The sequence below is a fragment of the Bufo gargarizans genome, chromosome 1, assembly GCF_014858855.1.
Source record: "Bufo gargarizans isolate SCDJY-AF-19 chromosome 1, ASM1485885v1, whole genome shotgun sequence".
Classification (NCBI taxonomy): Eukaryota; Metazoa; Chordata; class Amphibia; order Anura; family Bufonidae; genus Bufo; species Bufo gargarizans.
The window spans coordinates 259,481,072-259,625,250 of NC_058080.1; the positions used below are offsets into that span (position 1 = coordinate 259,481,072).

A 144,179-nucleotide genomic window follows, 5' to 3' on the forward strand; every position below is an offset into this window, starting at 1 on the left:
TGCACCTTTCAGAGAACTGATGGCTTCTGCTGAGCAAAGGTGGAGAGTCCCAAGCAATCATTACCTCTCCAAAAAGGCCATACCAGCTCTGCACACTTATGTTGAACAGAAGGTGGGTCAGTGCTTGAGCCTGTTGGTGTCTGCTAAAGTTCACATCAGCGTCGAAGTGTGAAGCTGTAACTACCGTTAAGAACAATATATGTAATTTACAACACACTGGGTAAAAGTGGTTTCTGCCCAGTTACACAAGTAAATCGACCAGGTGACGGCACTGTCACCTCCATGTTCTCAAGATTCGAGTCCTGCGCCAATGTCCTTCTCTGCCCCCTCATCCTCCACCTTGTCCTCAGCCTCCACTGCAGGCACAATTCGGAGTGCTACTCCAGTATACCACATGTGCAGAGCACGGCGGTGTCACTCTGTTCTGCACCTGGTTTGCCTGGGCAAACGGAGTCACATCGGGGAGAAACTGCTCCACGTCCTTCAAGAGGAAATCCAATCTTGGCTTAACTTAAAATCAGAACCATGTTTACTGACAATGGGAAGAACATTGTGTCAGTGCTACGTCAAGGAGGGCTGACCCATGCACCCTGCATGGCGCACGTCTTCAATCTGGTTATAAAGTTGTTCCTGAGGTTTTCCACCCAACTGCAAGACACCCTGAAAATGGCTAAGAAACTGTGCATGCACTTCTGCCATTCATACACTGCAAAGAACACCCTCCTTGAGCTGCAAAGGCAGAATAGAGTTCCCCAACATTGCCTGATATGCGAAGTTTCGACCTGTTGAAACTCCACCCTCCACATGTTGAACCGACTATATGAGCAAAGGAAGGCCATAAACTATTTCTTGATTATGCAAGCGTGCAGGAGCACCCCCTGTGTAACTTTGATTTTAACCAGTGGCAGCTCATTCATGACACCTGTCATTTGCTCAGGCCCTTTGAGGAGGCCACTTTATTTGTCAGTCACTTGGACTGGGATGAACAATATCAATCCACTCCTTCACATCCTGGAGCAGATGCTGATAAATCTGGCTGGCCAGGGCACAAGAGATGTGGTGCCCACATCTCACAGCTACCTGAGTCCTGTGGGGGCTAAACTGGTGGAGGAAGAGGAGGTGGAGGACATTCACGCACAAGCAATGTATTCAGAAATGGGTGATTTAGGTGCACATGTGACAGGAGAGGAGCAGGAGGAGCTGAAGGGCGATGAGAAAGTCCAGGCAGATGAGCCTGACACACAACGTGGCTGTATGCAGTGGAGATGAAGGCAAGGAGTCCTTCTGAGTCCCTTGCACAAATGGCCAGATGCATGCTGAGTTGCCTGCGTGCAGAGGGATGACTATTGGCTCTCCACTATGTTAGACTCTCACTACTGGTTCAAAATGGGGGCCTTTTTTCCACCTGCTGAGGGAGGATAAACTCAACTACTATCGATACATTCTATGTAGTCAATTGACCGCTACCTATGTGCTCCATCGCCCATCCTCACAAAGGTCTGATCGGGGTGCTCTCTGTACTTATGCTTCACTGCCATGACTGCTGGAGGGGAGTGGGGGGACAGAAGCAGCACCAGTTCCATCAGCAGCCTCGAGTCTGGAGTCTCTAATGAGCACTTTTCTTCACCAGCCTACTGAAGAAAGCACCCACCAGCAGCAGCAGCAGGACATGGAGCAGAACCTGAACCAGCAGGTGGTGGCATACTTGGACTGCAACCTACCACCCCAGATCCAAGATCCCCTGGACTACTGAGCAGCCAAACTTGATTTGTGGCCGCAAATGGCTGAGTTTGCCCTGGACAAACTTTCCTTCTAGTCCAGTAGTGTGGCATCAGAGCAGGTTTAGTGAGATGGGGGGCATAGTTACCACAATGAGAACTCGCCTTTCCACCCAAAATGTTGAAAGACTGACCTTTACAAAGATGAATCAGGCGTGGCTCAGACAGGATTTTAACACACCAGTACTTAATGCATCAGGCTAGATCATTCTGGTTGCCACACCAAAACTTTGTAAAAAAAAGACCCATTTCTTCTGACCACTTGCTTCAGCCACTATTCTGATGCTGCCACCCCTTGATGCCACACACCTGCTGCCTCTGATGTCTTCTTCTCCTACTGCTACCCAACATCTTGTGCTGTTACTTCCACTGCTGTTGCCCCCGACCTACCCACTCTGTGACAGGGCCACTGTTTTGACTCCTCATGCGGTTGCCACCCTCCCCACCCTGTGACTAGGCCACAGTTTATTTAGACTTTGGGGAAAGAGGGGTGATTAGATTTTTTAGATTTTTTTGTTTTGAGGTCATAAATATCCGCAATCGGCATTACCCCCCATCGCAGACATTAGGGTACTTTCACACTTGCGTTTTTCTTTTCCGGCATAGAGTTCCGTCACAGGGGCTCTATACCGGAAAATAACTGATCAGGCATATCCCCATGCATTCTGAATGGAGAGTAATCCGTTCAGTTTGCATCAGGATGTCTTCAGTTCAGTCGTTTTGACTGATCAGGCAAAAGAGAAAACCGTAGCATGCTACGGTTTTATCTCCGGCGAAAAAAACTGAAGACTTGCCTGAATGCCGGATCCGGCATTTTTTTCCATAGGAATGTATTAGTGCCGGATCCGGCATTCAAAATACCGGAATGCCGGATCCGTCCTTCCGGTCTGCGCATGCGCAGACCTTTAAAAATGAAAAAAAAAAAAAAAACGGATCCGTTTTGCCTGATGACACCGGAAAAACGGATCCGGTATTGCAATGCATTTTTCGGACTGATCAGGCATTTTTCTGACTGATCAGGATCCTGATCAGTCAGAAAAATGCCTGATCAGTCAGAAAAAATGACATCCGTTTGCATACAGTTTGCCTGATCAGGCAGTCAGTTCAGGCAACGGAACTGCCTGCCGGAATCAAACAACGCAAGTGTGAAAGTACCCTTAGCAGAAAGTGTCTGCTATATGAAAAAGCAGGCACCTGGCAGCTATCTTTAAACACTTACATGTATGTCAGATGTCGTGAAGGGGTTAATGTTCTATATAATGAATTGAGAAAGTAGAAAAATGTATTTCGCAGGTTAGTGCGATTATAGAGATACTAAATTTCTATAGTGGCAGAGAGAGTAATCTACAATATTTTAAATTTTGTTTGTTTACCCAATTAGCCTAATTAGCACAGCAAGCTGAATAGAACCTACTGTGGATTGGCAGAGTAGTGCTTTGTAGTGTTGGATATGAAGACTGACATAGAAAACGCCAGTCTTGATAAATCTCCACCATATAGTCTATAGTACCATCAACAGTAAAAGAGCAAATTATAATAATAATAATAATAATAACAAAAAAATGTCACATCATGATTATAGTAGTAGCAAGAAGGAAGCAATTTGCTTTAATAGTTAAGCATGCTTAAGAGTGTCAGTAAAGGAAGCCACATCCTTGATTTGCAACACAAACTAAAATAGTAATTTGAATCAGAAAAGGTGTCAGCGGGCTTCAAAATCACAAAAAAATAAAATAAAAAATCGAGTAAGGCAATTGAAATTCCCTCCCATTAAGTAATTGACATAGGTTATTATTCTGTAAACTGAGTCAACTGGAAATCAGCCCAGGCTGAAGTTTAAACCACATTAAGCATTTCAATAATCATATACAATCTGTAAATGCTGTTTTACTACATTCCTGAGCATTGGTATATCTAAGGGGGGATAGTAAAAACAGACAAAGGACAAGTACTACTCCTAATGCAGCCCTGATGCAGAGAGTGTAACCACATCCAGACACATATGCCCCTTGCCACATAAGAGAAAAATGTGCTTAAGGAAATGCAATACCATTTCATATAAAGGGCATAATAAAATGAGATTATAGATTTATAAAAATTTTACAGGTGCAACAAAATGTACAACTAGACCCTACCTGTTCCCCATTTTGTCTGGTTTTCCACTGGCCTACAGGTAAAGCTAATGTATTATCTTAAGGCTACATGCACACGACCGTGCCGTTTTTTGCAGTCCGCAACCCGCAGATCCGCAAAAAATGGAAGCCGTCGTTGTGCCTTCCGCAATTTGCGGAACGGAACGGGCGGCCCATTGTAGACATGCCTATTCTTGTCCACAAAACGGACAAGAATAGGACATGCTATATATTTTTTTTGCGGGGCCTGGAACGGAGCAACTTTTGCGGACCCATTGAAGTGAATGGGTCCGCACCCGAGCTAATCGTTTTTTTTTTCTAGTGATTTATGCAAAGGAAAAAAAAAAAAACTGTTTTCTATAATGGGCAGTGGATGGGGTCTAAATCTGGGGTACAGAAGAGGTGATCAAGGGATTAATGCAGGTGATTCAACTGTGAGGAGACAAAATAAACAGGTACTGATGTCCAACAGTTCACAAGAGATCAGAGTTTGTAACCAGGCTTTTATTGCCCTTTCCAGTAGACTGCGTTATGATTGGTGGGGTGGTACAGACCCGTAAATCATAGAAATTGCCAGATGGGAGCATTATGATTTGTCCCTTTCCGATAACTAGGAAGTCTTGGCTGTCGTTAACAGTTGATCTCTCGCTTTCCGGACATTTTCCTTTGCAACAGTGAGGTCCAGAAGCAGCAACGTAACTATATGTTGTTTTGACCTCAGCCTGTCTATGACTACAGTTTTGCCTGACCCCTCCGTACTTCACTCAGGGTGTCTCTGACCCCCGTGGATCAGCTGTCAACCACAAAGGGGCTTCTCCAAGATGTAGCAGCCTGGTGGTACTCTTGCAGTGAAGTCCAGATCCCCATATAGGTGTTAAAGGGTGAAAACCAGGGAACTGTCAGGATAACACCCTTAGCATTAGCCCAAAGTTAAACCTGTTGGTTAATCCAGCGGTTCCACACCCACTGCTTGTAACACAGTAGTTCTGTAGAAGCTATTCATCCTCACTAGTGCATACTCTTATAAATCACAGCTAAGACGATATCCCGTCAGAGGGAGTAATGACCACAGGAAGTATATATGTATAATTGAAGTAATCACAGGGAACAACCTGTTCTAAAACGTAGCCTTTAATCTAATTTACATAAAATAAAATAACGAAGTCCCACAAACATACATAAAAAAAAAAGAACAAAGAAAAGGTATAACCTTAATGGCATGGGATGATACTTTCGTGTCCAGATGGCAGGCTCAATGATGGACGAGGTGGACAGTCGTAGATTCTGATCTGTCCCTATGTTCAACCCTAGGCTCAAGCCCCTGCCTATAAACGGAATAGCCGTCCTGATAAGGACGATCCCGTGTTCTGGAACCTCCTGCTGAGTCCTGAATATACCCTATAATGTAGGTAGCTACCTAAATCGGGACCTACTCTAGGTATACAGAACAAAAAAAAGGGAAATTACAGTATCCTGAGTGATTGATCCCCCACAGTCGTAAATACTGCGTATTGTGGGTGGGCAATGACTCACAAAGATAATATAGTGCCAGGTTCACCGAAGACCCCAAGTATGGTTGCCTGTGAGTCTGAATATCATCAAAACAACAATATCAAAGTTGCCGTACACATTTGTACATGCAAATGTACCATCAATATGAATACATGTACTGAACACCAGAAATACTGCCTCCTAAGTTGGTGGCGTAGGGTCAGGTGTCAGAGTCCCACGCGTTTCACCCTAATAGATTGTCGGGTTCCTCAGGGGACATATTATAGTACAATGCTCTAATTTGGCATCGGTAGGAGGTGGCGAGACTGTCGGCAGGCCCCTCTATTATGATGACACTGTTTGACCAAATTATTCACTAGTCAGTTTCGTCCTCACACACAGGATCAGTGAGGCACCACTATCGCATGTACGTGGGCTGTTGCTGAATATGCGAGTGAATACACTGCGAACCGCATCAATAGCTCGGGGCCTCCTTGGTCTCATCCTGGCATGCAAGTAGTATCTTGTTATTTGTATTTCACTGTTTATTATACATGTGATGGCACAGATGAGACCGTATCCTAGGTAACCTTCTATGTTCATAAGAACCTATATACCCATTTGGGAGCCCGTAATTCATGCTATACATCCACCTTATATGCACCTATCTTGTGCTTTCCAATGATCCATGTATATATGGTCACAATATCAGACCTTTACAAGCTAATTAATGAATGAACTAAACTGACTAGTGAATAATTTGGTCAAACAGTGTCATCATAATAGAGGGGCCTGCCGACAGTCTCGCCACCTCCTACCGATGCCAAATTAGAGCATTGTACTATAATATGTCCCCTGAGGAACCCGACAATCTATTAGGGTGAAACGCGTGGGACTCTGACACCTGACCCTACGCCACCAACTTAGGAGGCAGTATTTCTGGTGTTCAGTACATGTATTCATATTGATGGTACATTTGCATGTACAAATGTGTACGGCAACTTTGATATTGTTGTTTTGATGATATTCAGACTCACAGGCAACCATACTTGGGGTCTTCGGTGAACCTGGCACTATATTATCTTTGTGAGTCATTGCCCACCCACAATACGCAGTATTTACGACTGTGGGGGATCAATCACTCAGGATACTGTAATTTCCCTTTTTTTTGTTCTGTATACCTAGAGTAGGTCCCGATTTAGGTAGCTACCTACATTATAGGGTATATTCAGGACTCAGCAGGAGGTTCCAGAACACGGGATCGTCCTTATCAGGACGGCTATTCCGTTTATAGGCAGGGGCTTGAGCCTAGGGTTGAACATAGGGACAGATCAGAATCTACGACTGTCCACCTCGTCCATCATTGAGCCTGCCATCTGGACACGAAAGTATCATCCCATGCCATTAAGGTTATACCTTTTCTTTGTTCTTTTTTTTTTATGTATGTTTGTGGGACTTCGTTATTTTATTTTATGTAAATTAGATTAAAGGCTACGTTTTAGAACAGGTTGTTCCCTGTGATTAGTGCATACTCTTACCCTATTCTGACTGTTAGACAATGCATTCCTGCCATGAGTGGTATTGATTTTGTCATAATGGGAAACTTATGTGTTATATATTGTTGGGGTTTTTATCACATTTTTGTATATTTAGAAAAAAATCCTGTAATCTTGTTTTTTTCACAGAGACCACTGAACATTATAAATAGGCTGACATTTCATGTTCTGTATAGATCATTCATCATCAGTTATCTTACTATAATCATGGCAAAGATTTTAAAGAAAAGTGACACTTATATATAGATAACACATAATTCACTATTCACAGTAGCAGATACTGTTCACCCTCCCCCCCCCCCCCCCCCCCCAAACAATGACCTCTGCACAAGTTATAGAACATCCCAGAGAAGACAATGAACATCTCCAGACTACAGGTTCCTATGGCTCATGTCTCCATTATAAAACATATCCTTAAATGCTGTTAACAGCAGGTTAGGGAATAAGGCTGCCACTAGTGTTGATCGAGCACCAAAGTGCTTGTGTGCTCTAGTGCTCAAGTAGAACACTTTGGGATGTTCGGGTGCTCTACAGCTGGATGTCAATGGTAGAACCCGAGCATTAAACCAGGCACCCCCTGCTCTGAAGAGGGGAGGGTGTCTGGTTCACAGGAAAAGGTCAGAAATTGATGGAAACACCACTGCAATAGTTCAAGTACAGGATGGGGAGAATGTATGGATGCATCTTGGACACTCAAGTCGCTGCTGGGAACAATGTTGTCCGAGTAGTACACCACTTTGCAGACTGACAATAACACGCACAAAACCGAAGATAAAATCGATTTTAGAGGAAAAATTGTTAGGAAACATAATTTCCTGTATATTTGCTTGTATATAACATGAAAGTGCTGACAAAAATTACAAGGAAGAGACACTCTGATGCAACCTATATATCAAATAAAGGAGGGCTTCATTCCCATTGTGGTACATTTGTTCAGGTAGTGGGACTCCTACACTCATAAAGCCTATGCACTAAGTGAAAGGGCTGCCAAAAATTGCAAGGAACCGCTACTCCAATACACCCTTTAATACACATAAAGGAGGGCATCATACACACCCTTGAAAAATTATGATGATGATGGCGTGCTGGTGACCCTCAAAAACATTAGGAGCAAGGGCCTGCTGGTGACCCTGTAAAACATTAGGGGCGAGGGCCTGCTGCTGATCTGACCATCTAAAACATTAGGGGTGAGGGTCTGCTGCTGAGCTGACCCTCTAAAACATTAGGGGCGAGTGCCTGCTGCTGATCTGACCATCTAAAACATTAGGGGCAAGGGCCTGCTGGTGACCCTCTAAAACATTAGGGGTGAGGGTCTGCTGAGCTGACCCTTTAAAACATTAGGAGTGAGGGCAGCCTAATAAACATGTTGATATGATGGAGGAGGAAGAGGAGGACGAGAAAAGGAAGATTGAACCATATACCGTTTTTTTTGTGGTGGAAGGGGTGCATGGGAATACAGTGTATTCAATACACCATAAAAGTCACATTTAAAGTGCCTTTATGTTCGGCCGCTTTCCTCTGGTGCAGTAGAGAAGTCAGGGGCAATCCAGGCCTTGTTCATTTTGATAAGATTCAACCTGTCAGCATTTTCAGTTGACAGGCGGATGTGCTTATCAGTTATTATGCCCCCAACAGCACTAAATACCCTCTCTGACAAAACGCTGGCAGCAGGGCAGGCCATCATCTCCAAGGCGTAGAGCGCAAGTTTGTGCCACGTGTCCAGCTTGGAGACCGAATAGTTGTAAGGCACAGAGGGATCACTGAGGACGCTGACACGATCTGCTACGTACTTTTTCACCATCTTCCAAAACTTTTCCCTTCTTGTGACACTAGGCCGCGCATGAGGGTAAGGGTGCTGGCGGGGTGTCATCAAACTGCCCCAGGCCTTGGATAGTGTTGCCTGGCCTCTGTTGGAACTGCTGTGTGTTCCCCTTGTCTCCCCTCCTCGGTTGCCCAAGGAACTACGTACTTTGCCACCAGCGTAGTCAGTTGAAAATATTTGGAGCAATTTTTCCACAAGGACCTTCTGGCATTGCACCATTTTGCTAGTCCTCTTCACCACAGGAATGAGAGATGAGAAGTCCTCTTTGTAGCGAGGGTCGAGAAGGGTAAACAACCAGTAATCAGTGTTGGCCAAAATGCGTATAACGTGAGGGTCACGGGAAAGGCAGCATAACATAAAGTCAACCATGTGTGCAAGAGTCCCAACAGATAAGAATTTGCTGTCCTCATCAGATGGATGACTCTCAATCTCCTCATCATCGATGGAATAATCCTGTTATGGGTACTACCCTCTGTAGCGGAGGTGACGTCTCCTGCTCCTCCTCCTTATCATCATCCAATTCGCGCTGAGAAGACAAACGGAGGGTGGTCTTGCTATCACCCTGTGTACTGTCTTCCCCCATTTCCACCTCTTCCACATGCAAAGCATATGCCTTCATTGTGAGCAGTGAGCGTTTCAGTAGACACAGAAGTAGACTAGTTATACTAATAATTGTGGCATTGCTGCTCACCATCTGTGTTGACTCCTCAAAGTTGCGTAAAACCTCACAGAGGTCAGACATCCATGCCCACTCTTTGCTTGTGAAGAGCGAAAGCTGACTGGAAAGGGGACGACCGTGTTGCAGCTGGTATTCCACTGCTACTCACAAAGCCTGACCAACATGTGGAACGTGGAGTTCCAGCACACGCTCACGCCGCACAACAGACAGTGAGTTGGCAATTGCAAGCGCTGTTGCAGCGTTGCCAAACCGGTGGAAGCTGTAGATGACTTTCAGAAATGGGCACACGCAGAGCACGTTCACCAGTAGCTCATGGAAATTGGGGTAGGTTTTGAGAAACTGCTGAACCACTAAGTTGAACACGTGGGCTAGGCATGGTATGTGGGTGAGCTTGCCGAACTCCAAAGCCGCCACCAAGTTACGGCCATTATCAGACACAACCATGCCTGGTTGTAGGTTGAGTGGCGAGAGCCACAGCTCAGTCTGGTCCCTTATACCCTGCCACAGTTCTGCGGCGGTGTGCTGTTTGTCACCTAGCAAATTCGTTTCAGCTCGGCCTGTTGCCGATTCCCCACTGCAGTGCTACACTGCTTCCAGCTACTGAATGATTGCTGACTGGTGCTGCAAGACGATAATTCAGAGGTGGAAGTGGAGGAGGAGGTGGAGGGGGAGAAGGGGGGGTTGCAGCCAGGTGGAAATCCTGATGGAAGTACGGCCCGTAATCCTTGGTGTAGGTAGCACATGTGCCATCCCAGGGTACGACTCGCTCCCAGCCTCCACAACATTCACCCAGTGTGCCATCAGGGAAATGTAGCGTTCCTAGCCAAAAGCACTTGTCCACGTGTCAGTAGTTAAGTGGACCTTCCCAATAACTGCGTTGGTCAGGGAACGGGTGATGTTAAGGGACACATGCTGGTGTAGGGACGGCACACCAGGAAAAATAGTGGTGGCTGGGGACTGAGTAACGAGGGACCGCCGCCATCAGGCTGGGACACAGAAGTGGATGTGCTAGCTAATGGTGCTTGCGAAGGTCCAGGTGCAGGGTGGGAGGCATCCGGGCCTGCGTCTTGGACAGAGGATCGGCCAGCATATAACACAGGGAAGAGGAGGCAGTGGTGTGACCCGCAGACACTGATTGTGGACCCAGACGTTCGGACCACCTATTCGGGTGCTTTGATGCCATGTGGCGGATCATGCTGGTGATGGTGAGGTTGCTAGTTTTCACGCCACTGCTTATTTTGGTACTGCACAGGCTGCAAATGATAATTCTTTTATCGTCCGCACTTTCCTCAAAAAAGCGACAGACTGCGGAACACCTACCCCTTGTGGCAAGGGAGATTGCCGCAAGGGGGTTCTCCGGGGAACAGTTATGGTCCTGTTTGGTGTGGCCCGCCTTCTCCCTTTTGCAAGCCCACTGCCTCTTCCAGCCTGTTGCAGTGCTGCGGATCCCTCCCCCCCCCCCCCCGTACTCCTGTCCTCGCTCGTCTTGCCACATTGCCAGGTTGGGTCAGTGATTTCATCGTCCACAACCTCCTCTTCCACTTCCTCATTCTGGTCATCCTCCTGACTTGTTGACCTAACAAGAACCTCACTTATTGACAACTGTGTCTCATCCTCATCATCAACATCTTGAGACACTAATTGCCGTTGACTTATTGGCAACTATGTCTCATCATCATCATCCACCTCATGAAACACTAATTGCCCTTCCCCACTGTCATCTTCTTCTGATGCTCAAGAGTTTGGGAATCAGTGCACCAGATCTCCTCATGTCCCTCTTCAAGCGGGCTTGGCGAGAGGCCCAAATCAAGTAATGACAATGAAATGAGCTCTTCGGAATATCCGAGTGTGGGATCACTTGTTTGCCAGAGGAAGAAGGATCAGGGTGACCATTCTGTTGACCAGACTCTTGGCTACTGAGACTGGACGTTGTGGAAGACAGAGTGGTGCTTAACCGACTAGAAGCATTATCTCTTGCAATCCAACTGACCACTTAGTCGCACTGGTGTGACTTCGAGAGTGGTGTCCTGCTCCGCCCTGCAAACTGGGACATGAAGCTAGGTATCGTGGATGAGTGTGTTTCTTGTACTCTGTCAGCAGGCAAGGTTTCACAGCGCCCATCAGCAGCACGGCCACTTCTCCGTGCCTTACTGCTCACCTTCAGTATATTAAATGGTATATATTCTTGCAAGTATGTCACACGTACAGTAGCGCAGGTTTTGTAAGTGTATGCGCAAATAAATTACACTGAATGTCACAGATATTTAGGATGCGCAAACGTTATACAGGAGATGTAGCGCAGGTAATGTCGCTGTCACCAGCGGCTAAGAAAAAATTGCACTGAATGTCACAGATATTTAGGATGCGCAAACGTTATACAGGAGATGTAGCGCAGGTAATGTCGTTGTCAGCAACAGCCAAACAATTGCTCAGAATGTCACAGATATTTAGGATGCGCAAATGTAACACAACAGATATAGCAGAGGTTGTGTCACTGTCAGTAGCGACCAAACAATTGCACTCAATTTAGCAAAGGTTGCGCTAATAATATATATTGCAGCCATATAAAACAATAGTCCTTAAAAGGACTTTTGGGTTTCTAACACCTTTCAACACTAAACCCTGCCTAAAAAACAAAAAAACTATTCCTGTCCCTACACTATCTGTCCCTTCAGGCCCCGCAATGTGCCAAGCACAGCGATGCTCAAGTCAAAATGGTGTTCGGCCGAGCATGCTCACCCAACACTAGCTGCCACCATAACCATGCATAGAAAACAGTATAAAAATACAATAACATAGTAACATAGTACACAAGGCCGAAAAAAAACATTTGTCCATCCAGTTTGGCCTGTCATCCTGCAAGTTGATCCAGAGGAAGGCAAAAAAAAAAAAAAAATGGGAGGTAGAAGCCAATTTCCCCACTTTAGGGGAATAAAAAATTCCTTCCCGACTCCAATCAGGCAATCAGAATAACTCCCTGGATCAACGACCCTTCTCTAGAAGCTATAGCCTGTAATATTATTACACTCCAGAAATACATCCAGGCCCCTCTTGAATTCCTTTATTGTACTCACCATCACCACCTCCTCAGGCAGAGAGTTCCATAGTCTCACTGCTCTTACCGTAAAGAATCCTCTTCTATGTTTGTGTACAAACCTTCTTTCCTCCAGACTCAGAGGATGTCCCCTCGTCACAGTCACAGTCCTGGGGATAAATAGATGATGGGAGAGATCTCTGTACTGACCCCTGATATATTTATACATATATATATATATATTTATAGTGAGAGAGAGAGAGAGAGAGAGAGAGAGAGAGAGAGAATAAAAACATAAGTATCACAATCTGATTTTAATTAGTAAAAATATAGGTAACACATTCCCTTCAGGTTACCATACACAGTATAAAAACAAACAATACGGATGGAACCTGAAACTGAATTGGTTTGCAGGAGTGGGGCTTTATACAAGCTGTATATTAAAGTGAGACTTTAAAAAATCTTAAAGAACTTGATGAATACAAAGTCTTATGTGTTTGCAGAATGACCTTGTTTGACCACCATCATCACTGAGCCTGTTGTATAGTTAAATAAAATGTTCTTTGTACACACTGTCCCCAAGGGGGCAATATTGAGTAATTCAAGTCAGATCCTTCCTGTGGGAGGATATAGTGTTGGTAAGGCAGGGAACAAAGTTCAGAGTTACTTCTGTCTGTGAGGCCAGGCATAGTGCTGCTCTCCTTACTTCTGAAGGCTCTGGACTGCCAGGTATAGTAAAATGAAAAATCCCTTTATTCTCTTCCATCTCTAAACTCTATTTCATTTTTGACAAATGAATTCTGTAACCCCTTTACTATGATATGCAATGGGTAAAAATTGTGTATATTGAAATTGAAATTGTAATGTACCAGAGACAGTTTTCTCTGTAGTCTTAGTGTTGCATATGGTGCACTATGTAACACATTTTCTGCAGTAGGAAGATTGTATGTGAAAGGCTAACACTTGGCATAGACAGATTTTCGCAGAACGCATTCATAATGTGATCTACGGAATAACTGCCTAGAACTGATATATGCTAAATCCACGTATTCGTTTCCCACCCAGGCAAACATTTGGCACTAAACAGTGATCCAGACACATACTTCTGCTGTCTGTGCGTGACTCATATAATTTAAAGATACAAGTCTTGGAATAAGGAAAGCATAGCTAATAATTCAAACAGCCAATTTTTTTCAGACATGCTTTGACCTAAACATGCACAGTTATTGTCTCACTATCTGTCAGATTGGCCAAAATTCTGCTTGTCCCCAACCCAAGCTTAAAACTTATTTGTATTTCTTATATTTAGCAGTTACATTATTTTATAATGCATATTATACTTTGATAATGTCCTGTACTGTTTTCTTGCTGCTGAAAAACAGCATAGTACACACCTCAGCTGCAGCAGAACCTCTTTATGAAGAAGATCAATCCATGCTGTGAAGGTATGGCCCCTTACTCTTCGGAGAGGGTCTGCAGCAGTTTTTGTTTAGCAGAAATAATGTACCCTCTACTACTAATTATGATATTGGATATTCTATTACTTCTGTAAATGCACTTGACCTGCCACCTTTAGCTTTTAGATATGTACATTGCAAGTCCGCCTATGGCACACCTGGGCTGGGTACGAGGACATGCCGGAATGTTGGAGGGCAGTTCTCATGGGCATGAACCAAGCCAGGCAACTTCTACGTCAGCTATATTCTTAGGGAGAGTTCACATGTGACAAAAATGCAGCTCATTTGCCATATAAGATTTTCATGCAGCAAATCTGCATCATCATACAGTACCAGCAAAAGAATGAGATTGTAAGAAACCTCATCCACACACTGGGTAAAAATCTCTGCAGCATAAATTGATCTAAGGTGCGGGTTTTGCATCATGTCAATTTATTCTGCGAATGTTGACTGAATTCCATCTCTGTAATTAAAAGTTAAATCCACAGCCATTTCCACAGCCACAGTTGCATGTCATTTTTGAGTTTTTTGCAATGTCGCAGATCCGATTGATGGCTTATCACTCAGTGGGCGATGAATCAAGGGGGAAAAATCCAACAAAGAAATCACAGGAATAAATTCCCCCTAAAACTTCACCTTTAATAACACAGTAAAATACTCTCTAGAACACAAGCCAAAACTATAACATGTCCCTATCTAAAGCAAAACTCCCAGTCTCATAAGTCTTGGAGGCTGCCCCTAAGAGACTTTGTTCTAATGGGGTATTGGGATGCAGCAAGACATAGCAATCACCCTCAGATGGAAAATAAAGGTAGGGAGAGGGGAACTCAGAAGTGTGGTCCCTATTTGTCCCTACCTAAAGCTGAAATGCCACTGTGATAAAGGCGATCCCATTGTCTTTGAATCTATCCCTGTAATACTGTATTCCTATATTTTAGCATATTCGGGTAAGAAGTGGGATCAACTAGGTTTTGGGAACCAAAGAGACACCCCAATAATCAACAAAATAGGTATAAAATATGTGTGATCATATTAAAAGATGGTCATGGAGATTCTAGAGCCTACAGCACGGTACCAGGAGGCTGAGTCAATCAGGTAGCGTGCCTGTATACTGTATCACCAAATGGTATAGCCTTCAGCAAGTGTAACACCCCTGAGTGGTGTTGCCACTCCTACACCCTGCTACTGTCCTTAATGGTCTAACATAAAGTTATCTATACATTATGTTCCATGTCTTCTCCATAACGTGCAGCAGGTGGCAGCAAACCCAGCAGAATGGAGCTAACCATTCCATTTTAACCCCCCTCTGGAGAGAAGTGGGAGAGTCCTATTTCCTGGAGGAAGGGTGGGGACCAGTTAGAACTGGTTCTAGTGCTAGTAGTAGTGTGTGTGCTGGTAGGGACTCCATGTTCGAGCTCACCGGAATCTACCACAACCCTTGGCTGAACATAAGCCCGACCAAAGAGTGCACAGCATCACGAAGAAAGCAAAGACACTAATTAAGCTTGTCAGGACAGCAGAGTCAGATATAGCAGAGTTGAGTTTGCCTGCCATTTTAATGCTAAAGCCTGCTGGAACCAAGCCTGAAACCTGCTTTGGAAAAACATTTACTCAAGTAAAGCTGCCATTAAACTTCATCTCGAGGTCTGGACTCAAGTTCTTCTTTAATCCCTCAATTATTCCCTTTATTGCTTCAGAGATAAAGCCTGGGGTCTAACCGTATCCAGGTAGGAGCACCGTGACACACATAAAGAGACATTTTAGGCCGTAACATACCACTCGGCATTCCTACACCTGAGATGCGTTATATAGAGGGCCGTAGGGGGATGCGCCCGTTGCACAAGCACTGCAGGAAAGTGACTGCACCCGCAATGTGTGTTAGGATATAGCCATTAGCTAACAGAATACAATAAGTTTATATTGCAGGCAAGCACACTGACATTATGCTGTGCCGGACTGCACATCAAGGAGGCAGAGAGAATTCTTTTTTCCTCCTGGTATGAACGGACGTCAGCCAACTTCCATGCATGTGTATACTACTTGCTAGGGAGATTTAAAGGGGAAGTCTCAACAAATTTTTCTGCCAGTTTAAGGGTTCATTCACACGTCCGTAAGTGTTTTGCGGATTCTTAACAACATTTACAAAGCATTAACAAAATTGCTTTACAGAAGCCCCATTGGCCATGGACACAATGGTCAGGAGGGGACCTCACTGAGTTCTATGGGAGAGTTTTCTAGGCATGCTCTGTGAACTGTGCAGAAGTCAGGAATGAGTGGATAAGCCTTGACAATCACCTAAGTGACCAGTGTGAAAACTGCAGGATTTTATGTTTTTTGTGTGCATATAGATAGTGACATGGGAAATTTAAAATAACATCACCAACAATTCTTAAAAAATATGTTTAGCATAAAAACGTGATTTAAACAATAGGTAATTTCCTGAAGACACATTCCCTTCAAATAAACCTGTGTATCAGCACATATATTTGGCCTCTTTCACACGGCCGTTGCGGAAAAATGTGCAGGTGGGCTTGGGGAACACACGCGATTTTTCCGCGCGAGTGCAAAACATTGTAATGCGTTTTGCACTCGCGTGAGAAAAATCGCGCATGTTTGGTACCCAAACCTGAACTTCTTCACAGAAGTTCAGGCTGGGAATCGTGTTCTGTAGATTGTATTATTTTCCCTTATAACATGGTTATAAGGGAAAATAATAACATTCTGAATACAGAATGCATAGTACAATAGCGCTGGAGGGGTTAAAAAATAAATACAAATAATTTAACTCACCTTAGTCCACTTGCTCGCGTAACCGGCATCTCCTTCTGTCTTCATCTTAGCTCTGTGTAGCAACAAGGACCTTTGGTGACATCACAGTCATCACATGATCCATCACCATGGTAAAAGATCATGTGATGGATCATGTGATGACTGTGATGTCACCAAAGGTCCTTGTTGTTACAGAGAGCTAAGATCAAGACAGAAGGAGATGCCGGCTACGCGAGCAAGTGGACTAAGGTGAGTTAAATTATTTTTATTTATTTTTCAACCCCTCCAGCGCTATTTTACTATGCATTCTGTATTCAGAATGCTATTATTTTCCCTTATAACCATGTTATAAGGGAAAATAATAATGATCGGGTTTCCATCCCGATCGTCTCCTAGCAACCGTGCGTGAAAACCACACCGCATCCGCACTTGCTTGCGATTTTCACGCAACCTCATTCATTTCTATAGGGCCTGCGTTACATGAAAAACGCTGAATATAGAGCATGCTGCGATTTTCACGCAACGCACAAGTGATGCGTGAAAATCACCGCTCATGTGAACAGCCCCATAGAAATGAATGGGTCGGTATTCAGTGTGGGTGCAATGCGTTCAACTCACGCATCACATCCGCTCGGAATACTCGCCCGTGTGAAAGGGGCCTTACATGCTCGCATGTCCCAACATAAATATGGTAGACGCACTTACAATTGTAGGTGCAAATGATGCAACCCACTCCATTCATGCGTGTTATACAACACGATCTAACATGTGGGAGGAGAGATTCCTTGCCCACAGGAAGGTAAGAAACCAGGAGTAGAGGAGAATCGAATCTCCAATAAGGGCGGGATTTCCCATCTATTGGTATACTGGTGCTGGATGGTGGAGACAAAAGAAAATTAACACACTGCTACATACTGTGTGTTGGTACCATAGAATCTCCATAAGAGTATTATACATTGGGGAAGTTATAGACCTCAATATAAGGATAACTTAAATTGTATGATATACACTAAATATGTTGTATTAAAATCAGATTTTGTTCATAAAGAACTATATAAAGCAAAAGATATATTGGGAATCCACACTAGAGTTACAGTCAATCAAAAAAAAAAAAATTTAACATAAGGGTGGAAGATTTCCTACCAAACCCACCCCGAAATTAAGGACAATTAAATAAAACACAGAAAATTAATCTGTCTATTTAGACCCAGTGGGTGCACGGATTGCATTCTATATATGCAGAGGGACGAGGAGGAGCTGAAGACTAGGATGAGAGTGGTAGTGGCTCTGGCTGCTATAGTCAATTACTGTGGCTTTTCTCACAGTGTTGCCCTCTAAGGCCAGTGCAATGAAAGAAGAGCACACCCTTTCTTCCTTCGGAGCACCCCATGGTTCTGGGGCTCCTGTCTGATGGTAGTTGGGGTGCCTGTGATGTTAAGTGTTTGTAAGGGTGCAACGCAGGACATGTAGAGTGCAATGGCTATCATATGGTGCAGGAGTAAGGGGACCAGATGTAGCAGACTAAACACCTTTCTTTACTGTAGTGCACAATAAGAGTTGTAGTACATCCAACAATAGCAAAACACAGTTCTAACTGTGATGATGAAGAATTTGCAGATACCCCATGCTCTGAAGTACTGCATATATCCACTATGTCTCTTTCATAAGAATCCTGTGCTCCCAATCACCACATCACACTGAATCCTGTGCAACTTAAAGAGAAGAGAACCTAAGAACATCTGGGTTGCTATTGAAGTGCTCTTTTATAACCAAGGGTCTATCTTGTTCATTACTTACATCCCTTATAAGTTCAGGTATGAAATTCACAGATTGTTTTACATACATACAGTAACCTGCATACACATATACAGACATAAATGACATCCCTAGTATGGTAGTTGGTAAATGCTCTACTATTGAAACATTGGTCTGTCCTGGGATTTAGAAAGAACTCTATGTATTTACAGGCATTATAGCTGTCACAGCAGGAGGGTGCCCCTGATCTGTCGGTCAAGCCAAATACTGCCTCTGACTGGTGCCTCCTGTATGTTATAGCTGGTTGGTCAGGTAGGGAATCAGATACATCTAGGTCAGTCTTGAGAAGAAACCAATATTTAGGTACAATCCTATCCACTACCTCTGCCTGTATATTAAAAGTGTCTATAATACGAAGGCAAAGATCCATCTATTCCCTGGGATGTTAGACTGATAGAAGTGAGCTTTTAGGTTGGGAATGTGCATTTTGGTATACTGACTAGATAAAATGTGGGGTGTACCCTCTGGTCTTAAATCTATCAGACAGTAGAAGGATTTATCATTTGAGCAATTTTGCTACACCCTTAAAAGCTGTCTCTTAGGGATCCAAAATGGATAAGTAGAATGCAATCTGTGCACCCATTGGGTGTAAATGACCAGATTCATTTTCCATGTTTTATTTCATTGGCCTTAATTTTGAGTAGTGTTGATCGCGAATATTCTAATCGCAAATTTTTATCGCAAATATTGCCACTTCGAGAATTTGCAAATATCTAGAACATTTTTTTTCATCAGTACCCATGATTCCTCACTGCTTCTTGCTTGTTGGCCAATGAGAAGGCTGCAATATCTTTGACTTTAGGAGTAGTGTTGATCGCAAATTTTTGTATCACAATTTTCTTTAGTGCGAATTTAGACAATTGACAATTTTCGCAATCAAGAGAATAATGACTGGAGATCATGAATTCTTGAATTCGCGAATATATGACGAATATTCGCCCAAATATTCGTGAAATATAGCAAATTCGAATATTGCCCCTACCGCTCATCACTGATTTCGAGGTGGGTTTGGATGGGAATCTTATATTGCAATAAATGATGTATGGTATGTTACTCTACACTCTGGTTTATTAACCCCTAGTCCCACCCTTATGTTTGAAAATTTCCTTTGTGATTTCTGATTTCTCGAATTATAATTGATAGGGTTGAGCAAATCAAAGTATCCGAAGTGGACTTCGATCCAAATTTCAGGAAAAATTTGATTAGCTGCAAAGCCAAATTTCCTTGCAGTTACGAATCTATTTTACCTGAAATGGCGGTTAAAAAAAGCAAACATACTCACCTCATCTATTTGAGCACAAAGAGGCCGCCTCGGCCATCCTGATTAAAGATCCCGTGCAAAATCTGGTGCGCAGTGACGTATGATGTGTGTCCTCACTATTATTCTCAGATTCTCAGAAGTCGTGATCAGCGATGAACACGGCGGCTGAGGGGTTCAATGACAGGGGGTGCTACTTATAAAGAAATGCACTTTGTGACCAAGTAATTCATCATAAATCTAATTTCTTTGTGAAATTCAGCGAAGCAGCCAAATCAAATCTTTCAAAAGTTCACTCAGCACTAATAATTTACTGTAACTCTATTGTGAAGTCCCAATATATTTTTAGCTTTATATAGTTCTTTAAAGGGGTTATCCAAGGTGCAGCTGCAATTCCGTGTGGTCACCACTTCCGGGATCACATATTGTACATTCGGCCTGGGATTACAACCTGCCGTGCATGCATGAGTCTGAATCTCCCGCTATTGCTTTAGCAAGACATTCAGAGAGATTCCTTGTCTGTGCATGAGTTAGGCAATGTTGGAAGCAATAGCCCTCTGGTTATACTCTCTTGCTAAAGTCTCTCTCTTTCTTTCTCTCAAATCTCTGGCTATTCTCTAAACAATCCCTGCAATTCACACTGTGGCATGTGGTTCAAAAGATACGACTAGCCAAGTTGTTACTGAGGTGTGTAGAGTGTCTTAACTTTTTTCCCCTCTATGTCAGTAGGTCCTGAAAGCTTTATGAAGGTTACCTTGCAGACTGACTCCTCGCTTGACCATGCAGATTCTCTATATTATCTTTCTCGGTTTCTTTCAAGGAGCTGGCAGTGTTATAAGTGGATCCAGTGATTAGACCTGGAGACCTTGAAGAGAGAAGCACATTAACTTACCTACGCTAACTCCTCACTGTCTATCTCCACCACATTAAAATCCCAAAGGACTCTCTAGCCAGGGGGTGGGGCCAGTACACACCGTAAGGTCCCAAGGGTCCCAGGCCAGGATAATTAAATCTGGCAATCGCTACCTTATGCATAGACACAGTAGGTATGCATTATTTACATCACATAAAGTGCGCAACATGACATAACATGAAATTATATTACAAACAATTGCAGATAACAACTGTGGTACTGCATATCCTAAGATGTATTGCAGGTGCATTCACTTTCCTGCAGTGCTGCTGAAGGCTATACTGTTTTGTTTGTTGAGGTATTGGCACACTATCTGATTGACTTACCCTCCTAGTACCGTGCTGTAGTCTATAACAGCCTAGAGTGGAAATTTGACAGCTTTTAATATTATCACATATTGGTGTCTATCATATGACCAGACCAGTCTAGTGCAATCACTGCCTTTTTTCAGAATTAGTTGTTGTGAGTAAGGATGGTCAAATGAGTTTGTACTTTCTGAAGCTTTTCAGGTTCTCTGCAGACGAATCTTGTAAAGCGGCGTGCAGCACCGGAAGAAGGATTCTCACATGATTTTTATAGGAAGTATGTGTGTGTGTGTGGGGGGGGGGGGGGTGCACTAATTGGCTCACAGGCCAACAGAAAGCTTGGGTGAGCCAATCAGTTCTGCAACAGGCAAGGTTGTGCCCTTGCAGAATGAGCAGAGCCTCATTCTTTGTTGGGCTGTGCAAGAGGGTGGATGGGTCTTGCACTATCTGACAGAAAATTATCTTAGGGACGGTGTACAGTCATACTTAAGCTTCTATTCTAATGTGAGGGACTGTAAAAGACTAGAAAGAAGAATATTTGCGTAGAATAGGGAAAGGTAGGGAAAGCTTTCAGCCAGGGAGGAAAAGCTGCTGCAGAACCTCAAAAGCAGCTACCAGCAAGAACAATTCTTTTTTTACAATTTTACCTTTTTTTTTTTTTTGGGGGGGTGGAATAAGCTCAAAAGTGTACAACTCGTGTTTTACAATCTAAAGGATAGATAGCATTTGAAATCGTAATGAAAACACTTCAAATAACAGTCAGAAATCTTTGTTAGGGCATCTCTTGACAGTTGAACATTTTATTTTGCCGAATATATAGCAATACAGAATGCAAGTGTGCAACGTGTGTCTTATAATACCGAGGTTAGCTTTTGAAATCTCTGAGTGAAAATATGAAACACTAGTCCAAAATTAATCCCAGACATCTCCAGACAGTTCAATTTCTTTATTTTTTGCAATCTTACAATACAGAGGGTAGCGTTTTAAATCCCTGAGTGATAATGTAAAATAGTAGGGCGAAATCTGTGTTTAGCCAAATATAGCAATACAGAATACAAGTGTGCAACATGTGTCTTATAATACAGAGGGTAGCATTTGAAATCTCTGAGTGATAACATGAAATAGTAGGCCAAAATCTGTGTCAGGGCATCTCCAGATAGTTCAAGGTTTTTTTTTGGGAGCGGGGGAGGTTTGGGAAAATAGTAATATTCGTGTGCAACATGTGTCTTACAATACAGAGGGTAGCTTTTGAAATCTCTGAGTGAAAACATGTGAAATACTAGTTCAAAATAGGTGTCAAGGCATTTCCAGATAGTTCAAGTGTTGGTGTGGTGGGATGGGGAGAGAAATAATCTGTCAAGCTGTTTTCAGAATCAGCGTATTCCAACGCACATAAGACATTAGGCCCAAATATGTTGGTGGCACCAATACTGCATTATTTCCAAAGTCGATTATTAGCAGTTTATTTGTGGAAAGGGAGGGGCATTTTATTGCAATTCTCTGTCTTTAGGTTCCAGAAAACAGACTTGCAAACCGTTCCTTGCTTATCTGACTGTGTCAAAATGTCAGGAAAACAGAATGGTTCCAAACAACCCAGAGCCAGACTGTGGTTAGTAGCAGCACCAGCTATCCAGCCACAAGGAGTTGTACTAGCAGTAGTAGGCTGAAGTTGTCGCTACTAGCTTCTGAAAGGTGCAACATTATCATTGAGGAGAAGGAGAATGAGATTTTGGATTGGATGGCTCACTACTCCTCTCAGTCGGAGCAGGATGATGTGGAGGCGACTTCTGAGTCTAAAACTGTGCCTTGGAGCCAGGGTTCACAGCATTCCTCCTGCTCCTCCTTGCAGCCTCAGATAAAAATTTCAATGGAGTCCTCTCAGTCTTCAATGCCCCTTTCTAGTGGGGCCGGTCCCCTATTTTTTTCATAAGAAGTGGCAAGAAAACCCCACCACCCCCTATGGACATAGTCAAGAGAGTTTCCCTGTTAATGACTTGTGCGAGAGCAGTCACCGTTTGAGCTGCCCTGAGGAGGAGGTTCAGAAGGAGGCTGGGGACCCCATGCATAGCTGAGTTGGTGGTGGTAAAAGTGGCACTCACAGCCACTTTTGCAGTATGCGGTGGGGGCAGCAACAGTGACAGTCAGGGCAAATACAGAGCAGTGAATGAGGAGGGGGCCAAGGAACTCAACATGATATATCCTACTCCAAGTTCGGCTTCCGCCAGCTCTGTGCAAGCAACACCCATGTGGTATTTTTTCTCCACAAGGCCAGCATACAAAACCACAGCCATGTGCAAGATCTGCAGGATTAAAATAAGGATTAAAACATAGGTACCAGAGCTCTACTGCAGCACATGAGGTGGCATCCTGAGAAAATACAACTGGCCAGCATTCCTACTCAGAACAAGTCTGTCCTCCTTCTCCTGATCCTCTTTGTGGCAGCCAACCCGCATCCCTAATCATTGGCAACGTCTTCTCCTAATGATACTCCTGCTCCTCCTTATACCCCGCTCCATCGTGAGTCATCCATAACGGAATGTGTGGCCATGAATAAACTTTTCTTGACCAGCAATTAGCTTGTCTATAAGCTGATCCCACCTGGCCAAGTATCTGGCATTACAGTCGCTGCCATACCATTTAGTAGTGCCTTGTACTTTCATATGGCGGAGAACACGAATACTCCTTGCAATTGTTGCTGTGTTGCAAGTTGCAAATGACGGTGGACACCTGTACCTGCTATGATCGGCATGGGTGAGAGTAGCCACACAGGTGAGCAGTTGCTAAAGTACATCAAGCAGGAAACATCCCGCTGGCTGTCACCTTTTTGACCCCAACTTGGTAAGGTGGTCAGCAACAATGGCCGCAACATTGTGGCTGTCGTGAACCTGGGGGAAATAATACATGCCCCACTGCATAGTTATCCCTTTCTCACCGCCACAAGCAGCAAGAGCTGCAACACCAGTAGCAGTAGCCAGTTCATGCTCCTCAACACGATGGAGAAAATTTACAAGTGCCACACCAAGCTGAGGCAAATCAGCAAGCCGAGACCTCACACCTCAATGCCCAAGTTCAGGCCTGCCTACACTATGGCCTGTCACCGGCGCATACTCTGTTCCCTGATGCATGGATTTCTGAGCAGGAAGACTTGAACAGTGACTGAAAATGGCACAGTACGCTCTTTGTTGCCCAGCCTCCAATGTCATCTTGGAGATGGGTTTCAGCACTGCAGGGAGCGTGGACACCCAAACGGACCTCCTTCAGTGTCCAAAACATCAATTTTGGCAAAATTGTTCCATATGGCTGCTGCCTCCACCATGCCATGCATTAGGTAGGGGAGAGAAAAAGCAAAAATTCATAAAAAATTAACGAAAAAAAAGGAAACTAGAGGGCGTTATTCATCAATTTCCAGGGCAATTGGAACCAATTTGGTTCAGCCTTCGGCGAACCTGTTTGCTCATCTCTAGTTGTAAGTTTTTTTGTGGTGTATTGTTATTCAGGCATATGGTGTATTAGTAGTGTTGAACACGAATATTCGAATAGCGAATATTTATCGCGAATATCGCCACTTCAAGAATTCGCGAATATTTAGAATATAGTGCTATATTTTCATTATATCAAATATTCAGCATTTTTTTCCATCTGAACAAATGATTGCTCTTTTCTTCTTGCTTGTGTGCCAATGAGAAGGAAGCAATGTCAAGTTCACAACAATACTTAGTGCACCAATCAGTAATCTGTAGTCAGACCTGCTAAAATGTGAAGTTGCCCGTAGTGCGAAAAAATACTCTAATCACTGCCGATTAGCACAATCGCGAATATATTGGAACACTTGACTCTATCTGCATATAAAGCCATTCTAATATTCTGCCATGCCAACCATTTTCTCCAGTCTCAGGAATCTTATACCAGCTTGAAAAATGTAGCCAAAGTGACCCACGCCTGTATATCGCGTTACGAATTCACATTACGCAATTTTTATATTGACGATTTATTGCCTTCAATAAAATAATCTCGAATTCGCAAAATTCGCAAATATATGATGAATATTCTACAAAATATTTGTGAAATATCGCGAATTCGAATATAGCCCCTGCCGTTTATCACTACTAATGAGACTTCAGAATATATCAAGACACTGTATTCTGTTTATTTCACTTAGGACCCACATTCCATGTTTTACATGGGTGTGTTTAGTAGTTATTTAATTCATGTTTCTTAACTGCTGAAGCTCCTGATGAACCCCAGATAATAGACTCATGGGGAGAAATGCATAGGGTGAGGTTGAGTGTACAACTGAATAACGGTCAGTTTATTTGGATTTGTATAGGTGACCTGTCTTTTAAGTGATTTATCCATTTTTATATCTCTTTTTGTTAATTATTGAGATATCCCTTCTGTTGTCCAAACCTAGTTGATCCCACCTGTTACTGTATTCCTATGTTTTAGCATTATTAGAGAATTACAGGGATAGATTCAAAGACAGTGGGATCGTCATTCTCAGGGCGGAAGTTCTGACTTTAGGTAGAGAGTCTGAGTTTCCGTCTGCCTCTCTTTATTTTCTATCTGATAGTGATCCTTATGTATCGCTGCATCCTAATATCACATTACACCAGGGTCTCTTAGAGGCAGCTTCGAAGACAGCCGGATTGCCCTTGTCACGGTGGCAGTTCCACTTTAGGTAGGGACAAGTAAGGACATCATAGAATTTTGGGAGGTAAATTGGTTTGTGTACTAGGTAATATTTTGATTTATTTTGAAAAGGTTATATTTTAGGGGGAATTTCTTTTATGTGATTTCTATAAAGTTTTTGTAGCCGGCTTTTCCAACTCTATTTTTCATCCCGTGTGGACATAACTTTGAGAGGTCAGAAGCTGCTGTGGCATATTAATAAAAGCAGCTGTTGCCCAGCCCAGCAAATTTACATGTACCAATTCAGGTGGCCATTGCATCAGCAGATTTCTTAACTGACAGAGTACTTTCAGTGGCTGTTTAAGTAGACCATAGGTCCTTGGCTGTTCCCTAAGTTCACTGATCCCATGACCATACCATTGAATTGAATGCAGAACCCCAGGCCAGAACCTCTGAATACAGAGTCCAGACAAGAACCCCTGGACAGCAGATGACACCCTATCCTTTGTGGAGCCTTGCTGCAATGTGTTACCATATTCATGCAGGTTGCTGTGCTGGTGCTGCACAAATGTGTTCCTGTGGTCATTGCACAAAGTAGTTTTCTTGCCTTTTTTTGCCACATGAGAGACAAAACTACAATTTGCACCAAGCAGCTGATGTGGCACTGCTCAGTCTTAACCAACTTTACCATCCCATTTTTGTTGCTATGGAATGTTCCCCCATCTTTGTTAATTGTTATTCCAATCACACATATTATTTCATCATGTCTGGTTCTAATTTTAAACAACATTTTGCCAACCTGCCCACATACTGATTGTCCATTTAGGACCTTTATAAGCTTCGCTTCTAAACTATGAATCTTTTTTATCCTAAAATCTTAAGGGCCTAAACATTCCATTGGAAGGAGAAAAGAGCTCCATTAAAAATAAAAAGTCTCCTCCACACCTGACCAATAGAAATTTTCCACATACATATTTTCCAGTTCTCCCTTGGAACTCTACAAGCACTATCTCTGTGGCCTACTCAATCAGCATTCTAAATTTAAAAAAAAAAGATACTCAGATGCTCATAAATTTATCTATACTATCCTCTCTCAAAAGAGCATGTTTGGAAAACACAGTCAAAAGTTAAAAATGTTTTACTATAATTCTTAATTATAAATTAGTTAATAAAGCAACTAAACTAATAGCCAATAAAGTTATAGTCAAGTCAGCACACAAATCTCAGATTTGCTTACTGAGATCTCAAGCTAAAATTCTAATCTAAACCCAGAAAGTATTGCAGAAAAATTCTGCAATGCTTGACATAAAATCTATCATCTAAAGTCAGAAACAAGGACATGTCAACCTACATAAACTCTCTTAATTTGCCTTTCCTGACAGCACTTCATATTTACTCCTTTCTTTGAAAATTATCTTCCCATTTTGCAATATATACCTTAAACATTTCATATTATTCTTCTTCACCTCTTGTGGGAGCTAATTTACCTTGTCAAGGAAAGACATACATTTCCTGAGGAAATTTTAAAAAAATCATTACCATTAGTGTTGAGCAAATCGACCTTCAGATCCTAGATCCGAAGTCGATTCGCTAAAAACTTAGTTTGAATGATGTACGGAGATTCATCTTCGTACACCATTCAAATGTCTGGGCTCCAGGAAGGGAAATTCGTTATCACTGAATTCTTCGGTTAATAACTTCGGACTTCGATTTTAGAACTTGAAAACCATCTTTGAACCAAACTTGGATCTGAAGTCGGCTCCAGTACTGAGATACGTACCAGCCATACTGACACCGACTTCGGTTTCCTGTTTTAAAATGGTTTTACAAGTTTAAAAATAGAATTCTGAAGTTATTCCTCGCCGGAGGCCATACATTTTAATGCTGTATGGTTATGGGTCTCCGTAGAACATTGATACAAAGTTTTGAGTGAATTAACTTCGGATCTTGGATCCAAAGCTAAGTTTGCTCAACACTAATTACCATGCCATCAAATCTGGAAAGGACCCTGACACCCTTGCAAATTTCCCATATCCCTCTTAAATTTAGACCTTGAGCTTTATGCTAAGGTAATAACCAACTGACTTCAACCTTTCCTATCTCCCATCAAAAATGACAAGGTGGGATTTACTAGGGGTCCACAAGTACCTGTGGACCCCTAGAAGTTTCTTCCTTGCTTCTCTGTTTTAAGAGGGCATTGAAAAAGGTACTTTAAGGCTGTATATTCAACACCTTAAAACTGTTTCATCATTCCTATACTGTCTGCCATCACAACTGTACATACCATCCCTTCCGCTACAGTTCTGGTTAGCACCTTTCCTTACAAATCCTTTCCGATTACTAATCTTATATTTTGTTGGTGAAGAAGCTAGATGTTGAGGTGATTACATCACACACTGTATACATGGTTTACATTGTAGCACCCAATCCCATAAAAAACTATTTTCAGATTATATAATCTTACACACATTGTTCCGCATTCTCCCGCATATTATGGATACTCTTAATAAATTCAGCCGCATCTCTTATTACAAAGTGAATGTACCCAAAACAACTCTCCCTTCCAATGGAACCCTCGCTCAAGCTCATATTTGGATAGCCAACCTGGCCATACCTTGAGTACACAGCAAACTTCTGCCTCTACTCTCGTCAATTCAAAAAGAGTTAAACAAGATATGTTGCTTAGAAACTGCCTGGATGGGAAGGAATAGTTCTTTATAAAAATGCATATTCTTCCTTGCATTTTATATTTCTTATACACATTAAGGTTGCTTTCACACAGTCAGTGTTTGTTCAGTTTTTGATCAGTGATTTCCATCAGTGAATCTGACCCAAAACTAGGTGTGGATCAAAAACAACGAACATCAAATCTTTATATTGTAGCTTATCTCTGTGTAGGCGCTATTCCTGGTTTTGACTCATAATCACTGATGATAGTCACTGATCAAACACTGACCAAAATAATGACGTGTAGAAAACGCCTAACAATCCAAATCCCTAACTCAACATTTGCCTCCTTTTACAAACAGATGAATTTGTTCATCTGCAAAAACAGAAAACCTTGCATATACTTCTCAACTATGCCTACAAATATAGTTCATGATGGTATGGGCATCTCCAGGCTATGTTATTAACACATGGCTTTCACTCTTAGCCAAATTTAGCATTAGTCGTTTCTCAGTTCTGATTGGTTGATGGCTGATTTCTGACCTATCACTTACTAAACACTTGAAGACTTTCTATTATTTCCTCCTCAAACATTCCCCCAATCCCACCTCCAAAGCCTCTTGGAGCTTGAATATAAGCTTGCTTACCATCCTACAGTCAATTTGACCATCCCATTAAAATCTCTTAATTGCCACATTCCCAAATTGTTTGTAAATTCTTGGTCAGGCTAGCAAATAGTTACATCTCAGACTTTCTACTTAATGACAAGAATATGTCCTTCAAACCACTTCAAGGAAGGTTTTTAGTCCCTTCATCTGATACCTGCACTCATCTAAAAAAAAAAAGATTTCTCATACTTCACTCTCAAAGTCATAGGACAATTTTTGCTATCCTGGAGACCATCCTCTAATTTTCACCTAGATCCACCTGCAAGGGCATACTACCCTTATTAAATCTACTTCTAGAAAGCATATTTCCACTTCTTGGGGTTCTCCTCCAAGGAGTGGAAATACAGTATGCATTCTTTTAGGCTTGCAAATTAACTTCTTGTGCCTTTCTCCTGGAACAATATCAGAAACTACTTTTAAGATGTTATTACGGGGACATGGCTGGAAGCCGATGGAGACAGACTCATGAGCTGTGAACTCGCTCCTCCTTAGCACCTGGCAGTTCCTTCCCTCTAGCTCAAATGGGGAAAACTACAGGGGAAGACTCCTAAACCCTCAGAAGACCTACAATCCTTGCCTCCATTTCTTAATTCGGATGCATTCCTTCATGAGGATCCCTAAGGCCCAGCAGATGCTTCCAAGATGGCTCCAAGAGAGCCCGTTTGAATGACTGCAGGATCTCCCTTCCATGAGATATCCAGCAACTCTTGAGAGTCAGCCTCAAACTGCCTCTCCATCTTATGCATTGTTGGAGCCAGTGGGAGGACAGTTACTGACTGTGGTGCCCCGAACCCAGAGGCCTAAGATGGCAGAGCCATGTGGTAATGGTATGCCATACCCCTGGGAGGATGATCTTTCTCCCCCTCCCGCACAACCTGCCTGCACCTCATGTCTGTCTCCTGCTACAGATACTACATCAGATTTTTTTCACTCTAGAAAACAGGGGCTCTGCTGTTTCAGCCACCTCATTACCGCCGGAGGCTCCTGCTTATGGTCAGGTAGGCCCTGGAAACATGTATACTGCTGAGCTGTTCCAGCCAGAACCATACCTCCCGACTGATCCTCATAGGGACACAACTGTATGTAACTCAGAGCCTCAAGCCCGCCACCATTTCTCCTCACAATTTACCACCATCAAGGGACCACCTGCTGCAGTATGCCCCTAAGCCTCTGAAAGCAAAAACTCACACTGATAACGGGGCTCCATCTATTGCATTATTGATTGTTCTTATATGCCTTGGTTAATCGCTCTAGGACCACTTCTAGGCAGTGGTCCTTCATCCGATTCTTCCTGTGCTCCGGACCCTTCTGGCCACCCAGCTGATTGGTGGTCTCATATAAAGCAACTCCTTACCAAACAGGACATTCGCTCTCTTGTTACAGAAGTCAAGGATGTCTTCAGGGCCAAAATACCTGTCATTCAGAAAGAGGTTCACTCCACAGGCCAATACCTAGACCAGCTGGAGGAAGACCATAATGCCTCTAGATCCGTTGTCCGTCACTTGCAAGATCAATCTACATCCCATTCTTCCTTACTTCAAGATCTACAGCGTCATGTCGAGGATCATGACAACAGGGGGCTTAGACACAACATCAGTGCATGGGGGGTCCTGAAGCTCAGGGGGACAAAGATGTGGCTCTTATTTTGCAACAAGTCTTTAATCTTATTCTGAGTTGCCCTTCAGATAGACCCATCAAAATGGATCGAGCCCATAGGGCTCTTTACCCCAAAACAAAGGATGGAAACCTTAGGGATGCCATATGTTACGTTAATGACTTTGGACTTTTGAAACTATTATGATCAATCACCCTTTATGTGTCATGTTGATTTTCAGGGATCTCAGGTTAACATTTACCAGGACCACTCTTGGATTACCCTTCAAAAACAAAGAGCACTGCCTATTGATTGTGCTGTTTTATGGTTGCTATTTGGGGTGATGTTGAGGAGCATCATGGGGTCATGCTGATACTGGCTCTTGAACTTAAACTGGGGTGTTGGAGCCCTTCTTATTGAGCTTTTATGTTAATAGTTAGGTTTCTTCCTTCAAATGTGAAGGGACTGAATTCAGTCCTTAAAAAGGTGAATCCCTTTGCAAGAAATTTGCAGGTCTAAAGCTGGTATTGTTTTTCTCCAGGAGACGCACCTGTCGGGTTCTGGGTCCTTCAGTTTTGCAAAGCACTGGTTCCTCATGGCTTATATGGCAAATGCTCCAACTGAGACTGCCAGAGTAGCCATCTTAATCTCTCGCTCCTGCCCTTTGTGGGTAAACAAGATTGATAATGGATCCCCAGGGCCACTTTCTACACAGTATAAGACTTCTTCTTTATACAGTATACCCCCCTAACTCAGTTCAGATATTTTTGTTATCTTCCCTTTTCTCTACCTTGGCAACCAACTGGGATGTGGCTATGTTAATTGGGAGGGACTTCAGAGTACATTATTCAGACCTTGCCAATAGATCAATAGTGCCTCCTGCCCCTCCTCCTTTGACGTCCACATAACTGTCTAGAAGCTTTTGCAAGCTCATCTGCAATCACTCTTTTCATGATCTATGAAGGATAGATAACCTCACTGCTTGCCAATGTTCTTTTTACTCCCATCCCCATCAAACTCACTCAAGAATTGATTATTTTTTCTGCAACATATGAACACACAACACTTATTGTCCTCTGCTGAGGTTGGCCCTATATCTTTTGCCCCTGCTTGTTCGACATACACACTGGCGTTTAAGTGAGTCTGTTATATCAAATACCATTACTCGATTGAAACGCCATTACTACCTTTCCTTTTACTTCCAAACAAATACCCCCACGGCTCCCTCACTTGGGATCTTACGGGAAGCTCACAAAGCAGTCTTTTGAGGACATTTCATTTTCATGGCCTCCCGTATTAAGCGAGATAGAGAAGCTTGCTCCTGTACGAGTGTCCACAAGCTAAAAGAAGCCGAATACACGTTGTTGACTTCTTGACCGCCAAAACATCTTCTGTGGAAATCAAATAAAACCATAGTCCCTTGCTACAACAGAAAAGCTGATTTGCTGTTTTATGCAATGCTTTTTTGAATTTGGCAATAAACCTCACACATTATTGATGAGACAGTTGTGAGACCAAGTGATGACTGCGATCCCACAGTCTATAAAAGATTCTAATGGCACTCCTTATGATCCTGACAAAATAGCTGGATTATTTCATTTTTACTATGCATCCCTATACTCACTTTCCTCTGATCTACCCACCCAAGAATAGATTATTAGATGAGTACCTCTCTGGTTGTATTTTACCCACCCTGCCATCTGAAACTATATCCCACTTAAACCAGGCAATTATGCTTGATGAACTAAAAGAGATCGGAGAGTTGCCTGGGGGCAAAGCCCCTGGCCCAGATGACCTCACATATTTATATTACAAGACCTATGGATAAATCTTATTTCCACATATGGTCTCCCTATTCAATACTTTCTTGTCTGGGGACACCATTTCGGACTCCATGTTGCAGTCTTTCGTGACAGTTATTCCTAAGTCGGGAAAAGACCCCTCGAAGTGCGTAAGCTATTGCCCTATCAGGTTTTTTTTATTCAGATCTCATGATTTTCATTAATTTGCCTGCCAATTCGTCCACAAGGACCAGATTGGCTTTGTCCGTTTTCGACAAGCAGGGGATAATACAAGGAAAGTGGTGGACTTAATTGATGCTGCTAATAGGGGGCAGGTCGAGGCCCTTCTTCTTAGCCTAGGTGCAGAGAAGGCCTTTGACCGCCTAAATTGGTCCTTTATGTTTTGTGCGCTGAAGCACTTTGTTTTTCAGGGCCCATTCATGCAGACATTGAGAGGTCTCTACTCGTTCACGGCAGTCCATGTAAATCTCCTCATGCATATTCACCTATTTTCCATATACGAAATGGTTGTTCTGTCACAACTTCTATATGTATTAAGCATTGAATCGTGTCTGCTCCAATTCACGCAAACCCGAACATCCACGGTATCCAGGCCAGTGATCGGTCCTTTACCATATCCTTATTTGCTGAAGACAAACCAAAAGTAGAATACAAAAGTATATTACATTACAAATGCTATGCTAATAACTTAGAGATGCTTAGCAAATACATTTTGTACAAAATCATTTGAGCCCGTCTGCCGCACGCCAAGGTGATCTCTATAAGACGGTCCTAACACTAAAGCTCACCTGTTGGGTGCCAAAACAGCGACCATGGAATCCAGGAATTGCAGGTCCCACATGCATGCTGGGCCCCATTTTGTTTATGTCTGTGTGGAGCCAAAATGGCCTTCATTGAATCCAGGGGCTACAAATACCAGCATGCTGGTATGCTGAGCATATATACTCATGCTAATTAAAATCAGCCTATGAGGCAGAGGAGGGGCTAAGGGAGTGCACTACCATAGGAGTCAGCCACAACTCCTATATATAATGCTAGAAACACAAAAGGGGGAGAGGTGAGCACATCCCAATGTGTAGGTGCACGTTGCTGATGTGGCCGCAAATATACATCTGACAAACACATAGTGCAACAGCACTGCACAAACCAAAAGTAGAGTACAAAAGTATATTACATTGCAAATGCTTTGCTAATAACTTAGAGTCTGCTCAGCATGCATGCTGGTATTTGTAGCCCCTGGATTCAATGAAGGCCATTTTGGCTCCACACAGACAAAAACCCAATGGGGCCCAGCATGCATGTGGGACCTCCACTTCCTGGATTTAATGGTTGCTGTTATGGCACCCAACAGGTGAGCTTTAGTGTTAGGACCAGTCTTATAGAGATCACCTTGGCGTGAGGCAGATGGGCTCAAATGATTTTGTACAAAATGTATTTGCTAAGCATCACTAAGTTATTTGCTGAAGATGATGATGTGTCCATAGCTTTATAATGAATGGAGGCAGATCATTATAGAAAACTCCTCCCATGTAAAATACTAGCTAATGGGGCAAAAGGCTGTAGATAGGAGGAGTGGATGATGTGCACGAGGCATGAATATGTATGAGGGGAGCGGGTGCAGGGACGCGATGTTAGAATGTAGAAACCGGGAGATGCCGCGCTGCACTGGGACCAACAGTGCAGTGCGGCAGTAAGTGATCGCATAGATAAACAGATATGTAACAATCTGTTGGGGACTGTAGGAGCTAAAAACATCTGGGGAACATAGACTCGGCTAGTATTGGTGAGTAAGCTGTTTTAAAAAAAATAAGTTTGATCCCGGACAACCTCTTTAAATATTCATATTATAATATAAATATTGGGAAACATGGATCCAGGCTGCTCTTCCACTTGCTTACCGTGGCCAAATGTCTAATTACCCTATTTTGGAACCGGTCCGCTCCACCATCTAAGGCACATTATTTCTCTCGCATTAACTTCGCTGTCTAGAATATTATACGGCTCTACTTCATGGCAACACAGAGAGGTTTTTGAAGACCTGGTCTCTTTGGGACCACTGCTATTATGGGCTACATTTATGATAATTGGGAGAGATTTGTTGTTTATTGTATAGACATTTGGTTACAGATGTTATTTTCTGCTCTCATCTTTTGAACTGATTCTATGTGATTATTATGGGATTTCTACATACCTAATGAAAACAAAAAAATAAAGTTGTAAAGAAAAAGATGTTATTACACCCCCTTGAAGCTGTCATGAATACATTCTGCCTCTTCCCTGGGTTGTTAAGGAGGCTGTTGGAATATATGGTTCTTATACCATATATTTTGCAGTTGCCCTTCTTTTATTCCATTCTGGTGTTCTGTTCTGACTCTGCTTATCAAAACCATTTCTACTCATCTGACTTTAACTCCAGAATTAGTACTCCTCTTAGTGGCAATCACTATATTTCTACCTCATAACAGAGATGCCATATGTCATGCATTGCATGCAGTTCATCTGATGCAAGCTGGCAACTGAAAATCGTCTTCTAGCCCTACCTTGACTACATTGGATGCCATCCTCTCAACGAACTGCCTATAAGAGAACACGCATGCCAATGAACAGCATTATTTCTCTTAAACTGGGTTCCCTGGATTTCTAATACTCCCTCTCATTTTTTCATCAACTCCTCCACTAACAAAAAGTTCTGCTCATGTTGTAATATTTGCATAGGTCTTGGCACTTGCTGTCATACTGACATTACGCACAATGTTCGCAAACTTCCCCTTACTCTTGTTGCATATTATATTACATTGTGGTTGTTTATTTCCTCCTCTTTACCTAACATTATTTCCACTTACAGTCTTCTGTGGTTTATGTTGGTGTATGGGTATAGGTATGAACACCCATTCAGTAGATATTTTCGGTACCAGTTTATAAATATAGTATTAAAACATGTATATTGTCAAGTTGTCAAGGTTTTTGTATGCTAACGTGAACACTGCATTTCTGTTAATTGTGTCTGCTTTATTGTAAGGGTCCATTCACACGTCCGTAGTGTATTGCAGATCTGAAATACACCCGGCCGGCACCCCCCCGTAGAACTGCCTATTCTTGTCCAAAATTGTGGACAAGAATAGGACATGTTCTATTTTTTTGCGGAGCCGCGGTCCCAAAGCTCGGGACGGAAGCCCGAAGTTCGGGGCGGCGCTCCAGAAATGCGAATGCTTAGAGCACATAGTGTGCTCTCCGCATCTCTTCCAGCCCCATAGAGAATGAATATTGCGGAACAGATGCGTACCCATTTGCGGACGTGTGAATAGACCCTAATACTTTTACTAAAAATCTAAAGAATATTAATCATCATCTATCCACAGGATAGGAAATAAATATCAAATCGTGTGCGTCTGATGGGACCTTTCCGAGAATGAGGTGCTCACCAAATTGCCTCTATGAATGGATTGTAGTGTACGTCAATCTATATTCTATTCACTTTTCTGGGACTCAGGTAGACAGCGTTCTGTCAGTCCCATAAAAATGAATGGAATTGTGGACCAACATGCACACTAACACTCTATTCAGAGAGGGGACTTGGGGACTGTTCTCAGGATCACAGGGGGCCCCACAGTCTGCTATTTAGGACTTATCCGTGGATAGGTGATAAATAATATTTGTGGAATAAACCCTTTCATTGATTGGATCATGGTGTTGCCACACAAAGAGGCAATATATTGGTATCTGTATAGCGATGACCATGTCAGCATATGCCCACTGTGGTTTTTTAATTGATTGTTGAGTGTTGAGATGTATTTTCCTGGGAAACAGGTTCTAATGGCCACATGGTTTTGTAAAACTGCTATTTCTTGGCGAAATGTGGTGGCCACTATAAGCAACTTAAGAACTACAAAAAGATCTATTTAAAAGTGCGCAGCTGTGGGGGTCGCAAAGGGAGAAGTTAAATTCAGACTTCTGATGACTATCACATAAGAAGTATTATAGATGGCAATTTATACTTGTGGGCCCTATTTTGCATTGGGGCTGCTTGGACGCTTCAGTCGACTCCTTCTCCCCAGAGCACTCTACCTGCTTTGAAATGCTGGCTGGAGATGCGGTTTCTTCCATTTGTGTAGGGAAAAGTGGCTGCACCTGCTAGGAGAACAATGGTGTGGTGCTCACTCCTTGCGACTCGCCCCGATGTCGCAGAATATAATTGGTACGGCAAAGCTAAATCAGGGTGGAGGGCACTCAACTATCTGGGATGTTCGTATGTACACAATAAGGTGGATTAGGGCAGGTGTGAATGATACAGTTGTATATTTAAAAAGGGGTAGTTTATTAGTATAAAATTTATATAAAAATGAGTGGATGGTACTAAAGGATGTATATAACATTATTTGGTGTATATAAAAATAAATGTAGAAAAAACGTAGAAAAAAAAATTAAAAATAAAAAGATGAAAAATATTAAAGATGTGTATTCCAATAAATAATAGTAAGTTCAATGTCCGGGTAGGATCCGGTATTGGCTTCAGAGAGAGTTATTTCAAATGTCTATATAAGATCCAGTACGGGATCGAAAGTTATTGTGATTGCTGGCACTTGTAGTACTGCCTGCAATGATGTTATTATTTCTTCTTATTTTCCTGTTTGGCGGCAACGTTCTTGGTGTATACCAAGGGATCCTCCTGATTGTAGGTAAATGATGCAACAAGGTATGTGCTGCCTCTATTGCAATGTATTTGCAGGGACCGTGATTATTGCGCAATCTGGCTGCTTCACCATGTGAGTCCTCCTCCTTTTATGGAATTTACACAGATGTAAGTGTAACCATATGTGTGAGAAATATAGTTAAAGCCTTACCCGTATTGTTGTAATGCTGCCGCAATCACAGTATTCCGTAGTGCAGGTAAATAGAGGCGCTCTTTATGATCACCAGGTCCACTCGTGGCGTCCCACGATGGCGGGCGATGGGCTTGTTTGAGGAGCGCGGGCGGGAGTAGTGCTGTTCCAGCCCGTATGGTTCTTCGGATCCAGGGATAGATGTCCGCTCTTCTTTGAGAGGGCAATAATCCTGCAGGGGAACCAGATGCGTTTCGAAACAGGAGGTTTCTTCATCAGGGGCCACTTTTTTTGTTTTTTTGTTTTCTACGTTTTTTCTACATTTATTTTTATATACACCAAATATTTTTATATACATCCTTTGGTACCATCCACTCATTTTTATATCAATTTTTATACTAATAAACTACCCCTTTTTAAATATGCAACTGTATCTATTTGATTTAGTCACACCTGCACTAATCCACCTTATTGTGTACATACAAACATCCCAGATAGTTGAGTGTCCTCCACCCTGATTTAGGTTTCTTCCATTTGACTTATTATAATTCACCAGCAGAAACACAGTATAAAAGCTCACTTTTTGTTAGCATGGAATTAGTTTACATAATGTTTACAAAGTAATGCACTTTGAGAGTTCACATAATCGACTTTTGTACCTGTTTGCTATTCTGTTGTTTGTGTTTCTCCCTTTTTTTGGCACTGAGAATGGAATGGAAGATGTGAATTTGACGGATCTGCCCTATTAGTCTTTCATGCACACAGTTAATATAAGTGCTACCTATATGTGCCTTTACAACACTTCCTTGTGAGGAGTCTCAGATTATACAGATACCATGCCTGTTGTTGCTGGCATAATCAGGGCCGTCTTTAATATTGATTGGACCCTGGGCAAAAAATTTCTGCGGCCCCCTGGATCCTGCCTTCCCACACCTTAGCAGGCAATCACGCCCTCCACCACAACACACACACAAAAAATCCTCACATCTGGTAGAGTACAGTGAATGACTGTAAATACTTCCAGTTCTGAAGACTGCAGCGGCTCAGGATCAGTGCTCTGGGCAGCTGGGCTCAGGCTGGAAGTGGGCACCGCTCTGCAGGAAGGAGACCAGGGCTCGGCTCACCCTAGTGTTACAGTGCACCCCAGCACCCCACAGTATGCAGTATAGCACTCTGTAGTATACAGCAACTCACAGTATGCAGCATAGCACCCTATAGTATACAGCACCACACAGTATGCAGTATAGCACCCTATAGTATACAGCACCACACAGTATGCAGTATAGCACCCCACACTATACAGTACCCCACAGTATATAGTAGAGCAGTATAGCAGCCCACAGTATACAGCACCCCACAGTATACAACACCTCACAGTATACAGTAGAGCAGTATAGCACCTAACCGTATACAGCACCCCAAACTATACACGATACAGCACCCCACACTATACAGTACAGCAGTATAGCACTCCACAATATACAGCCCCCACAGTATACAGCCCCCACAGTATACAGTACAGCAGTATAGCACTCCACAATATACAGCACCCACAGTATACAGTATACAGCCCCCCGCACTATACAGTACAGCAGTATAGCACTTCACAATATACAGCACCCAGAGTATACAGCCCACCACAGTATACAGGCCCCCACAGTATACAGCACCCCACTATACAGTAGTTTACAGTATATTAGCATAACAGCCCCTGTCACCTTTTTCTGATGTAATCTTCACACAAAAAAAGCTCCACAGTTAAGGCAAACTTCTACAACAACACTCCTGGTAGAAAGGACCTTGATGACCTCATAGCCATGTGACCAGTAATATTGCTAGGTTACTGGTCACATGGTGATGATGTCATCTAAGGTCCTAGAGAATCACAGCTCTCACGGTACGCTGCCTGGAGTGCCGGCAGGCATGGCATGGCAGCGTCCCCTGTGTAGCTGACAGCCTGACACCCGGAGCAGTGGCTAGCAGGGCTCAAGAGGCAGCTGCCTTGGGCCCCCCAGGAGCAACTGGGCCTGGGGCAGCTGCCCCTTTTGCCCCTTGTTAAAGACGGCCCTGGGCATAATCTACTTGTAAAATAAAACATTATAGTCTTTCATGTTTTTAGTAATCAGTTTAATCTATTTCTACAAAAATTAACCCTTTCATGAGTGGGCCTGAATGATCAGACACTTTTTCTTGATTCAGCTCATGTGGCGGTTTAGAGGCCCTAACTTTTTTATTTGTTGGACTACCAAAATACATTTTGTATGTTCTTTTGTGTTATACCTAAAACTTTTTACTATTGTGTTTTAGAGAATGTTTTGTTTCCTTTTTTTTTACTATAGCTTTTTATTTTTTATATATACAAATTGACACAAAAATAAATTATTGCAATGGATTCCCTATTTTGTGTCAATCGTTTAGATATATAATACGTATAGTTTAGCGGGAAGGGGATGACTATGGTGATGGTTTTGCTTGGCATGGGTGTTTTGTTTAGTTTTTTGCATTTTTTATTATATTGTTTTTACTTATTTTTTACTTTATTTTTAGTACTCCCACAAGAGGTCATTAAAAAACCTCTGGGAATCATTGACACTTTTGTTTTTCATTTTGCACTATTTTGACTATAACTGCACGGCAGCCACAGTTACAGTGGAAAACATTTTGACTATAACTGCGCGGCAGCCACAGTTACAGTGGAAAACAGCCCCCCATGGAGGCATGGCATACAGTTAGAGCTGATCAAGGTCTGGCCCTAAGACACCCAGTGGGTTCAGTGAAGTGACTCAGCCTCTTCCTGTATTCACTGCCTAGTTGAGCGCTATGCGCCAGGCACAGGAGAGGGCAGAAGCGGCAATAAGGGTAGGTTCACATCGCGTTTTGTGCTTCCATTTGACGTATACGTGAGGGGGAAAAAGGATACAAAAACGCAGCACACCACGTTCTTGTATACTACTGCATAATTTGGCGTCTGTGTAAACGTACCCACAGTCCGGCTCATTGCATATACAGAATACAAAAATACAGTCGTGTGAATGAGCCAAATGTGGTGGCCACTATAAGCAACTTAAGAACTACAGCTGTTTTGTGCAATGGAAAGATCTATTTAAAAGTGCGCAGCTGTGGGGGGTCGCAAAGGGAGAAGTTAAATTCAGACTTCTGATGACTATCACATAAGAAGTATTATAGATGGGAATTTGTACTTGGGGGCCCTATTTTGCATTGGGGCTGCTTGGAAGCTTCAGTCGACTCCTCTTCCCCAGAGCACTCTACCTGCTTTGAAATGCTGGCTGGAGATGCGGTTTCTTCCATTTTACTTATTATTATATTTCAGCGGCAGAAGCACAGTATAAAAGCTCACTTTTCGTTAGCATGGAATTAGTTTACATAATGTTTACAAAGTAATGCACTTTGAGAGTTCACATAATCGACTTTTGTACCTGTTTGCTATTCTGTTGTTTGTGTTTCTCCCTTTTTTTGCACTGAGAATGAAATGGAAGATGTGAATTTGATGGATCTGCCCTATTATAGTCTTTCATGCACATAGTTAATATGAGTGCTAACTATACAGGTGAAACTCAGAAAATTAGAATATCGTGCAAAAGTCCATTTATTTCAGCAATGCAAATTAAAAGGAATTGCATTAACGCAGCTTAAAATTAGAATTTTGTGAAAAGGTTCAATATTCTAGGCCTCAAAGTGTCACACTCTAGTCAGCTAATTACTCCATATCCCCTGAGCAAAGAATGCCTGAGATTGTGACTTTGGGGTTTCATAAGCTATAAACCATAATCATCCAAATGATAACAAATAAAGGCTTGAAATATCTCGCTTTGCATGTAATGAGTCTCTCATATGTTAGTTTCACCTTTTAGGTTGCATCACTGAAATAAATGAACTTTGCACGATATACTAATTTTTCGAGTTTCACCTGTATGTGCATTTACAACACTTCCTTGTGAGGAGTCTCAGATTATACAGATACCATGCCTGTTGTTGCTGGCATAATCTACTCGAAAAATAAAAAATTATAGTCTTTCTTGTTTTTAGTAATCAGTTGAATCTATTTCTACAAAAATTAACCCTTTCATGAGTGGGCCTGAATGACCAGGCACTTTTTCATGATTCAGCTCATGTAGTGGTTTAGAGGCCCTAACTTTTTTATTTGTTGGACTACCATAATACATTTTGTGTTGTTATTTTATGTTATACTTAAAACGTTTTATTATTGTGTTTTATAGAATGTTTTGTTTCCTTGTTTAAGGTAAAATTGCCATTTTTTTTTTAAATGTACAAATTGACACAAAAATTAATTATTGCAATGGGTTCCCTATTTTGTGTCAATCATTTTGATATATATGTATAGTTTTGTGGGAAGGGGATGACTATAGTGATGGTTTTGCTTGGCATGGGTGTTTTTAATTGTTAGTTTTTTTTTCATTTTTTTATTATATAGTTTTTACAAATTTTTTACTTTATTTTTGGTACTTAATATGTCCCCCAAGAGGTCATAAAAAAAAAACTCTGGGGATTATTGACACTTTTTTTTTCATTTTGCACTATTTTGACTATAACTGCACGGCAGCCTCAGTTACAGTGGAAAACAGCCCCTCATGGAGGCATGGCACACATAGCTGATCAAGATCTGGCCCGAGACACCCAGCGGGTTCAGTGAAGTGACTCAGCCTCTTTCTGTATTCACTGCCTAGTTGAGTGCTATGCGCCAGGCACAGGAGAAGGCAGAAGCGTCAATAAGGGTAGGTTCACATGACGTTTTGTGCCTCCATTTGAAGGATACGTGAGGGGAAAAAAGGATACAAAAATGCAGCACACCACGTTCTTGTATCCTACAGAGTCCAGTTTTTTTCAATGGAACTGTATGGTGAATGGATGCCACTATATGGCATCAGTCTGAGGCATTAATTTAACATATACGTTTTTTTGTACATGGATGGGAAAAACGCAATGAGAACCTAGACTTCTGTCACTGACCTGCTCTTGCTAGATTGCAGGAGCAGGAGTTTTAATCCAAGCGCTTTACAGTATGTATATGTGCTAACTGCACAGAGCATAGGCAGTTAGCACATATATATACAGATGGTAGTCGTAAATTTGGAGAAAAATTGGAATTGGTTCAATATATATTCAAAGGGCAAATTTATCAGGAGATCTCACCACTGTTTTTCACGAGAAACATTCAGCATATAATTTTGAAAATTGCATAGATCATCTTTTTTTAAAACACAACAGATAAGAACTTGCTGTAATTAGACATTGAAACCACATAATTTTGTATCTGATCTTGTTTCATAAACAGGAAGTCATTTTTTATGCATGAACATAGAGGATATACAAAGGATCCTGTATCAGTCTGTTTGTACCATTAGTACCCTGTACCCATGTGCTATGCCAGATAGCTGAGCGGAGCGGGCTCCAGCCTGCCTGTGCCTGCTTTACTAAACTAAGAGCTGACATGCAGGACTTTTAGCTTAGCAAAGCAGGCAGAAGCAGGAGCCCGCTCCGCTCAGCTAATCCTGGCATTGCACATAGTTACAGGGTACCCATTTGCTATGCCAGGAGTTAGTAAACCTCGGGGGGGAGGGGGGGGGGGGACACAGGCAGGAGCAAAAATATGTGCTCCTACCCATAATCCCTGAGGTGCGGCCCCATTCATAAAGTGTAAACTCTGTACATACACCGCTGAGAAGTCGGCGGTGTATAGAAAAGTCAATTTTAAGTGCACAGGAAGGAGTCTATTAAGGGGGGAGGAGTCTATTAAAAATACAAAATACATTAATAAAGTATATCACAAATTTTTTTTATTAGGGACATGTTAACACAATGTTTTTTTCAAAAGTTTAGTTTCACTTTAACAACATTAGGGGAGAGTGGCCGCCAAAAATTTATCATCTTTTTCTCCAGTTTTCTGCCACGAATGAGTTGCTGTAGATTTCTGTCAATGCGCACTGCCAGAGAATACACCTAATATATGATGAGCCATACAGAAAGCGACGGTCTTGATAAATCTCCCCCAAAGTCTCCAAATCACCATTTTTTATTTCCAAACCACTCCCTGTTTCCCCCAGTTTGCGCTCAAAGACAGCAGGGGAATATGGGCAGTTTGAAAATAAAAGGATTAGCACCACCTGAAGCGCTGGACAATAATTGAAAACATGTCACATTGTTTCACGCACAACATTTTTTGGAAAACACCCTGCAGTTTTTGTTATAATTTTTAAGACTAAGCCAGAATTGGATCCTACAATTCCTTCCTATATACAGTCAGGTCCATAAATATTGGGACATCAACACAATTGTAACATTTTTGGCTCTATACACCACCACAATCGATTTGAAATGAAACGAACAAGATGTGCTTTAACTGCAGACTGTCAGCTTTAATTTGAGGGAATTTACATCCAAATCAGGTGAACAGTGTAGGATATACAACAGTTTGCATATGTGCCTCCTACTTGTTAAGTAACTAAAAGTAATGGGACAATTGGCTTCTCAGCTGTTCCATGGCCAGGTTTGTGTTATTCCCTCATTATCCCAATTACAATGAGCAGCTAAAAGATCCAGAGTTCATTTCAAGTGTGCTATTTGCATTTGGAATCTGTTGCTGTCAACTCTCAAGATGAGATCCAAAGAGCTGTCACTATCGCAAGCCATCATTAGGCTGAAAAAACAAAACAAACCCATCAGAGAGATAGCAAAAACATTAGGCGTGGCCAAAACAACTGTTTGGAACATTCTTAAAAAGAAGGAATGCACCGGTGAGCTCAGCAACACCAAAAGACCCGGAAAACAACTGTGGTGGATGACCGAAGACTTCTTTCCCTGGTGAAAAAAACACCCTTCATAACAGTTGGCCAGATCAAGAACACTCTCCAGGAGGTAGGTGTATGTGTGTCAAAGTCAACAATCAAGAGAAGACTTCACCAGAGTGAATATAGAGGGTTCTCCACAAGATGTAAACCATTGGTGAGCCTCAAAAACAGGAAGACTAGATTAGAGTTAGCCAAATGACATCTAAAAAAGCCTTCACAGTTCTGGAACAACATCCTATGGACAGATGAGACCAAGATTAACTTGTACCAGAGTGATGGGAAGAAAAGAGTATGGAGAAGAAAAGGAACTGCTCATGATCCTAAGCATACCATCTCATCAGTGAAGCATGGTGGGGGTAGTGTCATGGCGTGGGCATGTATGGCTGCTAATGGAACTGGTTCTCTTGTATTTATTGATGATGTGACTGCTGACAAAAGTAGCAGGATGAATTCTGAAGTGTTTTGGGCAATATTATCTGCTCTTATTCAGCCAAATGCTTCAGAACTCATTGAATGGCACTTCACAGTGCAGATGGATAATGACCCAAAGCATACTGCAAAAGCAACCAAAGAGTTTTTTAAGGGAAAGAAGTGGAATGTTATGCAATGGCCAAGTCAATTACCTGACCTGAATCCGATTGGGCATGTGTTTCACTTGCTGAAGACAAAACTGAAGGGAAAATGCCCCAAGAACAAGCAGGAACTGAAGACAGATGCAGTAGAGGCCTGGCAGAGCATCACCAGGGATGAAACCCAGCGTCTGGTGATGTCTATGCGTTCCAGACTTCAGGCTGTAATTGACTGCAAAGGAATTGCAACCAAGTATTAAAAAGTGAAAGTTTGATTTATGATTATTATTTATGGCCTGACTGTATTTCCTATTACATAGCCAGAAGGAATAGGAAATACTCAGGGAAGCGCAGGAAAAAGGATCTTAGGGCTCATTCAGACAACTGTATGTGTTTTGTGGTCTGCAAAGTGCGGATCCGCAGAACACAGATACCGGCCATGTGCGTTCTGCATTTTAGCCAGCCCTATGATAGAAATGCACATTCTTGTCCACAATCTCGGACAAGAATAGGATATGCTCTATCTTTCTTGCGGGACCACAGAACAGAAGTACGGATGCGGACAGCACATGGTGTTCTGTCCACATCTTTTGGGGCCCCACTGAAATTAATGGGTCTGTATCTGTTTCACTAAATTAGTGTTAGCCCTATGCCAAACTGGTTCATTGGCACAGTGGGTCCACACTCGCTGATTCATAACAACCAGTTCTTCTTAGTCTGAAAATTCTCTGGCTAATGAGGTGATATGACCAGAGAATCGTGGAGAATGCTGGTTGGCTGGGTGATAGACGTTTTAATATACATGGAGAGGATTAATGTACGGTGGAGACCGTCATATAAGGAAGATTCTGTTTCAGCTTGCATCCTTAGTCATGTTACAATATCTGTTAAATGGTCGGACATTGAGTTATATGTTAGCCACCTCTATAGATGGCACTAGGGAGAGTTTTCTTTTGTCCTGGAGGGTAGCTATTTGGCATGTCCACTAGATAACAGATGTCCTTCAGGTTTCTGAATATCCAGTGTAGAACTGAGCATAAAGACAATGTGGAAAGGCACCTTATCACTTCCCAGGCTTTCACTAGATTCGTTTTAATATTTTGCTTCTTTGTCCTCATCCTTTCCATTTGAGGTCTGTGGACATTTGCACTCTTCTCTTGTTTCATCTTTGCATTTGCCAAATCGGCAGGCTATTCCAGCCGGGACCAGCCTTCCGGATCCAGCATTGCCGGACGCTACCAGAATGCAGTCCGGCCACATTAACTATAATGTGGTCTGGGGGGTGATCCGGCCGTGATCCAGCAAATATGCAGAGAATCAGCCGTACAAATACCAATGCACACAGCAGTTTTGGTCTGACTGATTCCAAGCATTCTATGCTGGAACAGCCTGCCAGCAGTGTGAAACACTCTGACCAAATGAGGTCTGTGGGCAGAGAAGAGCATCAGTGACCGTCAGTATATTACTTGCCATGCCTTGTGTACAGTCTTGGATTCTTGTAGCAGTATAATGTATAGTGAACGTATAGTTACTACACAATACAACAACTGGCGTATGCATCGGTAGAAGATTCAAAATAATGAGTGAATTTAAAGCAAAAGATGGTACGTAGCATGTTTGCCATTTTTAACGGCGCAGATTTAGGCTACATGCACACGACTGGGCTGTTTTTTGCGGTCTGCAAACCGCGGATCCGCAAAAAAACGGAAACCGCATGTGTGTCTTCTGCAATTTGCGGAACGGAATGGGCAGCCGTCAATATAAATGCCTATTCTTGTCCGCAAAGCGTGGACAAGAATAGGACATGTTATTTTTTTTAGCGGGGCCGCGGAACGGAGCAACGGATGCAGACAGCACACAGAGTGCTGTCCGCATCTTTTGCGGCCCCATTGAAGTGAATGGGTCCGCATACGTGCCACCAAAACGGCGGCTCGGATGCGGACCCAAACAACAGCCGTGTGCATGAGGCCTACAGTTGCCTCACTTTTAGGGACATCTAAAACTTGTACCACAATCCCATACTAGTTTTCGCCCTATGCGAAGACTGCCACACTTAATCCAGCTACATTCCCTAAGATATTGATTAGGCAGGCTGATATGAGCACTGCATAGTTACTTATGTGGGTCACTGTTATGTAAAATGGAAATTATGATGTCCTTCTAACTGTTACTAGAGTTGAGAGAATTTCTTAAAAGTTCGATTTGGTTGATTCGCGGAATTTTACCCAAAAATTCACTTTGTGACGAATTACTTTCGTAAGTAGCGGATACAATGACATTGAGCTGCGATAGCGTCGCCCCCGTCATTGTACCCCTCAGATGCCGCGTTCATACATGATCGCGGCATCTAAGTGTAAAAATGACCCAAAAAATATATAATTATGAAACTTACTGGCTCCATTTGCTCGCGACGGGCCTGCCTCCGCCATATTGCTTGAAGATCTTGGCCAAAATCCTGTGCGGCGCGAGATTACGTCATCACGCCGGCTGACGTGGTGATGTAATCTCGCGCCGCACCAGATTTCGTCCGAGATCTTCAAGCAAGATGGAGACTGGAGGCTGGCGGCCCGTCGGGACCAAATGGAGGAGGTACGTTTGAATTTTTTTTTTTTAATACTATTTCAGGTTAAATCAATTCGCTGACATGAAGCACGAGGAAATTCGGCTTCTAGGTGAATCAAATTTATCCTGAAATTCAGATCGAATTCCACTTAGTGGGATTCGATTCGCTCATCTCTAACTGTTACATATTTTATCTGTTGCAGGATTCAATCATGCCAAACTACAAGCTGACCTATTTTAATCTAAGAGGTAGAGGAGAGATCATTCGCTACCTGTTTGCCTATACAAACACTGAATTTGAAGACCATAGAATTGAATTTAAAGACTGGCCTGCACATAAAGACTGTAAGTTCTGATCTGATGCCCTATGTATTTTTATGTTGCATAAACGTGATTGAGTGTCGCTTATATTCAGTTGGACATTATTCTGATTAAATCATAAAACAGAGCAAGCCTGATAATTATAATAGAGGTAGGATCAATGTGCTCATAACAGAGTCTGCCAGATATATCACTTGTAGTTCCTAGACCCTAATGATAATTTCTAATAGTGCTTCCTCCTACCAAGTGCCATTTACTCGTATAATACTTGTGTCTTCCTTTGGGGCAAAGAAACTTTGCCACATGGAAACATTACCACTTTAATTGCCATGCAATGTTAATATTGTTAATATTTCATCATTGAAGGCAAATAAGATGCTGGTTCTGCTAATAGTGATTCAGCTAGGACATTTCAGCCCCACCCCTGGTGACTCTGATAGCATATCACCTTTCTTGCAGTGAAGAGTGCTGGCCTGGTTCCTTGATGAGCTGTATGCTGTCCAGCAGTTTACCACTGTTATAAGCATATGGCAGACACCATTTTCGCCAGTTATGCATGGTGTGCTTGCTCCCCCTAGTGGGGGTGCAGGCCAGTGAACGGGCCGTTGTAGCAGCAACTGCAGGAGAGTGTCAGGAGGCTGCTTCCCTGAGCCCCTTCTCACATGCACATTGAAGGTAGTAGCATGGTAGCACTAACTTCTACTCAAGATGGCCCTGCAGATGAGACAGCTACAGCCATTTGCTGTACATACGTCCGGTTGTAGAGCTAACGATGAGCATGACCACAAAACAGATGAGAAGCTGGTTCCAAGAAAGCGCAGAAGCGTTAGGGTTAGGGTGGGTTCACATCACGATTTGGCCATCTGTTTAAAGTGCATAAAAAACTTTTATGTTAATGGGTGCCTCAGACAAATGCCATACAGTAGTATCCGTTCACCATGTATCGCTGGATTTTTTCTTCAGCTTAGTTTGATTAAGAAAGAAGTAGCTATAGAATGTCTTTCCTGTTATGTGATAGAATGTTGTAATAGGTCACATGTGCTGTAAGTGTAGAGTGACTCCATAGACCCTTTAAACAGTGACCTCCACAGCACTCCGTCCCCTTACCAGTGACCTCCACAGCACCCCGTTCCCTTAACAGTGACCTCCACTGCACCCCGCCCCCTTAACAGTGACCTCTACTGTGCCCCGCCCACCTTAGCAATGACCTACACAGCGCCCTGCCCCCTTAACAGTGACTTCCATGGCACTCCGTCCCCTTAACAGTGACCTATAATAGTGAAGAAAAATGGCTGAGTTGTTATGGAACCCGGTGTAAAACTGTGTGTATGTCAAGACTGAAGGACCTTCAAGCTTCTATTGGCTAATAAGGGTCCTGTGACCGTGCGTATGTCAGTTACGATATGAGTGAAGGACTGGCAAACTTCTATTGGCTAATAAGGGTCATATGTATGTATGACCGTATGTATGGCAGTTAGGAAGAACCTGAGAGCTCCTACTGGCTAATACATTTTTTGGGGAATAGCTCAAAGAAGGTACGTCCTACAGAGCTGAGAACTTTACAAAAACCTTCCCAGACACCCGATTTACCTATGTGCCAAATTTGGATGCCTATAGAGGACAGACAGACAAACAGACATGTATATAGATTTTAGAATTCATCTAAGCCTTTTTTTTTTTTTATCTGTTCACGACTCCTGCTTTCACCATGTCCTGAGGTAAACTATTCCACTGACCTGCAATTCTAAAAGTAATGAATCCTTGACTCCTCTGTAGACTCAACTTTTTCTTCTCCAGTCGGAGGCTGTGCTCCATTGTCTTTTTAGGGGATTTTAGATGGAACAGCTTTTCACCATATTTTTTGTATGGCCCATTTAAATATTTGTATGGGTTAATCATGTCCCCCCTTAGATGTCTCTTCTCAAAAATATATAAATTTAATTATTTTAACCTTTCCTCATAACTAAGACTCTCCATGCCCCTTATCAGTTTAGTCGCTCTCCTTTGTACTTTTTCCAATTCCAATGCATCCTTTTTTTTTATGGACTGGTGCCCAGAACCAAACTGTACATTCCAGATAAGGCGGCATCAACGCTTTGTAAAGTGGTAATATTACCTCCCTGCCCCACGAGTCCATGCCTCTTTTAATACATAACAATATCCTGGTGGCCTTAGAAGTAGCTAATTGACATTGTATGCTGTTATTTAATCTATGATCTACAAGGACACCCAAATCCTTCTCTATAAGTGACTCTCCCAGTGTTACATCACCTAGGACATATGATGCACGTCGATTATTACTACCAATATGCATAAATTTACATTTATACACATTGAACTTCATTTGCCAAGTGGATGCCAAAAAACTCAGCTTGCTTGTAGTTTATGGACATCTTCTATAGACTGAACAGTACTACTTGGCTTGGTGTCATCTGCAAAACTAGAAACAGTGCTATTAATCCCACCATTGATATAATTAATAAATAACTTAAATTATAGAGGACCGAGCACTGAACCTTAGGTTACACCACTTATAACCCGGGACCATTCTGAATAGGAATCATTGACCACAACTCTCTGGACACGGTCCTTCAGCCAGTTTTCAATCCAATTGCAAACTATATTTTCCAAGCGTATAGAACTTATTTTCCTATTAAATGTCTATGAGGGACAGTATCAAAAGCCTTTGCAAAATCCAGAAACACTACATCCACAGCCTCTCTTCTGTCCAGTTCCATCAGATTTAGTACATACTGAGGTATTCTTGTCTAAAAGCATTGCTTCTAACCAAAAATTTCTCTGTTTCAGACAAAATGTCTCTATAGCAGCACACAGAGGCCATGCGACTCCATATTCGTTATGTGCCTATTCCTAAAGCTTCCTGTTGTATCTTGATATATGATATTTTATACCCCATCTATATCTAGAAATTGTATACTTTTGGCTTATACCTATTGTTTATGTTGCGCTTCAGAATTTTTATTTTATTTGTGTATTTTTTTCCTACATCCAGCAACCAAACACTGAATAGTATGTACAAAATGTCCCCACGATGCACTGCAAACCATAATCAGTAGAGTTTTGTTAGGAGTTTATGTAATCTCTTCCTGGCAGGAAACCTATATATTGTGTACTGAAGACAATAAACATGATGTAATTCAAGATTGTTGCAAAGTGTGTCAGAAAAATTAACTGCAAAATGATAGTAAAAATCTGAGCAATTTTATTCTGACCAACCTAATGTATTGCAGGATCAAATGCAGATTGTAGAGGACTATTTCCTTTCTTTTAACTGGAATATACAGAACTTTTTGCATTTCATATATAAGCATATAGCTACTAAATTGGGGACATTATATATCAATTGTATCACACAGCACCTTTCATCACTGGACGGATCATACTGTGAGTCAAGACTATCTAGTAGAAGTGCTGCTGGAATAAAATGTAACAGATCTAAGGTTTTACTTCTCACTATAATTTGCATTTTTGCAATTTCCTCAAGTATGCCTATGTAATACTAGGTCTGCTGCATTTGAGTAGCCATAACCATGCATGTATAAGATTATGTCTGACAGAAAGAAACCACTGATAGGACTTCCAGATTGTACATTTAGTTATTGTATTATAATATATTCTCACTTTAGAGCAGGGATGCCCAAGACTACAGCTGATGCAAGACTACAACTCCTAACATGCCTGGACAGCTAATAGCTATTAGGGCATGCTAAGAGTTGTAGTTTTGCAAAAGCTAGAGGGCCGCCTGGTGTTTCTCAAGCTAAAGCTAAAGTTTAAAGTGGTTATTTGGTGTAAGCACGGTGGTAGACATCTCAGAAGTTTGCAGAATATGTTTCAGAAAAATATTATCCTTTCAAGGTCAAATTGTGCAAAAATAGAGAAGGAATGATGATTCCCTTCGGAAAATGTGTTTTAGCAACTGTTGAAATGAAAGGTTGTTTTAATAAGGTCTTATGAACATGATACAGAAAAGCTGTTGTACAGCAGGAATTTTATATAATAGGGTGTCTAGGGCCTACCAGTAAATTTTATTTTATTTTTGCAGTAATGATGAGGGCATACACTAGCATTTTAGTTGACTTAGTTGACACAAACATGGGGCCGAATTTTGGTCTGTGCTTTCGTACTGCAAAAAAAAAACCGAGCATGTTCTATTTTTTTGAGGTGCAGACTGAATCTTCTCAAATCAAGTGAATGGGTCTGCAGACAGCTGGTGCCCCATGGGATGAACCCTTAGAGTTGAGGAAGGAGTGGATACAAGAAATGTTTTTGAGTTGGAGGTGGCAGGAAGCGCTAAAGGTTTGGTTGTGTGGTTAGAAGGACAGGGCAGTATCCAAAGTTATCCCAAGGCAGTGGACTTGCGAGACTGGAAAAAGTGTGGCACTTTCTTTGTGCCACTATAATTTATAGGTTTCTTGGGGGGATGCTGAGTGACATGGCAAAGATGATTAATTCCGTTTGCGCCATGTTGAGTTGTAAAAAGCTGGAGGAAACGAAGGCAAAAATATATATAGACAGGCTGGCAATATGGATCTTAGGGAAGTGACTGTCACCAGAGGTGGTATTGAAAGGTAAAGAACTCTATAAGCTTTTCTAGGTCAAAGGTATACTGTAAATAGAGAAGAGTAGGAGGAAGGAAGGAGCCGTGAGTGACATCAACATAGTGAGGATATGGAGGTGGTGTGTGAATGGGAGACACTGCATGTTTAATTGGTGAGGTACTGTATGAGAAAATCTGTTTAGTTGGTTAGGTACTATATGAGTGGCAGGTGTCTGAAGCCAAGAGATCACAGAGTTTATAATAGGAGGGAGTCGTTGACTGTGTCAAAGGCGGAGGACCGGTCAAGGAGGAGGAGCACAGACTAATGACGTTTAGCTTTGGCAGCTAGCAAATCATTGATGACTTTGGCTAGGGTGATTTAAATGGTAGCTTGTCAAAAAGTGAGTGGGATAGAGGTGCAAGGATAGTTCAAAAAGGGCATGTTGTTCTAGGAGTTGTGATGCAAATGGTAGTAGTGAGATTTATTTATTTTTCTCATGTAACCCTGACATATGCCACAGCACTTTACAGACATTATCATCATCCACTGTCCCCCATTGAGGCTCATAATCTAAATTGCCTATAAATATGTATTTTCGAGTGTTAGGGAAACCAGAGTACCTAGAAGAAAGCAACACAAACATGGGGAGAACATACAACTCTATGCAGATGTTGTCTTTCTTCAGATTTGAACTTACCTTTGCTAACCACTGAGCCACCATGCTGCCCATGCTGGATAATAAGGATGGTTCGAGGGAAGGCTTCTTGAATATCCGTGTGATGATAGCATGTTTAAAAGAGGAAGGGAATACACCAGTGGTTAGTGATAGGTTGAACAGGTGGGTTAGAACTGGGATAGGTAGAGTGGCAAGGTTAAGGATTATGTTGGATGGGATTGTGTCAGAGGCCAGGTGGTGAGGTGTGATTGGGAGAATATGTTGGAAGGCTTTTCCTCAGTGATAGTGGTGAAGCAGGTTTTGTGGGAAGAACACCAAATAGTTGTGTAGATGAGTTGTAGGGATTGTTGGTAGAAGCTTTCTCAGATGTTGATATTTTGCTTTAAATACTGTTGAGGCATTATTATTATTATTATTAGGTATATTATGGAGGGCATTGCTACTAATGGGGCATTATTGGGGAGCATTATCACTTATAGTTTTATTACTAATTAGGACAGTCTGGGAGCACTAATGCTATGGGGGACTATCTGTATGGCACTGTTAGTATAATATTTGTGTGCATAGGGGAGCACAGTGGGTGTAGTATTAGGAGTAGCAGCAGGATGACAGAGATTTTGCAAGCCACAAAATGTATACACTTCACAGTCCCCCATGTGCCATAGTAATACTCGTGTCTTCTTACATTTATGTGGTAGTGGGGGCTGCACACAACCGACCAAAAATGTCTGCCTGTCTGGCTCAGAGAAGAAAAGGAAAGCAAAATACTGAAATCCGTGGATTTGCACCTGACTGCTTCTTTTAAATGTGTTTTATTCTGTTTATTAATAAGTAAAGTCACTTTAAATTGATTCGGGGATGGGGGTGCAATTTGCCTGCTCTGTGTAAGATCCTCACCTGTCTCGCACTCCGGTGTGACCAAAAAGGGTCCTCGTGGAGGTGCAGGACAGGGTTACACGTCTTCACTGATACACCAGCTCTGACCCCTTTGCGAACCGACGCAGGGACGCGTTTGCATGTGCGCTGGAGGGGAAGACTGCATAGGTTTCGGGGACAGCTTGGCCGGGCTAGCAACACTACTCTGCTGTCGAGCTTGTCTCCGGTGCCTATTGTGGATTCCATTCCGGTGTCCATGTCGGCACGCTCGCGCACTCTCGCAGAGCCTGTCGTGCCTCCGCGTGTACGCTCGAAGACGGGTTTGAAAGGGTATACGCGGTCGCGCGTACGCGCTTCTTATGCGCTTCGCTGACCAGCAATGGGAATAGCACCTGGCCACAAGTTCAAAGTAGATTAGGGGGCCGGCATTGGTCTAATTGACTAATGACCGACCAAAGACTTGTACACAGGTGTAGGGAAGGATCATGACCTATGGTTCCCTGGGATTTGATAGCAGGCACATAAATGGTGGCCTTCCAGGTCGGTCAGTGCCCACTGTTATCTTCCCTTATACAGGTGCAGGTCAGTACTGTTTACTGCTGACTGAAGTTTGCTTGGACTTCGTCCGTTCCAGTAGGACCCAGGACCCAGGAATTTCTGTGTCGCATGCGTTAACTTGGCAAGTTACACAAGGACTTATGCACGGATCGGGACTACTCCTGGCTTCCCTTTGTTTTGTTTGCCTGATATTAGCTCCATTAGCTTCATCTTTACTGGTCTGTTTTGTTGGTGCCTTGCATTACACTCTGCCTAGGAAGCCAACTTACTTCATTCAGGCCTTAATGTCACGATTCCTGTACTCCAAGCTTGACAGAGAGAAATCTGAAGCCTGGTAGGAAACAGAGAACTGCCTGTGCTCATTCATTCTGCACTATGAAGGCTCCTTTGACTGTACTATTCTGCATTACATATTTACAGACACTTCCAGAATACCATATAATGGGAGCATAAAAGCAGTTGAAATGAAAATCCAGCACATTTGTGTTCTTTCTTACTCCCCCCAATAAAAAAAACAGAACATGATGGTAGGTCTGTAATAGTTTTTTTGTCAGACACTGCCACAAGACATCCTTTCAGGTAGTAAGTTAAACATAGAATGGTTGATTCCTCTTTCTGTGCAGAAAGACCTGGCTGAATACTGCCCTTGAACGTCTGATCAGGCTTTCAGCCTCTGAGCCAATCAGGGCAAGCTCTCACCCCCACGCCCCCTCTTCCTCCCAGTGTCATGTGATCCTCCATCTTCTTCCTCCCTCATGGTTTTCCCACTAATATTCACAGTAAAATGGTACAGTTTTGTCTGAAACAAAAAATCAGGTTTTGTTTGTGAAATTAGTAAAGAATCCCTTGCTCGTCTTTTGTGGCTACACTTGCAGGTAAACCTCTCCACTGAAGTCTATAGGAGTTATGCAAAGAGATTGTGAAAATGCTATAAGGCCCCTTTCACGCGGGCGAGAATTCAGAGCGGGTGCAATGCAGGAGGTGAACGCATTGCACCTGCGCTGAATCCGGACCTATTCACTTCAATGGGGTTTTTTACGCAACGCAGGCCCCATAGAAATGAATGGGGATGCATGAAAATCGCAAGCAAGTGCAGATGCAATGCGATTTTCACGCAAGGTTGCTAAGGAGACGAGGGATGAGTTACCCTGGACCCCATTTACTTTATTATTTTCCATTATAACATGGTTATAATGGCAAATAATAGCATTCTTAATACAGAATGCTGATAAAAGGTCCATTGTGGGGTTAAAAATAAAAAAATATATAACTCACCTCATCCACTTGATCGCGCAGCCGGGCTGGTCTTCTTTCTACTTCTTCTTGAAGGACCTGGCTGGAAAAGGACCTTCGGTGACATCATTGCGCTCACGACGTGGTGAGCGCGGTGACATCAGCGCAGGTCCTGCTGAATGTGGTGACCGTAACGATGTCACCAAAGGTCCTTTTCCAGCCAGGTTTTGCAAGAAGAAATAGAAAGAAGACCATCCCAGCTGCGCTATCAAGTGGATGAGGTGAGTTATATTTTTATTTTATTTTTTAACCCCACAATGTACTTTTTACTTAGCATTCTAAACTGACTGCAATTGCATACCTACTCGCACGATTTTCCCTAATCGCAGATGCAACGCATCTGGACCTAATCTGGACACGCTCGTCTGCAAGGGGCCTTACATGGCGTCCTCAGGGGACGACTGCCCAATATCCTGAGGACGCCAGGTAATGGTGAAACATGTCAGGTGGGGCAGCACGACTAATCTGTTTTAGCGACAGTTGTAAAATGCAGTGTTTATTGTAATAGGAGACAGAGCAATGAAATGTGAAGTGAGGAGGCTGTCAGCAGCTCATAGTCCTGGTCTCCTGAACTAAGAGGTGTATCTATCAATGTCGACACTGTTGCAAAGAGTAGTAACAACACAATTACAAACTGTGACAAAACACAGCAGTTCTCAACTGCAAGTTTTTATCCTTTTCTTTCCTTTCTATTAGAGTAAATGCACACGTTCAGGATTTATGTGCGGACAATTCGCACTAAAATTCGCAGGTGTTCACAGGGAAATCCGTGCAGTCAATCCTCTGATATGCATGCAGATTTGATGTGGATTTTCTGCATGCGGATTTTACTTTCCCCATTGAAGGGAATGGAGAAAATCCGGTCAGGAAAAATTTAATACATTGACATGCTGCGGTTTTTATAAGCCGCACCGTAGGTCAAAATCCGCATTGAAAAAAATCTGCATCGTGTGAATGAGAATTTCAAATTCTCATAGAATACAATATACATGACTTAGTGTGCGGAAAATCCGCATGCACTCCTGATCGTGTGCATTTAGCCTTATAATTTTAATTTAAAAAAATGTTAACTGACTTTTTAAATGGGTAAAAGGCAAATGAAAAGAAGGTGCCTAATAGTCTATGACCAACAGTAATAAATGATCATTTATTTGTTTTCACTTCTTCATATCTTTTCTCTCTCTGTCTTTCCCTTTTCTATATTTCTCTCTTCCCATATTCTTTTCTCCTTGTCATTGTCCATGTTCATACAATTAGGTTATGTTGCTTTTGACTTCCATTACCTGAGGTAATAGCACAATACCACTGCGTGACTGAGCTGGAATGACTTGGTCTGCCGCCATTCTTCAGTGTTCAGTGTCTGCATTTGATAGTCTTTCTTCACAATGAGTTCCATTTAGTGAAATCGCTGCACCTATTGATGGCTGCACAAGCTATAATTACAGCAATTTATCACCTTATAATGTTCCTGCAATTGATGAATAATATTGGATCTGTGAATAGATGGTAAGGTTCCTATTCATGTATTGAGTAAAAGAATTGCCACCAGGAGTGTGACTGGAGCTGTTAAGAGTTAAATACAATTTTCTATAAAATTGACCTTATTTTACCCTGTTGTTTTCCACAGCATACCCATTTGGAAAACTCCCAGTTTTGGAAATTGATGGGACTGTTTACTATCAAAGCCTTGCCATTGGGAGGTATCTAGCCAAAAAAGCAGGTAATTTAATGTATTTCACATACATACAGTATGCTGGTATAGTAGGTAGCAATTGCACTCAAATGGTTTGGAAGTCCAAAGTCCCATCTGCCAAATAAGAAGAGACCAGTATAACAACTATCTGTAAAGTGAAAAGCATGAAAGGGTGTGTCCAAGTTCTTAAAAAAAAAGTTAGCCATAATAAAATAAATTATGCTCAACTATTTCATCATCTTCTTGGCTCCAGTGGTGACATGCCCATATACCTACAGACACCACTGGCATGGCTGCTAACACCAGTGAATGGTTGCTGTGGTTAAATGGAGTATATGTGGATGTAAAAGCTGTGACCGAAACAGAGTGACATCAGTGGGGTGAGTACATGTTATTTTATCATTTTGCTACAAATGCTAGTTTGGTAGTTTTTTTTTTATAACTCAGACCACTCCTTTAAGTATAACCTTGAAATGACAAAAGTGCAAGTACGCATTAAAGTCAGATATAGCACATAGTAAAGATTAAGAAGGTGACAAGAGTACCACAGAGATTTCAGCACTTTAGCATCTTTACTTATGCTTTAAAATACTCCGATGGGAAAATCTCTTTCAAATGGCGAAATAGGGGTTGACAAGACTTGACATTTTATAAGTAAAGAAAGTGATAAAAGATTTAGATACATCACAGGTCAAAGACTCGCTGATCACTTTGCTGAGGAGGGAACAAGTGCATAGGTGACTAATAATGGGAAAGTTCTGAAAACTTCATTGGTGTTTGGCCAGCTTCTGTATTCATGATATGGGAGGGTATTTTAGCCCTAACACTTGTAATGCCCCAGAGTAGCATTACCACCTGTTACGCCTTTCTAATATCTCTTATGGTTGATTCAATGTCATCATGTGTGATTCCAGGTTCAAAACACTGTCCATATCTTTTTTCCTGTAATGTTATGTTGAAATGTAATGTGCATGGTTCACCAGCAGATGGCGGCAATAATGGCAGAGCTAGTTTGCCTAGAATAGAACCTTCTATCCATTCTAGCTCTCTCTAGAGAGGGATGAGTTCAGTTAGCTAAGAGTTAGTTAAGTCTACCCCCTGTAAGGGGAAGGGTGTGCAGCAGGCCCTTGTCCCTGCTGGACAGGCCCTGCTAAGGCCAGTAGAGCACCATTAGCTCTTCTGGAACAAAAGAGAAAAGCAAAGAGCTTCAGACGCCATCCTGGATAAAGATAAAAGACAAAGAGAAAGATAGAGGCCTAGATAAAGACAGTCAGACTACAGAAAGCTAAGTTCATCAGAAAGTAAAAGTTTCTAATTTTTCCTGATAGCACAGCAGAGCTAAAAAGTGACAGATGTAGCCATAATTTAAGCCAAAGCCTACGGGTAACCAAGATAAAGTTGGAAGATTGTTCCCCGATGCAAGTTTATTCATGTAAAGCTGTTTTCAACGTTAATACAAAGTCTGGATTCAATCATTTCTACAAATCCCTCAAGTATTCCCCCTGTTTGCACTGCTTCGGACGACAACGCCTGGGGTTCCAGTAAATCCAGGTAGGAGCACCGTGACACGTGCACAGCCACACTTAAAGGGGCACCATATGCTACCCTCACACCACTCTGGCATTCCTACACCTGGGTACTACCAATACCATCTACTTAGGGGGACTCCGTCCCTCGTTGCTGAAATGCAACTGGTGTCACGACCAAACTCTTTCAATTTAAGGGACCCCTGGTAGTAACCCATCCATTGCACACTGACTATGCTAAAACGTACACATGCCACAGAAGAATGAGTGATTGAGAAATAAAAACATAACTGGATTTACTACACCCAGTAACTACAAATACTCTTATCCAAAGGTTGTGTCTAGTATTACTGCTCAGCCCTACTCAAATTATTGCCATTGCCTTTCAGAATTTGTGGCATTTTTGTACATGAGCAGTCACTGGCATTAACCAGTGACTGCTCATGTACAAATGTACCACTGATTCTGAAAAAAAATGATCTTTTTGGGGTGCATTCACTTACAGTATCTAGCCTTAGTTTCCTCCTGACATGCTACAGAAAAGCTAGAGGGGAACAAAAAACATTCCATGCAGCATTTTTCTGTCCAGCACCTTCAGGCTAGGAAAGCTGGACCAGTGCCCAAAGTGCACAAAAATGCCATCTACTGAGTCCTGCTCAGGCATAAACCAACTGGCCAAACACAACTGATATGTGTGAACACACCCTTACCATCCAAAGCCTTTAAGAATTAATACACGTTATGCTGATCTCAAATTTCATATTTTTGCATTATATCTCCCAACACACAGTGGAGAGATACATCCAAATCAATATTATTAAAATCAGTAAACAATAACATACTAATTTCTGTTGTAAAATTATCATCTTTAGTTGATTCTCCAATCAGATTTTCATAGACTTGCAGTAGATTGTGTGTCATGTTCAGTACATATAACCAGAGATAAGCAAAGTTTTATAAAATTCAATTTAAACGATTTGCCAAAGTTCTTCAAGAAATTCAATTAGTTCTGAATTAATGCATCATGATTCGTGATAAATCTGGTATACCCAGGCCAATCTGCCTAATCATATGCAATGTCATTGTGAAGGCTTGGAACTTAAACTGCAGGGAGAGTGCAGGGACAGTGCAGGGAGAAGGTATTGCCATGTGCATTCATAGTTAATCCGTTCTGTAGGTACTGTGCCACCAGTATCACAAGCAGTTGTAATGTATCGCCATCTACATGGCTGTGCAGGGCACCAAGAGTCATGGCTAAATCCTTCTGTTAGCTGTGGAATTACTGTGTGTCAGTATTACAGGTCAGTAAAAGCGTCAGGTCATGTCAACTGTTGTGGCTGTCAGAGTGACGCAGAATAAAATTTTCCATAACAAAACGTGATAGCTAGGAATGATAATTTGGGTCCAGTTGGAGTGATTTGTCTGGTAATACCGTTGTAGTTCCGACCATAAACCATTGCAATAATGACACAGACTAATTTTTTTTTGCTAAAAGAACGTATTAGCTACGATGAATTTGGGTCAAATTGATGGAGTGATTTGTGTGGTTCATTCCGATAACCAACGAAATTCCTCCCGTATTGCAATAATCTAGCTGCCAGGTTTGATCCATCCAGCGAGTTTTAACCCTAACACAAGGAGTTATTTGACCTCAGGCATTCTGCGTCCAACTTCCTGGTGGGCCAAGTGGCGTTCAGCACTAACTCTTCTGTGATGCCCTTACATGTCTGGGGCTGCACACGCGCTGCACTGAAGTGATCTCTGTGTGTCTACCATATGCCAACAGGTGCGGTTTACAAGCTCGACGTCGTTCGTCGTAGGGATAGGGTATTGTAATACTGGAGCAGATAAATTTATTTGTAAAAGACTATTTTATTTGGTAAAAGACTGATTTATTTGGTAAAAGACAATTTTTTTCGCTACAAGGCTAATGTTTTCGCTTAAAGAATAATTTTTCAGATAAACGAATAATAAAGAAAAAAATAATACAACCAACTCGTGGGCAACTCTGCTGTGCAAAGAATCAATTTATTTACACTGCCCACAGGGAGTTAAAAAGAAGACCACTCTGTAACACTATAACCCAGTACTTGTTTGGCAAACAGAAGCAGTTAAATATCAGTGTGGACACTCCACACACAGTCAAATGAAAAAGGCGTATCACTCCTGTGGCGAAACCAACCTCGCCACGGTGTTTTGGAGGGGGCTGTTTGCCAGCCTCCTGCCCCAGGATTACGGCCCTTTGAGATACTTTTACTAACTTTTAAACCCCTGAACCTATTCAAGTGAATTTTGGATAGGTTTGTCCCCAAGTTATACTGTTTAAATTGATGTAAGTTATATGTATGGACAATGTAACCTCACAAAGTTGTAACAATTTATAATAAGTGTAACTTGTCAGCTTGGGAGGAATATGCTGGGTGTGTTTCTATTGTCCCATTGTCCCATTGTGTGTTTAAATGGTGATGTCTGTCCTGTTGTCTCCACATGTGTATTGGCGATCTCCCCTTTGTCCTGAGAGATAATTGGATTGCCCTCGGTTGTCTCCGGGACAGAGAGGAGGAAACCATGATGCATTGTGGGGATGTGTTGTATCTGTTCTGTGTCGCAGTCTCCCTTCTGGTCCTCTAGGGGGCGTGAATGATTGGTTGCTGTACTTGCATTGTGTGTGTTGTAAGATATTGATTGGTTGGATTTCAAAACCCTGTGGGCATTACTATGTTTGTTTTTTATGAATAAAAGAGGCTGTACCTGAAGTACAGTCAGACCACTGCTTGACCCTGAACACGGAGCCTTGTCTCGTTATTGGGGGGATTCCCTGTATGCTGTTAGAGACTGATTGCCAGGAGTGTAAGCTGACTGTATGCTTTTCCTGTTCGTCTGCTGGCAGCTATTCGCGAGGTTCCAGTTTGGAGTGCTATTTTGTATCCAGTTCGGGAGTTTGGTGTTTTGCAGTAGCTGTGCCTGTCTCTCAGAAAGGGGCATATCGCCTAAACGGATTTTAACCCCTTGTCTGCTGAAACGGTCCGTTACAACTCCAATCTGTGAATCAGGGCGTAATAGAATTGCTTATCTATTAATCAATGTGAACACGCCACAAACAGTAGAATGACACAGGTGTATCACACCAATCTGTGAATCAGGGCCTAATAGAATTGCTTATCTATTATTCAATGTGGCCATGCCACAAACAGTCGAATGAGAAAGGCATATCACCCCAATTTGTAAATCAGGGCCTAATAGAATTGCTTATCTATTAATCAATGTGGACATGCCACAAACAGTAGAATGAGACAGGTGTATTACCCCAATTTGTGAATCAGGGCCTAAAAGAATTGCTTATCTGTTAATCAATGTGTCTGTCTATAAAAGAAAAGATTAAGTATGAATGGCGCAGCAGATGAACTAGATAAACGTACCTATATTTTACACCACCTGTTGAGACTGAGTATGACGCACAGCAAGTCTATGTATAACAGAACGCATTAAGTATAAATGGCCCAGCAGATGAACTAGCTAACTGTGCCTATATATTAGACCGATGGTTGATAATGAGTCTGATGCACAGTAAGTCTATGTATAACAGAACAGATTAAGAATGAATGGTACAGCAGGTGAACAAGATGCGCAGGGGGATTACACAGAGCCTGCACTGAGCCTGCAGTCTCACTATACCTTTCCTACAGGTTTTTAAAAACTCTCACTACGATCTCCCTACACTGTCCCTGCACTGTCCCTATCCAATATTCTACAATTAAAAACTTGCTAAAACACTGTCCCTAGCATTGCCATGTCTCCCCCTATACTCAGTTCACAATGAAATGGTGACAACCACTTGGGATGAGGCTTTTATCACACAGGGGATGGCTATTGATGACTGGCTGGCTGCACTGCATTATGGGTCATATCACATTCCAGGGCTTATTACTTTCACTTTTTAATAAGTGTAGCCGTATAATGGCATCTGAAACATGTGGGTGTGACCATATTAGTTTGGCTACTTTCACGTATGGATGTAGCAGAGTTATGTATGAGCTAAGGTAATCTCTTCCGCCAGTGGAACAGGCTACCAAAGTTACCATATACGGATACTGCAGGGCACCACCAGATACACATTGACTGTAATGGCATCTGATTTGGATCCAGCCGGAACAGACTACCAAATTATCTTAGCGTATATATGAAAGAAGTGTCGAACTGGCCCACCAGAGTACCAGAGAATTCTCTGGTGGGCCCAAAATCTGATCCAATAGTAGGCCCCAAAGGTACAGGAAAAAGGTACTTTTTGAGCTGCCTGTGAAGCCAATAACTTGCCACTATGGTCTATTTCTTTGAGTCAAAACTTTATTGATGATATGGGGGTTTGGTAACCCTATAGATCTGTATACTTTTGTTGAGTGTCATATGTATTGTAGAACAAGTGAGTGTAACGGATATTGGAGGTAAACATTTTCTAATATACAGTATGTAGATATAACAAAAACGTATGTCTTTATTCCACAGGTCTGACAGGAAAGACTGATTTAGATGACCTTCGCATTGATGCCATATTAGACAGCATTGATGACTTTGTATCACTGTATCCATGGGGTGAAGATGTACAGGTATAGAAGTTATTCTAACAATCATCTTGTTGACAACCAGAAAATGTCTCCAGGTTTTCTACTCATTCAGTCACCTTACAGGGCTTAGCAAATACTAAAGATTATTAAGCATGTTCTGAAGTAGTACAGTTGCATATAATAATATAAAATTGTTAGGCAATGTACACATGTTGCGGATTTCTTGTACATTTGTTGGGTGGATTTTCGGTGTGCAGCAGAGTACACTACAATACAAGTTTATAGAACTTTCTAACCCCCATATACATGCTGCAGATTTTTCAGATGTGGACTTCTTCAAACATAGACTCTTAGGCCCCTTTCACACGGGCGAGTTTTCCGCTCAGGTGCAATGCGTGAGGTGACTGCATTGCACCGGCACTGAATCCGGACCCATTCATTTCTATGGGGCTGTGCACATGAGTAGTGATTTTCACGCATCACTTGTGCAATCATAGCAAGTTCTATATTGTGCGTTTTTCACGCAACGCAGGCCCTGTAGAAGTGAATGGGACTGTGTGAAAATCGCAAGCATCCGCAAGCAAGTGCGGATGCAGTGCGATTTTCACGCATGGTTGCTAGGATGAAAGTCTATTCACTGTATTATTTTCCCCTATAACATAGTTATAAGGGAAAATAATAGCATTCTTTAATACAGAATGCTTAGTAGAAGGTCAATTGAGGGTTAAAAATAAAATTGAAATAACTCATCTCCTCCAATTGATCGTGTAGCTGCCGGTCTCCTGTTCTTTCTTCAGGACCTGTCAAAGTACCTGGGGGGACGTCACTGAGCTCATCACATGGTCCATCACCATGGTGATGTATCATGTGATGATCACAGTGATGTCACCATACTGTAGGTCCTTTGACAGGTCCTGAAGAAAGAACAGGAGACCGGCAGCTACACGATCAATTGGAGGAGGTGAGTTCATTTTATTTTATTTATTTTTACCCTCAATTGACCTTCTACTAAGCATTCTGTATTAAAGAATGCTATTATTTTCCCTTATAACCATGTTATAAGGGAAAATAATAAAATTTACAGAATACTGAACCCAAACCTGAACTTCTGTGAAGAAGTCCGGGTCCGGGTCTGGGTACCACCAAACATGCTGATTTTTCTCACGCGCGTGCAAAACGCATTAAAACGCTTTGCACTCGCGGGGGAAAATCGTGCATGTTCCCGCAACGCACCCGCATCTTTTCCCACAACGCACCTGCAACGCCAGTGTGAAACCAGCCTTAGATGTGCTGTGTATGCCCATTTTCTTGCAGATTGTTTGCAGGTTTCTTCCATGATCTTAAATAGAGTTTCCGCGGACCCACGGGCTGGATTCCTGCTGAGAGCAGGAGTGCACGGCGTCATGGGTTGCTATGACGCTGTGCGCTCCCTGCTGCCGCCGCAATACAGTAATACACTGGTATGATCTATACCAGTGTATTACTGTACTGTGGCGGCAGCAGGGAGCGCACGGCATCATAGCAACCAATGACGCCGTTCGCTCCTGCTCTCAGCAGGAATCCAGCCCATGGTTCCACGGACCGCTCACAGCCGTGAAAAACGGCCGTGTGCATTCGGCCTAAGGATGGGGTTAGATGGCAACATGTCTTGTGCAACAGGAAGTCTCAGAACACATTTGTATGACTTGTCTGCAACTTGTCGAGTACTTAAGAGCTGTTATGTGGTGGTAAAATCTCAGCCCAATAGCAGAAAAGCTGCTCACAGTCTCACAAAACTTGCATTGTGGTCTATGATGGAAAAGTTGCATTGCAACCCCAATGACAAGCATTAGATGTGATGTTGCAGCGAGACATCACCATGTAGTCTCAGCCTTAAAGAGGACCTTTCACTAGAATAAAAAATCTAAACTAAGCATACAGACATGGAGAGCGGCGCCCAGGGATCTCCCTGCACTTACTGTTATACCTGGGCGCCGCTCCGTTCTCCCGGTATAGGCTCCGGTATCTTCAGATTTTCGGCTCAACTGGGTGGAGCCTGCCGGCGTCTCCTTCTCCCTTGCTGTAGCGCTGGCCAATCGCAGTGCTCAGCTCATAGCCTGAGAGGTTTTTTTTCTCTCAGGCTATGAGCTGAGCACTGCGATTGGCAGCACTCCAGCCTGGGAGAAGGAGACGCCGGGAGGCTCCACCCAGTTGAGTTGAACATATGAAGATACCGGAGCCTATACGGGAGAACGGAGCAGCGCCCAGGGATAATAGTAAGTGCAGGGAGATCCCTGGGCGCCGCTCTCCATGTCTGTATACTTAGTTTAGATTTTTTATTCTAGTGAAAGGTCCTCTTTAAGCCTCTTGCACACGACAGTATGGCTTTTTCAGTATTTTGGGAACTGCAAAAAATGGATCCACAAAATATATGGATGACATCCGTGTGCATTCCGTTTTTTGCGGAACGGAACAGCTGGCCCCTAATAGAACAGTGCTATCCTTGTCCGTTATGCGTATACGCAATGCAAAAAATGGAACGGAAACGGAAAAAAACATTTGTGTGCAAGAGGCCTTTTTCCATTTATATTCAGTTTTTTGCGTTCCATATACAGACCGTATATGAAACCATTTATTTCAATGGATCCGGAAAAAAAACTGAAGGTACTCCATATGCCTTCCATTTCCGTATTTCAGTTTTTCCGTTCAAAGATAGAACATGTCCTATTATTGCCCGCAAATCACGTTCCGTGGCTCCATTCAAGTCAATGGGGCTGTAAAAAAAATGGAACGGACACGGAATGCATCCGTATGTCTTCCGTATCCGTTCCGTTTTTTTGGAACCATCTATTGAAAATGTTATGCCCAGCCCAATTTTTTTATGTACTTACTGTTTAAACATTATTGTATGCTTCCGTTTCTGTTTGTGATCCACAAAAAATGGATCGCAAAAGGAAACCAAACGGAAAAACAGAACGGAAGCGGAACGGAAACAGAAACACTACTGAAACACGTAAAAACGGATCAGTTTAAAATGGACCGCAAAACCATACGGTCGTTTGCAGGAGGCCTTAAGCCTCATTCACACGTCAGTGTTTTGGTCAGTGATTTCCAAAACCAGGACTGGAGCCTCCACAGACATAAGGTATAAGGGAAAGATCTGCACCTGTTCTGTGTTTAGAGCCGCCCCTGGTTTTGGCTCAAAATCACTGATGGAAATCACTGACCGAACACTGACATGTAAATGAGGCAGTAATCCGCAACTGGCTGATACTGTCAGCACTGATAGGACACTGTCACACTGTGAAGGGGCAAAACCCCCAACTGATAATACCTATTGTCCATTTATTCATATACATTTTTAATAGGGATAACAGAGGAATGGTACAATGCAAAGAAGAAAATAAACTTCACTATTGTCATATTGTTAGGGAATACTGTATAATTATGTAAGTCAGACATCTCAGCAGCGCTAACAGGTCCTCTTTAAAGAGCACAATGCAGGCAGCATGTTATGGAGCAGGAGGAGCTAAGCAAATTGATATATAGTTTTGTGGAAAAAGGCAAAAAAAAAAAAAATTGTGGAAGGTGAAAAAGTAGTCATACAGATGCCTAGGAAGGGGTCTCTGATGTCCAATATGATACCTTCAGAACGGACACATTCGCAAGGATAATTGATGCAATATACTTATAAACTTTACCATATTATTCCTGTAATCAATCAACTGGAAAGAATTTTTATTTTTCATAAAAAGAATGGTATATTTTTTTTTACTATATTCTACAAAATTTCTGCTCATTCTGACTTCATTTGTGCACAGGAGTTAGATTTAAGATTAAAAAGCCTGCACTCCACAGTGGAAATTATCTCAATACACATGGGAAAGAAAGTGCATCTATGTGCTCACTAGAGTGAGTAAAAACTAGGCAGTAAGGGCTCATTTACACGAACGTGTTTTGTGTTCCGTATACGGGCCGTTTTTTGCGTTCCGCATACGGTCTGTATTCAGAACAATTCATTTCAATGGTTCCACAAAAAAAAACGGCATGTACTCTGTATTTCTGTTTTTCTGTTCCGTTCAAAGATAGAACATGTCCTATTATTAACCGCAAATCACGTTCCGTGGCTCCATTCAAGGCAATAGTTCCGGCAAAAAAAGGAACACATACGGAATGTACTCCGTATGTCTTCTGTATCTGTTCCGTTTTTGCAGAACCATCTATTGAAAATTTTATTCCCAGCCCAATTTTTCCTATGTAATTACTGTATACTGTATATGCCAGGGATGGCCAACCTGAGGCTCTCCAGATGTTGCAAATCTACAACTCCCAGTCTGGACTGCCAACCGCTATCAGCCTACAGCAGGGCATGCTGGGAATTGTAGTTTTACAACAGCTGGAGAGCCACAGGTTGGCCATGCCTGGTATATTTCATACGGAAAAATGGAACGGAACCGGAAACACTACTGAAAAAAAAAAATGGAAAAACGGATCCGGGAAAAAGAGCCTGCAAAAGACATACGATCGTGTGAACAAGCCCTAAAGCTGAAGGCTCTGGATGAATCCTCAGATGTGCCTCGTGATAAGAAAATGGCTGCTGTTCTCTTCCTGTATGGTATCAATTAAGGTTCCATATATAAATGAGTAAGGGAGTGTAAAAAAAAAAAAAAAAAAAAAAAACGCCAATCTCATGTAAAAAAATAAAAATACAATGTTACACTTTTTGGACATGAACTATCTCCTTCAGACACAGATTAATATGAGTGACTGAGATTTAAAAAGATAGATTCAATAAAAACCATGTACACAAATGAATTGAAAGCATCATATCAATGAAGGATACATGAAAGTCAGTCAGTAAAGTAACAAAAAATAACTTTGCTGAGGGTATTGACAAAAGTTGAAGCAATGAATAGGAATTCCCCAACTACACCAACCTTTTAACCTCATTGCCCTTTTTTCAGCTGCATTGCACCTTCTCATACATAGATATTCCTGTTCCCACAGACACACACATCCTGTTTTTTTATTTTTTTATTGCGCTAACTCTCTCGTTCCTATGTACGGTACAGAGCTACAATCCATTCCTTATTTGATTTGTTACCACGAGATACTTTTTATTTCATTCATTGCTCCATCTTTTACCAATACCCTCAACATGGTTGTTTTTGATTCATTTATTCTCGACTTTAATCATGTACCCTTCTTGATATGATGTTTTCAATTTATTTGTATACATGTTTTTTATTGAATACTCGCTTTTACTCTTTCAGCTATTTGCTCTACATTTATATTCATCCAATCATATATTTTTATCTTAGTTCCTCCCCTTGCCCCTACTTCTTCTTTCTTTTTAAATCTTAGTCTCTCATTTTAATCTGTGCCTGAAGAAGGGGACAGTTCTTCACCGAAACGCGTAACATTTGATTTATTTTTGTAAATGAAATGTTCTGTACAGATTGGCAGCGCCCCATAGTCTGACTTTTCTTACACCCACCTATTTAAGTACAGAAAGAGCAGAGCTATAAATGGATAAAATTACAAGTTTTACTGAATCTTTTCCCACAAAATTATATATCAATCTGTTCAGCTCCTCCTGCTCTATAACCTGGTGCCTGCAGACTGCATTGCACATCGTGGTGACAGATTGTCTTCAATTGTTCTGCTATAAAGCAAGGAATTGATTCATTACACATGAAGCTACTGTCAAGCTTCGGTGTGGGAGGGAACCTCCACTGAACGTAGGAGAGAAAGGGGTAAGGGGAAAAGGCCTGGTAACTAGGGAAAGGAGCAGGTCACCTCCTAGAGAAACCCTAATCAATGTCCTGACTGACTGCAAGTATGAACTGACCCCAGAGGTAGATGAGTTCAAACACAGGAACCTAAAGTCCTGACTCACTCTGTAGGACCCTGGGACTAATGTCAGGACAAGAGAAACTGTTCCTCCAAACGGTAGGTCCAACAGGAGTCTCCCTCAGACCTAAACACAAATGGCAGGGAAAAGAACAACACAAGAAAACCCCAACAATAAACAGGGGAAAGAGACACTTAACTTCAAATGGCTCTGCCGAGATCCAAACACCAGCACTACAAAACAAGACAGAAGCTATAAACCGCACAACATGGTGGGAGAAGCCACAATAAACAGGGAAGGTAAGATGACCACATAAACAACACCTGTGGCAACAAGTGTGGCCATTACTATAAACAACACAGACACGAATTCATCCACAAGGAACCTGTCAGATCAAACCACGTGTTGCCAGTCTCACTAATCTCCTGGCACCTGTCACGGGCACGGGCAGAAATTTGACCAAATTTTAACAAGACTGTTCCTCAAAACTCCTTAGACCTCATGCATATGATGTGTCCTTCATCCATGTGCGATTCAAATTTTTTGTACACTGACCCATTAATTTCTATAGAGTAAAGCACACATTCATATTTTTTCGTAGATCCATTTCGCTAATTATATACCATGTCCTATTCTGGTTCAATATTGCGGATGAGATCATACATTTCTTTTGGTAGGATTGAGAAATATACAGAATGCGCACGGAAAATATCTGTGGACCAAAATACAGAGTCGTGTGAATAAAGCCTTACTCAGGATACAGACATAATTTCCCTTATTGTGCCTACAAAACACAAAGGGGGTCATTTATCAAACTGGTGTAAAGTAGAACTGGCTTAGTTGCCCATAGCAACCAATCAGATTCCTCCTTTCATTTTCCAATGGAGCACTTTACACAAGTTCGATAAATGACTCCCAATTTTGTTATATATTAAATTTATGTGTTGAATGCGGAGGCATACTGAGATGTTTGCATTTCTCTAGGAAATGAAGAAATACATTGATAAATCTGCTGGTCCCTTCCTGTCTGCCCTGGAGAAGACATTGGGAGATAATAAGTGGTTTGTTGGTGATTATGTAAGTAATTAATACTTAGAATGTTTTATAAATGTTGAAAGAAAACTGTTATACAGGGCAAGTGGTCCCTTCACTTGCATTTCCATTTACTGGCAACCATGATTTTTACAGCGTCATTATCAGCCAAGGCCCAAAATATTTTTAGCTTTTATCACTGATCTTTTCCTGCATTCACAGGAGAAATTGTGTTATGATTGCATGGAAGAAAGGTAATCACTAGATATTAAATAGATTTTAAAAAAATTCAATTCGCTGGTTCATCAAATTTTTTGGGAAAAATTTGGTTTGATACCAATTTATTTGCGGCGAATCCCATTAAAAATGGCTATTTCCTTGCTGCATAAAGCCTTTATAGTGGTGCAGAACACTGTGCCTTGCAGTAACACACATAAGGAGTCTGCTTTGGTAGTGAAGTAATACTGTGAGTCCGTATGACATGCAGATGACAGGCGTCGCTCTTAGGCCCCTTTCACACGGGCGAGTTTTCCGTGCGGGTGCGATCCGTGCGGCGAACGTATGGCACCCGCACTAAATCCTGACCCATTCATTTCTATGGGGCTGTGCACATGAGCGATGTTTTTAACGCATCACTTGTGCGTTCAGTTGAAATCGCAGCATGCTCTATATTGTCCGATTTCGACGTGACGCAGGCCCCATAGAAATGAATGGGGTGTGTGAAAATCGGATGGCATCCGCAAGCAAGGGATGCCGTGCGATTTGCACGCACGGTTGCTAGGAGACGATCGGGATGGAGACCCGATCATTATTATTTTCCCTTATAACATGGTTAGAAGGGAAAATAATAGCATTCTGAATACAGAATGCATAGTAAACCAGCGCTAGAGGGGTTAAAAAAAAATTAAAAAAAATTTAACTCACCTTAGTCCACTTGATCGCGAAGCCCGGCATCTCCTTGTGTCTCCTCTGCGCTGAGCGGCTGAACAGGACCTGGGGTGAGCTGCTCCATTAAATATCGCTTAAGGACCTTCGATGACGTCACTCCGGTCATCACATGGTCTTTTACCATGGTGAATCACCATGGTAAAAGATCATGTGACGTACCATGTGATGACTGGAGTGACGTCATCGAAGGTCCTTAACCTGTATTTAATGGAGCAGCTCACCCCAGGTCCTGTTCAGCCGCTCAGCGCAGAGGAGACACAAGGAGATGCCGGGCTTCGCGATCAAGTGGACTAAGGTGAGTTAAAATTTTTTTATTTTTTTTTAACCCCTCTAGCGCTGGTTTACTATGCATTCTGTGTTCAGAATGCTATTATTTTCCCTTATAACCATGTTATAAGGGAAAATAATACAATCTTCAGAACATCAATCCCAAGCCCGAACTTCTATGAAGAAGTTTGGGTTTGGGTACCAAACATGCGCGATTTTTCTCACGCGAGTGCAACGCATGACAATGTTTTGCACTCGCGCGGGAAAATCGCGCATTTTCCCGCAACGCACCCGGCTCTTATCCGGGCAAAAAAACTGACGCCCGTGTGAAAGAGGCCTTAGAATCACTGCACACTTCACAGTCACTGGGCCAAAACCGACAAAATAACTCAAGTGTGAACTCAGCCTTACAGGTCAATGTTAGCGTCAAGAAGAAGCGCACTCATTTTACACCGTTGGGAGCTGATTCCACATACAGTGGATTAAAAAAGTCTACACACCCCTGTTAGAGTGTCAGGTTTCTGTGATGTAAAAAAATGAGACAAAGATAAATCATTTCAGAACTTTTTCCACCTTTAATGTGACCGATAAACTGTACAACTCAATTGAAAAACAAACTGAAATCTTTTAGGTGGAGGGAAGAAAACAAAAAAACTAAAATAATGTGGTTGCATACCCTCTTATAACTGGGGATGTAGCTGTGTTCAGAATTAAGCAATCACATTCACCTGCCATCATTTAAAGTGCCTCTGATTAACCCCAAATAAAGTTCAGCTGCTCTAGTTGGTCTTTCCTGAAATTTTCTTAGTCACACCCCACATTTTTTTTACATCACAGAAACCTCACATTTTAACAGGGGTGTGTAGACTTTTTATATCCACTGTAGATGTCTACATAATGTGTTCTATTAAACACTTATACAAGTAGAGCCCCCCTGCAGAGTGCTATTTCCTGTCTGCAGAGAGTCTGTATAGTGGTGTAGAACACTGTGCCTTGCAACAACATGCAAAGAGAGTGTGCTGTGGTAGTGAAACAATACTGTGAGTGAGTATGACACGCACATGACAGGCGTTGCTCTTAGAATCACTGCACACTTCACTTATTTGGGCAGTTACAGGGCCAAAACTGACCAATTAACTCAGCTTTACAGGTCGATGTTAGCGCCAGGTATAAAGAACCGTGCAGAGGCCTAAGATCCTACTGTACTGTGAAAGAGCGTATTTCTTTTACACTGTCGTCAGCTGACTCCACATACTGTAGATGTCTACAGAACCTGTTCTATGAAACGCTTATACAAGTAGAGCCCCACTGACAGAGTGGAGAGGGTGTCAGTAGTAAGTTTGTGTTGACGTCACTGATTATTTTGCCCTTCCTCTGATCCATCAGAACACTAACCCGAGGTGCAGAACAGCGTGACACCGCTGTGCCCTGCACATGTGGTATGCTGGAGGGGCACTGTGAATTATCCCTGCAGTGGAGGCTGAGGACACAGTGGAGGATGAGGAGGCAGAGGCGGACATTGTCACAGGATCAACAACGTGAGAACGTGGAGGCGGCGTCACCTGGCCAAGTTCCTGGTGAGGCTGTGCAGGAACCACATTCACCCAGTGAGCCGTAAAGGACATGTATTGTCACTGACCGTAGTTACAGCTGCACAAGTTGGCACCGCCGTGCACTTTGGCAGACACCGACATGCTCAAGGACTGGCCCACCTTTTGTACAAGCCATCAGTTCTCTAAAAGGTGCAGAGTCCACCACTTGGAAAAGGAGGGAATTTGGACAGGAGCATGTTCAGCTTCTGCACCGTTGGATGAGTGCACGCATACTGTTGTCTCTTGGAAATCGCTTCTGGATCGATTGCTGAAGGAATGACTGACGAGGAGTAGGAGGGCGAGGAGCACGAGCATCAGGACCAGCAGATGATGGGAAGGACAGACAGCTCCCTTTGGCTGAGGTGGTGGAGCATTGACTGCCTGAAATCGTCTGCGTGCCACTGGGTGATGCAGCGGTTGCATCGGTAGGCTTGACTACCACATCAGAGTCACGGTTCTCCCAGGACACTTTATGGTCACGCTGCATATATTGACGCAGGGCTGTGGTGCCAACATTAGCACCCTTGCCCCGCTTCACCTTCTTCCCACAGATTCTACATATGGCCATGTTCACCTCCTCCGGTGGCTTAACAAAAAACTGCCACACAGCCACGTAGGTGATTTTACCCCCAACACTATGCAATGACTGCTAGCACAGCTGCCTCCATGAACCTGTTCATCGCTACTTCCCAGGCAGGTAGGCTCCTGCGAAACAGGTGGTTTACCCGGCCACGTTTGGCTCCTGACCTCCCACTGCTGCCACCCTGCTGACTCCCGGCCACACTAGTGACTTGCTGGCTCCGCCTCTGCCTCACGGGCAAGCTGCCACCCTCTTCTCCTGATGATGAAGCCCCTTCGTCAGCGGGGGTGAAGACGTGATGATGTAGGTTTGCTACGTCGCTCCTCCCGCCGACCGTTCTCCCCCATGCCCTGTGTAATCGTTTTCTCGATATCCCCGCTTTGGCTATTCATTTATAGGGAATATGGGACAAAAGGTTAAAATTTCTCAACTTTATAAAGTGTTGCTTAAAACAAGATTTAATAAAACACAAAAGGCTTGGCAAATTGATTGTCCGGTAATTTCCCTCAAAGATTGGGATAATATATTGGCAAATTTAAGTTTAGTTTCTTATCATTTTAATCAAGTTTTGGTTCAATTCAATATTTTAAATTTAATTTTACAGATTGAAGAATGGGGATAATTCAATCTGATAATTAATAATTCAATTTGTGCTTAACCCACACCAGAAAGGCCTTTATGGGGGCAGTGGACAACAGTTTTTTGACTTTCCGCGATTACTCAATAAAGTGTTGCCTAAGACAGGAGAAAATTGCCCAGTCTTCTGGTTATTCGAGAACGTGGTTGCAATGGAGAAAGCATTCCAAAAAACTATTTCTCTCCACCTGGAGAAGAATCCTGTCAAGATTGATGCAAGTGCGGTATCGGCTGCTTATCAAGCCAGATACAACTGGGGGAACCTGCCTGGCATGAACAAGCCTCTAGTAGCTACAAAGCTTCAAGATTGCTTGGAGCCCAGAAGAGTTGCGAAGTTCATCAAGATTCAAACCATAACTACCAGCCACTGGTGTCTTCGTCAGGGAAAAATCACGAGTTCCCAGTCATCATGGATGGAAAGGAGGACATCCTGTGGTGCACGGAGATAGAGTGGGTCTTCACATTCCCCCCACACTATGCGAACTTCTCAGAAATGAACCGCTGCTCCCGAGAGAAGTTCCTGGGAAGATCATGGAGCGTCCCGGTCATCCGGCATCTATTCGCCCTGCTGAAGAATTATTTTGAAAAGTGTTTAGAAGCTACACGGGGCCCCCACGCTGCAGATTTATCATGGAGACACCGGATTTTATAATATTACTCGGCTCCCAAGTGCGATCGGCTACATCATCATCATCGAGTACTGTCTGCACGTCACTGATGTCCCCCTCAACCGTCTCTGGGTCAGGAGCCTGACCGCTCGCAACATCAGCTCCCACGCCACTCTCCTCATCACTACTTGTCCGTCTAGTGGAGGAAGAGGCGGATGTCTCCTCTACATCTTGGCTGGCCAGTAGCTGCTGACTGTCCTCTAGTAGCTCGTCCTTACTGTATATTGGAGCTGAGCCCACAGCATACAATACTTCTCTGGCTCTGGGAACAGAAAAGGACAGAGGCAGGTTGAGGACTGGTGAGGTCAGTGCCTGCTCCCGGGCCATGACAACTAATGGTTGTGTCTGAAGATCCCACTGACTCTAGGCTGGGGGTGTCTGATGTCAATTGCAACAAAGTCGAAGATCAAGTCAACCACTCAAGAACTGCTGGGTTGCTGGTCACCACACGACCGCTAGCTGACACTGGGAGCTCAGGCCTCTCGAAGTGACCCCTGCTGCAACGCCCCTTTACTCTGCTGCGCCCAAAAAATGTACGCCTCTGCCACTCCCCTGTGCAGGGCCTGTCACTTCTCTGTCTGACATACTGTTAGATCAAATAAAAAAAATTAAAAGGAAATTAAAACACTTCAAAAAAGTCTGTAAATTTCTCACTTCACCACACAACGGCTAAGAAGCCTTTTTTTCCCACTAATACACGCCACAAAAGGCTTTAGAACAGATAACTTCACCGCTTAGCCGCAAATATATTTTTTCTTTTTCCACTAATACACGCCACAAAAAGCTTTACAATAGATAACTGCACCACTGAGAGGCAAATATATTTTTATTTTTCCACTAAAACATGCCACAAAAGGCTTTACAGCAGATAACTGCACCACTGAGCAGCAAATATATTTTACTTTTGCCACTAATACATGATAGCCTCATCATGTATTATGAGTACCTCCACAGTACCCCATCTCCTTAAGAGTGATTTCCACAACACCTTGTCCCCTTAACAGTGGCCTCTACAGCAATCTACCCCTTAACAGTGACCTCCATAGTGGACCATCCTCTTAACTGTGACCTCCACAGAAGCCAGCCCCTAGCATGGCCAGAGGTCCGGTTTTATGCCGGGAAGTCCGGCTTTCAGACTCCCTGTCCGCCATCCAGCGCAGGGTTTGGATGGACACAGGGATGTCCTTTTGAACAGCTCACTCTCAGCCAGCAGCATTGGGCTGTCTGAGCATGAGCTGCAGGGAGAAAGTCACCCTCCCTCCCACCTCTGCAGCTGACAGACGTTGATTTGTACCTTTATTTTTTTTATCCCTGTCGGCTGGTGAGTGGGAGGGGGCGTGGCCTAACTGGGTCTGGGTGTAAATTAGCGGGGCCTAGGGAGCCTCATTGCTAATATCTGTAAAGCGTTGCAGACTATAGGAGCGCTATATAAGTGAATAAAATAAATATATTTGAAACATACATTTTGTGGCTGTAAAGATATGTCTGAGAAAATCAGACATCATATAGTACATGACAACCTCTTTCTAACAAAGCTAGAACCAGCCCTGTACCTCACATACATGGATCCAGAGATCTCCACATTCATTGGTCTGCTAGATTTATATCAAGCTGACATTTCAGGGGAGTGTCTTTTATGCTGCAGCTAAGGGGGCGTGTCCAGACTCTCCCTATCACAGCTCAGGAAGCAGTTGAAGGATGAAACTGAGCATGTGCGGCCATCTCAGTGAGCAGGTCAAAGAAATAAGAATACTGAATATCTCAGTGGCTTTACAAAATTTTTAATTACATGCAATTATAAAAGTATTCAGAGCTATGTGCTGGCTTGAAAACTGTACAATATTTTTCGTGGTACAACCCCTTTAGTGCCATATGCTCTCTCCGCTGTAAACCAAGCCCCATGCTTCCAATTGGCCTTAATTGATAGCTCAAGTGTTGTCTGATGTCCTCCACTCATGCACTAAAATCTCAGCGTGTACCATGTGATCACTGGGCAGAGATGAAGCCCTCAATCAAGACCAATGGGAAGGCACATGGCCTGGTTTAAGGAGGGGCACCATCTACTTGCTTGCAACCTCATTTATAGATCACAAAAACTTTATTTTTATCAGCAAGTAGATGTCTCTCTATGGCCACAAAGGTATGTTTAAAGAGAGTAACTAACGGACTCCCTTTACGGTCTCCCTAATGGCGTCTGCAGGCAGCCAGAATGTTACCATTTAACTCTGACTACACAGAAGACTTGGAGTTTTCTGTGCCACAACTTTAAAGGGATTGTTCCTAATTATTAACTCATCCTCTAGCTTGTGGATAGAGGAAAGCTTTCTGATCAGTGGGTTCATACCACTCAGAACCCCATGGTCACATGCTCTTGTATGAAGCTCCCTACATTCAACCTCTGTGGTACTGCTGGAATTAGCCAATCTACAATGTATGTGTCTATTATGGCACACAATAATCACCTACACACTGTGGATGGCAGATGATTTTTTTATATGTTAAATCTGGGAATAAATTTTTATTTTTTTTTACCAGGTAACCTGGGCTGACTTCTTTTGGGACATCTGCAGTGACAGTATTGAAATAGACAATCCCGGTTTTTGCAAAGACTACCCAAAGCTTCTGTCTCTCAAGCAAAAGGTAAAGGAGCTTCCAGAGATTGCGGCATGGATAGAGAGAAGACCCCAGACAACGCATTAATATAGCAATACATGGTAGAATTTGGGAGTGAAAATGAAGATACTTCTGGTTTTACTAAAGGCCACACATTTTCTCTTTAACTTTACATAGAAGGTCTTCATATGGCAAATGTATTAATCAAAGCATTTTTAAAATTTTGGTTCTCTATTAAGATATAGAAGCAATGTCAAAAGCAAATGGCTAAATAAAGTTAATGGGTATGACCTGTGTGTTAGTGTGAGTTTGTTCCAATCATCTCTTCATTTGATCGGCTACAATCCTTGTAGTGGAGGCTTTCCTTTCTTATTTAACTACTAGCAGAAGGACCCGGCTTCACACGGGTATATTTTATCTATTTCATTTAATGTTTGTGTGTGTCGTTAAAAGATATAGACAATATCCACTATAACAGTGACATCTACAGTACCCCGCCCCTTTAACAGTCACCTCCACAGTGGTCTGCACCCTTAACAGTAACATCCACAGTGCCCTCCCCTTTAACAGTGACCTCCACAGTGGCCATCCCTTTATTAGTGACCTCCACAGTACCCATTTAACAGTGATTTACAACCCGCCCCCTTAGCAGTGACCTCTACAGAGTCTGTTCCTTTAAAATGTGACCTCCACAATACCCCTCCCCCTTAACAGTGACCCCTACAACACCCCGCCCCTTAACACTGACCTCCATAGCGGACCATATCCTTAACTGTGACCTCCACCGTTCCCTGCCCCCTTAACAGAGACCTCCACAATGCCTGCCCCTTTAACAGTGACCTGCACAACAACCCTCCCCTTAACAGTGACCTCCACAGCAGCCCACCCCTTTAACAGTGACCTGCACAGCACCACGCCCCCTTAATAGTGACCTCAAGAGCAGCCCACCCCTTTAACAGTGATCTCCACAGTTGTCGCCCCTTTATAAGTGACCTCCACAGTACTCCATCTCCTTAAGAGTGATTTCCACAACACCTTGTCCCCTTAACAGTGGCCTCTACAGCAATCTACCCCTTAACAGTGACCTCCATAGTGGACCATCCTCTTAACTGTGACCTCCACAGAAGCCAGCCCCTAGCATGGCCAGAGGTCCGGTTTTATGCCGGGAAGTCCGGCTTTCAGACTCCCTGTCCGCCATCCAGCGCAGGGTTTGGATGGACACAGGGATGTCCTTTTGAACAGCTCACTCTCAGCCAGCAGCATTGGGCTGTCTGAGCATGAGCTGCAGGGAGAAAGTCACCCTCCCTCCCACCTCTGCAGCTGACAGACGTTGATTTGTACCTTTATTTTTTTTATCCCTGTCGGCTGGTGAGTGGGAGGGGGCGTGGCCTAACTGGGTCTGGGTGTAAATTAGCGGGGCCTAGGGACGGCATTTTTAAGTTTGTCTTTTGAGGGTTGCCTGAATGACCTCCACAGCACTTTGCTCTTTTGACAGTGTCATCCACTGTGCCCTGCCCCTTTAAAGCTGACCTACAGAAGTGAAGAAAAATGCCTGGGTTGTTATGGAAAGCTGGTGTAAAACTGTGTGTATGCGAAGACTAAGGGCCCACAAGCTTCTATTGGCTGATAAAGGTCATGTGACCAGGCTTCTATTGGCTAATGCATTTTTTGGGAATATCTCGGGAACAGTACGTGCTAAAGAGCAGGTCTAAAACCTTTCCGGACACCTAATGTACCTGTATGTCAAATTTTGTGATTGTAAATGCGACGGTGCTGATTCCTTTAGCGGACATCCATACACACATACACTCAGCTTTATATATTAGATTGCTTGTTCTTTAAGACTAAGGGGCCATGCTCTCTCCAGTCGGTGCAATGCTGTGACGTGATGCCTCAGCAATTTTTTTAATACCATGTCATCCGTCAAGTCCCCTTAGTGCCCCCATACAAAATTTATATCTACATGGTGCCCCGTAGCAGCAGTTATGCCCACATTGTGCCTCCTTACAGTAATTATGCCCACATTGCACCACTTTCAACATACAGTGGGGTGCAAAAGTTTGGGCAACCTTGTTAATCTTCATGATTTTCCTGTATAAATGGTTGGTTGTTACGATAAAAAATGTCAGTTAAATATATCATATAGGAGACACACACAGTGATATTTCAGAAGTGAAATTAAGTTTATTGGATTTACAGAAAGTGTGCTATAATTGTTTAAACAGAATTAGGCAGGTGCATAAATTTGGGCACCACAAAAAAGAAATGAAATCAATATTTAGTAGATCCTCCTTTTGCAGAAATTACAGCATCTAAATGCTTCCTGTAGGTTCCAATGAGAGTCTGGATTCTGGTTGAAGGTATTTTGGACCATTCCTCATCTTTAGTTCATTCAGGTTTGATGGCTTCTGAGCATGGACAGCTCTCATCAAGTCACACAACAGATTTTAAATTATATTCAGGTCTGGGGACTGAGATGGCCTTTCCAGAACGTTGTACTTGTTCCTCTGCATAAATGCCTTAGTGGATTTTGAGCAGTGTTTAGGGTCGTTGTCTTGTTGAAAGATCCAGCCCCGGCGCAGCTTCAGCTTTGTCACTGATTCCTGGACATTGGTCTCCAGAATCTGCTGATACTGAGTGGAATCCATGCGTCCCTCAACTTTGACAAGATTCCCAGTCCCTGCACTGGCTACACAGCCCCACAGCATGATGGAACCACCACCATATTTTACTGTAGGTAGAAGGTGTTTTTCTTGGAATGCTGTGTTCTTTTTCCTCCATGCATAACGCCCCTTGTTATGGCCAAATAACTCAATTTTAGCTTCATCAGTCCACAGCACCTTATTCCAAAATGAAGCTGGCTTGTCCAAATGTGCTTTAGCCCACCTCAAGCGGCACTTTTTGTGCTGTGGGCGAAGAAAAGGCTTCCTCTGCATCACTCTCGCATACAGCATCTCCCTGTGTAAAGTGCGCCAAATAGTTGAACGATGCACAGTGACTCCATCTGCAGCAAGATGATGTTGTAGGTCTTTGGTGCTGGTCTGTGGGTTGACTCTTGACTGTTCTCACCATTCGTCGCTTCTGTCCATCCGAGATTTTTCTTGGTCTGCCACTTCGAGCCTTAACTTGAACTGATCCTGTGGTCTTCCATTTCCTCAATATGTTCCTAACTGTGGAAACAGACAGCTGAAATCTCTGAGACAGCTTTCTGTATCCTTCCCCTAAACCATGATGGTGAACAATCTTTGTCTTCAGGTCATTTGAGAGTTGTTTTGAGACCCCCATGTTGCTACTCTTCAGAGAAAATTAAAAGAGGAGGGAAACTTACAATTGACCCCCTTAAATACTCTTTCTCATAATTGGATTCACCTGTGTATGTAGGTCAGGGGTCACTGAGCTTACCAAGCCAATTTGAGTTCCAATAATTAGTTCTAAAGGTTTTGGAATCAATAAAATGACAACAGTGCCCAAATGTATGCACCTGCCTAATTTTGTTTAAACAATTATCGCACACTTTCTGTAAATCCAATAAACTTCATTTCACTTCTTAAATATCACTGTGTGTGTCTCCTATATGATATATTTAACTGACATTTTTTTATCGTAACAACCAACGATTTATACAGGAAAATAATGACGATTAACAAGGTTGCCCAAACTTTTGCATCCCACTGTAGATATGCCTACATTCTGCACCCACAGTAGCTATCCCCCCTTTCAGTCGTGCCATCTCCGTTAATAAAATAAAACAACAAAAATCAATACTCACGTAGGCATTCCCCCGATGATTGGAGTAGATCCTGCTCTCCCCAGCAGGCACGATGTGATTACATATCACACTGCTGGGCTGTGTAGGAGGAGAGTACTGACCCAAGAATCAGCCTTTGATGTCATACACAGTCCAGCAATGAGATGTCTGTGTGTTGAGCTGAATGAACTTGATGGACCTTTGTGTTTTTTCAATTGTATCAACTATGTCACTGAAAGAAACTGGAGGGCTGGGCCCATAGGCACGGAGAGTACACGATGCCACACAGACAATGGTCCTTTCCCAGCAGTTCAGTTTACTGAACAATGTAGTGAACAAGAAGCTGAGAATATACAAAACAGATTGGTACACAGAGAATAAACTAACAGTAAATATAACACTGTCTAACAATAAACAAGTAAATGTGATGTTTTCCCCAAAGTCCATAAAGCAGCCTAGCTGCACTTGTATGGTCCTGGACGAGTTCCTCATTGGGGTGCAATACTATTTGTAATCCACAGGGAAATGATGTTATCTCTTGTAACTTTAATCCTTACTCCAGCTCACAGTATATAGCACCCTATGAGCAGCCAGTGAGATAGGAAGGTGTCAGCGCATGAGTCCCTTAGGGCTATGCATTAGCTTGCAGCCCATACACCGCAATGTAACTGTACTTGGAGCATTATTGTATGTAAGCACAGCCTCCGTCTGCTCACTTCCTGCTTCTACAGGAACCTCCTCCCCTTAAATAGGGAGAGTGTGATGTAATTTGCTAAGTGCAGTGTCAAACCTGCATATTCAGTTTGCTATCACACTTGTAAGGGTCCAAAACAGCCCATAAATTAGCTATTTTCCAACTTTGCAAACTAAATAGGTTATTAGTATTCCTCTCATAGGCAGATCCAATGTAGACTTTTATCATCTTTGCTGCCATCTACTGACCAAAGTCAGATGTTGCAGTAATTATACAATTTACAACATAGCAGGGTAATACATTTAAGGTCCCTTGCCCCACATCCTTATATCACTACTGTTGTAGAAATATTAATAGTTGTAATCAGCTCGCATCAAATTTTGTGTAAGGTAAAAGGTAAATCCCTATTCCTTTAGCAGCAGTCAGAGACAGACCCAAGTGTTACCATGTTGATTGAATTCTTGCTGAGCACTCCTCTCCACCCTGCTCAGTCTGTGTCTTTTATTTACTTGCAAAAGTTGTAAAAGGGGCTGGCCCAAGACAAGGATGCAGGAAGTGATGACATACAGGAAGTGATGACATAGGAAGACAAGACACCATCATTTAGAATAACCTAGCCACCTAACAAACACATGTATACTATAACCTACCATTACCACTGGAGTTAATTTTATCCAGCCTTGCTCAGTGATCAATGCCAGATAAAGTTACTATGATCCTCATGCATGTTTATTTACAGGACAACGTCATTATCTCCAGCGGCTGATCAGGCGCACTAGAGACAACAAACGCACATTCCTTTCATATATTGTTCTCTTAACAAATGCATCCACGCCAAACCAATAAATCCGAGTCTTGCACGGGGGCCCTAGACAGCGTCCATACATCAGGCAACAAAACACTGCTCTGCTGAACACATCAGCCTCCCCCGGCCCACAGCCCAGTGCTTAGCACATGGACCATTCGCCGATGGAGACCCCTGCGCCCAGCAGCTGTGACAGGACATACACGGGAAGATATCCACTCCAATGGTTTACCCTGACACTGAGAGACATGATGACAATACACAATATATTAAATACACATCCTAATAAAATTTCCACAACACTACTAACTATGTAACTATGAATGGTGAAGCAGGGATCAGACAGCTCCTTGTATCACCATTGCAATCAAGTAACTTTCTCTGCGTCCTGAAGACCTAAATCCAGGAAGGTCCCGCTGGATCTAGGACAGTTGGGAAGTATGGACATGCATGCGTGTGCTTTGTTATATTACACTATGTCAAGAGAAGAAACTATTGTAGATTTACTTTGACAGGAGCAGACAGGCAGAACATTGTCCCTGTGTAACGCAGGAGCACACAGGACATGTCCCCACTTCCTGGCTGAAACCCATCTATGTCTTCACATAACAACCAGCAGTGGACAGTAACTTAGCCGGAAGGGAGACTACCAGTGACCTGCAATTTAGGGGCGTTCTTTGAAGGGTAAGAAAGCACTTATATAAAGTACTTAACATTTTTGTTATTTAGGACATTGGCTATCATAAAAAAGTATGTTGTGTGAAAACATAGTGGTCATTTATTAAGACTAGCGTTTTAGACGCCGGTCTTAATAACACCTTGAGCTGGCATTGGATCCGCTGGGGTTATGAAGAGGCACCGGCCTCTACTTAACTTCAGTGCATCCACCGCTGATTCTAAATGTAAGCCAGCTTCCTTGAAGTCAGAGACGGGCATGAGAACAAGTTGCCAACCAGTCTGATGGATTTATTACAGAAATAGCATTCTGCAGCTTTTCTGATATGTACTGTGAAACACAGGAGCTGCGGATGATTAACCTTTTCATAACAGTCATTTTTTACCTTCTTGACAGCCTATTTTTGCAAATCTGACGTGTCACTTTATGTGGTAATAATGTTGAAATGCTTTTACTTATCCAAACCATTCTGAGTTTGATTTCTCTTGACACATCATACTTCATGTTAGTGGCATATTTGAGTCGATATGTTTTACCTTTATTTATAAAAAAAAAACATAATTTACAGAAAATTTGGTAAAATTTGCTATTTTCTGAATTTGAATTGCTCTGCTTTTCAGGCTTTATGCACACAGCTGTATATATTCTGCAGTCTGCAAAATATGGATAACGCCCATGTTGCATCTGCATTTTATGCAGACCTATTGAAGTCAATGGGTTTGTGGTCTTCATTTTGTAGCCAAATATAGCAGGTGTTCTGTGCTTCCGCATGTCCGTTCCGCAAAAAGATATAATACTTCAGCAAAATGGGGACCATGGAAGTTAATGGGTCCACAAATTAAATGCGGACAGTACATGGACACCCTTAGAGTTCTGGAGTGTATTGTATAACGCTGACATAATGCTGTCCGTGTTATACAATACATTCCAGAACTCTAAATCCTCATTCACATGTCAGTACTCGGTCAGTGATTTCCAAAAATGGTTCTAAACACAGAACAGGAGTAGATCTTTCCCTTAGGGCTCATGCACACAACTGTATGTATTTTGCAGTCCACAAAACACGGATCTGCAAAAAATACGGATGACGTTCATGTGCATTCCGTATTTTGCGGAACGGAACAGCTGGCCCCTAGTAGAACAGTCCTATACTTGTCCGTTATGCGGACAATAATAGGACATGTTTTATTTTTGTCTGGAACGGACATGCGTAAATACGGAAACAGAATGCACATGGAGTAACTTTTTTTTTTATGGACCCATTGAAATTAATGATTCCGCATACGGTGGGCAAAAAAACTGAACGGACACGGAAAGAAAATACGTTCGTGTGCATGAGCCCTAATAGAATGTAATGCGGACAATAATAGGACACGTTCTATTTTTTTGTGGAACGGACATAAGGAAATGGAATGCACACGGAGTAACTTCCAATTTTTTGCGGACGATTGAAATGAAAGGTTCTGCATATGGTCCCAAAAAAAATCGGAACAGACATGGAAACAAAATGCGTTCATTTGCATTAAGCCTTATACCTGATCTCTGGAGGCTCCAATCCTGGTTTTGGCTCATAATCACTGATGGAAATCACTGACCAAAACTGACGTGTGAATGAGGTTTAAGGGTTACATCGTATCATAAATCAATACAATGCTATGTGACCCCGTCTGTGCTAGGGAGTTTAGGACGGGAGCTTACGTAGGCACACTCTGCGAGTTTAATGCGTTGAACTCGCTCATGTGAAACCAGCCTTAGGCCTCTTGCACACAAATGTATTTTCATTCCATGTCCATTTTTGCGGACCGTATACAGAACCATTTATTTTAATGGGTCCTCCAAAAAAACGGAAGGTACTCCGTGTGCATTCCATTTCCGTATTTCCATTCCGCAACAGAATAGAACATGTCCTATTATTGTCCGCATTACGGACAAGTATAGTACTGTTCTATTAGGGGCCAGCTGTTCTGTTCCGCAAAATACGGAATGCACACGGATGTCATCTGTATTTTGCGGATCCGTTTTTTGCAGACCGCAAAATATATACGGTCGTGTGCAAGAGGCATTAGACAGATTGTGATACCTCATTAAATTGTTATTAGTTAGGGGTTGGCGTAGATTTCAGTGTCCTAGAAGATAAATGCAGTGGGACCAGGAGTAAAGTGATGAGGGGAAGTGGTAAAGTAACACCACTTGAGTAAAAATTTTTGTGCAAGTGTCATTGAAAAAGACACAAACACGCAGCTTGAGACTTTTTCAGGCCACAAAAGTGGTGAATCTTAATGGAAAATTTGGCCTTTAGTTTTAATAGAATCCTGTTTTAGGAATGAACTTTATATCTTTTTTTATTTAGGTAGTTACTATTTAGGCAATTACCCAGCATATATATATATCTATAAATATATTTGTGGCCGGGGCTATGTGTGAAAGAACCTACTGCCCTGAAATACCCCCCAAACAGTACTGGCGGCTTGAGTTGTGGCATAACCGCTTCCGTCGAGAGTACACCTGAAAGAGGGTATACCCTGTGGGAGAATGTAAAGGAATGGGGCGGGCTGGGTGGGGAACACCGCTGCCGTCCGACGTAACATGGAGAGAGGTGTGAGCCAGATATAGGCCGGGACGCCCCTCCCACAAATACAGGCCAATAAATCGGCCTTGCTACTTGTGGCCGGGGCTATGTGTGAAAGAACCTACTGCCCTGAAATACCCCCCAAACAGTACTGGCGGCTTGAGTTGTGGCATAACCGCTTCCGTCGAGAGTACACCTGAAAGAGGCCAAAAACCCAGCATGAAAATACAGACGTGTTTATTGACACATTTACAACACCAAATTCTGAAAGGCACAATGAATCTCACTGACAGGGTTCGGAACATACCGACTGTAACAAGATGAGCGCCACCGGCCCAACTTACGAATGATGTGAGCTGGCACCTGATTCCTGGAAGCGGCCGAGGCTGCTCCTATCCTGAACGAATGCCCTGACACAGTGAGGGGGTCTAAACCTAAATTGGCCGCCAGTATGCGTGCGTGCGCTATGAATTGGGATGTGGACAATGCTGCTGTCCCGAAGGGTAACAGTGGGGTATCAGTGCCGCGATTGGCCAGTGCCTCGGATAATTCCTGCAGAACGTGGACCGGACACCATTTGTGTGATGTGGGGAAGAATTTGATCTGGGTAGGGGGACCCGACTGGGAGGTCTTGGTCACAGGTAAAGACAAGACGAAGCCCTCTGGGCTGGGAACCAACTGTCGGCGGGATAGGAAGGGGCTGCTGAGTGATAGCGACGTGAACTCCCCCGGCCTCATGAAGCCATAAAAGGCCAAATAAATGGCGGCTTTGAGTACTAAGCTCTGGAGAACCCCGAAGGGCCTAAGGTCTAACAAATCGGACATGCCTCTGAAGATAGGGCCAGACACGGGCTGTCTACGGGGGGTAACACCTGGGGTACAGTTCTGTAAACCTTTCAACGTGGCCTTGACCACGTGACTGGAAAACAACGACGTTCTTTCTGGCTGAGAGCGCGACAAATGATGTTGGACCCCTGCCAGGTAAGTTTTGACGGTACCGGGAGAAAGGTGGATGTGCTCATGGCAGTACCCGATGAACGCCAATATGAAGTCTATGTGGCTCAGGCCGCCTCGGGGGTGTTCCTGCTGGAATCTGCAGTACAACCGCCAGCCAGTGTTGTACGCTCGGGTGGTATTAGCCGAGAGCGACCTGGCAAACAGCCCATGGGCCGTGGTCAGGTATTTGTTTAGTTGAGAAAGAGCGTGGCCGGACGTGGAGACGGGGTTCTCGACGTGTCGGCTTCGGGGCAAACCTGGGAAAATAAAGAGTAATCCATCTTACCTAAAGCGTCAACTGCTACTACTTGCGCATCACATATGAGGGAACCACAGAATAAGAAGTTATGTAGGAGCGACAACTGTACCAGACGTCTCATCAGAGACATGACCAGTTGAGACCTGGATTTGCCACTGTCAAGGATGGCCAGGGAGGAAGGACTAGCAGAGGCGAAGACCACAGTGCGGCCTGTCCACTGGTAGCCCCAAACGCGAGCCGCCGCCACTATGCGATACAAGTCCCTAACCTCCTTCGTCTGGGGGGCTCCCGTGGTCTCGCAAATCTCCCCCGGCCATGCCCCGTTCAGCCAATGGGGGCCAAAAATAGCAGCGAACCCAGGGCTGACCCCGCTGCTGGAGAATATGACGGGGGAGCTATGCGAGACCGCCGGGACAAACATGGACACGCCATTCCAATGACTCAAGAAGTGGTCCCACATGCTCAAATCCGCTTGCGCTTGACTGTCCAGGAATACTGGACTATCCTGACAGGGAGCTGCTGAGAGGAGTGGTAACAATCTGGCTACAAAAGACCTACCCTGGGGAATGACGCGCATGGCAAAATTTAACATGCCTAACAATGACTGTAGTTCCACCTTGGTGGTGACCCTCCCAGTGACGAAACTGCGAATGACTGCCCTGACCCTAGCCAACTTGTCTTCTGGCAACTTCGCTGACATGGTCTCTGTGTCCAACACGATGCCCAGGAAGGTGATGGTGGTCGCAGGACCATCAACTTTTTTGGGGGGAAACCGGAACCCCTAGCTGAGCGAAACAAGCTAACAAGTTCTGAAGATCGCGACGCGAGCCCTGTGGAGATTCGATCAGCAAAAAATCGTCCAAGTAATGTATCACGTGTTCGCAACAAAACCTGTTCTCGAGTATCCAGTGTAGGGCTTTTGCCAGCTGATCGAAAACCCAAGGGCTGCTACGGGATCCGAAAGTCAATTTGGTGGCAAAATAATAACGGGAATTCCACTTGATCCCGTGCCACTGCCACAGTTCTGGCCTGATAGGCATCAACTTGAAGGCGTCTGATATGTCTGCTTTAGACAAGATCGCCCCGGTGCCTGTGGCAAGGATGAGTGCAATAGCCTGATCGATGGAGGCGTACACCATGCTGACCTCCTCCGCCGGAATGAGTGAATTCATACTGGGAGTAGCTAACCCGTGAGGAGCCGATAGATCGAAAATCAATCGCTCTTTGTGGCTGAACTTTCCCGTGACCACCCCTATGGGGCTGATCCTCCAGCGCTCGAATGGGGAGGACAAGAAGGGGCCGATGATGTACCCCTTGTCTAGCTCCAACTGGAGGAGTCTGTCTATGGACCCGGGGTTGAGGGATGCGGACTGCAAGTTCCTACACTCATGGGTGTGATCCGGTAAAGCCACGAGACCTGTGTGGAAACCATGGGTGAAACCTGACACAAGAAAGTCGCAGAAGGAAGCATCCTGATGGCCTTGTAAGTATGATTGCAAGAGATCTACATTTACCACGCTCATGCAATGTTTGTCGGTCTTTAATGAGCAGGCCACTTTCGGGTGGGCTCGAAAACAATTGGCGCAAATGTGTAACAGACGGCACTGACTATAATTGCAAGTGGCAAAATTGTAGTTGTTGCAGATCTGTGATCTGCCCAGATATTTGATTGGCCGGCCGAGTTTATCAACCGCCAAATTTTGCTGGATGCCAGTAGATGGACCAGGAATAGAAGGAGAAGGGTTGGACCTGGGGGCGCTTGCGGCATTATGACACCATTCTCCAGTGTGATAGATAGACTGGCATGAAGAGCATGCCGGTGCTTTCAGTCCAGCGAAATGCCTACAGAATATTTCTGTGTCTATGTTGGCCCAGTTGGTAGTGAACTGGAACTGACTGAGTGCAGCTGCTGCCTTGGCAGAAAAGGAGCAATGGTAGTCATAAAAACCGAAGCCTCCGTACTTGTAGCCCAACTCAGTGACCCTGAAGAGGTACAGGTCCAACTCCTCTCTCCTATCTGGTCGTACTGAACAGATGATGTCTCGGTAGAGACTAAAGGCAAGTACGAACTCCGGAATCGTTAACTTCCTGCTAAGCCTCAGATCGCGCCCCTTCAGGACGACAGAAACATCGCCGCACGCAATGACCCTATTGTCCGATAAATCACGAGTGGCAATTAGAAGGGAGGCTAAGTTCACGTCTCTGCCATCGAGGATATCCTTCTTGATGTTAGTCAGAATAAAATGAGCTGGAGTGACGTTGGGCACTGTAACAAAGTTACCTGAAGTACTGGCAACGGGTGCCGCTACGACTGGCAACAGAGTGGCGGGTGAGGACAAGCCAGCGACCCTAGCCTCTACCGACTCCAATCTGGACTGTACCCCGGACACGGAGGAGGTGAGGCTATTCAGCATGACGTGGAGCTGAGATAACGAGGTCTGAACTGTGGCCATGGAGACCTCTTGCTGACCAGGTTCTGCCGGGGTGGACACCAATAGCCTATACAATTCCGCCTTCCGGGCAGCGGCCGGGAAAGGAATTCCTCTTTTGGCTAACTCAGACATGAGTTTTGGCACAGTCCAATTGCGCAGAGATGGAATACTGCCGGATTCCGATGCCCTAGAACCCAGGTCTTCGCCAGAAGCATCCACAATATCTGACCCGTGAGACATGACCGGACTGTTGAAACAAGCAAAAACGACGAACCGTCACTACCACTGTTAAGTGCCAAGACTGACTAACACCCGTGTTTTGACACCACCACCGCCACTGCAGAAACCGTCATGCAAAGAAACCTAACCCTGGTGACCACCTGACAGCTGAGGTATGGAGGAAGAGGAGACGTGCGACAGCGGACGAATTAGACCAAAAAGACCTTACCGAGACAGGACAAGACGCTGGTATGAGAGGAACAAAAAGGGATCAACCGCAGAAGTAGACCTGTACACATAAAACCAATTTTTTTTTTTTTTTTTTTTTTTTTTTTTATTAACGCTAGTACCAGTGTACAAATAACCCAGGCTGGGTAACGAGGTACAACTGTCTGATTACCGGGAGAAATCGCGGAGCTGGTTGAACGATTGATGACCCAGCGCCAGAAAACACGGCTAACTAAGTGGTAAGCTAGATGTATGAAGACAGGTATGTTTTTTTTTTTTTTAACTTGTGCCATGCACTGTGAAGGCCCCGGCGCCAAACATATCGGGGTTACTTGTTACTGGGGGCACGGCACCCCAACAACTCAGTGTCTCCACCCTGCATGACAAAGCTACCCCCCCCCCTACCTAGCTAAGAGCACGGCGGCCCGTGACAGACTTTGCCCCCCACCAAACGCTATCAGCACCCCTTGCTGTCTAGTTAGGTGCAACAAATATACAGTAACACACACTTTATGCGGGCAATGCAGTAACACACACTTTATGCGGGCAATGCAGTAACACACACTTTGATGCGGGCAATGCAGTAACACACACTTTATGCGGGCAATGCAGTAACACACACTTTATGCGGAAATGCAGTAACACACACTTTATGCGGGCAATGCAGTAACACACACTTTGATGCGGGCAATGCAGTAACACACACTTTATGCGGGCAACGCAGTAACACACACTTTATGCGGGCAACGCAGTAACACACACTATATGCGGGCAACAATTCCTGCTGGACTACTCTCACACAGGCCTCTGAACAACATCCCCCTGAGAAAATAAAACTGAACGGAGGAACAGCCGAAGGAATCGGAGTCTCGCTGACTCCTGCCACCTGCGTGCGAGTCACGTGGGAGCGGGGCGTGCTGCCAGACTGCCGCTCCGGTGTGGGGATGTCCCTCTCTTACCTTAGAGGGACCGACCCCACCGACCGGACTTGATGAACCGAAGCTGCGCTGAGGCAGCAGCTACTTACCCGCCGCACGATGCAGACCAGAACGCCGAACTGACGGAGGAAGCGCCGACCGGAAGTGACGATGTGTTACCTAGGAGACGCTGTAACAGGAACACCGCTGCCGTCCGACGTAACATGGAGAGAGGTGTGAGCCAGATATAGGCCGGGACGCCCCTCCCACAAATACAGGCCAATAAATCGGCCTTGCTACATATATATATATATATATTTTTTTTTTTGGTCTGCTTTTTGGTTACCTCTGATAATTCACCATTTTGTAAAAATGCGTATAGGGTCGTATTTCAGTACAACAAGAAAAATATATTCTCAGTGCATTTCAGCAGTTTATGCTGGTGAAAGCGTATAGTGGCCTATTTCAGTACAACAAGTTCGGCTAGGTTCACACCTGAATGTTTTACAGCACGTTCCTACACGCTGTAAAATGCTCAACAGGCAAAAACCAATGTTTCCCTATGGGCATGGTTCTCACCTGAGCGTTTTACAGCGCGTATGAACGCGCTGTAAAACGCCCTACGCCCCAAGAAGTACAGGAGCTTATTTGGGGCGTATTGTCGCGCGTTCCCGCCCATAGACTTCAGCGCGAACGCGCCTAAATGGGCGTTTGCTTGTTCCGCCCATTAAAAACGCCCGATAAAAACGCCTGTAAAAAGCACTTATCGAATGCGTTCAGGTGTGAACCCAGCCGAAAAATATATTCTCAGTTAATTTCTGCAGTTATTTCTGTTGAAAGCGTATAGGGGCATATAACAGTAAAAAAAAAAGATAAATATATACGCACTGCACTGTTGCAGTTATTTCTGGTGAAAGTGTATAGGGGGTATTTTAGTACTACAAGAAAAATATATACGCTGTAATAACCTAGAGGGGAGAATCGTGGATGGTCGGTATGTCTCACTGAGGATGTATTCTTCAGTGATATAATTACCAGGAAGTAGTACGTCAGTAACATTAGGTTGCTGGAAAGTTTTGATTAAAGTGGATTTTGGGTCCTGGTTTTAGGAGTGACCAGAGAGTTTGGGTGGGACAGGTCACTCCCTTACTCCATCCAGGTTTTCTTCCTAAAGGTGTAGTTAAAGAGGCTGGGGAGATCTCAGCTAGGGAGATCAAGTGTGGATGGGCTATCTGAATGTTGAACAAGCTGGGCTGGGAGTTGGTCTCAGAAAGATCCCAAAGAGTGGTGAGATTCTACTGTTTTGTTACCCTGCTTGGACTGAACCCAGAGTGTGGGACCTTATGTTATTAAATATGTGTGGGCTGAAGAAAGCTTAAGCTTGGACATGTTTATTATTGTTTGCTGGAATAAACTCTGTCTCTGGTGAAGACTAAATTGACGCATGTGTGTGTGTGAGCAGTGACTGAGTTAAAACCCCCACAACGCACTTCACTATTTAAGTTTTTTCAGGTCAAAGCGTCTAGTGGCCTATTTCAGTACAACAAGAAAAATATATTCTCAGTTCACTTCTGCTATTATTTTTTGGTGAAAGCGTGTAGTGGCCTATTTCAATCCAACAAGAAAAAAATATTCTAAGTTCACTTCTGCAGTTATTTCTGTTGAAAGCGTATATGGGCGTATTTCAGTAAAAAAAGAAATATATATACACACTGCAATGTTACAGTTATTTCTGGTGAAAGCGTATAGTGGCCTATTTTAGGCTACTTTCACACTTGCGTTCGGAGCGGATCCGTCTGGTGTCTGCACAGACGGATCCGCTCCTATAATGCAGACGATGGGATCCGTTGGACCTGGGGGCGCTTGCGGCATTATGACACCATTCTCCAGTGTGATAGATAGACTGGCATGAAGAGCATGCCGGTGCTTTCAGTCCAGCGAAATGCCTACAGAATATTTCTGTGTCTATGTTGGCCCAGTTGGTAGTGAACTGGAACTGACTGAGTGCAGCTGCTGCCTTGGCAGAAAAGGAGCAATGGTAGTCATAAAAACCGAAGCCTCCGTACTTGTAGCCCAACTCAGTGACCCTGAAGAGGTACAGGTCCAACTCCTCTCTCCTATCTGGTCGTACTGAACAGATGATGTCTCGGTAGAGACTAAAGGCAAGTACGAACTCCGGAATCGTTAACTTCCTGCTAAGCCTCAGATCGCGCCCCTTCAGGACGACAGAAACATCGCCGCACGCAATGACCCTATTGTCCGATAAATCACGAGTGGCAATTAGAAGGGAGGCTAAGTTCACGTCTCTGCCATCGAGGATATCCTTCTTGATGTTAGCCGGAATAAAATGAGCTGGAGTGACGTTGGGCACTGTAACAAAGTTACCTGAAGTACTGGCAACGGGTGCCGCTACGACTGGCAACAGAGTGGCGGGTGAGGACAAGCCAGCGACCCTAGCCTCTACCGACTCCAATCTGGACTGTACCCCGGACACGGAGGAGGTGAGGCTATTCAGCATGACGTGGAGCTGAGTTAACGAGGTCTGAACCGTGGCCATGGAGACCTCTTGCTGACCAGGTTCTGCCGGGGTGGACACCAGTAGCCTATACAATTCCGCCTTCCGGGCAGCGGCCGGGAAAGGAATTCCTCTTTTGGCTAACTCAGACATGAGTTTTGGCACAGTCCAATTGCGCAGAGATGGAATACTGCCGGATTCCGATGCCCTAGAACCCAGGTCTTCGCCAGAAGCATCCACAATATCTGACCCGTGAGACATGACCGGACTGTTGAAACAAGCAAAAACGACGATCCGTCACTGCCACTGTTAAGTGCCAAGACTGACTAACACCCGTGTTTTGACACCACCACCGCCACTGCAGAAACCGTCATGCAAAGAAACCTAACCCTGGTGACCACCTGACAGCTGAGGTATGGAGGAAGAGGAGACGTGCGACAGCGGACGAATTAGACCAAAAAGACCTTACCGAGACAGGACAAGACGCTGGTATGAGAGGAACAAAAAGGGATCAACCGCAGAAGTAGACCTGTACACATAAAACCAAAATTTTTTTTATTTTATTAACGCTAGTACCAGTGTACAAATAACCCAGGCTGGGTAACGAGGTACAGCTGTCTGATTACCGGGAGAAATCGCGGAGTTGGTTGAACGATTGATGACCCAGCGCCAGAAAACACGGCTAACTAAGTGGTAAGCTAGATGTATGAAGACAGGTATGTTTTTTTTTTTTTTTTTTTTAACTTGTGCCATGCACTGTGAAGGCCCCGGCGCCAAACATATCGGGGTTACTTGTTACTGGGGGCACGGCACCCCAACAACTCAGTGCCTCCACCCTGCATGACAAAGCTACCCCCCCCCTACCTAGCTAAGAGCACGGCGGCCCGTGCCAGACTTTGCCCCCCACCAAACGCTATCAGCACCCCTTGCTGTCTAGTTAGGTGCAACAAATATACAGTAACACACACTTTATGCGGGCAATGCAGTAACACACACTTTATGCGGGCAATGCAGTAACACACACTTTGATGCGGGCAATGCAGTAACACACACTTTATGCGGGCAATGCAGTAACACACACTTTATGCGGAAATGCAGTAACACACACTTTATGCGGGCAATGCAGTAACACACACTTTGATGCGGGCAATGCAGTAACACACACTTTATGCGGGCAACGCAGTAACACACACTTTATGCGGGCAACGCAGTAACACACACTATATGCGGGCAACAATTCCTGCTGGACTACTCTCACACAGGCCTCTGAACAACATCCCCCTGAGAAAATAAAACTGAACGGAGGAACAGCCGAAGGAATCGGAGTCTCGCTGACTCCTGCCACCTGCGTGCGAGTCACGTGGGAGCGGGGCGTGCTGCCAGACTGCCGCTCCGGTGTGGGGATGTCCCTCTCTTACCTTAGAGGGACCGACCCCACCGACCGGACTTGATGAACCGAAGCTGCGCTGAGGCAGCAGCTACTTACCCGCCGCACGATGCAGACCAGAACGCCGAACTGACGGAGGAAGTGCCGACCGGAAGTGACGATGTGTTACCTAGGAGACGCTGTAACAGGAACACCGCTGCCGTCCGACGTAACATGGAGTGAGGTGTGAGCCAGATATAGGCCGGGACGCCCCTCCCACAAATACAGGCCAATAAATCGGCCTTGCTACATATATATATATATATATTTTTTTTTTTGGTCTGCTTTTTGGTTACCTCTGATAATTCACCATTTTGTAAAAATGCGTATAGGGTCGTATTTCAGTACAACAAGAAAAATATATTCTCAGTGCATTTCAGCAGTTTATGCTGGTGAAAGCGTATAGTGGCCTATTTCAGTACAACAAGTTCGGCTAGGTTCACACCTGAATGTTTTACAGCACGTTCCTACACGCTGTAAAATGCTCAACAGGCAAAAACCAATGTTTCCCTATGGGCATGGTTCTCACCTGAGCGTTTTACAGCGCGTATGAACGCGCTGTAAAACGCCCTACGCCCCAAGAAGTACAGGAGCTTATTTGGGGCGTATTGTCGCGCGTTCCCGCCCATAGACTTCAGCGCGAACGCGCCTAAATGGGCGTTTGCTTGTTCCGCCCATTAAAAACGCCCGATAAAAACGCCTGTAAAAAGCACTTATCGAATGCGTTCAGGTGTGAACCCAGCCGAAAAATATATTCTCAGTTAATTTCTGCAGTTATTTCTGTTGAAAGCGTATAGGGGCATATAACAGTAAAAAAAAAAGATAAATATATACGCACTGCACTGTTGCAGTTATTTCTGGTGAAAGTGTATAGGGGGTATTTTAGTACTACAAGAAAAATATATACGCTGTAATAACCTAGAGGGGAGAATCGTGGATGGTCGGTATGTCTCACTGAGGATGTATTCTTCAGTGATATAATTACCAGGAAGTAGTACGTCAGTAACATTAGGTTGCTGGAAAGTTTTGATTAAAGTGGATTTTGGGTCCTGGTTTTAGGAGTGACCAGAGAGTTTGGGTGGGACAGGTCACTCCCTTACTCCATCCAGGTTTTCTTCCTAAAGGTGTAGTTAAAGAGGCTGGGGAGATCTCAGCTAGGGAGATCAAGTGTGGATGGGCTATCTGAATGTTGAACAAGCTGGGCTGGGAGTTGGTCTCAGAAAGATCCCAAAGAGTGGTGAGATTCTACTGTTTTGTTACCCTGCTTGGACTGAACCCAGAGTGTGGGACTTTATGTTATTAAATATGTGTGGGCTGAAGAAAGCTTAAGCTTGGACATGTTTATTATTGTTTGCTGGAATAAACTCTGTCTCTGGTGAAGACTAAATTGACGCATGTGTGTGTGTGAGCAGTGACTGAGTTAAAACCCCCACAACGCACTTCACTATTTAAGTTTTTTCAGGTCAAAGCGTCTAGTGGCCTATTTCAGTACAACAAGAAAAATATATTCTCAGTTCACTTCTGCTATTATTTTTTGGGTGAAAGCGTGTAGTGGCCTATTTCAATCCAACAAGAAAAAAATATTCTAAGTTCACTTCTGCAGTTATTTCTGTTGAAAGCGTATATGGGCGTATTTCAGTAAAAAAAGAAATATATATACACACTGCAATGTTACAGTTATTTCTGGTGAAAGCGTATAGTGGCCTATTTTAGGCTACTTTCACACTTGCGTTCGGAGCGGATCCGTCTGGTGTCTGCACAGACGGATCCGCTCCTATAATGCAGACGATGGGATCCGTTGGACCTGGGGGCGCTTGCGGCATTATGACACCATTCTCCAGTGTGATAGATAGACTGGCATGAAGAGCATGCCGGTGCTTTCAGTCCAGCGAAATGCCTACAGAATATTTCTGTGTCTATGTTGGCCCAGTTGGTAGTGAACTGGAACTGACTGAGTGCAGCTGCTGCCTTGGCAGAAAAGGAGCAATGGTAGTCATAAAAACCGAAGCCTCCGTACTTGTAGCCCAACTCAGTGACCCTGAAGAGGTACAGGTCCAACTCCTCTCTCCTATCTGGTCGTACTGAACAGATGATGTCTCGGTAGAGACTAAAGGCAAGTACGAACTCCGGAATCGTTAACTTCCTGCTAAGCCTCAGATCGCGCCCCTTCAGGACGACAGAAACATCGCCGCACGCAATGACCCTATTGTCCGATAAATCACGAGTGGCAATTAGAAGGGAGGCTAAGTTCACGTCTCTGCCATCGAGGATATCCTTCTTGATGTTAGCCGGAATAAAATGAGCTGGAGTGACGTTGGGCACTGTAACAAAGTTACCTGAAGTACTGGCAACGGGTGCCGCTACGACTGGCAACAGAGTGGCGGGTGAGGACAAGCCAGCGACCCTAGCCTCTACCGACTCCAATCTGGACTGTACCCCGGACACGGAGGAGGTGAGGCTATTCAGCATGACGTGGAGCTGAGTTAACGAGGTCTGAACCGTGGCCATGGAGACCTCTTGCTGACCAGGTTCTGCCGGGGTGGACACCAGTAGCCTATACAATTCCGCCTTCCGGGCAGCGGCCGGGAAAGGAATTCCTCTTTTGGCTAACTCAGACATGAGTTTTGGCACAGTCCAATTGCGCAGAGATGGAATACTGCCGGATTCCGATGCCCTAGAACCCAGGTCTTCGCCAGAAGCATCCACAATATCTGACCCGTGAGACATGACCGGACTGTTGAAACAAGCAAAAACGACGATCCGTCACTGCCACTGTTAAGTGCCAAGACTGACTAACACCCGTGTTTTGACACCACCACCGCCACTGCAGAAACCGTCATGCAAAGAAACCTAACCCTGGTGACCACCTGACAGCTGAGGTATGGAGGAAGAGGAGACGTGCGACAGCGGACGAATTAGACCAAAAAGACCTTACCGAGACAGGACAAGACGCTGGTATGAGAGGAACAAAAAGGGATCAACCGCAGAAGTAGACCTGTACACATAAAACCAAAATTTTTTTTTTTTTATTAACGCTAGTACCAGTGTACAAATAACCCAGGCTGGGTAACGAGGTACAACTGTCTGATTACCGGGAGAAATCGCGGAGTTGGTTGAACGATTGATGACCCAGCGCCAGAAAACACGGCTAACTAAGTGGTAAGCTAGATGTATGAAGACAGGTATGTTTTTTTTTTTTTTTTTTTTTTTTAACTTGTGCCATGCACAGTGAAGGCCCCGGCGCCAAACATATCGGGGTTACTTGTTACTGGGGGCACGGCACCCCAACAACTCAGTGCCTCCACCCTGCATGACAAAGCTACCCCCCCCCCCCCCTCCCTACCTAGCTAAGAGCACGGCGGCCCGTGCCAGACTTTGCCCCCCACCAAACGCTATCAGCACCCCTTGCTGTCTAGTTAGGTGCAACAAATATACAGTAACACACACTTTATGCGGGCAATGCAGTAACACACACTTTATGCGGGCAATGCAGTAACACACACTTTGATGCGGGCAATGCAGTAACACACACTTTATGCGGGCAATGCAGTAACACACACTTTATGCGGAAATGCAGTAACACACACTTTATGCGGGCAATGCAGTAACACACACTTTGATGCGGGCAATGCAGTAACACACACTTTATGCGGGCAACGCAGTAACACACATTTTATGCGGGCAACGCAGTAACACACACTATATGCGGGCAACAATTCCTGCTGGACTACTCTCACACAGGCCTCTGAACAACATCCCCCTGAGAAAATAAAACTGAACGGAGGAACAGCCGAAGGAATCGGAGTCTCGCTGACTCCTGCCACCTGCGTGCGAGTCACGTGGGAGCGGGGCGTGCTGCCAGACTGCCGCTCCGGTGTGGGGATGTCCCTCTCTTACCTTAGAGGGACCGACCCCACCGACCGGACTTGATGAACCGAAGCTGCGCTGAGGCAGCAGCTACTTACCTGCCGCGCGATGCAGACCAGAACGCCGAACTGACGGAGGAAGCGCCGACCGGAAGTGACGATGTGTTACCTAGGAGACGCTGTAACAGGAACACCGCTGCCGTCCGACGTAACATGGAGAGAGGTGTGAGCCAGATATAGGCCGGGACGCCCCTCCCACAAATACAGGCCAATAAATCGGCCTTGCTACATATATATATATATATATTTTTTTTTTTGGTCTGCTTTTTGGTTACCTCTGATAATTCACCATTTTGTAAAAATGCGTATAGGGTCGTATTTCAGTACAACAAGAAAAATATATTCTCAGTGCATTTCAGCAGTTTATGCTGGTGAAAGCGTATAGTGGCCTATTTCAGTACAACAAGTTCGGCTAGGTTCACACCTGAATGTTTTACAGCACGTTCCTACACGCTGTAAAATGCTCAACAGGCAAAAACCAATGTTTCCCTATGGGCATGGTTCTCACCTGAGCGTTTTACAGCGCGTATGAACGCGCTGTAAAACGCCCTACGCCCCAAGAAGTACAGGAGCTTATTTTGGGCGTATTGTCGCGCGTTCCCGCCCATAGACTTCAGCGCGAACGCGCCTAAATGGGCGTTTGCTTGTTCCGCCCATTAAAAACGCCCGATAAAAACGCCTGTAAAAAGCACTTATCGAATGCGTTCAGGTGTGAACCCAGCCGAAAAATATATTCTCAGTTAATTTCTGCAGTTATTTCTGTTGAAAGCGTATAGGGGCATATAACAGTAAAAAAAAAAAGATAAATATATACGCACTGCACTGTTGCAGTTATTTCTGGTGAAAGTGTATAGGGGGTATTTTAGTACTACAAGAAAAATATATACGCTGTAATAACCTAGAGGGGAGAATCGTGGATGGTCGGTATGTCTCACTGAGGATGTATTCTTCAGTGATATAATTACCAGGAAGTAGTACGTCAGTAACATTAGGTTGCTGGAAAGTTTTGATTAAAGTGGATTTTGGGTCCTGGTTTTAGGAGTGACCAGAGAGTTTGGGTGGGACAGGTCACTCCCTTACTCCATCCAGGTTTTCTTCCTAAAGGTGTAGTTAAAGAGGCTGGGGAGATCTCAGCTAGGGAGATCAAGTGTGGATGGGCTATCTGAATGTTGAACAAGCTGGGCTGGGAGTTGGTCTCAGAAGGATCCCAAAGAGTGGTGAGATTCTACTGTTTTGTTACCCTGCTTGGACTGAACCCAGAGTGTGGGACTTTATGTTATTAAATATGTGTGGGCTGAAGAAAGCTTAAGCTTGGACATGTTTATTATTGTTTGCTGGAATAAACTCTGTCTCTGGTGAAGACTAAATTGACGCATGTGTGTGTGTGAGCAGTGACTGAGTTAAAACCCCCACAACGCACTTCACTATTTAAGTTTTTTCAGGTCAAAGCGTCTAGTGGCCTATTTCAGTACAACAAGAAAAATATATTCTCAGTTCACTTCTGCTATTATTTTTTGGTGAAAGCGTGTAGTGGCCTATTTCAATCCAACAAGAAAAAAATATTCTAAGTTCACTTCTGCAGTTATTTCTGTTGAAAGCGTATATGGGCGTATTTCAGTAAAAAAAGAAATATATATACACACTGCAATGTTACAGTTATTTCTGGTGAAAGCGTATAGTGGCCTATTTTAGGCTACTTTCACACTTGCGTTCGGAGCGGATCCGTCTGGTGTCTGCACAGACGGATCCGCTCCTATAATGCAGACGATGGGATCCGTTCAGAACGGATCCGTCTGCATTATATTTCAGAAAAAATTCTAAGTGTGAAAGTTAGTCAGACGGATCCGTCCAGACTTTACATTGAAAGTCAATGGGGGACGGATCCGTTTGAAATTTAAACATATTGTGTCAACTTCAAACGGATCCGTCCCCATTGACTTACATTGTAAGTCTGGACGGATCTGTTTGGCTCCGCACGGCCAGGCGGACACCTGAACACTGCAAGCAGCGTTCGGGTGTCCGCCTGCTGAGCGGAGGCCAAACGCAGCCAGACTGAGGCATTCTGAGCGGATCCATTGGTGCCGTACGGATGCGTTTGGGGCCGCTTGTGAGAGCCTTCAAACGGAACTCACAAGCGGAGCCCCGAACGCCAGTGTGAAAGTGGCCTTAGTCCAACAAGAAAAATATATTCTCAGTTCACTTTTGCTATTATTTTTTGGTAAAAGCGCATAATGGCCTATTTCAGTCCAACAAGAAAAATATATTCTCAGTTCACTTTTGCTATTATTTTTTGGTAAAAGCGTATAATGGCCTATTTCAGTCCAACAAGAAAAATATATTCACAGTTCACTTTGGCAGTTATTTCTATTGAAAGGGTATAGGGGTGTATTTCAGTAAAAAAAAAGAAAAAATTTTTGGGGGAAATTTCATGGGTCAATGTACACTTTCTTCTGTATGAATCGAATTCCATTATCCTTTCGGTGGTGAAATTTTATTGGGACACGCCCTTTTTTGGGAAAATTTGATGGGTGAATGTACACTTTCTTCTGTATGAACCGAATTCAATTACCCTTTTATTGGTGACATTTTTTATTTCAAAATTGTTTTTTTTAGGTGAAATTGATGGGTGACTGCAAAACTCCTTTTGCTGTATGAACCGAATGACGTTGTGGTGAAATTTTTTCTTTCAAAGTAGTTTTTTTCGGTAATATTGATGGGTGACTACAAAAATACTTTTGCTGTATGAACTGAATGATGTCGTGGTGAATTTTTTTCTTTCAAATTAGTTGATGGGTGACCGAAAAACTCCTTTTGCTGTATGGACCGAATGACGTTGTGTGAGGTCGTGTGATGTCTGAAAGTGTGAGGAAAATATATATATATTGAAACAAGAAATATACAAAAAGTACAAGAAAACAGTGACAACCTTCTGATGCTGCTGCCACCTCGGTGGCCTTCTCCTGATGCTGCTGCTGCATCCACCAGCTCCAGACTCTGTCATTTTGCCACTCGGTGGCCTCATACTGATGCCATTTCCAGACTCTGTCATTGTGCCACTCGGTGGCCTCCTCATACTGCTGCCATCTCCAGACTCTGTCATTGTGCCACTTGGTGGCCTTCTCATGATGCTGCTGCTGCATCCGCCACCTCCAGACTCCGTCATTGTGCCACTCGGTGGCCTAGTCCTGATGCTGCTGCTGCATCAGACACCTCCAGACTCTGTCATTGTGCCACTCAGTGGCCTCCTCATATTGCTTCCACCTCCAGACTCTGTCATTGTGCCACTCTGTGGTCCCCTCATGCTGCTTTCACCTCACCGCTATGTCATAGGGCCACTCTGTGGACTTTTCATGCTGTTCCCACCCTCCCCACTTCATGGACCAATACTGATGGATTACTGAGCAAATGCTGACCGAGTGAAGGCTGATGCTCCACAGACAGGATCATTTTTTTGTGGGTTATTGTTCTGACGGATCAGAGGAAGGGCAAAATAATCAGTGACGTCAACAGAAACTTACTGCTGACACTCTCTCCACTCTGTTGGGGGCTCTACTTGTATAAGCTTTTAAAAGAACAGGTTCTGTAGACATCTATGTGGAATCAGCTCACGAGGGTGCAAAAGGATTGCGCTTGTTCTTGACGCTAACATCGACCTGTAAGGCTTGGGTCCATACTTGAGTTATTTGGTCAGTTTTGTCGAAATATGTGAAGTGTGCAGTGATTCTAAGAGTGACGCCTGTCATCTGCATGTCATACTGACTCACAGTATTATTTCACTACCACAGCAGACTCCCTATGCGTGTTACTGCAAGGCACAGTGTTCTACACCCCTAAAAAGGCTCTCTGCAGCCCGGAAATAGATGTTTTTTAACGCGATTCGCCGCAAATAAATTCATATCGAAGCGAATCTTTCGAAAAATTTGCTTTGATACGAACGTATAATTTTTTTTTTCAATTCGCTCATCTCTAGTTTTTATACCTACACAATAACATCAAGTCTGTATGAGCCTAACTAATCTGATGGCCCGCCAGCTAAACGCATTGCACGGGTTACTCTGTATTTTTAACTTAATTAATAATGAATATCTAGCAACCTTTTCCTCTGTCCTTTTCCTTCTTCCTTCAAATGTAAATGGGTTTTCAAGACCGTGTGATTCTGAAGGTAAGCTCACAGATTTAAAGCCAAATTAGTCGCAATCTGGCTTTACTAAAATATAGTAAAGATTATGATGCCACATTTTCTCCAGTTGTCAAGAAGACCACATTCAGGGCTCTAATGGCTGCAGCTGCTGTACACTAATGCCATCAATACCACCTTTCTGAATGGTTACATTGAAGAACTAGAGTTGTATATGACTATGTCATCAAGGGTAAGGAGAATGTTGTTTGAGAATTGCAAAAATCTCTACATGGCCTCATTCAGCAAGTTCTGTTGGAAGAGTTATTTAACACCTTCCAGCAAAAGTCAGTTTGGACCAAATGCCGAAGCCCCATTTTTTAAATCTTACATGTGTATGTGGTAATAACCTTGGAATGCTTTTAATTATCAAGGTGATTGTTTTCTCGTGACACTTCGTACTTCATGTTAGTGGTGAATTTGAGTTGTTTTACCTTTGTATGAAAAAATCCCAAATTTACAGAAAATTGGGAAATAAAAAAAAGTTAGCATTTTTCTGCTTTTAAGACAGATAGTGATACCCCACAAAATAGTTATTAACATTCCCCATATGTCTGCTTTATGTTGCCTTCATTTTTTAAATGCCATTTAATTTTTTTAGGACGTTAGAAGGCTTAGTATTTAGGAAGCAATTTTCAAAACCATCTTTTTTAAGGACCAATTCAGTTCTGAAGTCACTTTCGTAGTAGAAACCACTAGGGATGAGTGAATTCAGGATAAATTAGATTTGCCACTGTAACATCCCAGAGTATGTCACTAAAAACTCTGTTCCCCTGCTACAACATGTCAGGTGCATATTTCTTATCATCTTGTGTAATCTAACTTTGCATTTTCCTATATATGTACTTTCCAGGCTTGTATCATGTATTTTCTGTAATTTCCCTGTCCGCCAGCAGGTGGCAGCAATATGTAAGCAGACCAAGGTTAGTTAGTATATCTAGTCTGGAATAGTCCATTCCAGTCTAGGCTCCCCTGTGTGAGCAGAAGTAGGACGTTCCCATGTCCTGTCTCATGAGGAGGAGAAGGAAGTGTAGTCAGTGTACCAGCCACCCCTGCTGGGGTAGGTTGTGTTGGTAGGAGTTCTCAGATCCAGAGATCCCAACCCTGGATCCCGCCTCGGCTGAGGCAAGGATCCATCTTTCCAGCCTGAGCCATCAGCGTCAGCTGGTTGACAAGAGAAGCAGCCACCTCCAGCCTCCAGGAAGAAGCATACCCTGTGAGCCAAGCTATGAGTACATATCCAAAGTCCAGGAGATGCCAAATTCCTCCTCAGCTAGTCAGGCCCATTACTAAGCAGAAGACAGACAGAGCAGAAGACTAATACCTGCCAGACTCTTTAGGCATATGATCAGAAGCAGAATAGATATAAATTCCTGCCACATATTGCCAATACCTGCTGGGACCCAAGACTATTGCTGTAACTTATATGGATTTAAAGCTGCCATTCAGTACAGACAAGTTGGATTATATCTCCTGTCTGGATCTCAATCATTACTGACTACACTCAATTTATTGCAAGTGAGCCAGGATCCAGGAGTCCAGCCGTACCAAGGTAAGAGACACCGTTGACACTACCATAACTGCTATACAGAGACATTATCCCCCTCTGGCATTCCTCACCTGGTACGTTAGTTATAACATCTTAAAGGGCCCTGCTACAGTACCTGTGCACACTGCAATTGGCGTCACAAACTACTACACATATATACTGACCCACTGCATAGCTGACCCATTGTACTAGTGTCCTGCTCATTGCACCACAATTTTTTTTAAATGAATATTTATGTGTGGTACCTGCTTGAAGATCTCGGCCAACATCCCGTGCGTGGTGACTTATGAGGTCACAGCACCGGTTGGCGTGATGACATCATCTCGGTCCACGCGAGATTTCGCACCAGAACTTAAAGCAAGATGGTGGTGGCCAGCCTGTTGTGAGCAAATAGATCTTTTTTTTTTTTTTTTTTAGTTTGCACTCTTTTATGTATATAATATTGTTTTTGGGGGGAAGATTTTTCTGGAATGGTTTTCAGGTGCCATGTCACACATTTGAAGAGACCCTGAGGTACCCCTAGAAAGGAAACCCCAAAAAGTGACTCTTAATACTACACTCCTCACGGAACTGATTTGAGGGGTGCAGTGAGTGCATTGACCCAACAAACATTCAACAGAATAGAGGCTATCTTTCACACCTGCACTTTACCTTTCCGCTATTGAGATCCATCATAGGATCTCAATAGCGGAGTAAAACACTTCAGTTTTGTCCCCATTCATTGTCAGTGGGGACAAAACTGAACTGAACTAAACGGAATGCACCAGAGTGCATTCTGTTCTGTTTGGTTGCTTCCCCTTTGTGGACAGAAAACGCTGAATGGGATATGGAGCAAGACGGATCTGTCATGACACACAATGTAAGTCAACAGTGCCGGATCCGTTTTCTCGGACACAAAAGAAAACAGATTCGGCACCCATTGACTACCAATGGTTTCAATGCCAGATCCGTCGTGGCCATTTTAGAAATAATACAAGATCCGTTCATAATGGATGCATCCGATTGTATTATCATGACGAGTGAAAATAAATAATGACATTTTATTTCCAATAAATTTGTCGCTTTAGCCCCAAATTAGTTATTTTCAAAAGGTGTAACAGGAGAAAAAAGCACCACACAATTTGTTATGCATTTTTACCTGAATAAGGCAACACCTCATTAGAGATGTCGCGAACATAAAATTTTCCGTTCGCGAACGGCGAACACGAGTTTCTACAAATGTTCGCGAACGGGCGAACTGGGCGAACCGCCATAGACTTCTATAGGCAGGCGAATTTTAAAACCCACAGGGACTCTTTCTGGCCAAAATAGTGATGGAAAAGTTGATTCAAGGGGACTAACACCTGGACTGTGGCATGCCGGAGGGGGATCCATGGCAAAACTCCCATGGAAACTTACATAGTTGACGCAGAGTTGGATTTTAATCCATAAAGGGCATAAATCACCTAACAATCCAATTTTTTTTTGAACAACGTGGTTTAAAACATCCAGTGTGTGTATACGATCAGGTATGATGTTGTATCGATCAGGTAGTGTAAGGGTTACGCCCGCTTCACAGACATTGACAGACCAAACTCCCCTTTTAATGCACCGCAAACAACCACAAACAACCACAAACAGTCCATTTGCCCAACCGCAAACTCCCCATTTGTACACGGTTGGATACCAAGCTAGCCATATCCCGTTGATGTCATTGAAGGTTTCTTCCTCCACCCAGCCACGTACAACACCAAGGGTCCCGGAAAAGTGAATTGAATTGATTTTTCGAACGGGGAGATGGTTAAAAAAAACGCTGGCTCCCTCCCCTTTGTTTGAATCCACAGTCACTGCGTCTGTGCCGTGCAATTTACTGTCCCACCCGATATGAGTGCTATTTTCTATAGTTCTCTCTTCTCATCATTTAATCCCTGTTACGTCCCCAATCTGGGGTCCATTTATTAAATGGATTTTTCGAACAGGGAGATGGTTAAAAAATTGCTGGCTCCCTCCCCTTTGTTTGAATCCACGCCACGGTCACTGCATCTGCGCCGTGCAATTTACTGTCACACCCGATATGAGTGCTATTTTCTGTAGTACTATTCTCATCAGTTTAATCCCTGTTACGTCCCATATCAGGGTGGGATTGCCTTTTGTGAAAAAAAATTTAGGCCGGCTACCTTCGACTGCCTTCACAGTGACAGACCAAACTCTGATACACCAAACTGAATTGATTTTAGGAACCAGGAGATGGAAAAAGCAGCTTGGTCGGTCCTCTAACTCCCAAGTTGGGGCACTGCACGTGCACGGAGCAATGTGCTGTGACACCCTATATGAGTGGTGTCTTAACTAGTCCTATTCCTATCAGTTTAATCCCTGTTACGTCCCCTATCTGGGGACGTGTGTCGAATTGATTAACCATTGTCGAATTAACGAACCATTACGACATCCTGGAATAATTTAGTTCTGAGCTTTGTACTTGATTTGAATTGGAATTGTGGGGATTTTTTAAATTGTCTGCATTATTTCTAATAAACTATTAAGAGACTTTATTATGATTTTTTTTATTTTATGTATTAAAAACCCACCCATACAACTTAAAAAAAATTGGTCTGATCATAATGAAGCAACGGCCTTATCATCTGGGGTGTGGCAACATTGCCAACACACTCATAGAGGTGATGATCGCTTCATTGTGATACGCAAGCCCCTTCACCACAACGAGGTAACAATCACAAAAGGGGAATTGACACTTGTGTCTTTTTTTTTTTTTTTTTTTTTTTTTTTTTTTGTTTTAGCAGCCACAGTGCAGCACCAGAGGCCAGAAAAATTAGGCATGTACACATGCCTGAAAAATAACGTTATTGTTGCAGCCGCTGTTGTAGCAGCGGCCGGAAAAATTGATGTTTTCAAGGCAGAAAGGTGACTAAAACATTGCGGCTTGAACCCTAGTTGGTGGCGGAGAATTCCCGAAAGTCATCCGGTATGCAGACATTAAATACAGCAGCGTGGGGACCATTTTGAGGCCAAGGCATGTCATCAGGCCTTTTGTTAGTTAAATGTATCCCCTACTGTCAGTCCCAACGGGATCCATGCCTCATTCATCTTAATGAAGGTGAGGTAATCAACACTTTTTTGACCGAGGCGACTTCTTTTGTCAGTGACAATGCCACCTGCTGCACTGAAGGTCCTTTCTGACAGGACACTTGAAGCGGGGCAGGCCAGAAGTTCTATCGCAAACTGGGATAGTTCAGGCCACAGGTCAAGCCTGCACACCCAGTAGTCAAGGGGTTCATCGCTCCTCAGAGTGTCGATATCTGCAAATGGGATGAGGTCGCTGATGGTGCCTTCGGTGCGACTGACTAGGTTTGCAATTCAGTGGTCACTAGGACCGAAGTGTGGCTTTTTCTCACAGGTGACCACTGACCACTGAATTGCATATATAGAGAAATATAGTGTGACCACCTTCTGAAGGACCCAAAAGTCTGTTGAATAACTGACTAGGTTTGTCACCTCCTCAAATGGACGCATGAGCTTACAGGCAATGCGCATGAGTGTCCAGTAACGTGGCAAAAAAATTCCCAGCTTCGCAGAGGCTGTCCTAGCACCCCGGTCATACAAATACTCGTTGACGGCTTTTTCTTGTTGGAGCAGGCGGTCGAACATTAGGAGTGTTGAATTCCAACGTGTCTGGCTGTCGCAAATCAAGCGCCTCACTGGCATGTTGTTTCGGCGCTGAATATCTGAAAAGTGTGCCATCGCCGTGTAGGAACGCCTGAAATGGCCACACACCTTCCTGGCCTGCTTGAGGACGTCCTGTAAGCCTGGGTACTTAGACACAAAGCGTTGTACGATGAGATTCAACAGGTGCCATGCACGGCATATGTGACAACTTGCCCAAATTCAATGCCGCCAACAAATTGCTTCCATTGTCACGCACCACTTTGCCGATCTCCAGTTGGTGTGGGGTCAGCCACTGATCCACCTGTGCGTTCAGGGTGGACAGGAGTGCTGGTCTGGTGTGGCTCTCTGCTTTCAGGCAAGTCAACCCCAAGACAGCGTGACACTGTCGTGTCCGGGATGTGGAATAGTCCCTGGGGAGCTGGGGGGATTCAGTTGATGTGTAGCCAGACGCCGCAGCATAAGAGGACTCAGCCGAGGAGGTTACGGAAGGGGATGGAGTAGGAGGAGGTAGCAGTAGGCCTGCCTTCAAGTCATGGTGGTGTCACCAACTCAGCTGCAGAGCCACGCATTCCATGCTTGGCAGTCATCAGCAGGTTGACCCAATGCGCAGTATAGGTGATATACCTGCCCTGACCGTGCTTTGCAGACCAGGTATCAGTGGTCAGATGGACCCTTGCCCCAACACTGTATGCCAGAGATAGAAACATAGAAACATAGAAACATAGAATGTGTCGGCAGATAAGAACCATTTGGCCCATCTAGTCTGCCCAATATACTAAGTACTATGGATAGCCCCTGGCCCTATCTTATATGAAGGATGGCCTTATGCCTATCCCATGCATGCTTAAACTCCTTCACTGTATTTGCCGCTACCACTTCTGCAGGAAGGCTATTCCATGCATCCACTACTCTCTCAGTAAAGTAATACTTCCTTATATTACTTTTAAACCTTTGCCCCTCTAATTTAAAACTGTGTCCTCTTGTGGTAGTTTTTCTTCTTTTAAATATGCTCTCCTCCTTTACCGAGTTGATTCCCTTTATGTATTTAAAAGTTTCTATCATATCCCCTCTGTCTCTTCTTTCTTCCAAGCTATACATATTAAGGTCTTTTAACCTTTCCTGGTAAGTTTTATCCTGCAAACCATGGACCAGTTTAGTAGCTCTTCTCTGAACTCTCTCTAGAGTATCTATATCCTTCTGGAGATATGGCCTCCAGTACTGCGCACAATACTCCAAGTGAGGTCTCACCAGTGATCTGTACAGCGGCATAAGCACTTCACTCTTTCTACTGCTTATACCTCTCCCTATACATCCAAGCATTCTGCTGGCATTTCGTGCTGCTTTATTACATTGTCTTCCCACCTTTAAGTCTTCTGAAATAATTACTCCTAAATCCCTTTCCTCAGATACTGAGGTCAGGACTGTGTCAAATATTCTATATTCTGCCCTTGGGTTTTTACGCCCCAGATGCCATGACTTCATTTTCAATCATTGAGTAGAGGTTTGGGATTGCCTTATTAGAAAAAAAAATTCGTCCGGGTACCTTCCACTGTGGTGTCCCAATAGCGACAACGTTTTTGAAGGCCTCAGACTCCACCAGCTGGTATGGTAAAAGCTAGCGGGCTAAGAGTTCCATCAAGCCAGCTGTCAGACGCCGGGCAAGGGGGTGACTCTGTGACATTGGCTTCTTACGCTCAAACATTTCCTTTACAGACACCTGACTGTGAGCAGATGTGATGGAACTGCTGAAGGTGAGAGGCGGAGTGGCAGGTGGTTGAGAGGGGGCAGGACCAGGAGGAGGATGGTGGCTTTGAGCTTGTGTGCTGCTTCTACTCGTCATCATGTGTTGATCCCATAGGCGGTTGTGATGTGCGATCATGTGCCTTCCCAAAGCAGTTGTACCTAGGTTGGTGTTGGATTTCCCACGACTGAGTTTCTTTTGGCACAGGTTGCAAATGGCATCGCTGTTGTCAGAGGCAGACACACAAAAAGAATGCCACACTGCTGAGCTTTGCAATGACGGCATTCTGGTGGTGGAAACAGCATGCATTGATTGGCGTGCTGTCTGGCTGACCCCGGGTGCTGATACATGCTGTCTGACTGTGCCACTAGCTCCTTGCGACGACCTCCCCCTGCTTCCAACTTGTCTACTCCTTCTCTCTGTCTCCCCTTCTGAACTTTCCCCCTCTTCTTGTTCTCTTCGAGCAGGCACCCACGTGGCATCCACAGACACATCATCATCATCAACCACTTCACTTGTATCTGACACCTCAGCAAAGGAAGCAGCAGCGGGTACAACATCATCATCATCATCACACTGTACGTCCATGTGTGTAATGCTGCCTGACTGAGACATATCCCTGTTATCTACATCCCCTGGCAATAATGGTTGCGCATCACTAATTTCATCCAACTGATGTGTAAATAACTCCTCTGAGGGATCAAGTGAAGCGGCTGTGGTGGTAGTGGTGGTGGTGGCGGTGGGCGGGAGAGTGGTAACTTGAGAGCAGGTGACCAAAGCTGAGCTGGAGGAGGATGGTGCGTCAAGGTTCTTAGCGGAAGCTGTTGAAGATTGGGTGTCCTGTGTAAGCCAGTCAACAATTTTCTCCGAATTTTTTGGGTTCAGGGTACGTGGCCTCTGAACACTGGGCATTATTCCAGGGCCAGTGGAAAATCACAGCACCACGAGCACAACGGCCACTGCGGGGTAGCCTGCCTCTGCCTGTCATTTTTTTTTTTTAATGTGAAGTGGTACTATGCGTGCAAGGTACTGTGCCAACCTATATAAGTGGTGGGCACTGGGCAGTGGGCACAGTACAGTCTGTGTGGGCCTGACACACACGGGCTGCAAATGTGATTATATCACAGAAAATTTTTAAATATAATTTTTTTTATCTGCACGGTATTTGAGTGAATGACACACTGTAACGGTATGAGTGCAGGCCTAGCCACTAGCCAGTGGCCACAATTCAGTATGTGTGGGCCTGACACACACGGGCTTGCAAATGTGATTATATCACAGAAAAATTTTAAATATATTTTTTTTTATCTGCAAGGTATTTGAGTGAATGACACCCTGCAACGGTATGAGTGCAGGCCTAGCCACTAGCAGTATACAGTATGTGTTGGCCTGACACACACGGGCTTGCAAATGTGATTATATCACAGAAAATTTTTAAATAGAATTTTTTTTATCTGCAAGGTATTTGAGTGAATGACGCCCTGTAACTGTATGAGTGCAGGCCTAGCCACTAGCCAGTGGCCACAATACAGTATGTGTAGGCCTGACACACACGGGCTTGCAAATGTGATTATATCACAGAAAAATTTAAAATATAATTTTTTTTATCTGCAAGGTATTTGAGTGAATGACACCCTGTAACGGTATGAGTGCAGGCCTAGCCACTAGCCAGTGGGCACAATACAGTATGTGTTGGCCTGACACACACGGGCTTGCAAATGTGATTATATCACAGAAAATTTTTAAATTGAATTTCTTTTATCTGCAAGGTATTTGAGTGAACGACACCCTTTAACGGTATAAGTGCAGGCCTAGCCACTAGCCAGTGGCCACAATACAGTCTGTGTGGGCCTGACACACACGGGCTTGCAAATGTGATTATGTCACAGAAAAATATTAAATAGAATTTTTTTTTATCTGTGAGGTATTTTCTGTCACACCCTAAATGAATGGTGTGCAGTGCACACAGTGCTGTCTGTGACTGAGCCTGCAGCCTCTCACACACGGGCAGCCAGGCAACTGCAATATATACACTCACCTAAAGAATTATTAGGAACACCATACTAATACGGTGTTGGACCTCCTTTTGCCTTCAGATTTGCCTTAATTCTACGTGGCATTGATTCAACAAGGTGCTGATAGCGTTATTTAGAAATGTTGGCCCATATTGATAGGATAGCATCTTGCAGTTGATGGAGATTTGAGGGATGCACATCCAGTGCACGAAGCTCCCGTTCCACCACATCCCAAAGATGCTCTATTGGGTTGAGATCTGGTGACTGTGGGGGCCATTTTAGTACAGTGAACTCATTGTCATGTTCAAGAAACCAATTTGAAATGATTAGAGCTTTGCAACATGGTGCATTATCCTGCTGGAAGTAGCCATCAGAGGATGGGTACATGGTGGTCATGAAGGGATGGACATGGTCAGAAACAATGCTCAGGTAGCCCGTGGCATTTAAACGATGGCCAATTGGCACTAAGGGGCCTAAAGTGTGCCCAGAAAACATCCCCCACACCATTAGACCACCACCACCAGCCTGCACAGTGGTAACAAGGCATGATGGATACATGTTCTCATTCTGTTTACGCCAAATTCGGACTCTACCATTTGAATGTCTCAACAGAAATCGAGACGCATCAGACCAGGCAACATTTTTCCAGTCTTCAACAGTCCAATTTTGGTGAGCTCGTGCAAATTTTAGCCTCTTTTTCCTATTTGTAGTGGAGATGAGTGGTACCCGGTGGGGTCTTCTGCTGTTGTAGCCCATCCGCCTCATGGCTGTGCGTGTTGTGGCTTCACAAATGCGAGTGGTTATTTCAGTCAACGCTCTTCTATCAGCTTGAATCAGTCGGCCCATTCTCCTCTGACCTCTAGCATCAACAAGGCATTTTCGCCCACAGGACTGCCGCATACTAGATGTTTTTCCCTTTTCACACCATTCTTTGTAAACCCTAGAAATGGTTGTGCGTGAAAATCCCAGTGACTGAGCAGATTGTGAAATACTCAGACCGGCCCGTCTGGCACCAACAACCATGCCACACTCAAAATTGCTTAAATCACCTTTCTTTCCAATTCTGACATTCAGGCCTCATGCACACGACCGTTGTGTGCATCCGTGGCCGTTGTGCCGTTTTCCGTTTTTTTTCGCGGACCCATTGACTTTCAATGGGTCCGTGGAAAAATCGGAAAATGCACCGTTTTGCAGCCGAGGCCGTGATCCGTGTATCCTGTCCGTCAAAAAAATATGACCTGTCCTATTTTTTTGACGGACAACGGTTCACGGACCCATTCAAGTCAATGGGTCCGTGAAAGAACACGGATGCACACAAGATTGGCATCCGTGTCCGTGATCCGTGGCCGTAGGTTGCTTTCATACAGACGGATCCGAAGATCCGTCTGCATAAAAGCTTTTTCAGAGGTGAGTTTTCACTTCGTGAAAACTCAGATCCGACAGTATATTCTAACACAGAGGCGTTCCCATGGTGATGGGGACGCTTCAGGTTAGAATATACTGAAAAACTGTGTACATGACTGCCCCCTGCTGCCTGGCAGGTGCTGCCAGGCAGCAGGGGGCAGACCCCCCCCCCCCCCTGTTTTTAACTCATTTGTGGCCAGTGCGGGGGGGGGGGGGGGCGGCCGCACTGGCCACCAATGAGTTAACTACAGGGGAGGGAGGGGGGGGGCGGCCGCACTGGCCACCAATGAGTTAAAAACAGGGGGGGGGGGGGGTCTGCCCCCTGCTGCCTGGCAGCACCTGCCAGGCAGCAGGGGGCAGTCATGTACACAGTTTTTCAGTATATTCTAACCTGAAGCGTCCCCGTCACCATGGGAACGCCTCTGTGTTAGAATATACTGTCGGATCTGATTTTCACGATGTAGCTCATATCCGACAGTATATTCTAACATAGAGGCGTTCCCATGGTGATGGGGACGCTTCAAGTTAAAATATACCATCGGATTGGAGAAAACTCCAATCCGATGGTATAAAAGAACTCCAGACTTTACATTGAAAGTCAATGGGGACGGATCCGTTTGAAATGGCACCATATTGTGTCAACTTCAAACGGATCCGTCCCTATTGACTTGCATTGTAATTCAGGACGGATCCGTTTGGCTCCGCACGGCCAGGCGGACACCAAAACGACTTTTTTTTCATGTCCGTGGATCCTCCAAAAATCAAGGAAGACCCACGGACGAAAAAACGGTCACGGATCACGGACCCACGGACCCCGTTTTTGCGGACCGTGAATAAAAACGGTCGTGTGCATGAGGCCTCAGTTTGGAGTACAGGAGATTGTCTTGACCCGGACCACAACCCTACATGCATTGAAGCAACTGCCATGTGATTGATTGACTAAATAATCGCATTAATGAGAAATAGAACAGGTGTTCCTAATAATTATTTAGGTGAGTGTATATATATAAAAATATAAAATAAAGCACACTGATGTACCAGCCCTGAAAAGGGCTTTTTGGAGTGCTGTCAGGACGCTGTCCTTACAGCAGATGAGTCTGTGGACACAGAACAATGCCCTAGCTAACGCTTTCCCTATTGAATCAGCAGCAGCAACACTCTCCCTCCTCTCACTGTGAATGCAGCTTCCGAATGAATCTAAAATGGATGCTGTCCAGGAGGTGGGAGGGTCTGGGAGGGAGGGTCTGCTGTTGATTGGCTGGAATGTGTCTGCTGACTGTGAGGTACAGGGTCAAAGTTTACTCAATGATGATGTATAGGGGGCGAACTGAACATCGCATATGTTCGCCTGCAGCGGCGAACGCGAACAAGCTATGTTCCCCGGGAACTATTCGCCAGCGAATAGTTCAAGACATCACTACACCTCATATGTGGTCGTAAACTACTGTTTGGGGACACAGCAGGGATCAGAAGGGAAGGAACGGCATCTGGATTTTCTAACATGGAATTTGCTGAAATTCTTTTTAGGAGCCATAACATTTTTATTTATTTGTGGACTAAGCTGTGTGCGGGCTTGTTTTTGCGGGTTGAGCTGTAAATTTTTTTTGTACCATTTTGGGGTACAAATGACTTTTTGATCGCTGTACCATTTGTTTTTTAGGTGAAGTGGGCAAAAATTGACATTCTGTTAGTGTTTTTTACTTTTATTTTCTATGGGTCATGCGGTATATATGATAAGCTAATTTTATTCTGTGGGTTGATATAGTTATTGTGATACCAAATGTATATAGGTTTTTTTATGTTTTACTATTTTTGCAGTATAAAATCACTTTTTATTAAAAATAAGTAACATTTTGTATCACCATATACCAACATCATTAACATTTTTATTTTTTCACCAATGTAACTGGGCTGTCGTTTTAAAGGGTTTCTGTCACCAGAATTAACCCTATTAAACTGGCTGACATTAGCGATGTGCTAATGTCAGCAGACCCTAACTGTACTATTTTTATGCTTATGGATGCCCCGGTAACTGCACAATTTTAACTTTGATGATATGCAAATTAGCCTCTAGGAGCAATTTTTATTTCCTTTTTTTATCTTGAAGATCCAGTGGGGCTGATGGCTGTACTATACTCTGCAATACTCATATACTCATATTTTACACTGATATTCACCATAATTAGGACCCTGCCTACAGCAGGGCCTATCAGGGAGATTTGGTTCCATGGCAAGCCAGCATGCCTTTATAAAGCGTCATATTGCCATGGTAACCATCAAGACACTGCCATCGAAGTGCAGTGGGGGGAGAGGAGCTCCCGCCCTATGTTAATTCCATGGATGCCGCCGTGGCTATTGATCTAAGGGGTTAAACGGTAAGGATCAGTGCCAGCACTGATCTCCGCATTTGCAGCAGAGAGTCAGCTGTATACAAGGGTGGATTGGGAACCTAAAGTGGCCCCATGTTTTAGGTGGGCACAAAATACTGCCGACCGAACCACAGTATTCCACTTTATCACCGGCATGAGGATGGTAATACAGCTGAGTTCAGGAAGGCACCTGTGGCCGTTAAGCATCAGATCATTATGTACCTGGCCTGCGGCCATTAAGAGGGCTTGAGTGGCCCTCTGGGCATCAGCCCACCGGGAAATTTCCCTGTTGACCAATCCGCACCTGGCTGTATATTACCACCTGGGGGGCACAGGGGAGGCAGAGCATTACCTTATTGCAGTCTCTGATCTCCACGGTCAGGATCTGTGGAGATCAGAGCCTGCAAACAGCATACATGCTCTGATTAGTAAGTCAATATAAAAGCGATCGCTGACAAGGGACTGCTTTGATAGCTCCCTTGCCAGCCGCTCCCACGTCTCCTCTGTTGGGAAGAATGGAGAGTCTGGGGCTGTGACACTTTATAGTGTAGCAGCCTCCGATAACAGTTTGGAATGTCGGACACTAAAGGTGTTTCTACTCCAATAGATCCATCCTACTTGAAATTAGCAGGAAAGGATGATCTGTTACCTGAAAATGAAAGTTACAGACAAGCAGTGGGGACACTATTGTGTGTAGCAAACCACTGCCCAAATACAGGTTTGAAAAACTCAAGCCATCTATGGGACCAACAGGATAAGTAGTTGCTGAGTGGGGGTGTTGGAAAAATGCTTATTGTTCTGTGTATTGCAACAACTACATTGTGTGATTGTCTGTTTCCAGACACAGTGTTATGTTGTTAATAGTACTGCTATAAAGAAAAGGCAGGAAGGGAGGCAGTGGAGCGGAAGGCCACAAAAGCATTTCAGTCTGTGCCTCCGCACCACAAAAAATTAGAACATGCTCTATTTTGTTGCAGTGCGGACGGATTGTGGACCCATTTAAGTTGAATGGGCCTGCATCTGCCTGCACAGGCGGCAATGTGTGCATGAGTTCTTAGGGCTGTTTCACACGAGCGGATGCCGTGCGTGACGGAGCATTAACATGATTGATAATGCTCCGTGCCTCTCTATGATCTCTTTACTACAAAATCACAGTGAGATAAAGTTGTCACTGTGATTTCGTAGTAAAGAGATCACAGAGAGGCACGGAGCATTATCAATCATGTTAATGCTCCGTGCTTCTGCTGTCCGCATCGGGTCTTGGCTGTCATTCACGCAGCGGATGTCACGCACGGCATCCTCTCGTGTGAAACAGCCGTTACACTGACAGTTGCCTATGAGACTAGGCCTGGGCCTCCGTAATTAGCAGGCACCAAGGCCTCAGGCTGCCTTAGCAGCCATCAACACACTGCAATCACATTGCAGAGAGCCAATGAGTTGAGAGAGGGAGCTCACTCCCTCTGTAAACCCCTTATGCGGCGGTCAGCATTGACGGTGGCATTTAAGAAGTTAATCCGATGACATCTGAGTTTTCACAGATGCCAGAAGTTACAGCTTGGGCCCTACCACTGATCCAGCAAGCACAGCTCCTGTGCTCGCCCGATCAGTGCACAGCATGTCTGGAGCACACTTCACATAGCACTGTACATGTACGCCACATGTTAGGAAGGTGTTAAGAAAACCATATTACAAAAAAAAAATATATGGCTCTGAAGGTGTCAATATAATTTTAAGCCTTGTGACAGTCTGTCAAAGTAATTTTATTGCAAGAGCTACAGTAGTGTGTACTAATTTTAAAGCTGCCAGAGAAGATACCTAACAGATTCACTGTGAGGCAGAAAGCAACAGTCTACAGAAGCACTGAAAATGAAAGCTGTAGATAGACAATTTTTGAAAATGTTTAATAAAAACAATAGAAAAAATTATTTTAGCCAAAAATTATTTTAATGCAATGCTAAAAAAATGTCCCCAAAGTTGTCCATGGACTTTAATGGTAATGGTCTGTGATTTCTAACTTGGTATTTTCAGAGAATGTTCATCTTAGGCCCCTTTCACACGGGCGAGTTTTCCGTGCGGGTGCGATGCGTGCGGTGAACGCATTGCACCCGCACTGAATCCTGACCCATTCATTTCTATGGGGCTGTGCACACGAGCGGTGATTTTCACGCATCACTTGTGCGTTGCGTGAAAATCGCAGCATGCTCCTCTTTGTGCGTTTTTCACGTAACGCAGGCCCTATAGAAATGAATGGGGTTGCGTGAAAATCGCATGCATCCGCAAGCAAGTGCGGATGCGGTGCGATTTTCACGCATGGTTGCTAGGTGACAGTCTATTCACTGTATTATTTTCCCTTATAACATGGTTATAAGGGAAAATAATAGCATTCTGAATACAGAATGCATAGTATAATAGTGCTGGAAGGGTTAAAAATAATAAAAAAAGTTAACTCACCTTCTCCTCTTGTTAGCGCAGATGCCGGTCTGTTCTTTATCTGTGGGCTAAAGGACCTTTGATGACGTCAGATCACATGCTCCATCACCACGGTGATGGACCATGTGATTGGAGCATGTGATCTGACGTCACCACAGGTCATTCAGTCCACAGCTAAAGAACAGACCGGGATCTACGCTAACAAGAGGAGAAGGTGAGTTAACTTTTTTTTATTATTTTTAACCCTTCCAGCACTATTATACTATGCATTCTGTATTCAGAATGCTATTATTTTCCCTTATTACCATGTTATAAGGGAAAATAATACAATCTTCAGAACATCAATCCCAAGCCCGAACTTCTGTGAAGAAGTTCAGGTCTGGGTACCAAACATGCGCGATTTTTCTCACGCGAGTGCAAAACGCATGACAATGTTTTGCACTCGCGCGGAAAAATCGGGCATTTTCCCGCAACGCACCCGCCTCTTATCCGGGCAAAAAACATGACGCCCGTGTGAAAGAGGCCTAACAGTTGCCCTGCAAGAACTGTGTTGTTAATTCTGGAAACATCTACAATAGTACTTGTCAGCCTTGGTAAGAGGAGTGTTCTGGAGTAGCTGATGCTGCAAGGGACTGCACAGATCTTCAAACCAACATATCTTCTAAATATGATCTCTCCCTTTCGCTATCTTACATGTCTAATACATTGATTCACCTCTCTCAAGTGTGTATGCAGTTATTAGCAAGAATCACTATTTTACTGGGACTCCAGAAAAAGTTGAGTAGTCACTATATGCACTATATAGGCACAATATATGATTATGCAGACACCAGTACTTTGTGATAGCTTATCAGCATAGAGAAAACATATAACTCTAGATGATAATGCTAGAGCTTAGAGGTTAGGCAAACAGTTTTGCATGTAGACATCCCTGGTTCAAGTCCTCAGATAAATCTGTGTATTATTTTTTCTTCTTTTTTCTTTAAAACCATAATTATAGGATATACTATAATAAATAGAGATTTTCTGAAAAGATTCAATTCGATACAAATTTATTTGCGGCAAATCTCTTTAAAAATCTGTTATTTCCTGGCTGCAGAGAGCCTGTATAGTGGTGTAGAACACTGTGCCTTTCAGTTAACACGCATAGGGAGTCTGCTCTGGTTGTGAAACAATACCGTGAGTCAGTAGTGGCGTCGCTAGAGGGGGGCGAGGGGGGGCAATTGCCCCCCTATGTTGTCCCTTGCCCCCCCGGGTGCCCCCCCGCTGATTCCCCAGAGTGAATACTAATGAGCGCTTCCATTATGGAAGCGCTCATTAGTACCGAAGGACCAGGAAGTGGTGAACGCTCTGTACTCACCACTTCCTGGTCCTCGGCTGTCGGCTGTGCAGGGCTGCGCACAGCGTAAGGTCGCTCTGTGACCTCACGCTGTGCGCGCCAGTTTAGAGCACAGTCGACTGAGGAGAAAATGGCAGGCGGCGTCCGTCCAGGAGCAGGAGAGGTAAGTGTTTTTATTTTTTATTTTATAGAAAATGTGGCTGCTGGGGGCATTATGGGGGCTAATTGGAGGCATATGGGGCATTTGGAGGCATATGGGGGCTAATTGGAGGCATATTTGGGGGCTAATTGGAGGCATATGGGGGCATTTGGAGGCATATGGGGGCTAATTGGTGGCATATTTGGGGGATAATTGGAGGCATATTTGGGGCTAATTGGAGGCATATTTGGGGCTAATAGGAGGCATATGGGGCTAATAGGAGGCATATGGGGCTAATAGGAGGCATATGGGGCTAATAGGAGGCATATGGGGGCTAATATGAGGCATAATGGGGCTAATAGGAGGCATATGGGGGCTAATAGGAGGCATATGGGGGCTAATTGGAGGCATATGGGGGCTAATTGGAGGCATATGGGGCTAATTGGAGGCATATGGGGGCTAATAGGAGGCATATGGGGCTAATAGGAGGCATATGGGGCTAATAGGAGGCATATGGGGCTAATATGAGGCATATGGGGGCTAATAGGAGGCATATGGGGGCTAATAGGAGGCATATGAGGCTAATATGAGGCATATGGGGGCTAATAGGAGGCATATGGGGGCTAATAGGAGGCATATGGGGGCTAATTGGACGCATATGGGGGCTAATTGGAGGCATATGGGGCTAATTGGAGGCATATGGGGCTAATAGGAGGCATATGGGGCTAATAGGAGGCATATGGGGCTAATAGGAGGCATATGGGGCTAATATGAGGCATATGGGGGCTAATAGGAGGCATATGGGGGCTAATAGGAGGCATATGGGGCTAATAGGAGGCATATGGGGGCTAATAGGAGGCATATGGGGGCTAATTGGAGGCATATGGGGGCTAATTGGAGGCATATGGGGGCTAATAGGAGGCATATGGGGGCTAATAGGAGGCATATGGGGGCTAATAGGAGGCATATGGGGCTAATAAGAGGCATAATGGGGCTAATAAGAGGCATAATGGGGGCTAATGAGGCATAAGGGCTGATATGGGGGCTAATGAGGCATAAGGGCTGATATGGGGGCTAATGAGGCATAAGGGCTGATATGGGGGCTAATGAGGCATAAGGGCTGATATGGGGGCTAATGAGGCATAAGGGCTGATATGGGGGCTGATATGAGAGGCATAATGAGGGCTAATGAGAGGCATAATGTGTCATCCACAGATGCCCCCATAACAGTGTGTCTTCCACAGATCCACCATAACAGTGCGCCTGTGCACTGACGAGAGACAGAAAGAAGGGGAAAGAATCCGTGGAAGCAAGCAGAGGACGGCACTGCAGACGACTGAATAGCTTCTTTTGTAAGTAAATTGCTTTATTATAACTGTATCCCTGCATATCGCAATTCTCTCGTATTTTGTAATCTTATTGATATATACTTATTTTGTTTGTGCCCCCCCATTTTTGACTGTGGTATCTTTGTGCCCCCCCCTATATATTGTTCCTAGAGTCGCCACTGTGAGTCAGTATGACATGCACATGACAGGTGTCACGCTTAGAATCACTGCACACTTCACTTATTTGGGCAGTTACGGGGCCAAAACGGATAACCAAAAAATAACTCAAGTTTGAGCTCAGCCTTACAGGTCGATGTTAGCGGCAGGTATAAAGAACCGTGCAGAGGCCCAAAATCCTACTGAAAGGGGAAATGCGCATTTCTTTTACACTGTTGTCAGCTGATTCCACATAGATGTCTACAGAATCTGTTCTATTAAAAGCTTATACAAGTAGAGCCCCCCTGACAGAGTAGAGAGGGTGTCAGCAGTAAGTTTTCTGTTGACGTCACTGATTATTTTACCCTACCTCTGATCCGTCAGAACAATAACCCACAAAAAACGGATCCTGTCTGTGGAGCATCCGCCTTCATTCGGTCAGCATTTGCTCAGTAATCCATCAGTATTGGTCCATGCAATAACCCCCCCCCCCCAAAAAAAAAAAGTATCCTGTTTGTTAAGCATCCGCCTTCATTCGTTCAGCATTTGGTCAGTAATCCATCAGTATTGCTAAAGCAAAAAAAAAATACAGGAGTGGATCCAAAACAGAGATGACATGTAAATGGATTATTTGCATGTCTTCTGTGTTTTGTACCCACTCCTGCTTTTGGCTACCAAATCATGGGACCATAAAGGCCTTACAACTGCTACACAGACAGGATCCGTTGTGCGTCTCATTTTCCCTTCCTCCTGACAGATCAGAAGAAGGTATCAAATAAATGATGATGTCAACCAGGCCAAAAAGGCAAAAAAGTGGCCCAGTCATGGAGGGGGGAGGGTGGGAAAACAGCTTGATAAGTCCACAGAGTGGCCCAATGACATAGTGTTGAAGTAGCAGCAGCATGAGTAGACCACAGAGTGGCCCAGTGACATAGTGGGGAGGTGGCAGCAGCATGAGGAGAGGACAGAGGGCCCATTTACATAGTGTTGAGGTGGTAGCAGCATGAGGAAGCCACAGAATGGCCCAGTATTATAGTGTTGAGTTAGCAGCAGCATGAGGAGGCCACAGACTGGAAAGGTCACATAGTGTTGAAGTAGCAGCAGCAGCATGAGGAGGCCACAGAGTGGCCCAGTGACATAGTGTTGATTTAGCAGCAGCATGAGGAGACCACAGAGTGGTCCAGTGACATAGTGTTGATTTAGCAGCAGCATGAGGAGACCGCAGAGTGGCAAAGTGACATAGAAAAGTGACATAGTGTGGAGGTGGCAGCAGCATGAGGAGGCCAAAGATTAGCAAGGTGACATAGTGTTGAGCTAGCAGCAGCATGAGGAGGCCACAGACTGGCAAGGTGACATAGTGTGGAGGTGGCAGAAGCCGCATGAGGATACCACAGAGTGGTCCATTTACATAGTGTTGAGGTGGCAGCAGCATGAGGAAGCTACAGAGTGGCCTAATGACATAGTGTTGAGGTAGCAGCAGCATGAGGAGAACACAGATTGGCCCAGTGACATAGTGGGGAGGTGGCAGCAGCAGCAGCATGAGGAGGCCACAGAGTGGCCCAGTGACATAGTGTTGATTAACAGAGTGGCCCATTTAAAAAGTGTTGAGGTGGCAGCAACATTAGGAGACCACACAGTGGCAAGGTGACATAGTGTGGAGGTGGCAGCATCAGCAGCAGCATGAGGAGACCACAGAGTGGGCCAGTGACATAGTGTTAAGTTAGCAGCAGCATGAGGAGGCCACAGAGTCGCCCAGTGACATAGTGTTGATTTAGCAGCAGCATTAGGAGACCACAGAGTGGCAAGGTGACATAGTGTGGAGGTAAATGAAAAAGGGGGGGTGAAATTGGGTGTGAGGGCACTCCCAATCTCCCTCCGAGGTGACCCTGTGGAAGCGCCAATCAATAGGGTGGGAAGGCTGCTGTGACAAAAATAGAAGGAAAGGGGGAGGGGTTAAGGAAGCAAATATATGCAAGGCAGAGTATGGATAATGTAAGGCAATATATAAAAAAGGCAATAGAAACTGTGGTGTGGATAAAAACAGTGAGTGTAGGCAGGAGAACAGAAAATAAGATATAAAAATGTATAAAAGGTATCACTTTAAAATTGGTATAACTTTAAAAATCATCATGGTTCGTGGTGAATGGATGTACATTAAATACACAGCGGTATAAGTATGAACATAGAGATGTTACCCCCCTCCCCCCAGTGAAGTGAGTAACATCTCTATGTTCATACTTACACCGCTGTGTATTTAATGTACATCCATTGGCCCAGTGACATAGTGTTGATTAACAGCAGCTTTAGGAGACCACAGAGTGGCAAGGTGACATAGTGTGGAGTTGGCAGCATCAGCAGCATGAGGAGGCCACAGACTGGCAAGGAAAAGTGACATAGTGTGGAGTTGACAGCAGCAGCACAAGGAGGCCACAGACTGGCAAGGTGACATAGTGTTGAGTTAGCATCAGCACGAGGAGGCTACAGACTGGCAAGGTGACATAGTGTGGAGGTGGCAGCAGCAGCAGCATGAGGAGGCCACAGGCTGGCAAGGTGACATAGTGTGGAGGTGGCAGCAGCAGCAGCATGAGGAGACCACAGAGTGCCACAATGACACAGTGTGGAGGTGGCAGCATAAGGAGACCACAGAGTGGCACAATGACAGAGTGTGGAAGTGGTAGCAGCAGCATGAGTAGACCTGAGTGGTGAGGTGGCAGCAGTATCAGGAGACCACAGAGTGACCCAGTGACAGAGTGGGGAGGTGGGTGACAATAACAGTCCCCGCTGATGATGGTGGGTGTAAGAAGGAGCTCTTGGCATCAGATGTGTGGCATCAGGTGGGAGCAGCATCAGAATAGTAGCTGAGGCAGGTAGCCAGAAGAAACCGGTCTGTTTTGCCAAGGTTTGGGTGAGGCAGCATGGATGATCTAATCTGATGCATTAGACATTGGTGGGTGGAAATTCTGGCTGATCCATGCCTGATTCATCTTGACAAAGGTCATTCTCTTCACATTTTGGATGGACAGGCGAGTTCTTCTTGGGGTAACTATGGCTCCACCGCACTAAAAACCCTCTCTGATGCCACACTACAGGCCGGGCAGGACAGCTTTTCCAGGGCAAACTCGGCCAGTTGCGGCCACAAATCCAGTTTGGCTGCCCAATAGTCCAGTGGATCTTCAATGTGGGGTGGCAGGGTACTGTCCAAGGATGCCACCAACTGCTGGTTCAGGTTCTGCTCCAGGTCCAGCTGCTGCTGCTGGTGATTAGTTTCTTCATTAGACGGGTTAAGAAAGCTGCTCATCATCCACTCTAGACTCAAGCTGCTGCTGATGGAGCTGGTACTGATCCTACCACTTCACCCTACCACAACAGCCATGGCAGTGGAACGAGAGCACAGAGGGCCCCCACCGGTCAGACCTGCGAGAGGATGGACAATGACGCAGATAGGCAGCGGCTAACTGACTACATAGGGTGTCTTTTTTGTAGTTCGGTTTGTCCTCCCTCTCAGTGGGTGTAAAAAAGGCCCCCATTTTGGACCAGTAGCGATGGTCCAACAAGGTGGAGAGCTAGAAGTCATCCCTCTGCTGAATGGTTACAAGTCAGCTGTCACTACCCAAACAAGTGAGCATACAGCGGGCCATTTGTGCAAGTGACTCGGAGGGACTACCTGCCTCCATCTCCACTGCATACTGCCACAGTGTGCCTGGGTCATCTGCCTCGTCTTCCTCATCTCCCTCTTGCTCCTCTAGCTGCTCATGCTCCTCCTCTCCTTTCACCTGTGTAGAAAAACCACCCATTTCGCTACACATTGCTTGTGCTCAAATGTCCTCCTCCTCCTCCTCCAGTTTAGCCCCACAGGGCTTATGTGGCCATGAGATGTAGGCACCATGTCTCCAGTCCCCTGACCAGCCAAATTTACCAGCATCTGTTCCAGGATATGAAGCAGTGGGATACAGGTGGGTGGAAGACTTCAGGAACCGCTTAACAACCAGATTGAATACGTGCATCATGCAGGGCGCATGGCTCAGCCCTCCTTGACGCAGCGCCGACACCATGTTCTCTCCGTTTTTAGTCACCATGGTTCCGATTTTGAGTTGTAGCAGAGAAAGGCAGGATTTGATTTCTTGATAAAGGACACTGTGCAGTTCCTCCCCTGTGTGACAGCATAATCATATATTGTGCCTGTGAATATTAGCTTTCTGAGCAGATCTCAGTGTGGTGAAGCTATAGCACGTTGTGTGTATAATACACATATACACAGTAGATATATATACGTCAGGACACAGCTCTGCATATACTCAACTTTTTCAGGAGTCCCCCAAAAAATAGTGATTCTAATAGTAATAACTGCATAGACACTTGAGAGAGGTGACATGAGAAAAGACATGTAAGATAGCGAAAGGAGAGTGCATAAGATAAGTTGGTTTGCAGATCTGTATTTGCTGGGAGAGCTGGGCCATGCCTAACCACAGACAGTGGACTAGTAAGACTTCTAGTGGTCATTTGCAGCTTACATTTGGGTTACAGATCTGATAATTAGACTCCTTTGTAAGAAATAAGAATACATTATTGTATTGTACAGTGACTCTTTCAAGACAACAAAAAACGAAATAGCCCTCAGTCACCTGGATATAGATGAAGATACAGTAAATTAGTGCCCCCCTTACTATAGCACTGTCCATGTACTCTTAATAAAATAAAAAAGGACTACTTACATCGGACTTCACTTGAATTTCTTTCTTACCTAGGGCTCAATAAAATTTAAATTTTACTAAAATCCTTAAAGGGGTTTTGAACCCAGGAAGTAACACAAGGGTCTTACCACTGAGCTATAGATTTAGACACTAATTTCAATGATATTCTTTATCTATGAGATTTAGTATACCAAAAATACAATGAACCTAAAAGTCATTGTGATGCTGACGACTGAAGAGAGTCAGATATCACTTGAATTTGTCTCTTATCTAAGGCTTGATAAATATATATTTTTTTTTAAGGGGTTTTGAACCCAGGCACACTGTATATGAAGCAACTGCCTTACTATTGAGCTATAGGCTTGCCTAACAGTAGATTGGGAGTTTCTTCATCTATGTGATTTAGCATACAAAAATACAGTAAACCTAAAAGTTATTGTGACGCTGACTAGTCAGATATCAGCGTCACACATCACTTGAAGTTGTCTCTCATCTAATGTTTAAAGATATTAACTTGTTGTTTTAAGGTTGCTAATGGGTTTTGAACCCAAAAACTCCAGTCTACAAAGCAGTAACCTAACCACTGAGCTATGCACTCATACAACGTTGCAACATGTCAGCTTACAGCATTTCAGACACAGAGCCAGAAGCTCAGCTACAGACTTTCTTTGGTTGTGTGATTTAGCATACAAACACACAGTATATCTATAACTCATTCTGACTTTGACCCTGACCTATGAAGAGCATAGGTCAAACTTAGATGTCAGAGTCAAATATCAAAGTCAGGAGTCAGAGTCAGGGGTCAGGGGTCAGGGTGAGTATTTTGCCTCACATTGACATTATTCTGATATGTGACTATGATATCTGACCATGTCCTAAAATTAACACTGTACAGGTGACTGCAGCAGCCATTCAGTGGCCTGAGCAGTCATGTCCCATGTACTGCTGCGGACACCGATTGGCTGCCCCAGACCTATATGAATTAAACATCACCGCTGCAGCCAGAAAGATGATGTCAGTGGCAGGAAGAACAGAGTGCAGTGGTGGAAGTAGAAGGGGAGAAAGGGGTATTCTTTTGTTATTTTAGACTCTTTACAGGAGCTGCTTGTATTTTTATGCAACTTGGACAACCCCTTTATCTTGCTTGCCCTCTAACCCAAGCATTTTTGTGCAGGCTGGAATCAATGCCATCACTATTGTAAGGCTATTGTGACACATAGAGTAAATGTTGCAGATTATCCAAAGAGGAATTTAAAATCTGCAGAGTTTACAAAAGCAGTGAAGTGGGTGAGATTTAAATAAAAATCTCATCCACACTGCTAAGAACATGCACACCAGAATACATGCATAACTTGATGCGTGGGATGGATTTTAAATCAATTTGTGTTGCCGATATATGTGGTGGATATTTTCATCAGTTGTAATGCAGAAGGTGAAATCTGCAGCCAGTGACATATTGTTTGGCTGCAGCCAATTACTGGCCTGCCTCAGCGGTGTAGGTAAGAGACCGTTCAGGACTGTGACTGGTCATACTGGTATATGGCACATCCAAATAATACATCACTGGCTGCAAGGGAAGATCATTTTATTATTTTACATGGCTCTCAGACATCCTGTTCAAAGCCAAACATCAGCCCAAATATGATCTGCATATAATCCATGTATCTCTCTTTCTGCACATTATTAGTCTCCGTGATTAGGAGTCACTTAGCCACAAATGCCAGTTGGCAAGGTTTTTACTTTCTATGTTGAGATTGCAGGCAAACATGACTACTCACATTGCATATAAACTTAACTTCCGTAAGGTGGGCTCCAGATATTTGTGATGTAGCTTAAAGTCCCAGGGCCCTTGTGGACCCCTTCAACAACTCAACTTTTCATTATACTGTTTGCACTGCTCAGGCAACAATAATGAAGGGTGATACTTTTGTGATTGAAGCTCTAGGGACATTGTTGTTCATTAGAATTAAGGCAATTGTAACGCTCTTTGGCTGTAAACGAACAAAAAAAAAAGTAATGCAATGCATCAAAAACGTCATGTGCAATTCCAGCCCTACCATGTTTTTCATTCTTCTCAAGAAAACATACTTTTAGTTGAGCCAGAGCCAGAAAGCGGAGATCGGCAGGGACTGGAGCAGAACAGCACCAGATCATGAGGTGAGCTTTATTTTTAACCCATCCAGGCTCTTTTACAAAACATTTGTTCCCCCATACACCTACTTTAACGTATTTCTTTGTGAGCCAAGATATGTAAACAATTTTATTTTTGGACGCCATGTCCATTGCCATAGGGCAGTATAAACGTAAACATTCCTATGTTGACGTCTCTACTTTTCTGATATTAGGCATCATTCAAGAATGTCAAACCAAACTTTTGTATAGTACTATATTATGTGAGGTATATATAATTTAGTAATGAGGGGGGGGAGCAAATAACAGCAGAGTTAGGACTCATGCACACGAACGTCTTTTGCGTTCCGTATACTGGCCTTTTTTTAGTTCAATATGCGTTACTTATACTGAACCATTTATTTCAATGGGTCAGCAAAAAAAACTGAAGTGTGCATTCCGCTTCAGTATCTCCATTTTTCCGTTTTGTTCAAAGATATAACATGTCCTATTATTTCCTGCAAATCACGTTCCGTGGCTCCATTTAAGTCAATGGGTCCGCAAAAAAAAAAACAGAACACATACGGAATGCACTCCGTATGTCTTCCGTATCCGTTCCGTTATTGCAGAACCATCTATTTGAAATGTTATGCCCAGACCAATTTTTTCGATGTAGTTACTGTATACTATATATGGAAAAAAGGAATGGAACCAGAGACACTACTGAAACAAAAAATGGAAAAACTGATCCGTTAAAAATGGCCCGCAAAACACTGAAAAAGCCATACGGTCGTGTGCATGAGCCCTTAGGCTGAGTTCCCATCACTGTTTAGCTTTCCATTCTTCTGATCCATTAGGAGAAAAAAAAAAAACGATCCCGTTGCATCAGTTGGCATCCATTTGAACCATTTCTGACCAAGATCCTTTTTTTTGGGCGGAAAAAAAGTACCTCCCCGTGTAAAAAAAAGTATGCCAAATTACGCAACAGGATCCCTTTTTTCTTTTTTCGACTTGTTCTGACTGATCAAGAGAACTGAAAGCTAAATGGTGATGTGAACTCTGCCTAAGGCCTCATGCACACAGTCGTTGTTTGGGTCCGCATCCGAGCCGCCGTTTTGGCTGCTCGGATGCGGACCCATTCATTTCAATGGAGCTGCAAAAGATGCGGACAGCTCCGGACAGCTCCGTTCCGCGGCCCCGCAAAAAAAATAACATGTCCTATTCTTGTCCCCGATTTGCGGACAAGAATAGGCATTTATATTGCCGGCGCCTGTTCCGTTCCGCAAATTGCGGAAGGCAACACGGGTGCCTTCCGTTTTTTGCGGACCGCAAAAAAAACTGCACGGTCGTGTGCATGAGGCCTTACAGGGTGAGAGTGATATAAATTAACATTAAACTGTCTGTTTCCCATAGCAACTAATCACATTGCAGCATTTAGGCCTCTTTCACACGGGCGAGATTTCCATGCGGGTGCAATGCGTGAGGTGAACGCATTGCACCCGCACTGAATCTGGACCCATTCATTTCTATGGGGCTGTGCACACGAGCAGTGATTTTCACACATCACTTGTGCGTTGCGTAAAAATCGCAGCATGCTCCTCTTTGTGCGTTTTTGACGCAACGCAGGCCCCATAGAAGTGAATGGGGCTGCGTGAAAATCGCAAGCCATCCGCAAGCAAGTGCGGATGCGGTGCGATTTTCACGCACGGTTGCTAGGAGACAATCGGGATGGGGACCCGATCATTATTATTTTCCCTTATAACATGGTTATAAGGGAAAATAATACCATTCTTAATACAGAATGCATAGTACAATAGAGCTGGAGGGGTTCTCTTCTGTCTTATTTCTTCAGGAGCTGGGTAAAGGACCTTTGATGACGTCACTGCGCTCATCACATGGTCCATCACATGGTCCATCACATGGTCCATCACCAGGTGGATTAAGGTGAGTTAAATTATTTTTTATTTATTTTTAACCCCTCCAGCCCTACTTTACTAAGCATTCTGTTATAAGGGAAAATAATACAATCTACACAACACCGATCCCAAACCCGAACTTCTGTGAAGAAGTTCGGGTTTGGGTACCAAACATGGCGATTTTTCTCACGCGAGTGCAAAACGCATTACAATGTTTTGCACTCGCGCAGAAAAATCGCGCATTTTCCCACGACGCACCTGCATCTTATCCGGCCCAAAAACATGATGCTCGTGTGAAAGAGGCCTTACTGTTCAAGAATACTATAGGAAATAGCTACACTGTCAAGAGCAATTTGTTTTCTGTTAGGCTGCATTTACAAAACCATTAAAAACAGCAGTTAAAAAAATGCAAAATGACCAGTTTTCAATTGGTACTTTCTAAAAGATGGACTTTAAAACTGGGCCCCTTCAATAGTTCCATGAAATTGGGCAAAATAGGACATGTTTAATTTTTGAATGGCCGCTTTAAAAAAAATAATAAAAAAAAATAAATGCCATGTAAATAGACCAGTATATTTCTATGGTTCTTAACCTCTTTAGGACACATGACATACCGGCATGGCATGTTGTCCCGGTACTTAAGGACACATGACGTACCGGTAAGTCATGTGTATTTCCGATCACCGCCACCCGGCGGTGATCGGAACAAGGTGCCTGCTCAAATCGTTGAGCAGGCACCTTGGCTAAATGCGCGGGGGGGGTCCTGTGTCAGCGATCGCCACAAACAACAGGTCAATTCAGACCTGCGGTTTGCGGCTTTTTATGTTGCGGGCGGCGGCGGTGCCATCAGATCCCCATGGGGCTGTATGCCTGAGGCATCGCCGCTGCCTTCCTGTGACGTGCCTGTGAGATCCAGCCCCCTGGATCTCACAGGACAGAAGCTGTATGAGTAATACACACAGTATTACTCATACAGCCAATGCATTCTAATACAGAAGTATTGGAATGCATTGTAAAGGATTAGACCCCCAAAAGTGGAAGTCCCAAAGTGGGACAAAAAATAAAGTGAAAAAAAAGTTGATAAAAATAAAGTCCCCCCCCCCAAAATGTAAAGTTTTGAGTAAAAATAAACAAGGACGTCATTTTCCCCAAATAAAGTTTAAAAAATTGGTAAAAAAATAGGGGGGGGGGGAATATAGATATATTAGGTATCGCCGCGTCTGTATCGACCGGATCTATAAAAATATCACATGACCTAACCCCTCAGATGAACACCGTAAAAAATAAAAAATAAAAAATGTGCTAAATAAACCATTTTTTGTCACCTTACATCACAAAAAGTGTAATAGCAAGCGATCAAAAAGTCATATGCACCCCAAAATAAGGCCAATCAAACCGTCATCTCATCCCGCAAAAATCATACCCTACCAATCGCCCAAAAACTGAAAAAACTATGGCTCTCAGACAATGGAAACACTAAAACGTTTTTTTTGTTTCAAAAATGAAATCAATGTGTAAAACTTACATAAATAAAAAAAAGTATACATATTAGGTATCACCGCGTCCATAATAACTTGCTCTATAAAAATATCACATGACCTAACCCCTCAGGTGAATACCGTGAAAATATAAAAGTAAAAATGGTGTAAAAAAAGCAATTTTTTGTCACCTTAACTTCACAAAAAGTGTAATAGCAAGCGATCAAAAAGTCACACGCACCCCAAAATAGTGGCAATCAAACCGTCATCTCATGCCGCAAAAATCATACCCTACCCAAGAAAATCGCCAAAAAAAATTAAAAAAACTATGGCTCTCAGACTATGGAAACACTAAAACATGATTTTTTTGTTTCAAAAATGAAATCATTGTGTAAAACTTACATAAATAAAAAAAAGTATACATATTAGGTATCGCCGCGTCCCTGACCACCTGGTCTATAAAAATATCACATGATCTAACTTGTCAGATGAATGTTGTAAATAACAAAAAATAAAAACGGTGCCAAAACAGCTATTTCTTGTTACCTTGCCTCACAAAAAGTGTAATATAGAGCAACCAAAAATCATATGTACCCTAAAATAGTACCAACAAAACTGCCACCCTATCCCGTAGTTTCTAAAATTGGGTCACTTTTTTGGAGTTTCTAGGGGTGCATCGGGGGGCTTCAAATGGGACATGGTGTCAAAAAAACAGTCCAGCAAAATCTGCCTTCCAAAAAACATACGGCATTCCTTTCCTTCTGCGCCATGCCGTGTGCCTGTACAGCGGTTTAGACCACATATGGGGAGTTTCTGTAAACTACGGAATCAAAGCCATAAATATTGAGTTTTGTTTGGCTGTTAACCCTTGCTTTATAACTGGAAAAAATTATTAAAATGGAAAATCTGCCAAAAAAGTGAAATTTGGAAATTGCATCTCTATTTTCCATTAATTCTTGTGGAACACCTAAAGAGTTAACAACGTTTGTAAAATCAGTTTTACATACCTTGAGGGGTGTAGTTTCTAGAATGGGGTCACTTTTTTGGAGTTTCTACTCTAGGGGTGCATCAGGGGGGCTTCAAATAGGACATGGTGTCAAAAAAACAGTCCAGCAAAATTTGCCTTCCAAAAACCGTATGGCATTCCTTTCCTTCTGCGCCCTGCCGTGTGGCCGTACAGCGGTTTATGACCACATATGGGATGTTTCTGTAAACTACAAAATCAGAGCCATAAATATAGAGTTTTGTTTGGCTATTAACCCTTGCTTTGTAACTGTAAAAAAAAATATTAAAATGGAAAATCTGCCAAAAAAGTGAAATTTTGAAATTGTATCTCTATTTTCCATTAATTCTTGTGGAACACCTAAAGGGTTAACAAAGTTTGTAAAATCAGTTTTGAATACCATGAGGGGTGTAGTTTCTAGAATGGGGTCATTTTTGGGTGGTTTATATTATGTAGCCTCACAAAGTGACTTCAGACCTGAACTGGTCCTTGTAAAGTGGGTTTTTGAAAATTTCGGAAACATTTCAAGATTTGCTTCTAAACTTCTAAGCCTTGTAACATCCCCAAAAAATAAAATGTCATTCACAAAGTGATCCAAACATGAAGTAGACATATGGGGAATGTAAAGTAATAACTATTTTTGTAGGTATTAATATGTATTATAGAAGTAGAGAAATTGAAACTTGGAAATTTGCTATTTTTTTTACAAATATTTGGTAAATTTGGTATTTTTAAATAAATAAAATATATATTTTTTTTTTTACTTCATTTTACCAGTATCATGAAGTACAATATGTGACCAAAAAACTATCTCAGAATGGCCTGGATAAGTCAAAGCGTTTTAAAGTTATCACCACTTAAAGTGACACTGGTCAGATTTGCCAAAAATGGCCTGGTCCTTAAGGTGAAAATGAGCCCGGTCCCTAAGGGGTTAAAATGGGAGTGTGATGGCTGTTAAAAAAAAAAAACTGCCGCCACATGGAAATTTTTCACTGTTGTGTGAATGTAGCTTGAGACAGTTTCCATGAACTTCCCCAATATGCAATACTTGTACCTAGATGTAGCCATAGAAACCAGAATAAAATCCTCCATTGTTAATATTGCTGGCTGCACAAGGGACTGAGACAAGAGCAATGGAAAAAGGTTTGTTACAGTGGTTCCTCTTTTTATTTCATGACTAAGCAGCTTTATTAAAGAGGTATTACACAAACGTTAACTGAAACAACAACCTGTATATTTAGGCTCTAGCTGCTTCTAGAATGTAAATATAAGTGATCTACCTTAACCCATTACTACATACGGACGTCACTGTACGCTCATGCTGTATGTTAATTTCTGCAATCAGGCATACAGTTGCTCACAAACATTTACCGGAGGCTGTGACACTATATAATGTCACAGCTATGCAGTCTCCATTCTTCCCAACAGAAGAGATGCAGGAGCTGGTGGCAAAGGACCAATCAGAGCAGTACAATAAAATAAAAACTACAGCCTGTCCAGCAAAAAAATCAAGCCCTCATGTTGGCTGAAAAATAAAAATGTTATGGATTTTATTATATGGTGATACAAAATATAACTCATTTTTAATAATAATAAAGAAAGTGATTTTATGCTGCAATAGTAGGAAACATAAAAAATATATACATTTGATATTGCCATAACCGTATCGACCCATAGAACAAAGTTATGATATCATATATACTGGATGGAGAAGTCTATACAAAAATATAACATTTTTGCCCAATTCACCTCCTATAAAATGATATAAAAAGGCGACCAAAATCAACACACAGAAAACCTCAAGACAATCGTCTAGGCCAGAAGCTGGGGATAAAGGTCACCTCCTGACGATTCCCTACCAGCTCTCCCTGGGCTTCTGTGCCCACGTTCAGACCCAGAAGGTGGGAATCAACATGCCCCCGTGCCTAAGGCTAAAGATTCCCTAAAGTCCCTAAGATGGTGGAAAGGGGGAAAGAGGCAGCCTGCTTCCTCTGGTCCAGCCTAGACAGAACACAAAAAGGAAACCAAAACCAACTTATCTTGTAGCAGAGCAGAAACAGCAAATCCACCTTTCCTCAGAGCGAGATAGAAGCTATAACCCGCACAGGACACTGGGAAGGGGCGTAATTAAAAGTGACACAAACGACCCTACCCCGTGCACCTGAAGGGAGCCGGATATAGCTCAACTCCAAACCCAAAACAAACAAAAAAACTACACACGTGCTGCTAACCTGGCAGACCTCTGCACATAACCTGAGCATAAATTCCATGTTAAAAATCCAGATGCCGCTCCTTCCCTCCTGAACACTGCTGTGTTCCCAAAAAGCAGTTTACAACCACATATGAGAGGTTTCCATATTCGGGGAAAAATGCATAACAAATTGTGGGGTCAATTTTCTCCTATTAACCTTTGTGAAAATGACAAATTTGGAGCTAAAGTAACATTTTATTGGAAATAAAATGTGATTTTTTTCATTTTCACAGCCAAGTGTTTCTAAATTCTGTGAAACGCTTTTTGGTTCAAAGCACTCACTGCACTCCTCAATCAATTCCTTGAGGGGTGTAGTTTCCAAAACTGCACTTTTGGGGGGTTTTCTTTCTGGGGGTACCTCAGGGTCCCTTCAAATGTGACAATGCACCCTTAAACCATTCCAGCAAAATCTTCCCTCCAAAACAGATATTGGTATAAAATGGTATAAAAAAGCTACCAAAAAGTCATATGACCCCATGAAGAGATTTACAACCTCATATGGGGTGTTTCCATAAACTGCAAAATCAGGGTAATAAATACTGGGGTTTGTTTTGCTGTTAACCCTTATTATATTACATGCAAAATTGATTATATATTATAATGGGTTAATAAAGTTTCAAAAATCAGTTTTGAATAATTTGAGGGGTGTAGTTTCTAAGGTGGGGTAATTTATGGGTGGTTTGTGCTATGAAAGTCCCTTAAAGTAGCTTCAGAACTGAATTGGTCCTTCAAAATAACGGTTTTGAAAATTTTCTTAAAAAATGTTTAAAAACATTGAAAAAAATGTGGGGGGGTTCAGTCAGCACAACCCTGTATGCAGGTGCACATTGCTATGGCGAAATACACATACAAACGCAAAAACACAAATGCAATGGCACTCTGCAACCAGCACTCTGCCCTGCCTCTATGCTGGATGTTGAATGAGGCATTAGTGTACATTTTGGCCAAAGCGTAATAAGCCACTCACCACGTCAAGGTCGCCTCTATGAGTGGTCCCTAACACTAGTTCCTACCTGTTATGGGCCATGACAGCCACACAAAGTCCAGGGAGCGCAGGTACAGTATGCACACCAGGCACACTCTGCTTTTAACCCCGTCCGGTGCCATAACAGTTTTCATCGGATCCAGGGATGCAAGTACCAACATGCATGCTGAGCCCACTATATACTTCTCCTGGAGCCAAATGGCTACTGGTAGGCGCTATAAAAGCAGACTCAGTTTTATACTGACTTTAAAACCAGCCTCCAGGGCAATGTTTAAAAACATTGCTTCCAAAATTCTGAGCTGCCTTCAAACGTCCTAAAAAAAAAAAAATTACATTTAAAAGGTGATGTCAACATGAAGTAGACAGGTGAATGTTAACTATGATGCAAGTAATCACTGTCTTAAAAGCAGAGAAACTCAAATTTTGAAATTTGATAATTTTTCTACATTTTCTGTAAATGTCGGATTTTTTTCATGTATAAAAGGTAAAACTTATCGACTCAAATTCACCACTAGCATGAAGTATGAAATGTCATGAGAAAACAATCTCAGAATCGCTTAGATAAGTAAAATCGTTCCAATGTTATTACCATATAACAGGGATCAGCAACCTTCGGCACTCCAGCTGTTGTAAAACTACAATTCCCAACAAGCTCAATTCGTTTCTATGTGAGTTCTTAGAAGAGCAGAGCAAGTATGCATGCTGGGAGTTGTAGCTTCACAACAGCTGGAGTGCCATATAAAGTGACACGTCAGATTTGATTTGAAAATTGGGGTTTGAGCATTTGGTTCAAACAAGCTTTTGATGGTAGGGGTTAAACATGCCTGGGATAAACATATCTATCCTAAGATAACTAAGAAATAATATAAGAGCAGACCAGATGGACCATGTGGTCTATTTGTGCCCACCCATTTTTTCTTGTATGGTTCTAAGACTAATTAGCTTTTTCTGTTTCAGCCTTCATGGCTGTACCTGGCCATGTGATCTAATAGATGACAGTCTAGGGTAGGACTACTGCTTGGAGGGCTGTCCTTCCAAAAACTAAATCTTGTTTTGAATTAACATCCACTCTGTGATGTTTTTCAAAAGTGCAAGGACTAACCCAAGCTACTGGGCTACAAATTTGTTCAATAGAGTTTAATTCCTTTTCTCCCCAAGAAGTGAACAAAGCGCTAGTTGAGTGGGATTTTAGTTTCTAAGGTGGCTCATTGCCCAGGGTTTTGTAGGATTCACAAAAGGCCATTCAAATCTAGGAATTCAAATTCTTGGAAGCTTTCATCCCCTTCCTATTCCCTTGAAAAGACAATTAGACATCAGGTACTTAAAGCGGTTGTCCCACAAAAAATATTCTATATTTTTCAAATCAGCACCTGGATCTGAATACTTTTTTAACCTCATGTAATAAAAAAATTGGTATAGCCACTGAGTTATTGAATAAAACGTATCTGTACTGTGCCACCTGCTGCTGCTGTTTTATCTTTGTCCGGTTCAGAAAGCTGCAGCAGAAAGTACACACCCCCTGAGCTGCCAGCTTGATATAAATCTGGCAGAGCAATTGGAGCAATGAATGGGGAGATCTCTGGATCCATGAGAGGTACAGGGCTGGTCCTAGCTTTGATAGAAAGAGACTGGCATGTACTATATGATGTTTGTTTCTCATTTTTTACATTTGTCATGGGATAAGTACTTTAAGAATGCACTTTCTAATATTCAGTCCATTTCCGTTTTAGGATTTTCACAAAAGGGAGGAAGAACAACTTCCTCCTCTCTATGAAAATCTGTTACCACCAGACAGAAAGGAATGGGCAAATTTAAGAACAATTCTGTCATCCATTATGGTCAAAAATAGTTCAGAAATTGAAAAGCTTGCATTTCAAGAAACCTCCTTGCCAAAGTAATTGCCACAAGAAATAGAGTCCTAAGGGTTAAAAGTTTCATGCCTATTTACTGCACTTGTGGATCAAAAGAAGGAAATGTACACGTTTGCTGGAATTTCCATTGTAACGTCAGCACATCTATCCCTGAACTCATGTTGACTCTCAAGTGTACAGAAAAGTAGGTCTATTTATGAAGATTATTTTGTTCCCTGACAGATAAGAGAAAATCTTCTCCTTCAGGGAAAGTAATTTGCTCCTAATGATTTATGCACAATATCATAATGTGTGAGCATATCTGAACATTTTGCCGATAAAATTTGGAGTAAATGATTTCAAAGCTTCCTACTGTAGATAGCACTCAGCTCTTCTTCTGTCAGATGACTTTCTGCTCAGACTCGGACTCAAAGCCCCTTGGGAAGACTGACAGAAGTGTGCTCCCCATTCCCAAAAACTCAGTACTCTCCATTCACTTCTGATTAAAGAATGTAAGTTTTTATGTATTGTAAACCATTTTTCTTCTTTTCCTAAGACCACCCAAAAATGTCATCATGTACAGTCTTTTGGACCTTCACATTCTGAATTTCAACATTTGCACGTACACAGCTTTTAACATCTTATTAATATCTTCAGACAAAAATATTTTTTATATTCCGAGTTGTCATCCAATGAGTTCTATAAAGATACCGTTTGTGCATTTTTTGGTTTTTTGGTTTAATTAAATACCTTTGCTTGTGGAATTTGCTCCACTGATGCTACCATCATTGTTCTTTTTGCAAATATCCCTTGCTTGCACCACTGTGTCCCCCTGCAGTTTTCACACCCAGTATGTTAATACTGAGCATCGGTACAGGGAGCAGGAGACGCCAGGGTTTCTCAGTGGGCGTCTCCTTCTACCTGGCTGTTCCGCCGTCCAACCGCAGCAGAGAGCGTCAGATCCAGGGAAAAAATAAAAAAGCTCACCTTCTCCCTGGCTGCGACCTACTCCACAGGCAGGGAGAAGGAGAAGCCCACTGAGAAACCCTGGCATCTCCTCCTCCCTGTACCGATGCTCAGTATTAACATATAGGGTGTGAAAACTGCAGGGGGTATTTGAAAAAATATGATTTTTTTGTTCTTACCTGTAAAATCCTTTTCTCGCTGAGTTCATTGTGGGACACAGAATATCATGGGTATAGCTGCTGCCACTAGGAGGCGACACTAAGCAAAAAAGTGTTAGATCCTCCTCTCAGTTATGCCCCTCCTGCAGACACTAAGCTAATCAGTTTGTACGAAAGCAGTAGTTGCAGCCAGGAGAAGCCAACAGAAAACAATAAAAAAGAAGAAAGACAGAGATGGGTCAGAATCAAGAACCGGAGGGACCCATCAAGGAGAGCCAGCAATGTACTTACGGGGTGGGAACTGTTTCCCCCAATGAACTCAGTGAGAAAAGGATTTTACAGGTAAGCACAAAAAAATCCTATTTTCTCGCTCGTATCATTGGGGGACACAGAAGACCATGGGTTAAAGAGCAGTACCATGGGGAGGGAACAAGAACAGAACGAATCCAAGGCAAGTCATAAGGTCTGCACAGAAATGTGGGTGAAGTACACACCAGGAACCCTGAAAAGGAACCGGAAGAACCATTCCCAGGAAGGCCAGGCAGAAAGCGGCTGAATACCCAAAGGCTCCGGCTGGGCAGAAGAAAGAACAGCCCAGGAAATATAAGTCACGGCTTAGAAGTGGAGAGCACACAGAATGGACAATCCACAAGATGGACAAGAATGAACAGAGCGATTGTGGAAGATACAGAAGAGAGAAACATAGCCTGTATTCTCACGGTTTGAAAAGAGGCGCTAAAAACCATATACTTTATTAATAGATAATTACAAGTGGGGGAAAAAGTATCATAAATCCACAAAATGTAATAAGTAATTTATACAGTCCTGATCAAAAGTTTAATTAATTAGAGATGAGTGGGAAAAAAATGGCAAAAATTTGATTTGGCCGGTTCGCCGAATTATTAGAAAAAATTGCTTTCTAATGGCGAATTGCATTAAAAAACTGCTATTTCCTGGCTGCAGAGAGCCTTTATAGTGGTGTAGAACCTTGCAGGAAAACGCATAGGGAGTCTGCTTTGGTAGTGAAATAATACTGGGAGTCAGTATGACATGCAGATGACAGGCATCGCTCTTAGAATCACTGCACACTTTAATTATTAGGGCAGTCACGGGGCCAAAACTGACCAAATAAGTATGAACTCAGCCTTACAGGTCGATGTTAGTGTCAAGAAGAAGCGCACTTCTTTTATACCGTCGTCAGCTGATTCCACATAGATGTCTACAGACCCTGTTCTATTAAACACTTATACGAGTAGAGCCCCCCGACAGAGTGGAGAGGGTGTCAGCAGTAAGTTTGTGTTGACGTCACTGATTAATTTGCCCTTCCTCTGATCCGTCAAAACAATAATCCACAAAAAACATATCCTGTCTGTGGAGCATACGCCTTCACTCGGTCAGCATTTGGTCAGTAATCAATCAGTATTGCTAATGCCAAAAAAACAGAAGTGGATCCAAAACAGAGATGACACGTGAATGGAATATTTGCATGTAGGGATGTTCGGGTTCGCCGGGTTCTGCTGAACTTCGGGTCAAAGTTCGGGTTCCAGACCCGAACTCGAACCCCATAGAAGTCAAAGGGGACCCAAACTTTGGTGCACTAAAATGGCTGTAATAGTCATAGTAAGGCCTCATGCACACGACTGTTTTTTTTTAAGGTCCGCAAAAACGGGGTCCGTGATCCGTGACCGTTTTTTCGTCCGTGGGTCTTCCTTGTTTTTTGGAGGATCCACGGACATGAAAAATGAAAAAAAAATCTAAGTCAGGTTTGCCATTGAAATGATAGGAAAAAACGGACACGGATCACGGATCACGGACACGGATGACAATCTTGTGTGCATCCGTGATTTTTCACGGACCCATTGACTTGAATGGGTCCGTGAACCGTTGGCCGTGAAAAAAATAGGACAGGTCGTATTTTTTTCACGGCAAGGAAACACGGATCACGGATGCGGCTGCCAAACGGTGCATTTGCCGATTTTTCCACGGACCCATTGAAAGTCAATGGTCTGTGAAAAAAAACGGAAAACGGCACAACGGCCACGGATGCACACAACGGTCGTGTGCATGAGGCCTAAGGGCTAGAGGGCTGCAAAACGAAGCAAAATGGGGGTAACACCATGACAATTGCCCTGCAAACAAATGTGGATAGGGAAATGACTTAAAATAACATAGAATAGAATTGAAAAAAATAATAATCTTGAACTAGGAGGCGGAGGTCAAAGTGGAGTAAGAGGTTGAGGAGGCGGTAGACGTGGCGGTAGATGTGTCGGTGTAGGTGGAAGCGGCGGTGGAGGAGGAGGAGATGGCCAAGACTGTTTTTTGTTTTTTTCTCCCTTTATTTATTTATTATAAATTTGGGAAGGCCCCAAAACATTGGGAAATGGAAAAGAGAACGCAAAGAGAAAGTGCGCTGGAGTATAACAATGGCTGGGTGAGGCCGGTATACTTGTCTAATTCAGCACAAGGTACGGACAAGTTCTGTGGGATCCATGCCTGGTTCATTTTAATGAACGTGAGCTTGTCCACGTTGGCTATGGACAGGCAGCTGCCCTTCTCTGTGATCACCAAACACGTTTGGACAATACACTGGCCGTAGGCAGGCCAGCCCCTCCAAGTCGTAAAGGGCAAGCTTAGGCCATATGCCCAATTTGGAGACTCAGAAGTTGAATGGGGTAGACCCATCAGTCAGTACGCGTAGGCGTGTGCACATGTACTGTTTCACCATGTTGCTGAAATGCTGCCTCCTGCTAAGACGTTTTGTATCAGCTGGTGGTGCTGGTTGCTGTGGCATGCTGACAAAGCTTTTCCACATTTCAGCCATGCTAACCCTCCCTTCTGAGGTGCTGGTGGTATCCCAGATGTGTTGGCGACTTCTTCCTCCTCCTCTGCCTTCGCTTTGTGCTTCCACTGACCCCCAGCTGTCAGGTGGGAATGCCATCAGCAGCGCGTCTACCAGCATGCGCTTGTACTTGCACATCTTCACGCTCCAGTAATGGAATTAAGGATGGCATGTTGTCCTTGTAGCAGGGAGTCAGCAGGGTGGCCATCCTGTAATCAGCACTGGTTAGAATGTGGGCAACTCGGTGGTGTAGGCACTGCAGCATGTAGTTGCTCATGTGTGCCAGGCTGCCCAGAGGCAACGACAAGCTGTCCTCTGTGGAAGGTGTATCGTCTGTGTCCTCTGTATCCCCCCCAGCCACGCTTCATTGATGCCCATGAGCTGCTTTAGGTTCCAACCTGCTGTGAAAACGGTTCCTCCTCATCATCATCCTCCTCCTCATGCCTCATGACTGGCCTGATAACTGTGGAATTGATCCCTCTTCCTCCTCCTCCTCCTGTGCCACATCCTCTTCCATCATCGCCCAAAGTATTTTTTCAAGGAGACATAGAAATGGGATAGTAATGAGGAGGACGGCGTCATTGGCACTGGCCATGTTGGTGGAGTACTCGAAACAGTGCGACAGGGCACACACGTCCTGCATGGAGGCCCACTCACCCATGCGTGCTGCAGCTGAAACTCCACTATCGCCTGCTGCTGCTCACACAGTGTCTCCAGCATGTACAAGGTGGAGTTCCAGCTTGTGGGTACATCGCATATGAGGCGGTGAGCGGGAAGGCCGAAGTTACGCTGCAGCACAGACAGGTGAGCAGCAGCAGGGTGAGAACACTGAAAGCACACACAGATGGCCCGCACTTTCTGCAGCAGCTCTGACATATCGGGGTCATTTTTCAGGAACCTCTACACCACCAAATTCAGCACATGCGCCAGGCAAGGGATGTGTGTCAAACCAGCTAGGCCTAGAGCTGCTATGAGATTTCGCCCATTATCGCACACCACTAGGCCGGGCTTGAGGCTCAGTGGCACCAACCACTCATAGGTCTGTTGTTCCATGGCTGTCCACTTCTCCTGCGCGGTGTGGTGTTTTCCCCAAAACAGATGAGTTTCAAAACAGCCCTGGCTGTGCTGAAGTTGGTGGTGCAGGTGTTACGCTGACCGGATGAGGAGGCGGTAGAGAAGGAAGCGGAGGAGGAGGCAACGAGAATCGTCCTGCAATCCTCGGTGGCAGAAGGACATGTGCCAAACTGCTATCCGCCTCAGGCCCAGCCTTCACGGCATTTACCCAGTGTGCAGTTAGGGAAATATAACGTCTCTGCCCGTGCTTACTGGTCCAGGTAAAGGTGGTTATGTGGACCTTGCCACAGATGGTATTGCTCAGTGCACACCTTATTTTGTCCGCCACTTGGTTGTGCAGGACATGAATGGCTCGCCTGGAAAAGTTGTGGCGGCTGGGAACCACGTACTGTGGGACAGCCACCGCCATAAGGTTTTTAAAAGTCTCCATCTCCACCAGATGGAATGATAGCATTTCAAAGGCCAGAAATTTTGAGATGCTGGCATTCAAGGCCAGGGATCGTTGGTGGGTAGGGGGGTACATCCTCTCCAGTTTTGGGGGGATGTACAGCTGAACCGTTGCATGGGACAGTGTGGAGATGCTTGGTGGCGGAGATAGTGGTGCTACTGCCACATCCTCTGTTTGCAGGGTGGCAGGTGCCACTGTCAGTCCAGAGGGGGAGGAAGAGGCCGAGACTGCAGCAGAAGAGGGAGCTGTTGCGGTTTTTGAACTCCAATGCAGCTCGTGCTTTGCATTTATATGCCTGGTCATGCAGGTAGTGCTGAGGTTTAGAACATTTATGCCTCGCTTCAGCTAGCGATCGCACAGCGTGCAAACCACTCGCTTCTTGTCTGAAGTACTGCCACACCAGGGAACTCCTTGGAGCTGTTTTTGATGTGCTCAGTCCCTGGGTGCAGTGGGCAGTAGCAGGCGTACTGGCTAGGAGACGGCCACTCTGCTTTTGCACCCTGCTCCTGTGTGACCATCACCTCTTCCTCCGAACTGCACACGTCACTTGCATGACCTTGATTCCATGTGGGGTCTAGGACCTCATCATCCTCCAAATCATCTTCCACCACTCTTCATCCCTGCCCTCCTTGCCGGTCTGAACACTGCAGTTAGCACCTGTGTTTTGTCATCATCGGAGACGTGCTGCGGTGGTCCTCCCATGTCCACATCCTGAAACATAAGTGGTTGGGCATCGGTGCACTCAATCTCTTCCACTTCTGAGGCAGGGCTAGGTGGATGGCCCACGGAAACCCTGCCAGCAGATTCATCAAAAAGCATAAGAGACTGCTGCATGACTAGAGGCTCAGACTGCTTGGCTGATTTGCAAGGGGTTGAGGTGAAAGACCCAAGATGCCCAAGGGCTGCAGGTGCCAACTCTAAGCTTTCAGTAGGGAACGGGTGGGAGACAATGTGAAGAAACTGGAAGTAATGTCAGCCACCCAATCTACTACTGTCTTTCCTTGTTTTGGGCTCACCATTCATACACCGGTATTTGGGCCTACAAAATAACGCTGAACGTTCTGTCACCTACGTGTACCTGAGGAAGGCGTTTCATTTGGGCATGTAGCTGGCACAGATCGAACACGTCCTCTCCCTGCAACAGGAGCTCCACCAACACCAGCAGCACCACAACCCCAGGGCCACGTCCCCTATTTGATGCTCTCCTCATTCATTGTTACTGAACTAACAGATAGATTAACTATATTAATTTCCCTGTCACGTATGCAGTGCAGGTGTACCTCACACAAAAAATGGGTATATGTCACCCACCGA

The 144,179-nt window shown here is 43.7% G+C and overlaps 1 protein-coding gene across 1 annotated transcript; it reads left to right on the forward strand.

Annotated features, from left to right (window-relative positions):
* The first annotated feature begins 13,114 nt into the window (after window positions 1-13,114).
* On the forward strand, window positions 13,115-77,670 carry HPGDS (hematopoietic prostaglandin D synthase). Its single transcript, XM_044276851.1, has 6 exons — window positions 13,115-13,221; window positions 47,351-47,492; window positions 57,058-57,150; window positions 63,153-63,253; window positions 70,029-70,121; window positions 77,303-77,670. Exons 2-6 carry the CDS (start codon window positions 47,360-47,362, stop codon window positions 77,465-77,467), a joined length of 585 nt encoding a protein of 194 aa, XP_044132786.1. The 5' UTR covers window positions 13,115-13,221; window positions 47,351-47,359; the 3' UTR covers window positions 77,468-77,670.
* The last annotated feature ends 66,509 nt before the right edge of the window (window positions 77,671-144,179 follow it).

Excerpts from the sequence above, each read along its gene's own strand:
- HPGDS (XM_044276851.1), top strand. The coding sequence starts at position 47,360 with ATGCCAAACTACAAGCTGACCTATTTTAATCTAAGAGGTAGAGGAGAG. Across the intron at positions 57,151-63,152 it reads GTATCTAGCCAAAAAAGCAG|GTCTGACAGGAAAGACTGAT; the intron begins GTAATTTAATGT and ends TTTATTCCACAG. Across the intron at positions 70,122-77,302 it reads AGTGGTTTGTTGGTGATTAT|GTAACCTGGGCTGACTTCTT; the intron begins GTAAGTAATTAA and ends TTTTTTTACCAG.